The 118,971-nt window shown below is 45.8% G+C and overlaps 5 protein-coding genes across 7 annotated transcripts; 2 read left to right on the top strand and 3 right to left on the bottom strand.

Annotated features, from left to right (window-relative positions):
• Positions 1-1,612: 1,612 nt before the first annotated feature.
• CUNH1orf131 (chromosome unknown C1orf131 homolog) lies at positions 1,613-14,979 on the bottom strand. The gene is made up of 7 exons (XM_053667297.1): positions 14,796-14,979; positions 12,652-12,995; positions 4,581-4,637; positions 3,781-3,876; positions 3,577-3,663; positions 2,905-2,954; positions 1,613-2,005 (listed from the first exon to the last, which is right to left on the bottom strand). Exons 1-7 carry the CDS (start codon positions 14,881-14,883, stop codon positions 1,867-1,869), a joined length of 861 nt encoding a protein of 286 aa, XP_053523272.1. The 5' UTR covers positions 14,884-14,979; the 3' UTR covers positions 1,613-1,866.
• Positions 14,980-15,002: 23 nt separating this feature from the next.
• Positions 15,003-38,786, top strand: GNPAT (glyceronephosphate O-acyltransferase). Its single transcript, XM_037136738.2, has 16 exons — positions 15,003-15,235; positions 21,138-21,320; positions 22,558-22,734; positions 24,597-24,726; positions 27,041-27,168; positions 27,463-27,538; positions 27,749-27,900; positions 28,022-28,152; positions 29,632-29,855; positions 32,783-33,025; positions 34,351-34,430; positions 35,132-35,272; positions 36,348-36,447; positions 36,534-36,627; positions 37,147-37,208; positions 38,478-38,786. The coding sequence occupies exons 1-16, from the start codon at positions 15,158-15,160 to the stop codon at positions 38,519-38,521; spliced, it is 2,043 nt and encodes a 680-aa protein (XP_036992633.2). The 5' UTR covers positions 15,003-15,157; the 3' UTR covers positions 38,522-38,786.
• A 9,754-nt stretch (positions 38,787-48,540) lies between these two features.
• On the bottom strand, positions 48,541-53,420 carry EXOC8 (exocyst complex component 8). The gene has a single exon (XM_037136762.2). It carries the CDS (start codon positions 53,223-53,225, stop codon positions 51,057-51,059), a length of 2,169 nt encoding a protein of 722 aa, XP_036992657.2. The 5' UTR covers positions 53,226-53,420; the 3' UTR covers positions 48,541-51,056.
• A 60-nt stretch (positions 53,421-53,480) lies between these two features.
• SPRTN (SprT-like N-terminal domain) lies at positions 53,481-64,419 on the top strand. The gene is made up of 5 exons (XM_037136760.2): positions 53,481-54,084; positions 54,980-55,079; positions 58,076-58,204; positions 61,037-61,289; positions 62,185-64,419. The coding sequence occupies exons 1-5, from the start codon at positions 53,864-53,866 to the stop codon at positions 62,925-62,927; spliced, it is 1,446 nt and encodes a 481-aa protein (XP_036992655.2). The 5' UTR covers positions 53,481-53,863; the 3' UTR covers positions 62,928-64,419.
• A 9,065-nt stretch (positions 64,420-73,484) lies between these two features.
• Positions 73,485-111,642, bottom strand: EGLN1 (egl-9 family hypoxia inducible factor 1). Of its 3 annotated transcripts, XM_037136739.2 has the most exons (5): positions 110,344-111,640; positions 83,825-83,944; positions 80,434-80,570; positions 77,247-77,314; positions 73,485-75,955 (listed from the first exon to the last, which is right to left on the bottom strand). In XM_037136739.2, the coding sequence occupies exons 1-5, from the start codon at positions 111,217-111,219 to the stop codon at positions 75,891-75,893; spliced, it is 1,266 nt and encodes a 421-aa protein (XP_036992634.2). In that variant the 5' UTR covers positions 111,220-111,640; the 3' UTR covers positions 73,485-75,890. The 3 variants fall into 3 exon arrangements, with proteins under 3 accessions (XP_036992634.2, XP_036992637.2, XP_036992635.2); XM_037136742.2 differs by lacking the exon at positions 80,434-80,570 and having other exon boundaries at positions 110,344-111,642; XM_037136740.2 differs by lacking the exon at positions 77,247-77,314 and having other exon boundaries at positions 110,344-111,641.
• Between the last annotated feature and the right edge of the window lie 7,329 nt (positions 111,643-118,971).

The following is a 118,971-nucleotide window of genomic DNA, read 5'->3' as shown; positions in this document are numbered from 1 at the left end:
AGCAGCAAGAGGTGCCTGAGGTGCCTGGGTGGGCGCTGGGCGCAGGTCTTCCCTGCCCCACCCGGGACAGCAGCACTACCTCCTCTTGATGGTCAGGGTCAATCACCCTGCTAGACAGTGGCTCTTCGAACCCAGGCTGAACCCTGGGCTCAGCGGGACATGCCTTGTCCTGTCTCTCCCTTTGGGAAGCAGGCTCTCCAGGCTCTTTGTGGGGACGGGCAGCACCAGCCCCCAGAGGGCCGCCGCACGTGAGGGCAGGCGTGGTGTCGGCGCCACTGGGACTGGCCCAGGCAGGCGCGTCCACGGCTGAGAAGAAACCCCTGCCAAGGGGAATGGTGGGACGGAGACCGCGGGGAAACGCGCACCACTCTGAAGCCCCGTCTCTCCTGTGTGGCTGTTGCCAGAATCTCGGTAACCCTCGTCCTTGGGTGCCTTTTTCATTGCCACTTCTCTCTGCTGCTGACCTTGCTGGAGGCAACGCATCCACAGGGACATAAAGGCTTGGCCGAAAGCTCTATTACCTGTCCTCAGAGGGCAGCCAGCTCCTGAACCTGGAGCGCTTCCGGAGCGCCCCGTGGTCACAAACCTGCTCTTTTCAACATCGCTCAGTAAACCAGAAGGTGAGACCATAACCAGGTAACTTAGACTTGGGACTTGCACGTGCTCCAGAACTGACTAGCCTGGGGCTCTGGTCCCGTCTGGCCGGGGGCTCAGCCGTCTGGGCCTCGACGGCGTGTGGCAGGCCAGGGCAAGGGGCTGCTGTCGCCTCCCGGTGCTCTGCCCACACACAGCGGGAGCTCTGCGCACTGGCTCTGGTGACAGAGGTCATTTCTGGCTCCTGAGGATGTCCCTACTGCTTTGTCATGCGTGGGATCTTCCACACCTTTTTAAATAACTATTCTTCAAGAACCACCAAAATGTATATCCTAATCCATACTGCCTTTCAAAACAGACCTGGGAAGCAAAGCACTAATTCTAATTCTGCTTCAATTCAAAACATGTTTGGAGCTCACCTGGCAGAGCCTTCAGAGTCACCTTACAAGTCACATAAAAAAGCCATGCACACCGCTCTGTCTTGACCAAAACTCTGTTAGGTTTGGATCTCACTTTTTCAGGACTAAAAAAAAAAACCCAAAATGGATTACCAGCACTGAAGACTTTGAACGTGCCCTGAGCTCCGAGGAGCTCCAGACGCTCTCAGCACAGGCGGTGTCGTGAAGAAGTTCACGTCTGGCCGCCCAGGTGATAACTCTGAAGGTGGTGACACTCGCTCGCACACAAGCACTGGGGCGCACGTCCGACTCCTCTGTCTCGCCGTCTGACAGTCACTGTCACGTCTGCCACGCAGGCTGTGTCTTAGTCACACCACTGTGTGAAGTCGGTTCTGAAAACTGAAACTGCTTCTCCCACAAAATAACTGACAAATGATCATTCTTAGTTCTTTCATGATACAGGAACATCAGATCACTTTTAGAAAATTAAATGGCAATTTAAAGCTAATTATTAGCACCTGGAAATCAGTAAATTTTGGGAAAACCTCATGATGATCGAACGCATAAATATGGGTGAGAACGGAACTCAAGGGAACCTCGCAAAAGAAAATTAAACAACATTCCTTCCAATGGTTTACTTTGCTCTCACACCGTGTGGTTGGCCCAACGCGCAGACAGTTGCTTCAGCGACTGGAAGTTTTACCGCCTCCCCCTGACTTCCCCCTGGAAAGCAGCCTGTGGATCGGGAACCAAGTACGAGCAGCCTGGCGTCTCCCAAGGGCCCAGCCGCAGCCCGAGGCACTTCCTGTCAGCCCCAGGCACTTCCTGTCAGCCCCAGGCACTTCCTGTCCCTCTCTCCGGCGCCAAGGGCACTTCATTTAGCCACTCGGGAAGAATTGATTTTCCTGATATCAACTTGGCTCAGAATCAATGTCCCATTTTTGAATTTTCCAACCTGTCCAATCCGACCATTTGACAGAATGCTGGGAGCTGATTTCTTCTTTTTGGATTTCCTACATTGAAAACAAGAGGAAGGTACTAGTTAAGCTTATGAAGAAGAATCGAAGCCCCACTAACCGGACCACCACCGTCCGCTCCTGTAAAGCCCTGTCCGCTCCCCCCGCACAGCCATCTGCCCCACAGCAGTGCGTGGCCTCCCCGCGTCCCTCAAATGCACCAGTGGCTCCTGCCTCAGGGCCTCTGCACTGGTTTCTTCTTTGTGGAATGTTCTGCTACCAGGTCTTTTCAGGCTGGCCCCTCTTCACTCAGTTCTCACCTCAGATGTCACCTCCTAACAATGACATCCCAGTCCATCCCCAACACCTAAGACACCCATGTGCCTGGCACACAGTGGGCCCTCAACAGACACACATATGCGGCCAGAATGCGTGACCAGCTGATGACATGTGCATGCTCACGAGGAGTCCGAGGAAACAGTTAAGACAAAAGGAGTCAATTCTGAAATAGTGATTCAAGGGGAGAGAAGAGGCGCTAGAATAAAAGCCAAGAGACGTGCTTAAGCAACAAAATCGACGTTCCGTTACTCGAATCACGGCACTCTGCCTCGTGCAGTGTGTCAGAGGGCGGGCGCCTCAGGCCCAGGGTGCACTGTCAGGTGCACCAGCAGGGAACTTGCTGGAAATGTCAGCACCTCCACTGCTCACTCATAGTCTCTGGTCTTTGAAAACGGGAGACTGGAGGAGGCTCCGAACTCAGTTCGGAAGTCGGTGTTTGACACTGGGCAATGCACGGAATCCTGTCTCCCCGTTAAAGGGCTTGACGCGGAGACAGGAGAGGCAGTGGAGCACCCTGGTAGGCTAGAGACCCCACCTACGCTCCAGGTGTCTGTTTTCAGAACTAATCAACAGGTTACCCACATCACTCCGTCCGAGCACCTGACGGTGCCACTCACCCGTCTTCCTGCCCTTTCCTCCTCTTCTTGAAAATGTCTGTGTCCCGGGCCTGATTTCAGAGTTAAGGGAACATATGTATCAGCAATGGATGTGGAGACAAAAAAAAAAAGGCAAGAGGTCTGCGATCAAAAGCCACTGAGGTACTATTTATTCTAACGTTTTTGAGTAGACATATTAAAATAAGACTCCAAGCCTCATCCTAAAACCCGTTTGAGAATGTACAAAGCCATTCCAGAGAGCACTGATGGTGGAAATGTTCGACCTCGGTCTCAGACAAAAGGGAGTCTAATATCCCCCCCCCCCCCGCCCGGAGTGTTCCATCAGCCCGTGTGCTGCACAATGTAACATGCACAAAAGGAGGGGCCGACTTGGCCATGGATCAAAGCAGCCGACGGAACCTGAACAGGAGCGGCTACTTTAAGCCAACTGTTGGCGCACAGGTGCCAGATTACTGGGCCGTACAGTAACATGCTGCTGACCTGAATAATGGGAGAGATTCGGATCAAACAACTCTGGCTCCTCCCAGGCAGCCAGGCCCAGCACTTCCCTGCAACGCACTGCAGCTCCCCGTGTGCTCTAGTTTTCAGGCAGCCAGGCCCAGCACTTCCCTGCAACGCACTGCAGCTCCCCGTCTGCTCTAGTTTTGGTGAAGAAGAGGCCCTCACACCTACCATTCTCTTTTCTTCTTCCTTTGCTGCCTTTTTTTCTTTGATCTGCTCCTGCAAAACCTTGTAATTCACGTAACTCTTTTTGGGAGGCTGAAACCAAAGAAAAGGGACATGCATCGTGATTTCTATTTTGCACGCACGTTCCGCAGTCCCTTGCCCTGGCTTGCCGTGCCCCATCTGGGGACAGCAGGCTGCGTAGCCCCTCACCTGAGCGCCCAGCATAACCGCGCGTTCCCGCTCCAGGACTCGCTCCTTCCCTTTTCCGTAGCCCGTGATCCCAAACCGGTGCACCTCCAGCCGAGCCTGCAGACACACGGCAGAATCAGACCCAAGTGCACCGCAGAAAAAAGCCATGCCCAGCAGTGGGGCGTTTCAGATACAATGGCTGTGGGTCAAATACCCGTGTGTATCCTCGAGCCCTGCAGTGGCTGCAGCCAGTGGAGCTCGGCGGTGGTGGCTGAAGGAGCTGTGCGAGGCCTGCTCCGGCACCGCTCCTGTGTCTCATTTGGGCAGCTGAAGCAAAGCACTCTCTTTGCCGTCATCAGTGACAGACCCAGGAGTAAACGCTGGGCCTGCGGCACTCGGCATGATCTCTAAAGGGCCACTGCCCACGGACGCCACACTTTCAACTTCGGAGCATCTCCCCAAGAATGCCTCCTCGTGATTAGAAACCATGTATCACAGCTTTACACACAGACCTGTGTTTTCACTTTAAAGAGAGACTGTAGAAAGGAGAGAAGTCACCAACACCTACTCCTGGCAGTTGAATTATTTCCTGTGTTTTTCCTCGTGCATTTAAAAAACCTACTTACACTCACAGGGTACACGCATCCCTGCTTGTCCTGCTCACCACGTCGTTGGTGCTGCAGAACCATCAGGTTCCACACGACCGCGTGACAGTCACGTAGGTGAATGTAGTGATGTGCTTCGCCACGCCCCGACCCATGGTTAACATATTCGTCTCTCGGGCAGTACAGATTAAAACAGTAACAACTGCAAACACATACCTTTTCTAAGTTAAATTCTTGTGTATTCACGTCTTTCTCAAGGACACTAGTTCTGGTCTGAAAAGGAAAAAATTTCTCATTAAGATCCTCTGTCGCTACATCATTGCAGCATCTACTACCAACCGAGCGGCCACGTTGTAAACAGCCTTGAACTGGTGCCCAAACACCAAAGATACAAGCATGGAGCATTCCCGTTCCCGGTTAACACCCAGTGGAAGAAAAATGGAGGAAAATGTTAAGGTCTCAAGGCTTAAGAAAGGACAGAAGGAAAACTCAGAGAAAAGAAAAGGTAGCGAGCAAGACCTACGCTTGTATCTCGAGTCCGTCCACGTTTGGGGGGGCCCTTGGGAAGCGGTTCAGGGAAGTATAAGTGAGTGAGCAGGGGTGTTAGAGGGTAAAAGGGTTATATTTAAATAATCCCCTCTCCTCTTCTCTCCTGTCCATTCTAATGGCTAACAAAACCAAACCCTGGTGGAGAGGTGGTGTATAATTCCCTACAGGAAACGATACTACAAGCTTTCAAAATACATGACTCTCTCCATCAGTGCATCCTCTGGCTGTGGTTTCCACCCCATAGAACTGACCAGGAAACTGCGCCGTTGAACCTGGCCAGTGACAGAGGCCCCGACTCAACCCGGCCCCAATCTGGACGACAGGAAGCAGAGGGAAGAGGCCACGCAGCACCTGGAGAGGCAGTGCTGCCTGTCTGCTCAGTGGGGTGGGCTGTGCTGGCACGAGTGAGGGCCCCACCTCCCGCCTCACTGACAGGCACCCTGCAGTCCACGTGTCTCCTTGTCCTCCCTCTGCAAACACGCTGTACCTCAGCTTACCCGGTCTGTCCCCTCAACTGTGTGCTGGGTGTGTGTGTCAGTCACAGATGGTGGCTTCCGTCTCCACAAGGACCCCTGCACTAACCTCCCGGGACTGTTACAACAGCACCAGGTAAAATGGCGCAGGGTACAGCTCGGGCCCGGTGAACAGGGAGACCTGACCTGTGCTCTCGGCACCCACTAATCCACAGACGAGGAGCCAACTGGCTCCCGGTGACCTCGCAGCACTGCTTGTCCGCTGTCGCATGGACGCCGGCTGTGGGTGTGCCTGGCGCTGGCTCACAGGATCCCACACAGAGGGCGTCTGCCGTGCTCAGGCACGTGGCCAGCTCTGGGCGGTCAGTCCCACAGACGCACCGTCCATGTTACCAGGCTTCTATTATGCTTCCAATTTGTTCAGACTCACACAGTTCCCAGAATTGAATGCCTTCACTGAGACCCAGGCAGAGCTCAGGGGCTGCTGTGTGGGGCACGCTGACATACCGACCCCCGAACGGCTTATTTCCTCTTCTGCTACTGGAACAATTCTACGTGGACTGTGACGTTAGGACCTCTTTTCTATTCCATTAGTTACACTAATGGTCCAACTTTTGTTCAACTAGGGATAGTTGGGTAAATAAATACTCTTTTTAAAATTCAAGTAGTTCTAGGAATACTGAGAAATGTATTCATATCTGTTAAAATGAACAAATAGAGACCAGACTTGAAGCCTCCCTGAGCAGACAAAGCCAGTTGAGTCACACCAGCCAAGCTTAATATGGCTCATTTTGCAAGACAAGCGAGGCTAGCTTGATCTGGGTCACTTCTTGCTTTTGCCTTTGAAAGCTGTAAATGAAAAACTCACCCCCCAAATTAGTATGAGATAACCACTAACCATCCCCTTCCATTTAAGGAAACTCGGACACTGTAAGCAATCACTGTGAAGAGCGAAGTCCCTGACTGCGCACGCGTGGAGCCGCTCCGGAGCAATATCCCGGAGTCTCGTTCCACATCTCAGTGCACACGCGCTGTGGGGCTGCACACGGCGTGGCCTACACACTCTCACTACTTACTGCTTCCACAGCTCGCTGGGTTCACTTCTGTCTTGACAAACTTCTGATGTATCACATTGACTCTAAATTACTTCAACCAGATCACTTCCTTCTCAACACATACCTGACACTGGATCTACAGAAGGGGGGTGCCACACAAAGTTACAGGGTGTCGCTGGAGAAGGGAGCGCATCAGGGTAGAGCCTGGGGAGGGATCCAGGTGACGCACAGAGGATGAGGGCAGCAGGACCCTGGGGCCATAACTTGGGACAAAGTCCTCTCGTGTCAGTGCAGGTTCTGGACGAGAGCCCAGCCTGTATCCGGTCCCGCAGTGTAGCTCAGTGGTCAGGCGCACAGCTTCGAAGACAGAAGGCAGAAGGCCTGGGGCCGAACCTGGGCTCTGGCACTCACTTCACACCCACCGCCTCCACCTGCTACCCCCGCACAGTGCAGTTCTTACACTTCAGAAAGGTAAGATGTGAGTGTCCCGAACGTTGTATACCACTTCCGGTGGGGCCCAGACAACCGCCCCTAACTAGGCACATCCATATTTGTGCAGCTTCTATGAATACCATGCCAAATGGAACAAACAAAAATAATTCTGAAGCCTCAGTTCAGGTCAGGTTTTGCTGCCAAATAAATCTATACCAAATTTACCAAAACCCCCTTCCCCCCTAAGTTGTAATTTCCAAAGCTCTGGGGTTTTACAGCTATGGATTTGAGACTGGGGGTTACTGTTTAAATGCATACAAATCATTTAAAATGAAGACAGGCAGGCCCCAGGAATTGTGAGGCTTTGGAAAGATAATAAATTAATCGATAGAATAATCACTTTCAGTACACAGGAAGCACCCAGTAAACACTGGGGACTACCAGCAACCCACTGCACGCTCAGAAGTGGTCTCCATGGACCTCAGTCCAGGCCACGGGAGCAGAGAGTCCCGTCCAATCTTGTGTGTCTTCTACTGTGTCTTTCTTATCCCTCTTCTACACAGGCCACAAAGGAAGATAAGGTACATGCCCAGGGGAGGCAATGACCTTTGTCAAGATGGCCCAATGTCAAGGGTGGAGGAATGGCACTTAGAAGGCCTGTCCCTAAGGGCCAAACAACACTTGGGTTCTTTCAAACCATACACGGCACTTTGTGAAGAGTGGGCCCCCCACTCATCCTCAGACGCCAAGCCCAGGCCACCCCACTGGGCCGCGTCCACCACAGCACAGTCCTGATCGGCCCCTCCCGCTCTTCTGAGAGCCAACCTGCACCCCATTTACTAGGCAGGGGTCAGAGTGATCTTTCTAAACTACAAATCCCCCCATTCCCGTGCTTAAAACTTCTGACGGCATTTCGTGTTCCTGAAACTAAATCCGAAGGTCTCACCGCCCCTCTCCCTCCTGGCCTACCCCTCTGGTCTGCCGGCCTCGGGCTCCTCCACGCCGGACAGAGCAGTCGCCTCCTCAGAGACTGACCTGAGGGAGGTTCTGCCTGTGACTCTGCCCCTGTCTTTCCTTCAGAGTGTTTCTAACTCTGTTTAAGGGTATTATTCGTTTTCTTGGGGGTTGCCTAATGCACAAGGAGAGCAAAGGACTGTATCTGGTTTACTGCTCTCTCCTGGGTTTGGCAAAGAGCAGGCACCCCATTATTTGTGAAATAAATAAATGAATAGATAAGCATCTCTCACCTACTATTCCCAGTCAGACTACTCTGGGATGTGACACCCTGGCCAGGTGACTCGGTTGGTTGGAGCATCTTCCTATGCACCAAAAGGGTTGAGGGCTCGACTTCCGGTCAAGGCACATACCTAGGTTATGGGTTCGATACCCAGGTGGGGTATGTATGGGAGGCAAGTGATCGATGTTTCTCAAATACATGTCTCTCTCTCTCTCTCTCTCATCAATAAAAACATGTCCTTGGGTGAGGATTGAAAAAAAAAACTAATTAAATGGGACATGACTAGGAAATTCATTCATTGGTTAGCAAGGGTAAAATGTTAAATAAATGGTGGCCAAGCTCCCAAAGAAACCCACTGAAAGGGGTCCTGGTCCCCACTCCCGACGTCCAGGGAGATCTCTCCACACACCCGACAGGCTGGGCCGGCTATGATGCAGCCCCGCTGCTCAGTGCTGCAAGGCCGCCCTCCACTTCAGACGGCCATCGCCCGAGTCCGGGTTGTTCCCCGTGCTTCCGACCAGCTGGCTGGAACGCAGAGACTCCCACAACCCCCCTCTCGAGTTCAGTTAATGTGCCAGGGCGACTCACAGGACTCAGGAAGCCTGTTCACTCGCCGGATCCCTGGTCTGCTATAAAGGAGAGCCAGATGGGAGAGAAGCGTGGGGCGAGACACAGGGAAAGGGTGGGGGGCCGCCACGCGCCACCTCCCAGCACCTCCACATGCCCCCACCAGGAAGTTCTCAGAACCCTGTCCCTCTGGGATTTTACGGATGCTTCATTACAGAGGCATGATGGATTCAAGTCTGGCCCTTGTTCACTGAACTCCCTCTCCAGCCCCGCCCCTGCCCGGAGGTAAGGGCAGTGGGACTGAAAATCCCAACCCCCCAGTGACAAGGTTGGTTCTCCAGGCAACCAGCTGCCACCCCCAGATGCTTCTGCACATCAACTCACTCACCTGAAAGACACCTTCATCACTCTCATCCCCCAGGAAGCCCAAGGGCTTGGCAAGTTCCATGCCAGCATGGGGACAAAGACCAAATGAATGTTCATTATACCTCACATAACCCCATGAACACCTGCTTCAATACACAATGCAGCCAAACAACAGCACTGACAGCACAAGCCCAAGTTCTGGGAAAAGTCATTTCCTGGGTCCAGGCTGGACCGCTGCCCACCTGGACAATACCTCCTCTGTCCTCGAGTACTCTGCGGAGAAGACCAGCTGAGTCCATGACCGACCAAGGGAGGCTACCCCTATTTTATCATATGCATTTGCTGATTCCGTATCTGTTTGGACTGTCCTCTAACAACCCGTAAGCTTTCAGAGAGCCAGGGCACAGGATATTTCACCATGTTATAGAAACTTTTAGCACGACGCCCTGGCTGGTACGGCTCAGCGGACTGCGTGCTGGCCTGTGAACCCAAGGGTCGCAGGTTTGGCTCCCGGTCAGGGCACACGCCTGGGTCACAGGCCAATGTTTCTCTCCCTCACTTTCTCTCTCCCTCCCCAGCTCTCTAAAAATAAATAAATAAAATCTTTAAAAAAAATCCCTTTAGCACTATATGTCCTAATTACCCCAACTGACCGATTATTCTTTAGCTGGTATTCCCTACACCCAGGATAGGCCAGAATAACTAGCACTGAATTCACCTGTGATATTTACATGGTGCAATGTCCACATTCTAAAGCCTTTTTATGTGCATATATGGTTTTCCTGTGTCCACACAATGTCTCCTTAGCCGGACACAGTCACACTTTCAGAGTTTAGGTTTTAAAAAGGGGAAAAGGGCAGAGCACCGAGGATGACGGGAAACGTTCGCTAACGTGAGGACGTCCAAAATGTAGAAAGAGTCGAGGTTCCCAACAAAAGCCAACTGCACGGAAAAAGGGCCCGTCTGGGGGAGGAAGAAGAGACAATTCAACAGCCTCCCGCAGACGTGTGATTATTACGAAACAGGGAAATGCAGACTCACTCGATGCCAACATTTGTCCTTTCTATTGAAAAGAAAACTTTCCACTCCAGACAGAGAAACACAAGTGAATGTAAGAGGAAACTGAAGACCTAGACTTCAAGGGAACAAGGGTAGCTAGGTTCTCCAAATTCAGAATTATGTGGCAGAGCAGTGGTACAGGCCCCGGCCGGGTAGCTCAGTTTGCTAGAGTGCCATCCCGGTGCACCGAGGTTGCGGTCCAGCCCCTGGTCAGGGCACATACAAATGTTAACCAATGAATGCATCAGTAAGTGGAGTAACAAGTTGGTGTCTCTCTCTCTCTCAAATCAATAATTTTTTTTTTAATAAAGGCAGTGGTACATACAGAAAATCCTAATATTTATATGGCACACCGGGGTAATTAATGCTACTCACTGTAAGCTACCCTGGCCAGCCGGTTTGGGAGCTCTGGTAGGACTAAGGGCTGAAGGAAATCTGTTTCCCAGCCAGCCTGTAGCAGTTCCCAGCACCTAGAATTGGGAGTACAGTTGTGGGAGAGCTGCCCTAGAATCCTAAAGTAAAGGCAGAGATGATTACAGAATGCACGGATAATCTTTGAGGAGACACTGCTGAGCTGGACGTGAAGTGCTCCCCGAACTGTAAAAAGACTGCACGGGGGGCGCGCTAAACCACGAGACAGATGTGGGAAACGCTGGGCACGGATGTGGCCATCCGTTCATAAACCGCCATCTCTGCAGTGGGATGAACTGCGGTCTCCAGAAAGGTACGTCCCTCTTCTCATCCCCTGTGAGCGTGACCTTGGTTGGAACAAGGGTCTTTGTAGTATAACTGAGGAAGTCGTGATGAGACCCATCCTAGGTTTAGGATGAGCCCTAAACCAGCGAGGGGCACCTAAGAGACAGGCACAGGGAGATTTGAGACTCCGACACACCGGAAGAAGGCCCTGTGAAGACAGACGCAGAGGTTAGAGTTCTGCAGCTGAGAGCCACCAGAAGCCGGACGAAGCAAAGGAGAATTCTCCTGTTAGAGGAGATTACGGCCCGGCCATCACCTTGATTTGGAACTGCTGGCCTCCAGAACTCTCTGGGGAGAGAGTATCCGCACAGCAGTCCTAGGAAACGAACACAATCCTCTTTTATGACGGACGAAAATGTACAGGATGTGGGGAATGCTATAGGAATGGAGTATCTGGACTTCAGCAACGAACCTGACCACACCCTCATGCTAGCCTTGCGCAAAAAGTCAGGGACTGAATTCTGAGTGAGGCTCACAGATTGAGTCTGAGAAAGACTGCTGCTCAGTAAGGTCAAACTCGTTTGCATCAGGATGTGTGCTCCTGGAGAGCAAGGAGCTTGTCTATTTTGTTCAATGCTGTCTCCTGGTGACTAGATCGGTGGCCAAAAAACAGTGGTTGAGAGAGTTTTCTCTGTGTACGCTCCAGCAGAAAGGGTAAATGCGGCATGCTTGGGTTTATCAAACCCTGCACATCCCAAAAAAGTCCTGTTTTCATGATTGGCCCTGGGCTGGCTCCTGGGGATGGAGCAACTAGAATATTCTCTCTGAGAGTGTTTCTTCACAGCTGAAGCCCTGTGCCACCTTGTATGTACCAAAGCTGCCTGGAGAGTTAATACGACCACTCCCACTCACCTGTGGGGATACATTCCAAGGCCCCCTGTGGCTGCCTGAAATGCAGATAGTACTGAACCCCACGTATACTGCACTTCTTCCCACACAAACACACCCATGGCGAAGTTCAATTTGCAAGTCAGGCACAGAAAAAGACTACCAAAACTCACAGCACGACCACGAAGACATACTGGGAGCAGAGTCATGTGGTCTCTCTCTGATAACCAAGACAGCTACCGTGCACCTAACGGGCAAGGGGCGCCTGTAGTGTGGGTACCCTGGACAAAGGGACGATGCGTGTCCCAGGCGGGACAGTGCCGGACAGGACGAGACTTTTCACACTCTTCAGAATGGCATGCAACTGCAAAATTATGAACCGCTTCTTTCTGGAATTCTCCATTTAATATTTTCCAGCCATGGGTGACTGTGGGAAACTGAAACCACACAGACAGAAACTGCCAATGAGTGGGGACTGTTGCACCAACAATGTGATTTATGGTGAACACCTGCTTTTCCTCTGGGGGTCTAGAACTTCACTAGGGCTCATCTGCATGATGGACCCTCATCAAAAACCAGGGATGCCCAAGCTGTGGCGCACCTCCCTACTCGGCAGCACTTCCCATGGGCTGTCACATATCACCCCTGGGGAGATGAAGCCCGTCCCACGCAGCTCCCCTGGGAGGGGACCCCTGACACCGCTCCCAGTTTCCTCAAGACACCACTCCAGGTACCTTCGCCTTTGCTGATGCTACGCTGTCTCCCTTTGCTGTGATAAATCATAACTGTGACAGTGGTTGAGAGAGTTTGCTGTATGCTGTGTCCTCAGTATGCTAACTGCTTTTAGCACGTCCTCGAGCCTGGGGGCGGTCTTGGGGACCCCTGATGTAGTCTATGGAGACAGTCACCTAATACTTCAACATCGGGGTTTTCACCTTTTACATATAAGCTAGCCAACTCACTACCTTTGTGTTCTCATCTTGGTCCGGCTTCTGTTTTCTCTTTTTACTTCTGCTGCGGAATTCCACCACTTGTACTCGCTCCCTGTTGTCCAGGGGACAGGGGGCTGCGGCACCACAAGGGACTTGTGGTCCTGCAGGGGCACCAGTGGGGGCTGCGGCAGGGGAACCCCGAAGCTCTTCTCTGAGCTCCAAGAAGAAGGCAGAAGTGCTCTTCCTCTGGCCTCTTACAGGGGAACCAGGTGGGGGAGCTGGCTCTGCCCCCAAGGCCACTGGAGTCTCCACATCCCTCTGCTTGTTTTCCTTCTTCTTTCTGACTCGTTTCCGTTCTGCTTCATCTTCCGTCTCTCCTGTTTGCTCAAACACAAGAAGAAAAAAATAAGTATTTTTGGTTTTAGCTACCACCCACATCAAATCATGTGAATGCACATTATCTTGTGCCCCAGCCAGAAAACACCCCGGTATGCACACAAAGAAAAAAAACTAATTGTTTTTCTTCAAAGAGGGCTGCATTTGCACAATTCACAGAACCCAAAGTGCATAGTATCTGCCCCTAGGTAACTATACTTATGTCTTTGACTCCTATTAGCATAGTTGTTTGAGTCTTCACCTCAGTCCTTAATAAAGTGTCATTGTGACAATAGCCCCAGGCTGGTAAACCTTGTTGGCTCACTTTTGGTACTAAAATTGCAGCTAGTGCTTCTTGTTAACACTTCCTAGGCTTACAGGCAGGGATTACGGTTTTCCTCTCTTCTGTCATTTGTGAATGAAAATGAACCTACCACAACAGGCTTAATCTGAATGCCTTAATTTTCTAAATCCCCATAGCTTCCGTTTGTTTCACCTGTTCCAATTCTGACCACTCACCTGAAGGTTCGGACACGAATTCTGGCCTCATCCCTCACCTAACAGTACAAATGCCACAGGACTCTCCAAACAGCAGCTGCTCATTTACATTTGCTTCTGTTTGCTTAGTCTTTCACTCAATACTAAGAGCCAACTAAACTTTGGAGTTTGGGATATAACAATGAGCAGTTAATAGCCCGTGCCTTCAAAGCCTCATTTCCATCCTGTGTTCACAGATACTATGTCCTGGATTTTGCAGCTTAGCCTTTTCCTCTACATTTTAAGCTTTTCAAGGTCAGAGACTAAGTCTCCTCTCCCTTCCGATGTTCCCAAGGGCACAGTGATGCCCTGGTCACAGTACAAAGTCAACACAAGTACAGACACTGGAGCTAGATTCTACAAATTGAACCTGGCCTCTGCAGATTCATAAAGGGTTTTAATCTCGCACATGTGTCTCTACGCTTGTAATAATGGGACTATTGACAGTATCTAGTTTGTGGATTGCTGTGAAAATTAAATCAGTAAATACATGAAAAGCATAGAGTACCTGGTACGTTTTCAATACTCCTTAGCTATCACTTTTACTGTTAACTGAGCTTAGAATTTTGAGCAATGGCTCCAAAATAAAAATGGCTTTTGCAACATCACATTCCAAATTTAAGAAGATTATCTGTGATGCAGAAACGAGACAACTCATTCCTTCCCTGAGGCCAGTCCTTCTGAGTGTGTGGAGTCAGCGGTTGCCAAATTATAATGGCAAGTTTTATTTTGCTTTCCTCCCATCAAGATGAAAGGAGAGCATAAATCGGCCAATTTAAGGTTGTGAAAAGCTTCATGTGAAAAAGTTCTCTCAAGTCCTGGGCAAGGGAACACTCTATAGGCTGAGGCCCCATCATGTGATAAGGAGATGCTAACTAACTAACATAGGAGGGTCAAGCTGGATCCGGGGAGTGGTGAGGTGAGGGGGGTTCCCAGGGGTCCGGAAACCGCGTGCATCACGGTTTTCAGACCCACCCCCGTTAGGTCTGAAAGCCCTGGTGCTTCCGACAGCTAGGTTGGTCCCCATTCTAAATGTTGGGAGATTTGACTCATGAAGAATAACTGGACCACGGGGGCAGAAGAACGGTGACAGGTGGAGAAGGTGTGTTCTGAACCCAGAACGGTACAGGGTGGATGAACTGAGGGGTGCTGGGCTTGCAAAAACCTTTAGCCCGAAAGAGGAGGCCTGCCCAGTTCACCGCGCACAGCAGCCCCTCAGCCCCTCAAGTCGGCTCTCCACGTGGGCCCCGAGGCCCCGCACTCACCAAAGTCGTAGAGGTTCTGGAGCACTTCGTCCAAGAGCTGAGAAGACCGGGGCGAGGAGGACCCCAGCCCCTGCTCCAGCGCCATCATGGAGTCGGACTCAGCTGCATACCCCAGAGCCCTCGGGGACCAGAGCGCCGCGCGCCCGCTTCCGGGTTCCGCGGGCTGCGCGCGCGCCGCAGGTCCCCGCGCGGCTTCCGTCCTGGTTAAGATGGCGGCGCCCGGGGTCCCGTGGAGCGGTCGCAGAGGGTGCCACCGCCCTCGGCGAGGTCGGGCCGCCCCGCGTGGAAGAACCGCCCCCAGCCACCACACCACCTCCGCCTAGCAAAGCATCCGAGGCCCCGCCCGGGACAGCAGCCGCACCATGGATTCTTCCAGTCCATCTAACTCCTGTTTTTCCGTCGGCTCCAGCAGTCCTGGTGCTGTCGTGCTCCTGTACTCGGTAGGCGCCCAGGGAAGCAAGGCCGGCGGCGGGCCCGACAGGGGACCCCCTTCTCCCCGTCCCGTTTCCTCCGGACCACGATCCGTGGCCCAAAGAGCGGATCCCGACTTCCCCAAGGAGGGATGGGGTGGTTGACTTGGTTTCCACGGCAACGATGTCCCGCTGTGTGTGTGTAAGTGCGCGTGTGGAGAAGTTTACACCGGTGATGGTTCCTCCGATTCCCTTCCACCCGTTCCTTGTCTCTCCCTCCACTAGGCGCTGGGCCTTCGGAAAGCCCCAGCCTGACTTGAGAATGAGGCGTGAGAGTTGGACGCTCTGCATCTCTAATGAGGACGTGTCGGGCTGCCTTTTGGGCAAGCCTGAGGAACCTGCGGGTCCTCCCCAGCCCGAGTTCCCCACCCCGCCCTTTTGCTGCCCCTGTATTCCTGGCAGAAAAGTATTTGGCTCATCTGTGGGCATAGAGTTTTTACGACTTAAATCTTTTCTTAATCTGGGAAGATTTGGAACTTCTGGAAATTTGTGTTGCCTGTTTGTGTCTTTCATCTGTCATTGTACTTTTCCCACAGTCGTCATTTTGGAAGACAATGAGTGGTACCTAGCCTCTCTCCAGCTTGCCTTTTTACCCCCCAACCCTGTCTGTCTGTCTGCCTGCCTCCGTCTCCTGAACTGGTCCTTCTTTTCTCTTGCCAACAACACGTTTATTGGTCACTAACAATTTTCCTGATAGCTTTGTAGCTCAGGATTGCACTGTCCTGGGGTACCTGGTCAGTTTTTTTTTAACCCCTGGATTAATTTCTATCTACTTTAGGAGGAAATAAAAATGCATTTTAATGGTATGTTACCTGCGTTCCTAAGCGGTTAGTGTTAGTTTCTGACTTAAACATAATTTGTGTAGGAAGGTCAAAACAGGGAAAACAGAAAAAAGCAAGATAAATCCCCCCCAAAAAAGTTTCAAAAGACCATGGCTACCTTCAAACTGGGACATCAGTATTCCTTGGAACATGGAGAAATTTCTCTTTGTCCCAGTCAAGAGATCTTAATTGCTGTTAAATGTCCGTTTTTCAAGCTCCTCTCCTCATGGCCCTTCTCACCCCCACAGTCCGAAATATCTTGACCTCTAACTCTGCTACTCCAGAGGGAGAATGCCAGGAATGCGGAAGAGGGTTGCCCTGTAGCTCTGCCTTCCCCCCCCAGTCCCGAACTGGTCTGTGAATTGAGCATGCTCTCTGAAGGAAACAGCTCACATTTTACTTCCCCATTCACCAATGGCTCTTTACGATATGACTTTTCTCACCTCCTCACGCGAAAGACTGGGGCAGTTGTGTATGAGCTTTTTCAGCTCTGACGCTGCACACTTCTTGTGACTGCACAGTTTTTAATTCATAGCCTAGTAACTATTTTAGGCCATCGTTATTTCCTCAGGCACACTGTGATTGTGCAGTGCTCTGTCTAATCTGAGAATGATATTGGAGATATTTAAGTTCCTGCTGATTGCAACAAATATTCCAGCAGTGGGTATCTACAGTGTTTTTCGTTGTCATTCTCAGTGTCCAACATAGAAGTTAAAGATCCGGCCCTCGCCTTCAAGGACTTCAAAAGAAATCATAAAGTAAACAAAAGCTACAGTGAAGTAGGATAAGGGCAGTGGTTGAAATATGTACAGTGTGTTATGGGAGAATGAGAAGGAGCACCCTGACCCATTCGGGGACTGTAGGGGAGAGTGACGCTGAGCTGAGTTTCTGAGCTGTGAATGGACGATGAGGGAGAGGAAGCTATTCTAGACAGTAGTGTGAGACTGCCTTGCATGTTTGGGGGAACCAAGTCATTAGGGAAGGGTAAAATAGAGGGGGCATGAGAAACAAAGAGTCTGGTTGGGGAGGGAATTTGATGCCTCCATCATGGAGCTGGGTCTAGATACCTTTGCAGTAACCCAGAGAAGGGACAACAGCCTGAGGAAGGCAGTGGCTGGGACTCTGGGGAGAAGAACGGAGGGGAGAGCTGGTGGCGCCCAAGGAAGAGGAAGCAGTCTGAAGTTAACTCCTGGCTTCTGTGACGTGGCACCTGGGTGGACTACGATGTCTTTCACAGATAGGAAATGCAGGAGAAAAGCGGGCTTATCGGGGTCATATAATGCTTAGGGTTGTGTTCTGTTTGAGATATGAGAGGTGGAGTTAATGATTTTTAATTTGCGGGTTATTATATTATGGACCAGATACTTCGCAAGGGACTTGGGAGACATCCAAATAGAGTTAGAAATAGTGGCCGAGCAGACGAGGAAGGGCTGCTCTAGATGTGGAGGTTTGGCCGCCATCAGCAAGTAGGTTGTGTCCAAAGCCACAGGTCTGCTTGAAATCGCCCGATGAGGCCACAGAATGAAAAGAAGAATGGGGATGGGTGGTCACTGGTGTACCTGGCATCCCCTCCACCCAAACTGTCGCTTCATGTCAGGGTCCGAATGAAAAAAATCTCAAGTCCTTACAGTGTGTTACAAGACGCTACATCACCAAGTGACTGCCACCTCTGATTTTACTGCGAGTGTCTGCTGGGCTGCAGCCACACTGGCTCCGTGTTTCCCAGACAGTGAGCATGCCTTCTCCTCAGAGTGCTCGGGTCCCCTCTGTGTGGCTGCTGTGTGTTGCCAACATTGCTGGCTTCTTTATTATTGAGGTCCCAGCACAAGTAGTCCCCCCTCAGGGAGGGCTCCCCAACCATTCCATCTGAAGTAGCGCTCTGCTCATTTTCTCATTAGTCACCTTCCTCGTGCTCCTTATGTTCTCTTTCTAGTAGTGGCTGCAGGAGTCTTGTACTTGTCATCAGGCTGACTGTTAGATTTGCATGAAGTTTGCAAGCCCATTGTTGAAACACAGCCATTATTTAAAATTAAAGATTAAGGGGGTGCAGGGAGGTAGAGGAAGATACAGGGGGAGTGGTGATGGAATGAACTGGACTTGGGGTGGTGAACACACAGTACGATACACAGATAATGTACTGCAGAATTGTATATCTGAATTCTATATAATTTTATTAACACATATCACCCCAATAAATTCAAGAAAAAAAACTAAAGGTTAGGTTATAAGTTCACCATTAAATAAATCCTGTTAAAAACAAAAGTGATATATATACTCAAATATCAGCACTTCCTGATTATCTTACAAAATTTTACTCTTTGTGCTTTTGAGTTTGCACAGGTCTGTTTATCACACTGTGAGGTGGACAGCCTGTGTTAACAGCAGCTGATCTCATGTCTCTCCCCACTCCATGTCCAGTGAGGTCACACTGGCAGCTCAAAATCCACCGTGGGGGGAGCACACTTGTATAGCCCAGAAGGGCGCTGAGGCTGCGAGGCAGGGCTCTCCCACAGTCCGACCGTGGCTGCGCAGCTGCACAGCTGCACAGCAGGTACTGCTGCTGCTGGTGCTGGCAGAGTGCCCCAGTGAAAGTGTGGTCTTTCCTCAGGGAGTGAGCTCCCTCGGGGCGTATTCCTGGTCCGCTTTGGCCGTGCTGGATTCTCAGCCTGTAGGACTGGGCCTGGTATTGTGGGTCTCAGTCAACAGCAGGTGAAGGAAAAGGAAGTGCAAGGACAGGCCTATATGAGATAGTTACGAGAAGGAAAACAAACAGTGGGAGAAAAAGACTTCACCCATGTCTCACTTGGCCGCCTCTCTACTGTGCTCCTGGGTGAGTAGCTGTGTAAATATATTTATCTCTGAGGGTAAATGCTTTTCCAGCATGATACAGGAAAGGACAGTTAATTAATCAGCCTGTGTGTAGGAACTACTTGGCGTACTTTTAGAAATAATGCTGATACCCAGGCAGCTCTCAGAGACCAAATTTATCAAGAATCTCTAGGGGACCTGGGCATCAGTATTTTTTAAGTGTCACAGATTATTTTAATGTGCAACCTGAGTTAAAAACCACTGGATTAGACCACTGGATTAGCTTAGGGCCAGATGGGCAGCAGTTTGAACTTGAGCCTGTGAATAGCAGGGAATCAACAGGATTTAATAAGAACCTTCACTCAGTAACTTTCCTGTGCATTCTATAATGATGGAGTTCCTACTAGGAACCGGGAATACAAAAACGTGTAAGACACATTACCTACCCAGACAAGAAGTTCACAGTCTGGGGGGGGGGGGGCACCAAACATGAGTTTATTGACTATTTTAGATGCCATCATGAAAATGTGTTGAAGGTTCAGTAAAAACTCAGTGGAGGCCCTGGCTGGTGTAGCTCAGCGGATTGAACGCAGGCCTGTGAGCCAAAGCATCGCCAGTTTGATTCCCAGTCAGGGCACATGCCTGGGTTGCAGGCCAGTTCCCAGTATGGGGTGTGCTAAAGGCAACCACACATTGATGTTTCACTCCCTCCCTTTCTCACTCCCTTCCCCATCTCTCTAAAAATAAATAAATAAAATCTTAAAAAGAAAACCCAACTCAATGGAGAAGATGACCAGTTCAGTCTAGGTTCAGGGAGAATTAGAAAATGGTATAGGAGGTAAATGGGCTGTCGTTGACGGCTGAGCATTTTCCAGGTGAACAGCAGGGAAGGGCCATTTGTAAAGGCCCACTGTGTCCCTGGTTACTCCCAAAAGAGACTGAGTCTGTAATCCCAGCACTTACCACAGTGCCAAGCATACAGTAGGTGCTCAAATACTTGATAATGAGAGTTATCCCTAGAGGTAGCCACCTCTTGAACAAAGCCGTGGGGAGCCACGAGACATTGTGGCGGGTGTAGGGAGCTGCAGGTCTGTGCGTGGTCGGGCTGCTGGAACGGGGGGGGGGGGGGAATGCTCAGTGGGGCGGGGCCTTGGGAGGGTTGCTTCACTTCCCTGGGCCTTGGCTTCCCCCTCGTAGAATGAGCGTCCTGATCAAAACTGCCTCATAGCTGTCCTGGGTTTGTTGTGAGGACTCTTCCTTTTTAAAATATATATTAGCACGTAGAAATAAGACTGTTCTGCCCTGGCTGGTGTGGCTCAGTGGGTTGAGTGCAGGCTGCGAACCAAGGGGTTGCCAGTTCACTTCCCAGTCGGGACACATGCCTGGGTTGTGGGCCAGTTCCCCAGTGGGGGCCATGTGAGAGGCAACCACACACTGATGTTTCTCTCCCTTTCTCCCTCCTTTCCCCTCTCTCTAGAAATAAATAAATAAAATCTTTAAAAAATAAGATTGTTCTTTAATGGCTGTAAAGTTCTTACAGTAGAGCCCGACATTTCATAAGCTACTGCGTGTGTTAGCTATGACTAGTATTACTCTCGTGACTTTTATCATCAGAAAAGCAGACTCTTAAGAACTAAGGATGCAGAAGTCATGGGCAGCCGGTGGACAGCTGCCCCAGGAGCGGTGGTGGAAGCCGGGTTGTGAGAGTGTTGGAAGGAGACAGAGTGGCCACGGCAGAGGCGGGCTCCCGACTGCAGCCTCTGTGGGGGCGCTTTTTTCTCCAGTGAATCTTCCTTTTGTTGGCACTCGTAGTTTTATGTGATTTGACAAAATTTTGAGTTTCTAACGTATGCTTTGAATTAATTTTTGAAGCTAAGTGGAAGCAGACAAGACAGGCTTATCAATGTGATTCATGGAACCTTGTAAGATGGGTCACATTCCTCCACAGCCTAACGTCTCATCTCTGCTGTCTTTTTAACCTTCCCAGGGGGGTCCTGGCTTTGCCAAGATGGTGGTCAGAAGTATAAAAATAAAAAGTACTGTGATTACTCAGTGTCAGTGTGCTGACCCTGGTTGCATTTTTTCTTCATATATGAAGATCTCACATCAGATCACTCTGCTCCTGTTCACATGTCACGGAATGAAAATTTCAGTAAAAACGAAACCGTACAGGTATAGCCCTCATCTGTCCTAATTTACTTTACAGTGCGTGCATTACTTTCTTTCATTTGCCTTACCCACAGAAAGGGCCCAAAAAGTGGGATGAATTTGAGGATATCTTAGAGGAAAGGAGGCACGTCAGTGACTTGAAGTTCGCGATGAAGTGTTACACCCCTCTCCTGTACAAGGGACTCATTCCGTGCAAGCCCAGCGACATTAAAAGCAGCGTCCTCAGTTCTGAAGAGGTGTCCTATGTCATCAGACAGGTGAGCTAGTCCCTCCCTCTTCAGCCACAGCCAGCTTTGCTCATTGTCAACAAGTTCTTTCTCTTCCTGATTCCGTGGCTGCATTTTGCTATCTTTAGTGTATCTTTGTAGGGCTAGTTATAGTTGGCACACCTATGCAATGGTTATCGTAGCCACGACGTGCGTTAGCCTTTTTGAGAGACGCTCGGGGGTCTGGCAGCGAGCCGGCTGAGCAGGGTTCCTGATCCTTAGTCTGGTAGGGCGTGATGACAGTTACGTGATCAGTTACGGTGTAAGACACAGGTGCGAGCCCACTGTGTGGGCCCACTGGTGAGACGGGAAGCTGGTTCTGTGGGGGGAGTTAGAGAGGGATATTTTTAAATGAGGCCTGGAAGATGATTGGGGGTTTTCCAGGTGAAGTAAGTGAAAAACAGTGTTTCTAGTAGAGCAAATACCGGTAACTTTTCCCTGTGGTTTTCAAACCTCACTGCACATTCAAATTACTCAGGAGCTTTTAAAAGTTCCCATACATTGATCTCACCCTGTACAAACCACATCAGAATGTCAGGGAGGAAGCCCGCCTTCAGTAGTCTTTAAAGAAGCTGATCCGGGAGTCTGGCGGGGTCTGGGGGAGTCTGGGAGCCTCCAGCTTGTCTCATGGACCAGAGAACATGCATACTCGCAGTGCTGAACGGGGTTCAGTATGAGCAGACCAGGGAAGCAAGAGGGGGCAGCAGTAGAATGCAGATGGACAATAAGCAGGGCCTCTGTCCCGAAGGCTTCGTGAGCCACGTAGAGGAATTCAGTTCTGTGCAAAGCCATTGTGAGATTCCAAGTCGGAGTTCATGAAATCTGTTTATGCTCTAGGAACACGTTTTGCCACGTGGAGACAAGAAATCCACTTATGATGCTCTTTCAATAATCCCCGTGTGGGACTCTAGCCCCCACGGACAGATTGAAGAAATGTGGGTCTGGGGCCCTGGCTCCTGTGTGTAGCACCTCAAATGCAGAGGTGAGAGGTTCTCCCAGGTCTCAAATGCTGCCCTGCAAAGCCGATTCTCCTTGGATTTCTAGTCTTTTAGCTCATCAGTATAGGGTCATTTATCTGCTATTGTTTTGTTGGGAAATAGTGTCCATTTAAGTTAAGGAGAAAACAAATATTGGTCCATTTAGAACTGGCTTAAGTAACGAGGGCTCTCGTGTCTTTTTTTTTTTTTTTTTTTTTAGAAATGTAGCTCCACTCTCTCTTCCCTTTCAGCTTTCCAGGGAATCCCCCCAGTCCGTGGACGCCCTCCGAGAGGAAGCCTCTCAGATCTTGGATGAAATGAGCCACAAACTGCGGCTGGGAGCCATCCGGTTTCTGGCCTTTGCCCTGAGCAAGATATTTAAGCAGATTTTCTCAAAAGTGTGTGTAAATGAAGAAGGTATTCAGAAGGTGAGTGTTGCTGCTTACAAACACTCTCTTCTCCAGCCCCTCACTATTTAGCGAACCCCAAGACCTCTCACGCTGTGCTCCGTGGGCCGGCCTGGTCGGCAGGCCTCCATCTGGCAGGGGAGGCTCCGCTGCTCTGCAGGGCGGCGTCTGCCCCTTGGGCCGTCAGACCCAGAGGCTTCGGACTGACCTGCTTAGGCAGACAAGATTTACAAACGAAGCTAGGGTCACAGAGTTCCAGAAGGAAACGAAGTTACAGAAGTGTGCATGTTCACAAAGTTCCAGAAGTAAACAAATTATTTCTATGTAGGCTTCGCCTAGACTCCCCTCCATTTCCTTTTCCCTTTCCTCAATATTCCGTGTCTGTCCTACAAACGAGGACATTCTTTTATGGTGCAGTTATCAACATGAGCAGACGAACCGTGATACAGACTGCCGTCCAGCCTTGCTCACATTTCCCAGTTGTCCCTGTGACCCCTGCCCTGCAGCTGTGGTTGCCCTCAGCTTCCAGCCCCACGTGACTCCTTCTGTCTGGGCTGGTTCCCTGGTGTTTGCGTTTCATGGTCTTATTTATGGAGAGAACAGAGCAGTTATTGTGTAGGCCCCTCGATGTGAGCTAGAGTGATGATTTCTCAGTAGCAGACCCAGGTTGTACCCTGTGGGCAGGCCCACCTCACAGGCAATGTTGCATCCTCCTCCGTGCATCAGGGCGGGACACGTGGTGTCCACCTGTCCCGTGTCAGGCCGTGTCCACCCAACCATTTGCATCAGCTGGTTGAGGCGGTTCAGTATTCGCCAGGTTTTTCTGTAAAGATACTGTTTTTCCCTTTGTAATTAATAAGTATCTTGCAGAGAGATACTTTGAGAATTGTTATCACTGACTGATTTTTTCCTGAATCAGCTGTTACTGTAACGATTACCAAATGGTGCTTTTTCTAATCACATCACTCTATTACCTATTTGCTGTCTCCTGTAAGGAAAAGCGTTCCCCACCGTCTTCCCCCGTGACTCCCTTTAGATTGCTGATGCTCGCTGGGTCTCGGCCAGAGGACGACTGGCGTGGCGTGACGGGCCAGGGCGTGTGGGGCCAGGGCCTGTGGGCTGGCCGCGTCTTAACTGACCGTAAATTGCTTGCCTCAGTTAGTCCTGCCTAGATTTCAGGAAAACAGGTAACACTGACTCCAGTGACTGTTGTGGAGGTTGACGGCCTTGGGACCGCATCTGGCAGCTCAGGTGCGTCCCTCCCAGCCATGTGGCCCTCCTCCTCCCTGGTAATATCGCTCCCCTCATTTGTCCTCAAAATTCATAGATTTTCTGCCCATGGGAGAAGCTTGTTCTCTCTTTCTGTGGACAGCCAGTCTGGTGCAGCAGTTCCCAGCTGCCTTCTCGATTCAGGTCGACTTTACTTGTGTCCCCAGCACTTTTGTATACTAGACGAGTGACTGTGTCACAAACAAGGGAGCTAAGGCTGCCCGTCAGTGTGTGGTGGTGAACAGTGTGTGTGAGGTGCTTGGCACATAAAATGCTTCATGTGATGCCCAGCTCATACATGTTTGTGATCGTCACGGTCACTCTGAAGATCCATAAAAATGTACCCTTTTCACATTCCTGCATTGCGTGAGGTCGTTCGACAAGCACTCCGAGGTGAGTGCTGTGTGTGCAGTAGGGGCAGAGACACTGTCACGTCCCCGCCACGTGCCCGCGTTCTTCCTGTTCTGGTTTGAGGTGCGATTTCAATCATGCAAAACCTGCAACTGTTGTAGAGCTGTGCCCCTGAAGCCCCTATAGTCTCGTTAATCAGGGCCACCCGGTAAACCCAATTACAAAGCTGAAATTACCAACATGTCGCATTGCTTACTCTAAAGCTGCAGCGAGCCATCCAGGAGCACCCCGTTGTCCTGCTGCCCAGTCACCGGAGCTACATCGACTTTCTGATGCTGTCCTTCCTCTTGTTCAGCTACGACCTACCTGTGCCGGTCATAGCCGCAGGAATGGGTATGTGTGGCTCTTCCACTTTTTCTGGTTGCAAAAATCAAAACGTGCACTGCAGTGACTTCAGCCTTGCGGAGGTATTTGAAGAAGGTGCTGAGGATAGCCCCTCCCTTGTGCTGCAGGTGCTGCCCATGTCCTCTGTGCTGTGCCCACAGGTGTACAAGGACGTGTGCATGTAGGGTCTCTGGTTTGGGTTGAAAAAGGGGATTATACTCCATTTGTGTATTTCCTGCCTTTTGCTTTAATTTGGTAATATACCAATGACTTCAGGTCAATAAATACATGTGAATTTTTTAAGTATGTTATTACACTGTAGTAAAATACACAAAATGTAACACTTACCATGTTAACCACTTTTGAGCACACAGCTCCATGACATTAATTAAGGACGTCGCATTGTGCTGCTGTCACCCCCACCACCCTCAGGAGTCTTCCCATCCTGTGGAACTGGCACTCTGTCCCCATTAAAGTCCGACTCCCCACTGTACACTCCTCCAAGGCCCTGGCGGCCGTTCTACTCCGTCTCTGTGAATTTGACTCCCACGCACCTCGTATTAGTGGAATCACACAGCATTTGCCCTTCCGTGGCCAGTTCATTTCACTCAGCATGGTGTTTTCACGGTTCACCGACATGGTAGCCGGTGTCAGCATTCCCTTCATTTTTAAGGCTATAATATGTGTAGGATCACATTTTGTCATGCATCCATCAATGGCCAGTGGGGTTGCTTCTGCTTCTTAGCCATTCTGAATAATGCCACCGTGGACACAGGCACAGATGTCTGCTCGAGGCTGTGCTTTCAGTCCTCCAGTGTATTCCCCAAAGTCGAATTGCTGGGTTTTGTGGCAATACCACTTTTAATGTTTTGAGAAGCCCCGTACTGTTTTCCATAGGGGCTGCACCATTTTGCCTTCCTATGCTGGGTTACCTGACAGCGTGCAGGCTTCCAGTTCTTGTGGTTCTCTGGGTTCCTGTGTGTGTGTGTGTGTGTGTGTGTGTGTGTGTATAAAATAGCCATTCTCGGTAGTGTGAAGATTTGCACTCCCCTAATGCTGTGATGCTGAGCGTCTTTTCATGAACTTGGTGACCGTTACTGTGTCTTCTTAAAAGAAATATCTATTCCAATCCTTTGCCCATTTTTAAATTTGCTTGTTTATTTTTCGTTGTTGAATTATAGGAATTCTTTATGCATTCTGGATATCAACCCTGTGTCAGATGTATGATTTGCAAATATTTTCTCCCCTTTTGCGGGCCAACTTTCCCTCTGTTGACTGTGTCCTCTGATGCACAGACGTTTCTGACTCTGCTGTAATCCATTATCTGCTCTTTTGTTTTGTTGTCTGTGCCTTTGGTGTCATAGTCAAGAAGACATTGCCAAATCCAAGGTCATGAAGCTCTCTTCTAAGTTGCATGGATTTAGGTCTTACATGTAGGTCTTTGGTCCATTTCGAGTTAATTCTTGTACCTGGTGTTAGATAGGAGTCCAACTTCATGTCTAAAGGTTTCATAGCCATAGAGTATTCAGTGGGAGATGTATAGTACTCTGGGTTTGCTGTTACAAACGATTTTACAATATGTCTCCGTATCAGTGATTTTATTTCTCTAGTAGCGATTCCCAAAAGTAGGGTTGCCAAGGCAAACAAGTTGTTTCTTCATTACCTTCCAAGGCAGTGGGTTTAAGTGTGTGCCTTTGTTAGTGAGTGCAGTGAGCAGTGAGAAAAAGACTGCTGGGACTTAAGCACTTTAAGAGCATTTTCATCTGTGTAGACATGGGAGGAGGCTATTGGAAAGTGAGGGGAAATGAAAAGAAAGACTATTGTAACACTAAAGCTACTTCTCCTGTCCTTCTTCTCGGCTTGCTCTGTTAAGTCCGGGCTTCTAAGAGAAGGTGGACGTTTTCACTAATGTAAAGACGAGAGGGAGCGCTCGTCTGGCCAGCTGTCCAGGGCGTGGTGGGCGCGGGTCCGTCTGTGGGGTCCGACAGCAGTGCTGACTGCAGAAGTCAGCGTGCTGGCATCGTTGGCGGCTGTCACCTTGCATCGTGACCCTCTGTCTCTGGCTGGTCCCGTTGTAAACGCAGAGGTGTGTGGAGGGCACAGGGTGACCTCCTGGAGAGCACCTACCTGTCCACAGAGTCCCTTCTTTTCCATAATCTGATTAGATGTCTCTCCCTGGGGATTCAAATATCAGAAAGTGTAAGTATTGATTCCATGGGGGTGTCTTAGATACACAAAATCTTTCTTCATAGAGTTCTGGTTTAGATCTTTCTAGAAGGTTTCAGGCCCCGCGGGCTGGTGTTGACCCCGCTCTCTGTTTTAGACTTCCTCGGCATGAAGATGGTCGGGGAGCTGCTGCGGATGTCCGGCGCCTTCTTCATGCGGCGCACCTTCCGTGGCAACAGGCTCTACTGGGCGGTGTTCTCCGAGTACGTGAAGACCATGTTGCGGGTAAATGCAAACGATTACTACGAGCTCCCGAGCTGTGTTTTCTCCTCACTGAAGTTTGCTGAAAGATCTGGTTTAGAAGCTCACCTTCCCAGCGGACCGCTGAGCTGCGCCTTTCCCCTTCCGCGCATCTCTGCAGGCCGCTGCCTCCGCCTGACTCCCCTGTCGGAGTCTCATCGGAGCGGCTCCTGTTTGCCGCAGGGAGCTGGGGGAGGAGCCAGAGGAAGCCTTTATCACTTGGAGCGTAGGCAATGGGTTTTGTGTTTTGTTTTGTTTGTTTGTGCTTTCTCCTTAAAGAATGGTTATGCTCCTGTTGAATTTTTCCTCGAAGGGACAAGAAGCCGCTCTGCCAAGACATTGACCCCTAAATTCGGTAGGTTGCTTACAGACTGGGGGAGAAGTACAGACCCAGAGGTCTGGGTGTGGTGTCCCTGTAGCTGCTCAGTAGGACTTGACACCTTGGTTGCAAGGTACCGTTTTCTTTATAAGTGTGACTGTTTATGGCTTATATGTAATGTACACTCTTAGTATATTTCTGTTTATTGTGATATTTATGAAAAGCCGTTTCTCTCAATGTTTACAGGTCTTCTGAATATTGTGATGGAGCCATTTCTCAAAAAAGAAGTTTTTGACACCTACCTTGTTCCAATTAGCATCAGTTATGATAAGATACTGGAGGAAACCCTGTATGTGTATGAGCTTCTTGGGGTCCCTAAGCCGAAAGAGTCCACAACTGTACGTAAAGGATGGCCAAACCTGATTTTATTGGGATTTCGAGGAAATGCTAGTTTACACATCAGCCAGTTTTCTAATTTACTTCTTTTTGTTTTCTTTTCCCCTGTTGTGATACCGTTAGGGATTACTGAAAGCCAGGAAGATCCTCTCTGAAAATTTCGGCAACATCCACGTGTACTTCGGAGACCCTCTGTCCCTGCGCTCCCTGGCTGCTGGGAGGATGAGCCGAAGCCCATATAACTTGGTTCCCAGGTGCAAGGCTGGTATTTTCGTAATTGATGTAGAAACAGGGATGAAAATGCGAAAGCGTGGACTGCTTTTCTGGACTAGTTCTAGAAGTGAAACTTGGTTATTTGAGATCACACAATGGGGCAGCACAAGCCTCAATTAAAGAAGAATTACATGTTGGCCAAAAACAACTAGCTGCGGGCACCTATGTCACACATGCAAGGTCAGGCAGTGTTCATTCTTCCCAGGGGGGCCAGGCCCCGACTCACTGAAACGTGGGAAGAAGTACGCGCTGTTAACAAGTGAATGCACAGGAATGGTTTGCCAGCCAGTGTGCGCAGAGTATGTTAGATCCCAGAAAGGATCGTGTAACAATAATGAATGGGAGTGAGTTTCTGTTCTCAAGAGGGGGAGAGTTTTATGGGCAAAAAAGTGCATTAGGTTCTTTCAGGATGCAGGTGTGACCCACATTCAGGTTTTTTTTCTTTTTTAAAAAAAGATTTTATTTATCTTTAGAGGAGAAGGGAAGGAGAGAGGGAGAGAAATATCAATGTATGGTTGCCTGTCATGCATCCCCTGCTGGGAACTGGCCTGCAACCCAGGCATGTGCCCTGACTGGGAATCAAACTGTGATTCTTGGGTTCGCAGGCCCGCTCTCAGTCCACTGAGCTACACCAGCCAGGGCCACATGTGGGTTGTCTTAATTAAGAGAAACAGACCTGGGGAAGCAAGGGAGACAGACAGGAAGTGCCGCCCGGCCAGGCAGCACACGACTACAGCATTGCTCCTAATTGATCCATCCCCAGTCCTCACCACAGCAGCCAGCGCCTCGCTGGCAGCTTCACAAGCCTGCGGAGCAAGTGTCCACTTTGGTGGTCACGGCTTTCTCTTTGTAGATCTCAGATCGGGTTGTTACCTCAAACAGGGCACCCTCATTGGGTACGGCTTTTATGTTGAGCCTCCTGATTATGTGGCTTGCTTTTAGGTCAGATGTGTCTTCCTGGCCCAGCCAGGCCTGTAGGTTCCCAGTGTCATCTGGTTCAGTTTGGTGGTCCATGCTTGAGGACCCTGTGGGACGAGGGTGGTGGCAGTGCCTGGCAAGCACCCTGGAGCTCCTTGGGGACAGCATGGCAGTCCGGTGCCCTGGACACCTGCCCAGTGTGGACAGGAGCAGTTACCCTGTGACCTGACCTGTGTGTTCCCAGGAGAGAGGGTCCAGGTCCCGTGAGTCTGGGGGAGACAGTGGTTCACTCTGCTCAGTTTTCACAGAAGCAACAAAAGCAGAGAGAACAGGACCCTGTTTCCTTGAGTGTTTTTTATCTCCCATCAAGAGCCCGCCTAGGGACATGGAGAGAGTGAGCAAAGGCCCCTCCCTGCGAGCTGACCGGGGGGGATTTGGTTGGCAGAAGGTCTGAGAAGCCCTCTGGGGGACCGGGCCTCCCCAAACCCTCTCCCTTCACACTTGGTAGTGGAGCTGCGACTTGCTCTGTCCTCTGCCTTTAGGTACATTCCTCAGAAACAGTCGGGGGACAAGCATGCCTTCGTCACTGAGGTGGCCTACAGAGTGCAGCTTCTGCAGATCCAGAACCTGGTGCTGAGCCCGTGGGTGCTTGTCGTGGCGGTCCTGCTGCAGAACCGGCCGTCCATGGACTTCGACGCTCTGGTGGAAAAGACTCTGTGGCTGAAAGGCTTGACCCAGACCTTCGGGGGGCTTCTCAGTTGGCCGGGTACGTACGTGGAACGCACGGGGTGGGAATGCCAGCTTTGTTTATTTCTCAGTTTGGGAAAGTTGTAGCCTAGACGTGAAAAAGCCACATAGGACTGACAGCCAAGCATCGTTCAGAGAGAAAGGTAACCTAATCTGTTCTTGTCACTACCAGACGTTGGTTTTTCTGAGAATAATTGTTTGCATGTAATTTCTCCCCACGGGACTCTGTCCTGAGAACCAACTAGAATACGTTCTCCTGGGCACCTAGCAGAGGGGAGAACAAATACTGAATCTTTTTATACTTCGCATCGCTTCCCTCTACACGCAGCTCTTTTTAAACCACATAGTATTTGCAACCTGTTTGCCTCACTGGATTGTAAGTATTAGCAATGACTCTGAAAACTTCACTGGAGCTGTGGATACTATGCTGGGCGCTGGGGTGTATATGAGAGTGATCAGCTTCAGTTTTCAACCTTTTTGATTTAACATCGTGGAGACTACAGTTGGAAGTGCAGTTCCTCCTAAGACCAGGTAATTACTACAGTCAGGCACCTGCTGCTCACTCACGGAACCTGTGTTGGGCACCTGCTTGGTGCTGGCGATGCCGGGGATGCCAAGATGAGCAAGGTGCGCCTGTTCTGCAGGTTCCCCTGGCTTGGAGAGGGCAGGGGTGGGTGACGTGCAGACGAGCGAAGGCAGAGGGCTGCCGTCGGGGCCTGAGAGCACTGCGGAGGAGCGGTGTGGAGGAGCGACTCCGAGTTCGTCTCGGTGGAGACAGGAGTCCTCAGGAAGAAGGTGGGAGAGGAGGGCGCTGACAGAGGGATCGGGGTCGGGGCCTTGGCCCGGCCTGGCCTGTGGGGGTGGGGACAGTGAGGAGGGGGCGCTGGGTGGGGAGGCGGGCAGCCCCTGGGTCCCGCCGGCCTGCATGCTGTGGGGTCTGCCCTGCTGTCTGTCAGTTGTGCTGAGCAGGACAGGAGGACCAGATGGCCTTCAGAAAGCAGCCTGGCATCTGTTTTAGGGTGGACCGCAGTAGGCAGTGGGGGGCGGGGAGGCCGCTGGGCCCGATGAGGAATGCAGAAGCCCGGGCCGTGGGGGGCGGAGCTGAGTGGTGCTGAGGAGGAGTTCCTTGCTGAGGAAGCCGTGGGCCGAGTGTCGGGCACCGACGGGAGAGGAACGGTGAGCTGGGCGTCTGTTCTCAGTGCTTTAGTGGTTTAACGGGAGGCGGAGCGCTGATGGTAACACAAGACAGAAGGTCACGAGAGGGCTAGCTCATAGCTCACGTTGGGCCCAGAGCCCGAGAACACGCGGACGCCTGTCTTCCAAGTTGTTCTTTTAGGAATGTGACAAACACGTGGCCAATCCACAGCTAAGAATATCAACTCAGAATATTGCCACTAAAATAACTCAATTGTTATAAAGGGAGAATTCGTTGGTATCTACGTACAGTAGTAGTGTGGTGAGGTTAAACAGCCTTTCTAAGTGAGAATATTATGTATACTCAGTTTTTTTATTTTCAATCAAGTTATTGCGTATTCTTAAACTCATTTCTAGAGCTTTTACGATATGTATCCTTATATAACATGTATGTTATATATGTGTGTTATATATGTATGTAATATATGTATACATGTATGCTACGATATATCCTTATATAACATGTATGTAACATGTATACACTTTACATGTATGTAAAGTGTATCATAATACAGGGTGGGGCAACAGTTGATTTCCAGTTGTATGTGACAGTTTATTCTTGCGTTAGAACTTACCGTCATGTTATCCCCATACAAACACCTGCAAACCTGCTCCTCTGCCACCCTGTGGCGTCGCGCCCTGTGGCATTGCTGCCGGCAGGCCGGGACAGGGCGTGTTAGTCCAGAACGACCCTGAGGGCCTCCAGGAGAAGCCCGGCTCTTCTCCCTGGTCCTTTCCACGGAGCCCTGCTTGAGCAGTGTGCCTGCCTGTGTGCCTGTCACCCAGCCCTTTGGCTCAGGTGAACGGTAAAATAATTTCACTGCCAAGAATATGCATTAAATGCCACCGTCCCTTCCTTATGCTTCTGTGAGCCAGACTCCTTCGTTACCTCCAGGACAGCGAGGTGTGTGCCGATGGGTCGTCGGGAACTGCTGGGGGCCCACTTCCTGCGTTCTCTCTGATGGAGGAACAGCAGGGGACCCCTGCGATGCCCCTCTGCAATCTGGGAGGCCCGGTGCCAGGAGGGGCCGCCTCCTGTTGCCCTTTGGTTCACCTGTAAAGTGACAAAGTGATATTCTCGCCATCTTGGAATTAGTCAAAGCAAGGAGTGTGTGTGTGTGTGTGAAGGATGTTTTAATATATACTAATGGGGCTTCTTGTCTTAGTATTGTTAAACTCACATATTGTGATTTTCGAGCCAGGCAGCTTGAAGCTCTCCTAAAACTTTGGGTACCCTTGGTTCCTGTTTGTTTTCAGAGTGGGCCCTGATGGGCATTTCAGAATGGCTGAAAAATTGGGGGTAGACGTGTTACATGTCCTTACAAAGAGAGTTTGGCTTTTGAAATAGAATTTTTAAAATACCCTTCACAGCCCTGGCCAGGGTGGCTCAGTTGGTTGAAGCATTGCTCCGTACAACAAAAGGTTGCAGGTTTGATTCCCAGTCTAGGCACATACCTAGGTTGTGGGTTTGATCTCTTGTTGGGGAGCATTCAGGAGGCAGCCAGTCAGTGTTTTGTGTGCATGCACGCTCTCTCTGTCTCATCAATGAACATATTCTTGGGGTGAGGATTTAAAGTAATAATAGTAAATAAAATAAAACACCCTTCACATGTGACATCGTAGCTTGGTTGCAAGAGCCTAAAGCCCGTACCTGGCGTTGGAATCAGGCCTACCGCACTGACAGGTGGGCGCCCAGCAGTGCCCCCTCCCATCGTTTTTGCCGTTGGCCTGAATGAATTGTCTTGCGTGCAGATAATGAACCTGCAGACGAAGTGATCCAGTCCAGCATTCTTCTGCACGACAACGTCGCCAGCCTTGTCAAAGACCGAGTGGCTCTGAAAGTGGACACTGGCAACTCAGAAGTTGTTGGCGACCTCGCCTACCAGTACATCACCCTCCTCATGTGCTCGGCTTACAGGAACCAGTTGCTCAACATCTTTGTTCGTCCCTCCCTAGTAGCTCTGGGGTTGCAGATGGCACCTGGGTGCAGGAAAGGTAACCTTGGGGACTGCGGTCTTGGATTTTGGAAGGGACCGTTCAGTTGTGCATAGGGAATAACACGTGAAGCCCTTAGTGCTCAGCCACACGTGTGCAGCCCTCACAACCGCCAGTAACGGGGCTCATACACTCAGAAGTTAGGTTTTTCTCCTAAATACATGGCCATCTGCTAAGAAACCTAAGCCTCTCCTTTTATAACTGTGCAAAAGTAGGCCTAGAACGTTGCATGGTCACCTGGGAAGAATCTGTGACTGGAGCCGAGTTCTCCAGACATTCTTTCTGCTCTGGCAGTTCCCCCTGGGCAAGAGACGGGGCGGGCAGACGCCCAGCGGCACCCTGGTTGCAGTGTGCACATGAGTAGGACATGGTTTTTGCTCACGGGAGCCTGTCGCCAGGGCCAGGGGTTTCTGCCCAGGCCACACAGTCGAATTACTGGAGGGTAAGCCCCATCCCTAAGAGTCCTGAGTCAGTTGGTCTGGAGTGTGGGCCAGACAGTGGCACTTTTGGTTTTGTTCGCAAAGTTCCATGGGTCAATCTAAGGAGCGTTCAGAGTGGAGAGGCACCGGACTCAGTCAGCTTTGGGCGGAGCCTCAGGGGTCCTGCATCTGTGCCCTCCTTTTGTCACTGAGGGAGGACTTTGTTCAGGACACAGAAGCCTTAAGTCTTGATCTCAGCTCTAGCTGAGGTTTCTTACTCAGAATTCGTGTGTAACCAAGGGGCACGCGCATGGGCTTCCAGGGTGACATGAACACACCGAACCTGGAGGCGACTTCTGAGAGTCGCCCGTGTGTGTATCTCTCTAAAGAGAAAGTTCATGGCCCAGGCCAGAAAGGCAAGGAGACTCTGTAGCTGATGGACGAGGCAGCCCCGTGTGTGCAGGGAACGAGAGCGTGTTCTCTGCTGCGCACTCCCGGCTCCAGTGCCATGGGCGTGGTCAGGAGTGGGAAGCAGGAAGTCAGAAGGGGTGACAGAACCGTCTGTTTTCTTCTGGGGACCTGGGGTCGGCAAAGGGAAGTTTCCCAGTCTCTAAGGAATGTGGTGGTGTCTCACTCACTCCAGACTGACCAATTAGAGGCTTGGCTGTAGTTGAGATTCAGCATTGAGACTGCTAGACCACATTGGCGCTGCAGCTGAAATTTGGATTGGTTACAACCAATCCAAAGAGCTACAGCTCTTGTTGGGGGCCTTCATTCCTCTAGTCCCTGATAGATGCAAACGATGCCTTTGAAATGTTGCATTTTAGGGGTAGTAGCATGGACTTCCTGCCACTCCCTGAAATTTTAAACGACACTGTTGTAATTTCTGTAATGAATTTATTTCAGAGGATATCTACAGTTACTTTCACTTCCTACGCAGTCTTTTGTCGGAGGAGTTCATCTTCCTTCCAGGAAACGAGCTACAGGTAAATCCTTGCAGCCAAAGAGCGAGCACACGTGTGGAGCGTTGGCCACGGGTTCACGATGTGTCCCCCATTGTCCGGGCGACGTGCAGCGGGCACTCAGAACTCAGCGCCCTCTGGTCGGTTCTTTGTTACATTTGATCAGTAATGGAGGGATTGGTAAGCAGAGGGTCATTCTTAGAACCAGTGGTGCAGCCACTCTGAATAAATCAGCTGTATTTTACAAAAAATTACCAACCAGCGCACGTTTTCTTGTTAACAGCGTGTTGGAATGAGTGGCGCCTGCTGCTTGAAGATGAGAGTCTGCCCTTGCCTGGCGGTGGAGACGGGCTGCTGGGGGGTGGGCAGGACGCAGGGCAGCAGGGCCGGCTCTCTGGAGGCAGTGCAAAGGAGAGCGGGGCTCGTGCACCAGAGGAGGGCAGGTGCCAGGCTTCTGAATGAGAGTCTGACTGTTTTAGGACTTGCTGTTGGCACTGCCTTTTTAAGTTTAAAGGATGCGGCTTTGCAAAGTGAAAGAAAATCCATCCCCAAGGTTGTCATTCGCAGGCTCATAAATGTTTTGTTTGGCTCCTGTGGCCCCTGTGTCATAGCCAGTGTCCTCTGGGGAGGGACATGGTGGGGCCAGTGCTGTCCTGCTCCTCAGGCCCGTGGCCGCACACAGCAGTGTGCTGAGTGGCACATTCTGTCTCCCTCTCCCCCCCCAGGACTTTGAAGAAGGCTGTTACCTGCTTTGTAAAAGTGAGACCATTCAGGTGACAGCGAGGGACATCCTAGTTACAGAGAAAGGAAAAACCGTGCTAGAATTTTTAGTAGGACTCTTTAAGCCTTTTATGGAATGTTACCAGGTAGGTACCTCTTGCGCAAGGTCCCTGCTACCCTCCCATAAGGTCTTCCCGGCCTGTACTTGTTTCTGGCTGGGAGGGCAAGTATCTCCCCAGGTGACTGGGAGACCAAGAGGCTCTGATTAGTGGGGTGAGTAATGTCCCCTGTCAGGTGAGACCTCGCCCCCTGCACACAGAGGAGACTTGGTCCATTACAGACCCAAGAGGATGAGAGCGTAGTGCCACCTTTGAGCACAGTCTTCCTGTAGCCACAGGGACACCCAAGTGTCGCTACACTTACTACCTTACACTGTGCTGGTTCAGAGCATGTAGCAAGGTGTTTGACACAGAGTAGGCACTTAATAAGGGCAAGATTTGAATGATACATAAAGTCAGTTGGAAGGAAAAAGAAAAGGTTCAAGTGCAAGTGTCCGAAGGTTTGGCAGAGCTCTGAGGGGTGATTAAAGAGGGGGATGGCGTGCAGGTTGGCAGGACCTGTGCCCGCACTTGGAGGGAGGTGGGTTATGGGGCCCCGTGTGTTTGTGAGAAGAGGCGTCCGTGGCCGTCAGCGTCACGCTGGCGCAGGGCATCTGGGATGACTTTTGGCGCCTGGTGCTGTGCTGGCTGACAGCCCCGCGGTCCCCCCACACACAGCCCTGCCCTCGGTGGGTACTGGGTGAATACCATCTGCCTGTGGGCCTTGGTCATGGTAGAAACCACCAGATATTTTGGGGTCTAGCATGTTACTAGGTTCTTTTACAGAAAAAATAAAGTAAAAAAATCTGGGCCCTCTCTTCCTAAGCAGTATAAGGTAGATTAACCTGATAGTAATTTATTTAATTTGCAACCCATTAAAGTAAAAATTATGTTTTAATAAATGTCAGTACTATTGCAAAACTTATTCTCTAATTGTGAACCGTGACGTGAGCTCAGTAGAGCACTTACAAACTGCAGCTTTTCTGTGCTCAGCCCTTGCGGGGGTCGAGCCTGCTCTCACGCGTATCATTCTCTTAAGCGAGGCAACATAAAACTACTGGTCCATTGTGTTTGACCGCCCATTTCCTCTCCCTGTTCTTCTCATCCTCCCTCTTAAAATCAGCTCATTTGCAAATACCTCCTGAAGGAAGAGGAAGACCACTTCACCGAGAAACAGTACTTGGCCAGAGTCAGGACCTTCGTGAGTCAGCTTCTCGATCAAGGTCAGTCACGTCTCTGTGGGCGGAGGTTTCTTTGGCTGAGAACAAAAGTGGTGCTGACACCCTCCCCCCCGCCACTTCTGTTCCAGGTGCCTCACAGTGCTACGACGTGCTGTCTTCTGATGTACAGAAAAATGCCTTGGCGGTGTTGGTGAAGCTGGGTGCCGTAGACAGGAAGAAGGTGTAAGTACTGTGTGAGACTCCCGTGGGTGCCAGCGGGCCCGGGGAAGCTAGTGACAGTGGCCCACAGCCCAGAGGGACGCAGCGGTGGGCTTCGCTTGCCCGCCTCCTGCTGAACTGCACTGGGAGGCGTCCCCCCCACTCTTTGTGGTTAAAAATAAAAGTGACAGAGAGGCAAAAAAAGAAAGTGCTTCAGGCCAGCATTTGACTTTGGCCTAATATTGACATCCATGAAGTGTAAGGAAGATCTCGGGGAGTGCAGAGTAGTGTGCATGTGTACATTTACGTGTGCATACATGGAGAACACATACATACACGCCTGTGCGTGGGTACACAGCTGTTTACTCTGCTGAGTGAACAAATGTAAGGTAGAGAAAACTCAGTGGGTAAACTCTCAGGGTGTCTCAAGTGGCTGAAGGCTGACCTCAGGGCGAGTGCCTGAAGTCAGTTTTACTGCGTCGGGGTGAAGGCCGTCTCTCCGCTGGTTTGTGCGGTGAGAAAGCCTGTTGCTCTTCCTCCTAGAAATGACAACTGCCTACTTAGTGTGAATGAGCCCGTCATGACAAAGTTAGAAGAAACGCTTGGTGAGTACGGTTCAGTCCAGTGCAGTGGGTTCCGAGTGACGTTTGTCCACACGCAGCGAGACGAGAGGGGGCTGTGGCACCGAGTAGGGGCAGAGCGGACCACAGTGCAGTTCCGATACAGACAGAGGCCTGTTACGGCACCACGGATTTTCTCAGGGGAACTGTGGAGAAAGTTCAAGGGACATCACCAGAAAGACAGCACGCGCGCGTTAGATAGGCAGTCTCGTACAACAGGGAGGCTGCCACCTGACCACTCCCGGTCCCAGGTCCCAGCCCTTGGCGTCGGCGCTGGCGGGTGTCGAGCACACGCCGACCTTGGTACTGTCGGCCTTGGACCCATTCTCTCCTGGGGCCCTCGGTGCCTTCTTGCCCGGGGGAGGGTCAGGGTCGGTGCCCACTCACGCACACTCTGAACTCAGTTGGTGGCAGACCGTGCATCCTGGGGGAGCGTCCCACCTTCCTCTTCTCCAGAGGCTGGCAGCCCACAGGGGAGCAGCTCGGCCCCAGGGGGTGGGGGCGCTGTTTACTGATGCACGGTAGGAGCCCAGAGTGTGACAGGAGCGGAGAAAAGGCCAGAGGGGGTGGGGCCGCTTGTCCTAGGAGGGAAGGGCGATCTCAGAAGGGGAGGTGTCAGCATTGGAACCACACTGCCTGCCACCTGTACTGAATGAAGCCCTGGGCGCTGAGCAGTATTCGTACCAGTCGTACGTTTGTGGCCAGCCCTGAAGGAGCACCTTGGTCGTGCCTGCTTGGGAGAGCGGTAGATGGGGGTCTGCTGGGCGATGGGAAGGCCGGGGCGGTGTGTGGTGGAAGGAGAGGGGGTGCAGCGGAGGGCGGAGGAGTCTCGGACACAGATCGACAAGGTGAAACCAGAGTCTCGGGACATGGAGCCTTGAAACTCGGTTTTGAATTTGACGAGAGGGGCAAATAGCTGAAACGAACCCCAAATTCCTCCTTCTGTGCGGGTGATGGAATTGATTTCTTAATGACGGAAGGCCACCAGAATACGGGTGTGAACCTAGGAGAACATCCTGGACTGGAAGTTCCAAAAGCTTGGCTGAGTTCAAGCCCCGCCTCTGCCCTGGAGGGGCGCTGGCGAGGCCCTCACCTCTCCGAGATGCTGCCCCCTCTGCGCACACACGGGGCTGGTGTCTGCGTGTCTGCCCAGGGTCGCACTCGACCCAAGGGTTAGCTGTCTCTCTTCCCCGGGGCTGCAGTGGAGAAAGGTCAAGTGCGTGTCGTGTCCTGAGCTGTCTCTTTTCCCCCCAGGTTGTAAGACGCCAGTAGGAAAACCAGCAACTGCAAAACTTTAACGATTTGCCAAATGGCTACAGAAATGTCGGTCATGAAGCGTCCAAGGACTCTTATCAGAGCCAGCAGGGACATAAAGGGGAAGGCCCTTCTTTCTTCTCCTGCTTCCTGCGACTTTGGGACTGGGGGCTCCGGGGCGGGGGCGGCGTGAGCGGTTAGCGCAGGTGGCGTGAGCGTCTCCACCACCGAGGCCCGGAAGGCAGTGGTGTCCGGCCTCTGTGTGTTTTAAAATAAAACAGCCTTTTGGGAAAGCAAAGCCCATCCTGTCACTGACATCTTCCAGCCGCTCGTGTGGTGAACTTACGCGCCGACGCCTGAGTCAGAGTGCGACACTGCTGCTGGAGCCGGCGGTAGCGGGCCCCTGGGTAGGGTGCCCTCCCTGGCATCGGGCGCCTCTCTTCAGTTCCGCTGCCTCGGATGGTGGTGCAGCTGACAGAGACAGTAAGCTTCCCCTGATGGACCCGTGGGTTCTGGGAAGCTGAGACTTCGAGGGAAACGACGTTCAGCGAAACCCCGGCCACCACGGGCCAGCCGGTGTGGACAGGGCTCAGCTCCTACAGCGCATTTCCGGTCCCATGAATGTGACCAGACCTCTGAACACAGACCCAGCCACCTCCAGTGGTAAACGCTGAAGTCAGCGTGAGCCTCGCTGGAGAACGATGAATAAAAAGGGGGTTATTCCAACCCACTGATTTCAGTTCAGGGTCAGAGTGGCCGGAGCCTGTCCAGGCAACTCGTGGCGCAAGGCAGGACCCGCCCTGAACAGGATGCCCCTGCCCACTGTCCTGCACTGCACGTGCACACACACCTGTGTGCTCACTGACAGCTCGTTCTGTTTCTGCCAGCTTTGTGGGGACAGGGCCGGTGTGCAGTGGGCCCGCCAGTGCCCGGGGCTCCTCTGGGCCTCGCGTGGGTGGGCTTGCTGGGCACCGCGCCACTGCTGAGCACACACAGTGATCACAGCAGCTAGTGTCTGAGCACCTACTGTGTGCCAGGCAGGGTTCCAGATCCTCTACACAAATCATCCCATTTAATCCTCAGAGTCCCGTGGACCATTCACTGGGCTCACCCTGGTACAACTGACCTCAAGGACTGTGCGCTTAATTTACCCAAGTGCAGTCAGCTAGAAATTCAAGGGGGTAGGTGCCAAACTTGGACTTGCTACCACAGAGCTGTCCCTGCAAGAGCAGAAACCATGATGACCCAAGGGTCAGGGAGAGGGCAACACTTCCGAGAAGAATGTGGGCAAAACAGCTCCTTCCAGGAGGAGGAAGGGCTACATGCCCCCTGAAGTTTCCTGGGCCTCCAGGAATCCAGGTGAGGCGGGGGGAGGGGCTAGGAAGGAGCAGCTGGGAAGGGTCCCAGCAGGGCCACGTTCTGACTGCTGGCCCCAGGCCCTGGTGCCCAGCAGGCTGTAGCAATAAGCTGTGCTCCAGGGCTGAGCGGCCTGGCAGCACCCTGGCTTTGCCCTATGCCTGTGACGTGGCTGCGCCACTGCCCCTCGGCAGTGACCAGAACAGGGAGCAGAGTCGGCCACTGAGGCAGTGCAGCCTCAGGCAGGCTCCTACTGGCCCAAGGCCTCAGTTCCTGTCTGTTAAGTGAGGATAACGAGCACCTGTTTCTTAGCTGACCGGACCATTAGCTGTGGGGAAGTTCAAGTGCTGTAATCCACATGAAGCATATGGCTGAAGGGCAGAAACATGACACAAGCAGATACTGACACAACTGTCATTGCTGGTTGTCTGTTTTCTGGGCGCCTGCCGAGCCTCGCTGGGCTGCCCGTGCCCCGGAGCTCCCTGCTGTCACCTTTGTGTGGCTGCTGGCAGGGCCTCCTTGGCTAGCCAAGCACTGCACAGGGAGCCGGTGCAATGTTTTGAGGAATCCAATGGACCATTGCAGACTCACACTATCCTCAGCTTTGCAGAAGAATATTACCCTCCAGAGGGCAAAATTCGTGACTTAAGATGGAAGGCCCTGTTTTGCTCAAATCATTGAAGCGCACTTGAACCCAGCGGCCTGTGAGTCAGCTGCAGCAGCCTTGGGACTGACGAGTTTCACGTGGGGGCAGCGGGGGGAGGGCAGGGGGGCTGTCTAGGGCTTTGCCGCAAGCCTGTGCCTCCCTGAGTCACGGGACGGGCGTCCCTCACAGAAGAAAAACCCCGCCGTGCTCGAGTTGTTCGACTTGCACTCTGGGGCGCTCGCCGAGGGTCAGGCTCCTCTGTAAGTGCCTCACAAATGCCAGCGGCTTAGACGCTCTGACACTGGGACTGGAGCCCAGTAGCGTTGTCCTCCCTCATCCTCCAGAAGGGGGCGGGGCTGCACTGAGTTCAGGGACAAAGTGCAGTGTGTCGTTACCGGTTTTCATTTCTGTTTCACAAGTGCTTTTGGGGGAAGAATCACAGGCTGACAGGACTATACAGTCCAATTCTCATTTCCTTAAAAAAAAAAAAAAAAAACTCAGGCCAAGGGGCTAATGGCTGAAGTTGCAGGGCCCAAGCAGAGACCCAGAGCTGCGGAGGGCTGACGGGGCGGGGAACAGCGGCCCGCTGGGGAGACCACGTAGGCTGCCCGGGGCCCTGCTAGGGACAGAATGCCCTGGATGAGGGTCCCTGAGGGTCCCGCTGCGAGGCCCAGGGCTGCGTGCGAGCTGAGACGAATTTTATTATTACCGGTCCCGGGACCCGCCCACCATCTCCTTCCTCTTTCTTTCCCTCTTTTATTTAAAATCATCATGCTGGTGAGGCCCGGTGCATCAACCATAGGTGGGTGAATAGTAACGCTGGTTTTGTTATTTTTCTTTAACTTTTCTGTACCTTTCTTCACAGCTCCAAGAAATAATAATTAAGCTCCATGCTCCCCTGTCTTGGGGGAAGTTAGCAGCCGGGTGGAAGGCAAAAACGATTGCCCAGCGAGCCCTGGCTGGTGCGGCTGAGTCGCAGGTTCCATTCGCAGTCAGGGCCCTGGCCTGGGCTGCGAGCCCGCCCCCTACGTGGGGGGTGCAGGAGGCAGCTGATCTGTTTCTCGCGCACACGTTTCTCCTTCTGTCTTTCCTCTCCCTCTAATAGATAAAATCTGTAAATGCTTTCCTCTTGGGCTTCCAGGTGATCAGAGCCCGAGGCAGGAAGGAGGCGCACCGCGCTGGGTGACTGGAACGGGAGGGAGAAACCCCGGGCCGGAGAAGCGAGGGAGGGTGTCCGTCTGGCGCGCTCCCTCCCAGGCCACCTTCGGGAGACCCCAGACCCTGGAGAGGGGCCGTCTGCAAAAGGTCCTGAGTTGCAAACAGGGCGCAGAGCCGCTGGGCCGAACGCGCCCCCGGGCCAGTGGCCAGAGGGACATTGAGCAGCAGTAACCGGCGTGGACCGGAGACCGTGACCCGCAGCAGGAGCCGCCCCGCTTGGGGCCACGCAGAGAGCTGGACGCCGGCGCGGCCTCCGGGCGCGTCCTGGGCACGGCACGGCGACGGAGACTAAGGCCAGAGGTTGTGCTGACCACGAAGCAGCCCCTGCTTGCCTGACCTAGGAGGAAGCAGGGTTGGGGGGGCAGGTGGACGGGGACCACCCGGTCTCGTTCCCCAACAAAGCGGGTCTCGGACTGCGCCCGGAGCGCATCTTCCGCCCCAGGGCGACCCTAGAGCACCCGCAGGGCTGGAGAAAACCCGCCTCGGGCGGCTGGCCTGGAACGGGGCCGGTTATATTATGTTGTTTCAGCACTAATAGTTGCGGGGCTTAAATGTGTCCAAAGAGCTGCAACATTTGGAACATACTTATACAAGAATTATTTAGAATGAGATTCAAATTTAACTGCGCACTGTATTTTATCTGGTAAGCCTGCCAGGGACCGCCAGGCGCCTGCATTGCGGGGGAAGTGGGGGGGGGGACGCAGAGGTGGGGACGCGGGGAACAGGCAGCGGAGGAGCGAGGCGCGGGCGAGGCGCGGGCGGGGTGAGCAGACAGGGACACCGTCCCCGGGTGAACCGCCTGGGCCGAACCGCCTAGGCCGGCCAGGACGCAGGGCCGGACGGGAGAGGACCGCCAGGTAACGAGCGCGAACGAAGTCGGAGGGGCAATCGGATCGTGGATGCCAGACCCTCCCGGCACGTCGGGCCTCGCGCTTCGAGAGGAAGGCCCGCGTTCCTCCCCCTCGCGGGCCCCTGGTCCCCCACCCTCACCCTCTGGACACTCCCCGCTCCTCGGTTCTCTGAGCTTCTTCGCGGCTGCCGTACCGTCCTGAATAACTATGGCTCGTCCCTGTAACCATTTATCCACATTTGCATCCCCGCTACCCCTGCAACTGGGGGTCCTTCCAGGAGACGTGGGAACCGCTGTTGACGAAGTGGGCGGACCCCACCCCCGCTCTGCGAGGCCCGCACTGCCGCGCTGCGCCCTGGAGGCGGTGGGGACTGTGCGCTCTGACTGGGCGCTACCGCACCTCCCTGGGCGGCGGCCAGTTGGCACCGAAGGACGCAGCGCGGAGATCAGGGGCGCGGGTTGGTCCGCTCCTTCCTTCCCGAGCCCTCGCGCGGGGCACCCTCCCGGAGGGGGACTGGGGCAGTCCACGGGTGCCCGTTCACCCGGGCGGGGGCTGCATGCCTGGTCGCGCGCGCGTCAGAGGCCCGCCGGATCCCTGCGTCCCTCTCTCCCTCCTCCCGCTTTCTCCAAAATCCGCAACTGTATCCGTGGGTGAGGATTTAACAGCAATGTCCGCAGGTGATCGGACTCTGGACTCTGCAGGGAGAAGCGCTGACAGCGGGGCTCCGAGGCCCGCGCTCCGACGCCCGGAGTCGGAGGGACTCAGCCCGAGCCCCGCGCTGCAGGCCGGCTCCGACCCCGTCGTTCCGGGCAGAAGGGAGCAAACGGGGCGGGGGGCAAGTGCGACCAAGAGGAGCAAAGCTCAGCGAGAAGAGCCCTTGAACGGGACGGCGAAGCCACAAAGAGATGGTCCCTCACCTTCCAGGGGGGGCCCACTGTCAGGTTTTTGACTTCCCGAGGGTGTGAAAGGAAGACGCACAATGAATGACAAGATAGTCAACATTTTCTTATAAAATAGGCGTTCTGTTAGACGATTTTGCCCAACTGCAAGCTAATGCGGGTGTTCTGAGAACGTTTAAGCCGGGCTGGGCCATGACGGGGGGGGGGGGGGGGCGGTTAGGGGTCTCAGATGCGTCTTTGACTTAAGACATTTACAACTCAGGATGGATTTATCGGGACACAACCCTGTCCTAAGTTAAGGAGCATCCGTAATCTTAATATTCTCCGAGAGACAAAAGACGCTCCATAAAAATGGGACAGGCAGGCACAAAAAGAGCTCTTGGGAAATTAAAGCTATGAAAACATGTAAAAACTCGATAGAAGATTAGAAGTCAAGGTTGAAGAAATTTCTCAAAGATCGGGGCAGCCCTGGCTGGTGTAGTTCAGTGCACGGGCCTGCGAACCAAAAGATCATGGTTTGATTCCCAGCCAGGGCACATGCCTGGGTTACAGGCCAGGTCCCAGCAGGGGACGCAAGAGAGGCAACCACACATTGATATTTCTCTCCCTCTCTTCTTCCTTTCCCCTCTTAAGACAAATAAATAAAATGAAATAAAATAAAATAATCAGGGCAAAAAGAGATGAAAATACTTTCTTTGCTTCTGAGGTTCTAATTACATGTATATCGTAGCTTTTAAATGTAGCCCATATATCTTTGATGCCCTTTTGAAAGTTTGTTTCACTCTGGATATTTTTTTAAAAGATTTTATTTGTTTGTTTGTTTGTTTGTTTGTTTTAGAGATGGGAAGGGAGGGAGAAAGAGAGGGAGAGATACCATGTGCAGTTTCCTCTCATGCGCCCCCTACTGGGCACCTGGCCCACAGCCCAGGCATGTGCCCTGACTGGGAATCAAACCAGCAGTTCTTTGGTTCACAGGCCCGTGTTCAACCCACTGAGCTGTGGAAACAGCCAGGGCTGTTTGCCTTTTTGTTTTTGGTTTGGGTTTTTTTTGGTGGTGTTTTTGTTTTAGTTTCCAGGTCTCTGAGAAACGCAGAGAACTTTTTTGTCATTTATTCCTGTGGACATATTAAAATGACAACCCTTTTATCTGGGTTTTCCGTTAAGTCTGTTTCTACTGTGTTTCTCTTGTGTCTTAGTCAGATAGTCTGTTCTCCTCTCAGCTCTCATTATTTTTATTTGAGCGCCGAACATCGTCCATAAAGACCACAGAGACTATTCGAGCCTAGGAGAGTTGTAACAGCCTCAGTAAAAGATTTGCTTCTGGCAGAGCACAGGAGATACTAAGCAATCTCTGACCCCCTACTGCAAGGAAGTCTTGAAGGCCTGTGTATTTCTTTATTCCCAGGGTGTGGACTTTTAGGGTTCCAACCCAAAGCTAGACGGGGTCTTCTGAGGGGCACCCTTTCTTTGAACCCCCCAGTCCAGTTTTTGCCTCCCCAGCCCTGTGCGTTCGTTGACGCTTCAACTGCTCAGCCAGTGGTGAGACGGCAGAAGGCATAGGAATAAAGGACTTTCAGATGCTGGGCTCACCTCGCTGGGTTTCCTCCTTCTGGGTTTCCATGCTTCAAGGAAAAAACAGGAAAAACATTCCTACTAGATACACATCTCATGTAATTCTTAATTCCTTGATATTAACATGAAGCAAAAAATTTAGGGGTGGGCAAAAGTAGGTTTACAGTTATGAGTATGTGAAACACAGTTTATCCTTGTATTATTTATGAATTAATTATTGTATTATTCTTTTAAAAAATATTTTATTTATTATCTCTAGAGGGGAAGGGAAGGAGAGAGGGAGAGAAATTTCAATGTATGGTTGCCTCTCATGCGTCCCCTGCTGGGAACTGGCCTACAACCCAGGCATGTGCCCTGACTGGGAATTGAACCATGATCCTTTGGTTCACAGGCCTGCGCTCAATCCACTGAGCTACACCAGTCAGGGCTTATTATTCTTTATATATTTAAATATTATTATTATTATTATTATTATTATTGTTGTTGTTGTTGTTATTAACCTATCTGTATGATTTAATAGTTTTGGAGACTCAATTTAATACACAATATTAAGAGAACTACATAAAATGTATACAAACTGAAAACAGGCAAAATGATCTTTATTTGCAGGTGATGTGATCATATACCTAAAAACCCCAAAGAAACAATCAGGAGACTATTAAAATCCATAAGATAATTACCTAAGGCACCAGTAACAGTATCTATAATTAAAATGAGTGTGTTCCCCCTGCGAACAATCAGAAAACCTAATGAAGGTAAACATTTCACTCCCAATAGCACTAACAGATAAAGGCTAGAAATAAACTCCAATAAATGTCCCAGATCTACCTGAAGGAAATTTGAAAACAAATGAAATACAAAAGAACAGTTGCATAAATGAACAAGGAGATTCAAAATTCCAAAGATGTCATTTCTCCCCAAATTAATCTATAGACTCAATACAATTTCAATCAGAAGGCCAACTCTTTTGGAGGAATGTCACAAAATTACTCAAAATGCAAACTGGATAATAAATATGTGAGACTAGTTAGGAAACCCTGAAATGGTGTAAAATGAGACCTGTCCTACCAGTGACAAAATTATATTATACATCTGCAGTTAATTAAGACAGCTTGATAACGACACAGACATAGAAACACCAGTGAAATGCCCTGGCTGGTGTGGCTCAATCAATTGAGTGCCAGCCTGCAAACCAAAGGGTTGCAGGCTCCATACTCAGTCAGGTCAAATGCCTGAGTTGCAGGCCAGATTCCCCAGTAGGGGGCGCTTGAGAGGCAAGCACACATGGATGTTTCCCTCTTTGTCACTCCCTTCCTCTCTCTAAAAATTAAATAAATAAAATCTTTTAAAAAAAGAAAAAGAAATACCAGTGAAAGAATAAAGAGCCTAAAAACCTACCCAAATGCACATCTACTCTAAAGGTAATACATTATTAAAATGGCATTTCAAGTCAATGGAGAAAAAAGATGACTCAGAATTATTGCAACAACTTGCTAATTATTTGTGGGAAAATGGAATTCTTACATCATTTTTTCCTCTAAAATGAATTATAGATGAAGCAAAAATTTAAGTAGTATAACAAATTACTAGAAGAAAAATATGAGTGTTTTTAGCATCTATGAGTAAAGACCTTTCTAAGCCTGATGAAAACCAGGAACATCACAAAGGAAAAAAGAAAACAGATCAATCAGACTTTGTAAGACTCAAACTTACTGTAGCACAAAAATAATAAATACATAGAAAAAATAGACACCACTTTGTACATATGAAGAATTAATTTCATAAATATACAATAAACTCCTACAAAATCATAACTACAAAGACAAATCTAAGAATGATGTAAACAAGTGTTTAATGAAATAAAAACCAAAAAGTTGCTCAACCTCACTAAAAAATTAAAACAAAACTAGATAGTATTTTCCAGAGATTAGTAAAAATAACTAAATCTTATTACTAGGAAGAATAATCATTTTATTTAAAAATGAATGAATGTACTTAACACTTAAGGAAGCAGGTGTTCTATTCTGTTGGGGAGAAGGTATGATGGGTGATCAGGCTGAGAGAGCAATTGGACACTGTTTACCTAAACTTACAGTGAACACTTGGCGAAGGAATTTCTAGAAATGTGTCACATAGGCCTCTTCAGACGTAATTTCAGGCTGACTTTCCAAATGCCTCAAAATAGCACGGCTCTCTCCTTTCTCACTTTTCCCCCAAGTACTTAAACTACAACAGCTTTATATATTTTTTTGCAACTGTTTGCATTCAATTGCTTAATTTCATTAATTTAATTAGCAACAGTTTTGGAACTCATTTATTTTCAAATTTATTTTTTCCAGTGTTAATCTCCATTTTGTCCAATTTGAAAGCATTACATTCTAGTCAATGTGAGGCACAGCATTCGATACATTTTTATTTTTATTTTATTATTATTTTTAAAGATTTTATTTATTTTATCTTTAGAGGGGAAGGGAAGGAGAGAGGGAGAGAAACATCAATGTATGGTTGCCTCTCATGCGTCCCCTGCTGGGAACTGGCCTGCAACCCAGGCATGTGCCCTGACTGGGAATTAAACCACGATTGTCTGGTTTGCAGGCCCGTGCTCAATCCACTGAGCTACACCAGCCAGGTCGATGCATTTTTAAAATCAATTATATGTGATAGTTACCTCGGTATTTAATTGAGAAAAACACATCCTTTGCCATTTATAATCTTAGTTCCTAGGTCATATGGCCTACATTGCATTTTATACATTTAGGAATATGCAGATGGTATATAATCTACTTTTTAGAGTAAATTCACATTTTGTATAGCTAAAATTTCCAATGGAAGGGAATCCTTAAAAACTGAGATCTGATTTACCCACAATTCTTTTCTAAAAATATTTTTAGAATTTATTTTTAGAGAGAGAGAGGAGGGAGAAAGAGAAGGAAACATTCATTAGTCGCCTCTCACACGGCTCCAACTGGGGACCTGGCCCACAACCCAGGCATGCGCCCTGACTGGGAATGCACAGGCCTGCGCTCAGTCCACTGAGCCACACCAGCCAGGGCTGAGTTACCCCAGTTCTGACAGTAAGCAGAACACATTTAAGTCAGCTAATAGCTTCCTACCTATCATGCCCATATAGAAAAACAGAACAGCCCTGGCTGGGTGGCTCAGTTGGTTAGAGCACTGTCCTCATACGCCACGGTTCCGCGCGCAGTCCTGGTCAGGGCACGCAGAACAATCAACCACTGAGTGCATAACTAAGTAAAACAACAAGCTGGTGTCTCTCTCTCAAATCAGTTAAAAATACACAAACTTAGGTTCTTTTTCTTTTCATCCTCACCTGAGGATAAGGAACCCAAAACCTAGGTGTGTGCCCTGACCGGGGATGGAACCCGCAGCCTTTTGGTGTAAGGGACAGCACTCTAACTGAGCCACCCGGCCAGGGCCAAAGCAGGCTCTTCACCACTGTGTTTCAGTAACAGGACGTAAGAATATTAAATCCTGGTTAAAGAAAGAGACATAGAACATCGTAACATCAACCAATGTTATCCAGTGTAAGAAACATCGTAAGCTTTATTTTGACAAACGTTTCAGGTTCCCTCACATCACAGCATGGCAATAGGCAACGTGTCCATAAACCGGTTGTATACTACATGGTGAGTCCCGAATTACCGATCCCAGGTAAGCAAGTTGCAAAATACAAATGCTGATCATGTCAGTACAGGTGCTATTTTAAACAAAAAACAAGACAGTTTTCAGCACTTACGTGACAGGAGGCTTTAATCAAAGAGACAGTTAATTCCACAGGGTGTCTTTTTTTCAACAGTAATGAGTTCAGTCAAGTCTGTGACTCCAAGCTCAAGTGACAGTGTTATGTTGGAGGCCAGCAAATAAGGCAGTCAACCCTTCAGTGGTTTGTTCAGTACCTGCTACATTCTGAGCAATCTCTAAGTGCATTCAAGTTTCAGCACTTGCCTTGGAGTCTAATGAAACAAAAAGGAGAGAAGAGCTCTGACCCCACTCTGAGGGACGGCCTACAATCGCTTGGTCCTGGCACAGAGGTACACTCTGCACAGTGGGGGTCTTGAACCAGCCCCCACACTAACTGATCCAGCAAAAGCGCATTTCCTTCAGCTGCAACTTGGACGAAGGAGCGCGTACATTCTAACAGAAGGAAATTCTGAGTTCCAGTTTTAAAAAGCAGACAGTTCTATGGAGAAGCAACCAGTTAAATATCTGAGTATACACAGTTAAGTTGTTATAACTCCACGCCTTCAATGAAGTTTTGATTTCAGATGATCATTTTATGGACCCAGCATGAAGTATCTGCACAGTGTGTGTTTCATACATTATCCTTTTAGAAACCATAAGTGGCACAAAATAATCACAACATTTTTATCAAATTCAAGTTTCCAGTGATCTTAAAAAAGACAAATTGTAACTTTTTGTTCAGCAGAGATATCCAGTATGGTTATTATCTAGAAAATCCCCCAGTTATGTAAAAAAAAAACCTTAGTCAAAGAAAATCTCTAACTTTGATAATTTTCAACCTTTTAAATGGGCAGAGCTGAACATAAAAGGCTCCTCTGGCCTGAGTAAAATTATGTCAAGGAGTTTTACAACCGGTAATTAAACCAGTATTGGAAGCTATGTGAGGTTTTACATAATTTCCACAGTCTTAACACCACTATTTTTATTCAGATAAAAGAAACGACCTTTCGAAGTAATTGGCATCAGAAATGGCACCTATAAACAAAAGTCACAACCCGGAGCTGGGACAAACGGACCTCAGCTGGCACAATTTCTCTCAGGGGACGAGCAATGTTGTAGAATTGGTACACGACAGATGCAACAGGCTAGAAGTTGGGGGAAGTTCCATTTCCTTCGTTATTTTTGTTTTATTAAACAATCTGAAGTAAGGGTTGTGTTCATTTAAAAAAAATAAGGCAAGTAAAATAAAAGACCAAACAGGAAAAATGCAGCCTTGGGCATCCTAAGAGTCATCAGAAGGTCTTCTCCCTTGGTTTCGGGTGCACTGTCTCGCCTTTCTGTTCTCCACTTTGTTACCAAAAAAGCAACCGTAATTCTCTGCTCAAAGCAGTCATACTTGAGAACAGTATGGGGCTTGCATATGATTTTTTTCTAATTTCCCATCCACCAGATCCCGATATCTAAATATATATTTCAATGAAAACTTTTTTCTCATTTGCATGAAGTTTGAGCCACTGTAGAAGCAGGGCAGCTAAAAATTACTGGTGCCTCCAGGTTCCTTAGTGTGTCTTGTTTCTATTATTATTATTTTTAATGATAGATAAAAGCCCCAGCTGGACAGTTCAGGAATATGTTGAAAAAAGTATTTGTCATAGTCCTTAAGATTTTCAAGTCAAGGATCCCAAATCAAATACTATAAAGCTGCTCATTAGCAGCTGAAAATAACTAGCCATTCCAATCACACTGTAAATGTTTGCTGGACTCTTTTATGCTTCCTTGTGTGTGCTATACAGGTCAGAGTATTTGTACGTGTACACTAGCTACTTTCAGGTAGGAATTCTTTTGAACAAAATTTACCCTAAAACCAATTTTCTCACCACCCCCCCGCAACTATTTAATCACATTTAATGGTGGGAAAGTATATGAAGCAGAGTGTTTTATATGGCACTGGATCCTTTAAAAAATCTAACATTTTAGCAAACTGGGAAACTTTTCATAAAATACTTAGACATATTACTTCCCTGTGCTGCACAGCATGTACTATGAGAAAGCGTGTTTTGACTTAAAGGATAAGCTAAGATGATACAGTGTGACAATATATTCATTAGAGAGTTAGCATAACTTAAAAGGAAAGCATATTATATATTTTATTAATTGCAACATTTTTGTTACTTGGGCTTAACATTTTTCCTTCTCCTTTTGGATTTCTATCTGAGAGGGCATCTTTTACTGTTAAGCTGTGTTTGAGACTACAGAGAAAATGCTAAGGCAACTTAATATAAATATAAATAATATAGAAACAATATATATGAATACATGTACACAGACCCAAGTATCAGACCACTGAAGTTGTGCTCTCAGGATTCACACGAATAAGTCTAGATGCATTCCTCAGGTCCTGGAGTTGCTTGGCGGGTTTCCCTACACCTTCTTCGAACCGTTTCTCCACCACGGGGAGGACTGTTTCATACAGAAAGGATGCGTTCTGTCTGATAAAAGCCTTCTTCTCTGGATCCTGCTCACACCGAAGACTATAATCCACATGCTGAACAGCAACCAAAATGATTTCCATCAGGCCCTCCAAAAGTACCATGTGCAGCTCTGGGAAATACAGCTTCAGTGCCTCTTCCAAGAAGCCCATGGTCTGTTTGGTGAAAGCAACCACCGTGTAGCTGAGGTTCACCCAGCAGTCGTCCCCTGTGTACTGCTCGAAGTTGCTCACCCCGCAGTTCTTCATCTCCTCTTTGAGTTTGCCCAGGGCCTCTGGAGTCATCAGGTTCATCCTCCTCCACATCTCCTCCGAGTTGCGATGTTTGGTGGCTTCAATGATGATTTCTTTGTAACTGTGCAAGGCCCCTTGGATGTCTTTCACCAGAAGGGCATGGACAATGAAGGTGAGGTCTAGTCCGATGTCGCCGAGTTGCTGACAGTGCTCCTTCGCCACTTTGACACACTCAGCTGCTGTAGAGAGGCTCTCCTTACTATCAAACACCTGCTTGCTGAAAGCATCCACAAACATGCCCATGGCCGACCTTGCCCAGACCACGAAGGCAGAGTAGCAGCCACTGTCAGTGCCTGCGAAGTCCGTCTCAAATTCCCTTGCAGTCTCAAGGAGGCTGGTGAAGAAGACATGGCACAGCTTATGAATGTAGAGTAAAGTGGCACCTTCAATGCGAAGCTGGCGGATGGCCGTGTGCACAGCTGCTGCCCTGTTCCTCAGAAACAGCTCACAAGCCTTCGTGCACTGGCCAAGCCGGATGAGCTGTGACACTGCCCGGCGAGTAGCCTTTGGGCCACCTCTCAGGGAACGACCTGGGGACAGTTCAAACATGAGCACCTTGGTAAGCTGTCGCACGCGCTCATCCACTTTGGCCCTCAGTTCTTTTACAGGAGGTGGACTGGGCTTATCTTCCAGGTAATTGTTCAACTTATCCAGCAGGTCAACAGCCCCTTCAAAGTCCCTCTGGGCAATGCAGACATCCAGATCTTCAGGCAACTCCTGGATCCATTCCATTGAGAGGTCCACCTTCTCTTCCTCTACCTCAGGAACAGGTGGTTCGTCGTCTTCTTCATCCTCAAACGGGTTAGCTTTGGCAGTCACTTGGGGCGGCCCTCGAGGAGCTGCTGCCTCCTCCTGCTCCCTTCGTCTTTTTTCACTGAGAGCCCTCTTGGTTTCTTCCAGCACTTCCAACCACTCTCGTTTGATTTTAGCATTTTCCGCCTGAAAAATGCGGCTCTCAGGAAACATCAGCAGCTTGAACATGTCCTTCATGGGTGGGTTGTCCTTGACATTGACCACGGCCAAACCATCCAGGGGATAGAGAGCGTTATAGCGATACATCCCCCGCCGCTGTGGCAGCCAGGTGGCCACCAACAAACAGTCGTTCATGAGAAAGCCGTGTACCCGCTGCAGCTGGGCCATGTGGTCCGCCTCATATTCTACCAGGTCCCCGTTGTATACCAGGTACTGTCCAGGCGTCTCCAGCAGGTGCCTGCAGCCTTCCACCTTCTCAAGCAGGGTGGTGAGAGTGCGCTGCTTTCCCTCCTCGCCCGAACCAGCGCAGTCTCGGGAGGCGCCGCCAGGGGTAGGGAAAAGACCAGCCTGGCCCCGGCGGTGGTCTCGGCACCCTGCGCCCCCTCCTCCCTCCTCACCCCCGGCGGCCGCGGCGGCCCCAGCGGCGGCGGCAGCTGGCAGCAGGGTAAGCGGGATGCTCTCCAGGCTGCTCTTCTGCTCAGTCAGCAGATGGCTGAGCTGATACATCTCGCTCTCCAAGTAGGAGATCTCACGGGCCGTCTCTATGAACTGCCGGTAGTTCTGGTAGACGTTACGCTTCAGGTTCTGCGCCGTCTCCTCCGCCAGCGCCTGGATGCGTTGCCTGTGTTCCTGCAGGTCCCGGTCCCCGTCTGACTGCTGCGAAAGCTGTTTCACGTACAGTCGCGCCTCAAAGCTTCCCGACTCCAGCTGCCGCCGCAGGCGGCTCGCTCCACTGTCTGACATCGCCATTTCCGTCCACGTCTCACGCAGTCGCTGTCACTTTCGCTGTTGCCGGTGCAGCCACTGCAGGGGCCCACCCAAACCCGGTGCAGCTCCGGGGCTGAGGAAACTGGATTGGAAGGGAATCGAGTACGCCTGCGCTCGAGTCTGAGCTTTAGATAGTGCGCCTGCGCAATGAACGTAACTGGGACAACGCACCTGCGCAGGAACGCCAGTGGCCTAAAGCGCTTGCGTAGGAGGAGCTAACGCGGAAGTGAGTGGGGGGCGAGGCCGAGAGTTACGAAGTACTGCACATGCGCGTACCGTGATGTTTTTGAAATCACGGACTTTTCGTGAAGGAGGTAGGAGCTTCCTGAAACCGTCCTTTGCCAGAGTTCTGGGAACCCAGGTTTTGAGCCCATTAGAAGGTGTCATGCTGAGTTCTTTTTCTTAAACCTCAGAATCTTGGCTTCGGCGTTTGGGGCAAACTCAGTTCTCGTTCTCGAGCCAGTTTCCCCTGAGTTATCGCGAGACCCGTGGGCCGAGCTGATAGCCCAACAGCCGGTATATTCTAAGAGCTCTACGCGGCCCTTGGAGCCTTAGTGACGGGAAGTAGCGCCCCGGAGTGAGCCTAATGCTGGCGGACCCCACCTGGGAGCCTGGCAGTGATGGATGAGGACCTGGTTTTGGCACTACGGCTTCAGGAGGAGTGGAACTTGCCGGTTTCGAAGCTCGGTCAGGCTCAGGAGCCCCTATCACTGGTGGACGAGTCCTGGGAGTTGGTGGATCCCACCCCGGATCTGCAGGCCCTGTTCGTGCAGTTCAACGATCGGTTCTTCTGGGGCCAGCTGGAGGCCGTGGAGGTGAAGTGGAGCAGGCGAATGACCCTGTGAGTCCCAAACCCACCGGCTGCGGGGGAGGCGGGCAGGGCTCCTCCTGTCCCCCTTCCCCCTTCCCCACCCGCGACTGCCCGGTGTCGGACCAGGCGGTTCCTCTGGTGTATTTCTCCGTCCCCGCCGTCTCTTCCCCGCCGAAACAGCTTTAAGAAAGCTGTGTGGCTCAGATCAGTACCGTTTGACTTACCACGGACACAATGAAAAAAAAAAGGGTGTTTCTAGGAATCTCACCTCATTTGAAAATCAACGAGCACATCTCTGATTTGTCTTTTGCTGGTTCCTTAGGGCTCAGGACTTGTCCTTTCCTCTGTGCCGTTAGGACACCAGCACTTAGCAGTGAGCCGGGCGTTAGAGTTGGAGGCGGGGGTGGCATTCCCGTAGTTCTAGACCCAAGGGGTCTTCAGGGATGCCCCTCGGACCCCTTTCCCACACGCTAAGTTGGAGAAATCCCGACGGGAAAGTGTAGGCCTGTACGTGAACGGAGTTTTATTAACAAGTTCAACAGGTGGTTATGTACTACCTAAAACTAGGTAGTATTCAAGCAAAAAATAAGACTTACAGCTTTGGAAATATGTTGGTGGAGATGGGGCTGATACCGCCCCCAAGTGATGATAATTCGGAAGAAGGAGAAGGGAGCGGCAGAACACTATCTTCCAGAGCTTTGGCAGCCTGGCTGGGGGAGGGGAAGCCACCGTCCCTCACGTAGCGCCCTGCCTGGGGTGAGATGCAGGTCTCTTTTAACAACGTGGGGATGCTTTTAATAAAGCCATCGGCTGTGGAGTTCTCTTGTGTGAACTGCTCAAGAATGTATCAGGACCTGCCTGACCTTTCAGGTTTGCCTTTTGTGTGTATCTGGCAGATGACGCTCTGGCGCTGTTTGTCTTTCAGGTGTGCTGGGATCTGCACCTATGAAGGGAGAGGTGGAATGTGCTCCATCCGTCTCAGCGAACCCCTTTTAAAGTTGAGACCAAGAAGGGATCTTGTGGAGGTATTCTTTGCATAAACTTGATTCTTAGCCCATTAATTTAGAGATTCTTACTGATTTAGACTGAATTAACCTCTCTGTGCATGTAAAAAACCCCTCCGTATTCTCTCATTGCAAACTTTAATTGTGGGGCACATAGTAATGATTGCCTTATATTTTTATAGTGCTTTAAATTTTAAGGCTTTCAGGCATAGTATCTAACTTGATACTTACAATAATTTATAAATTTCAGTATGTGTTATATACTGAATATACCCTTATTTCTATACATGAGCAAATTAAGGTTCAGTGACGTTAAGTAGCTGGTTTAAGGTGCATATTTAGAAACAGAAAAACTTAGGAATCCAAATTTTTCTATCAAGACACCAGTTTTGACTCTCTTACACTACCCACCTGTGGTGCTGCCCTCCCAGGACATCTGCTGAGCTGGCAAAACCAGCTGGCACAAGGCCGGCCACTCTAAACAGCGGAGGTGGTGGTCTCTCCTGCCGCCAAAGAGCAGCAGTGGAAACTCTGTAGTCAAGCCTAGTAAATGCCTGAAAGTCTCCAAGACGCACACAGGGTGACTTGTCTTGCCCCACTTATCCCACTTGAAATGTGAGCACAGAGGAGCAGAGGGTGGTGGAGGTTGGATGGGAAATACGTTAAAATGTGCTTAGAAAAATGAGGGATGCTGTTTTTAAGGAAAATAAAATGTAGTGGGTCTCACAATGAAGAATATACATAACACTACTGAACTGTATGTTTAAAAATGGTTAAGATGGCAAATTTTAGGTTACTGGTATTCTACCACAATTTTTAAAAAAGTAAATAGCTACTGAATGTCAAATGGTTAGATGGAAATGCTTGATTAATTTAAGAAAGAAAGGTAAGCATACATCAGTAATTATATTAAACACAATGGCAGTAATTATATTAAGTATAAATAGACTAAACACCCCAGTTAAAGACATGGAATGACATATTAGATTAAAAGCGACACATTTAAAAACTCATGTTAAATTTAAAAAGATAAGAAAATGTATATCCTCCAAACACTTAACAAGAGAAAAGTGTTGTGGTTATATTAGTACCAGACTAAACATTTTAAGGGAATAAGTTGTACTATGAAACAAAAGGGACATTTCATAATAAAATTATTAAATAAAAATACCCTAAAAACCCTAAATAAAAATGATACATCATAATTAAAATACCAAAGGTTAAATACAAAGAGAATCTTAAAAGCAGCAAGAGAAAAACAATTAGTTACCTATAGGGGAGCTCCTGTAAGACTGACAGCTGATTTCTGAAACTTTGCAGGCTAGAAAGGATTGGCAAGAAATATTCAAAGTAATGAAAAGCAAGGGCCTACAACCAAGATTGCTCTACCCAGCAAAACAATCATTTAGAATTGAAGGACAGATAAAGAGCTTCCCAGACATGAAAAAGCTAAAGGAGTTCATCATCATCATCAAACTAGCATTATATGAAATATTAAAGGTCTTCTTTAAGAAGAATAAAGATATGAACAATAAAATGGCCATAAATACATATCTGTCAGCAGTTAGATCTAAAAACCAAAATAAACAAGCAGAATAGAAACAGAAGCATAGGTACAGAGAACATTTTGATGGCTGCCAGATGGGAGGGTGTTGGGGGAGATGGGCAAAAAAGATGAAGGGAGTGAGAAGTACAGATGGGCAGTCACAGAACAGTCCTGGGGGTGTGAAGGACAGCACAGGGGAGAGAGCAGCCACAGGACATACAGGCAGGACCCATGGTCACGGATGACGGAGTGGGGGTTGCCTGAGGGAATGGGGAGGGCAAAGGGGGTAAATTTGGGACAACTGTAACAGCATAAATGATAAAATATAGTTAAAAATGTATTTGCAATTTTTAGAACAAATTATGAAACAGCAGCGTTAAATGCTTTTGTTAAATTTGCACTTAAATTTCTCCATCCTTGGTGTGGAGTGCAGTTGGTTTTATTAGCTTGTTTTGAAACTTTACATTAAAACAATACACTCAGTTGGTTTTCCCACATCATTTCCTAGAGATCTTCTTTCATTCTTTATGGCTGTACAGTATTCCATTACGTGGATGCACCCTAGTTCATTCAGCCAGGCCCCTCCCTAGTGCTAAACACTTATTTCTGAGCTCTGGCCATTGTAAACAATGCCACAATGAAAATACTCGGGACTGGGACGTTTTGTGTTAGTCTGGGGGTATTGCTGGGTAGCAGGGTAAGTGCACTTGTAGTGGTGTTAGGTGTCCTCAAATCCTGCACAGGAGCTGTACTGTTCTGCACTCCTGCCAGAGACGTGGGAATGTTTGTCGTCCTCGGCTTTAGTGATGGTGTCACACGTAACTAATTTTTTGTTTTTATTTTAAGTACCTTATCAGCTTTACTGACCTTCATAAGCAAGAAGTGGTATACTAGTATAGTATTAATTTGCCTTTGTTTTATAAATGGAGTTGGACATTTTTTCATGTGAATGGGTTATTTACATCTCTTTTTCTCTGAACTCTGTGACTGTGACCCATTTCAAAATTGCGTTGTTGGTCGTTTTCCTTATGACTTTAGGAGCTCTTTATAGTTTAGGAATTAGTAGCCTGGGAGGTGAGTTGCCCATATATTTTTCTGAGTTTGTTCACTTAAGGTGTTTTTCCCCTTCAGACAGAATTGTAAATCGCCCCCCCCTCAGGTGTTCAAATGTTCTCATTATGTAAATCATAGTGAGAACTGTAAAATTTTTATGCAGTGAACCCACTGGCCTCTTCTGGATTTCAGTGAATGGATGAATTGGCGCTCCTGAGCAGAGTCGCACACAGAGCTCCAGCGGTTCTGTGCACGGTGCTGTGCACTTGTGTGAGGATGTCTTTTAGAGAGATGGCCCACAGCTTCTTACCAGCTTCTGAAAGGAGTCTGGGAGCCAAAGAAGGGTGAGACCCCAGGTCGAGTGGGAAAACGCATTTTTATTTCAAAAGTGTCACAGAGTGATTGTTCTCTGTTTCAGACCCTCCTGCATGAGATGATACACGCCTATTTGTTTGTCACCAACAACGATAAAGACCGGGAAGGACACGGCCCCGAGTTTTGTAAGCACATGCATCGCATCAACTGCCTGACGGGGGCCAACATCACGGTAGGTGGAGCCACACGTGTGGGTGCCAGTTAGAATTTCTTCCTGTAGTCGTTCCTGGGACCTAGTTAAACACGGAGAACCGGGGAGAACAAATGCTGCCCCGGAGGGCTGGCCCGGGAGTGAGAGGCCTGGGGAAGCCGGCTGGCTGGTCTCGGAGGAGCAGAGTGGGGCGGCAGCACAGACAGCCGCGCCCGAGGCCTGCGACCCCTCCCGCCTGGCCTGGTCCCTCATCGTCTCCTTCTCCAGTCCAGTCTGGATTCTGCTCCCATTTCTACGTCCTTCTGTTCCTCTGCGGTCTCCTTTGATTCCCGTGTCAACACCACGTTGGGGCAGATGGCAGAGCCTGGGATGCAGGAGTCCGACTGCTCGGGCTCACACCAGTTACTGACTGTGGGGCCTGCTGGTTTAACTCTTCTACCTGTCAGTTTCCTGCCATGACAGGGTGTCCGACCTTGTGGCGTCCCTGGGCCAGGCTGGAAGAGTTGCGTTGGGCCACCCGTTAAATACACTGCGACACGTAATCACAAGGAAATCGCAGAATGTTTACATGCAAAACATTTTTGCAGTTTATTAGAACTCAGTTGTTTTTATTGTTATTACTTCATTTTATCAAATAAATGCTCTGTTGCTTTTGTCTTACCTCCCACAATTCCCCTGCTTAGGTCTTGTGTGTCTAACTGAACCTGTCACCACCGTGCCTTTCCTCAAAACCCTCCCCCAAACACGCCATTTCTGTTCTTTGTCAGCAAGCTCTCGTCTTCCCAGTGGGCCGTGACTCCTCTGTCCTCTGAGTCTCCTCAGATACTGAACCTTCCCCAGTATTTTATTCTGTCGTCTGTGAACACAGGGTGACTCTTACTGCTCTTCCTGGACCTCTACATGAGGTATTTAATGTAGCTAGCGCCCCACAAGTGAACCAAATAGAACATTCATTCCAACGTAGATTGACTTCTTTGGTACTTTGGCCTGGCCAGTAACCAGTTGGTTAGAGCAGCATCCCCACACACCAAGGCTGCAGGTTCGATCCCTAGTCAGGGCACATATGAAAGTCAGCCAATGAATGTATAAGCAAGTGTGGAAGAACAAATGAATCTCTCCCTCCCTCTCTCTCCCCCCTTCCTCTCTCTCTAAAATTCAATTAAAAAAACAAATTTAAAAAAGTTCTTCACTATTTTGGGTTTTTCCTTCCTTTAAAATGCAATAAAGGCCAGTGTGACAAAGAATGAGAAGTGCTCACACTCGATGTATTTTTTTCTAGCTGTCAGTGTTTCTAAAGCACTCGTATAATTAGTGGGCACAGTTACTTTCACCATGAAGAAAGTAGCTTGCACTAAATAACAATCACATAAAATCTAGGTTATCAAAAAAGTAATGTCAGTATAAAAACCTTCCACCTTAGAATTTGTACTTGAAGCAGGGTCCTGGTATACTTCCTGTTGCTCAGTGGGAAGAGGATACATTCTTTTATCTTGGATGCCGGTGTGTTTTTATGTAGGAGAGGTGTGATCGAGTGGACACCCTTGCTTTGTCAGGTTACATCTGTTATAACAAACCCCACAGGGCATCCAGCTTCACACTGCAGAACATTTTTATTTTAGTGACTGCATTGTTAAAAAGTCACACTCCCAGGCTGCAGGAGTTATGGGAGATGGAAGCAAAACAGAGGCAATTCCCGGATTTTTTGTCAGTGACTTAGTAAGCAGAGTTCTCAGTGTGAGAGAAAGCAGCATCCTCCATCCCTCTGCCCCAAACCTCTGTCCTCCAGTCTCTTCTCCGAACACAATGTGCAGTTTGCATGCTTGCTAAGTAACAGAATTTTAGTTATCTGTAGAGTTATGGAAAGTGTAGCATTCTTTCCTACAAGGGGAATTTATTAAAAAGTTACATTGTCTTTGACTTTAAAAACCTTATACGCAGATGCTCCTTATCTTATGCAGATCGGAATGTCCCACTGAGAAGCCAGAAGGACGGTACTCAGTGTTATTTAGGAGCGTCTGTTTTAAAGGGTGCCCTGCCATCTCATTGCCACCCAGGTGGGAGGGCTGACCTCCCTTTCCATCAAAACTCTTCTCTGTCTTCTGCTTGAGTTCTAAGTAACATTTTGTCCAGGGGGTGAAGCAAAATGGTCCTGATTGAAGAGTGAAAAGCACATCCACAGAGAATTTTGCTCAAGTGAATGGAGCTCTCTGTGCACTCAGTCAGCAAATACTGAGCGCACCTTCACTGGGCCAAGCTCGGATTAGCCACTAGTGGCGTGAAGATGGAAACATTCGAATTCTGGAGACTGTTTCATCTGTAAATAGACAAAATGATAGCCCACTGGCTTATTACAAAGACACGAGCAAAGAGCCGTGCAAATGCGCAGAGCGGGCTTCAGCGGGGGCTGCACCGGGCAAGATGTCTGCGTGGTCGGGGTCCAGCGCGTACAGACATAGTCCTCCAGAGCCTTTGGGGCTAGTACTCGTTGGGGACCGTTCTTACTTACTACTATGGCATTACATGAACTCTTGTCTTCACCCTAATTTTTGATCATTTTAAAATTTGCTTTCTAAAACTTCGAACACATACAATGGCTTTGTGTTTTCTTGTAAGGTTTTTTTTTTGGGGGGGCGGTCCACATTTTTCAATCTTGACACAGTTTGTTAAGTATTAACTGCTGCTCTTTCCCATTAAAATGAACTTTTGAACAGAAGCTAATATAGTTGCTGTCTTTCCCAAAATAAAATTTCAGAAAGCTCTGGGAAACTGGAAGGCTTTAAAACAACGTGTCTTACCTATTTCCTGAAAACTGTTCACTTGCCCACCGAACGCTGAGACCCGTCTCTCCCCCAGATATACCACACCTTCCACGACGAGGTGGACGAGTACCGGCGGCACTGGTGGCGCTGTGACGGGCCGTGCCAGTTCAGGAAGCCCTACTACGGCTACGTCAAGCGGGCGACCAACAGGGCGCCCTCCGCCCACGACTACTGGTGGGCCGAGCACCAGAGCACCTGCGGAGGCACGTACGTGAAGATCAAGGAGCCAGAGAACTACTCCCGAAAAGGCAAGGGAAAGACCAAACTAGCAGCTGCAGACAATAAAGGTAACTCGGTGTACATTCTCCCAGCTCTCCCACAGCCGCAGCTACAGTGAGGACGACGGGACTGTCCTTTAGAGAACGGGTGTTAAGAGAAGCTTAAGGATTGTGTCTAGAAGCTTTCGAGTGGAGATGGTAGAAAAACATCCTGTGCTCTCTATAGGTGGACGTAAAAGTAGAAATCGTTTCCACTGATAGTATTTGAGGGTAAAACCCCATTTCCCTATCTTGACTCCCCTATCTTGACTTGGTGAGTCATTAGAAAACATAAGGCAAAAAGATTGTCAGAATAAAAAGTCATTCAAAAAACAGTGCACAGAATGCAAGCTGTCACTACAGCCCTTCCTATCAGTTGGATTCTGTGCAGGTGGCTTCTCCCTGGGTGTCTGTACTGTCACTGGGAGAAGAGTATGACGTGTGTGCTAGGACTTCACCTTCAGACTGAAGTCCGGGGTCCCTGCCTTTTGAGAGGCAGCCAGATTATTCTTAAAAATGCTCCCTGGGAAGTTGCGGATTGGATGTGATAGGACCCAGGGACCTGAGTTGTGTCCCCCAAACCTGAGATGGTAAGTCGTGGAGTTGTCGAGGAAGGTCTGTGGAGAGTGCGTTCTCCTTGTTGTGAGGAAGCCAGTGCGGTGGCAGGTCCCCCGCCGTGAAACTCAGAGTCCGCGTTGGCCTCGGCACGGTGGGACGCCGTGTCTGCGTAGCAGAGCGTGTTCTGTCCTCCACGTGCCCAGTATGAGTTCTCGGACAGTAAAATTTTTCCTTTCATTAATAGGTAGTTATATGGATCTAAATGAGGATGAAACAGCGTTTGTTTTCAAAAACTACCCGTTGGCTGGATATTTGTTGCTGTATTAGTTTTGACTCAAGGAAAACTTTACTTGGTTATCTTTTGCAGATAAACCCAACAGAGTTGTCCCATTCAGTGGGAAAGGACGTGTTCTAGGAGGAACAAACAAGGCACCTTCGTCTGGGAAGTGCGCCACCCCACGTGCTATCACCAAAACCCGAGATCTTCTAAGTCAGGACCACTCGGCCAATGTCGGAAGACCAAGTCCTAACGCTGAGCTGAAATCTGAGCAGAGTGGTTTGAGGAAGACAGGGCCTCTGGTCTCTCCTGTTCTCAGCAGCAGCCCCCAAAATGTTTTAAGCAACTACTTTCCTAGAGTGTCAGCTGCCAGTCAGAAGGCCTTCTGGACCGTGACTGGGTCCCCGTGGAAAAGTGGAACCGGTGGTGACGTCAGTAAAAACTCCGCCCCTTCTAGTTCTCAGAGAAAGGCGTCCTCCTCTGAGACGGCTCTGAGAAATTCTCTGAAAGCGGCGGAGTTGACGCGCGCATCCCAGGGCGAGAGTGCGTCTAAAAACGAGTTCCTGAGTAAACGGCCGAGGCTGGAAGACAGGACTGTTTTTAACAAATTTTTCATCAAGAAAGAGAAAACACAGAGCGGTGGGAATGATCCAGAGTGTAGCTCACATCCCGTGGCTGTGGCGCAGAATTCCAGCAGTTCATCTGGTCCCAGCAGAAAGGTCAGCTGTCCTGTCTGTCAGAGCGAAGTTGTGGAGTCTCAGATTAACGAGCACCTGGATCTGTGCCTTGAAGGTGGTGGCAGCAGCAAAGTCAAAAACAGCAACAGTCTCTGAAAAAAAAAGTGGGTCTCGCATACCACCATTGATACGTGCAGTGTCGGCCGCTCAGGAAGTTCTGGTTAACACTAAGATTTGTAGTTTGTGCTCTAGGTCATGCACCCAGCACAAAGCATTCTATTCCATATGTACATCTGACATTGTAACTTCAGGTATTTCTCTAAAGTCCCTGTATTTATATTCACTCTTGCCTTATATATATTGTAGCCCAGAGTTCTGTATGTTTACAGGCATAATTTCAGATACTGTTGTTAATTCTTGCTCATAACCCTTTTAAAATGTTTATCTTTTTACTTGCACTTTCCTCAAAATATTTAATAAGAAATTAAATATTTGGTTAAATTCAGTATTTCCTTATGAATGTTAAAACTCATTCCCAATACTGTTAGTATTTATAGTATTAGGCATATTGACCAAAAATACAATCCAGAGGGCAGAGTATTTTGTGTTAGGATACTCAGGTAGTTTTTAGATTTTTCAAACCTTTTCCTCCCAAATGTTAACAGGAAATACATGTTATATATTTTAAAGAATTTTGTTTGGCATCAGATTGTAAAGTAGATAGGAAAACAAAATTCTTTTGGAGTATTGTAAGAAATAGCCACTGTAATTCTATAGGCCAGAGTTTAGTTGTTTTCTGAAAATTTAGCAAAATGAGTGGCTAAAACTTGGTGCTAAGTAACTAGCATATATAACATAGCAAACCTAGTTTACGTAACACAGAAATTACTGAAAACGTATTATGACCCTTTAAAAGCCAAGGTTGAAACTGTTCCAGTAAAAGGAATACCATTTGTTCAGACATACTTAAAACTGTTTTCATGTTCTAGAGCAAAGGGACACACACTTCAATCAGTTGACTTTTGTGTCGCGGCTGTACCTCCACACCCTGGCGTGTTTTTTCTTTACTGGGGTGCACTGTGACTTGTCTGTACAGAAGACGCAGAGCGCTTTACTGTGAAGCTGGGCGACTGTCAGGTGCCACCCAAGGTGTCCTCACAAGTGCCTCCGCCTTGCTAATCCCCACAACCCCTGAGTGACCCGTTTTCTTCTCTGTCGCCACAGGTCCGTTTAGCTCGTTTTTTAACTTCATAAAGTACTTCTTTGTTGGTACGTGTAGCGTAGTATTTGTGTGAATATGCCAAAGTTTATATGTCTACCCTACATTAAGGGACATTTGAATTACTTCAGCTGGGGCTGGCTGTTACACATACTGCTGCTCAGAACACTCCCGTCCCTTCTCCTGGGCCTGTGCTCGGGGCTGGGCTGCTGGGTCACAGGGCGAGTCATCTATGGTTGGCCTCGGTGGGTACTGCCAGTTTGCGCTCCCACAGCAGAGCGTGAGCGCTGCCCTTGTCCGTTTGTTAACGCCGTCATCAGTCCTCGTCATTTTAGCCTGTCTGGTTGAGAGTTCGCAAGTTCTGATGTTTTTAAGTGTGAAGTTGAAAAATAATATTTAATAAATACATGACCTAAAACATATATTGAATATGTGCAGTTGTACTTTTTCTCTAATTCAGTTTAACATCACATGCAGTTAAACATTACCGTCTTTCTCCTCACCTGAGGACATGCTTACTGACTTCAGAGGGGAAGGCAGGGGACACCAGTGCACGAGAAGAACATGAGTCGCCTTTCCTGCAGCCCAGGCATGTGCCCTGACCGGGAATGGAAACCCGTGACCTTTCAGTTCATGGATGACACTCCAACCAAGTGAGCCATACCAACCGGGGCGCAGTTAAACATTTTTGAGCCAAACTGTACACGGTTCTGGGGTTACAATGTAAGACAGTCCATGTCCTCCAGTAGCTTTACAGCCTACCTGGGGTGAGCGTCAAAAGCAGGTGACCCTCGACATAGTGTCACCCCGGTTTCTGCTGGGTGCTGTGGGAAGTTCAGGACTATCAGCACAGCCCAGGGCTCAGGTGCTTCTTGGAGAAGATGACATCTGAGCTGCTCCAGGGCCAGCTGTGGATGGAAAGGGCCTTCCAAAAAGAAGGGACACAGAAAAGGCGAGGAAACAGACCAGCCCGTTCTACTGGGAGCGCCAAGCTGTTCCAAAGGGAGGGTATACAGTGTGGGGTGAAGTGGCAGGAGAGAGACTCTGAAGGCAGGACGGATGCAGCTAAGTGGAGTTTGAGGGCTGAGACTCTCGCGTCCAGTTGGCGAGCCAGTCAACGACATTTGAGAAGTGTTTGGATGGATTCTGCGGGGGAGACACAGGAGGAAAGGTGGTGGCAGGGACAGAGAGAGGCTGGGCTGGAGAGAGATTTAGGGGTAAACTCAAGAATTGGTCCGTGTTGATTTTTGAAAGATTTTATTTTTTAGAGAAACGGGAAGGAAGAAAGACAGGGAGAAGAACACTGATGTGAGAGAGAATCATCGATTGGTTGCCTTTTGTATGTGCCCTGACCAGGAACTGAACTGGCGACTTCAGTTTGCAGGACAATGCCCAACCGAGCCACACTGGTCAGGACAAGAATTGGTCAGTTTTACGGGATGATGGGAATACATTAGCTAAAGAAAAAACAAGTTAAATTTGGCATTAAATAAGCCTCATTTCAATCTGCTAAAATCTTTTGAAAAAACTTGCACACTAACAATTCTGTTACTCCAAAACCTGATTCATTTGCTATATTATATTAAAGAAAGTTTCTGTTCTATTGATTTAGGTTTTTCCCTTTTAAAGCAGATTTCTACCCTAACACAGAGCTAATAATTCCGGGCCAGTCTTTAAATGCTATGGCCCTTCATTTTGGGTTGATGGAGAGCAGACTTTATTTTGAATTTTTAAAGTCAAGGTTATATGTTATCCAGCAAAACTAACTATATATTCAGAGTATTTTGTATGGACAAAAACCTTAATGTTCCATTGTTCCAAAGCTCTGACACTTTTTTCCAAAGCTGACAGGATTTTTAAGTAGTTTAGAATGTCAAAGAGAATCAGCCGCTGCATCTCATTGGGCTGCTGGAAGAACAAAGATACCGTAAATTCTTTTTGTAGTTTGTTAATCGTTACTGAGAGGCAACGGTGTCCTGTTATCCCACCTCCATTTTTGTCCTTGAGGTTACTGTTCCCATTGTAGCAATTTGTTGTGGTTGCTGACAAGCGGCAAATCTACCAAATGAAGCGCAACTAATATACAATTATTAAATTGCCTAGGGAGTTGATATTAACAGAAAAGAATGCGATGAGATTAGCTTTTTTTTTTGCTAACGTTCCACTAGAATATTAGAAGTTACATAATTACATACTTCCTCATCTCATGAAATAAAAAGCCTCTTTGAAGTGATTCTGGAACCATGTAACTAAAGTATACAGTATTATATAGTACAGTATTGAAACAAACTACTGTTTGCTTCAGTGCTGATGCAAAACCCATTGCAAGATTTACCCTCTTGTTTATTGAACAGCAGGTGGCGCTCTTGGTAAGTAAAATTTCTCTGATATATCCCAGGGCAAAGTAAATCCAAAGGAACAAGAGAAAAACTTGCCCACAACTGTAACAGTAATTGCCGGTACTGATTCATAAAAAGGAAAGGACAGCTTATATTCTCAAGTCCGGTGAGAGGGAACACAGCAAGCCAGGAGCGTGTTCTTATTCAGACAAGCAAGGACTCAGGACACCTGCATGTCCCTGCACTTGTTTTTATTTCACCTTGCACTCTGAACACTAACACAAAAGTCTTATGCAAGGAAGAAACCAGTCCTCACCCAGAGCAAAACATGGTAATTTCCAACAGAAAGTCTTCCAGACAAGGCAAGAACTATATCGTTTTCTACTATTTCTGAAGTCACAGGACTCTTCCTTGCAGTGTCTCTATCACTGCTGTATATTGTCTAAAGTTGTCTGAACGCTTCCTAGGGCATACATAGTGGTGTCCTACCTGGGACATTAGAGGTTCAATAAACACAGAAGAGCCTCTTAGATTCCAGGTGTTGAGTGCATGAAATGGCTAGGCATTTCTCAAATTCCACTGTTACCTGCTTTTGCCAAAACACCTTTAGGAACACTAATTCTTCTCCACAGTTCTCCAAAGAATCAAGGCTTGTGTATTTTTAAGCTGGGTAACTCTTAAGACACAAATCATATCTCATTATAAGCATTCCTTGCAGACTCCAAACAGGTGACCCTTGAACAACATGGGAAGGACCCTTGAACAACATAGGTGGATTTTTTTCAATAAATACTGTACATGTTTTCCTCTATTGTAAGAATATAGTATATGACACATAATATACAAAATACATATTAACCAACTGTTTGTTATTGGTAAGGCTTCCAATCAACAAGCTATTTGGTAGTTAGTTTGGGAGGAGGTTGGCCACAGTGGTCAGACAAGAAAAGACAGCAAATCAGAAAGGAGGAAACAAAACTGTCACTGTTTGCAGATGACATGATAATGTACATGGAAAATCCTACAGACTCCACCCCAAAACTGCTCAACCTAATAAATGAGCTTGGCAAAACAGCAGGGTACAAAGTCAATATCCAGAAATCAAAGGCATTTTTGTAAATCAACAATGAAACAGCAGAAGCAGAAATCAAGAAAAAAATCTCATTCGATATAGCAGAAAGAAAAATAAAACACCTAGAAATAAACCTAACCAAGGACATAAAAGACGTTTAGGCAGAAAACTACACAACACTGAAGAAAGAAATCAAGGAAGACACAAACAAATGGAAACATACACCGTATTCATGGACTAGAAGAATTAACATCATGTCCATACTACCTAAAGCAATTTACAGATTCAATGCAATACCTATTAAAGTACCAATAGCATATTTCACAGACATAGAACAAACACTTCAAAAATTTATATGGAACCATAAATGACCCCGAATAGCAGCTGAAATTTTGGGAAAGAAGAGCAAAGTAGGAGATATCACAATACCTGATATCAAACTGTATTACAAGGCCGCTGTAATCAAAACAGCCTGGTACTGGCATAAAAACAGGCACATAGACCAATGGAACAGAACAGAGAACCCAGAAATAAACCCAAGTCTCTACGGTCAATTAATATTTGACAAAGGGGGCAGCAACATAAAATGGAGTAAAAATAGCCTCTTCAACAAATGGTGTTGGGAGAACTGGACAGCTACGTGCAAAAAAAAAAATTGAGCACCAACTTACACCATACACCAAAATAAATTCAAGGTGGATAAAAGACCTAAATATAAGCCGTGATACCATTCAAGTCCTAGTGGAGAACATAAGCAGGAAAACCTCAGATATTTCACGCAGCAACATTTTTACTAATATGTCCCCTACAGCAAGGGACATAGAGGAAAGAATAAACAAATGGGATCTCATCAAAATAAAAAGCTTCTGCACGGCTAAAGAAAACAGTATTAAAATAAAAAGAGAACCAACTGTATGGGAAAACATATTTGCCAATGATACCTCAGACAAGGGTTTAATCTCCAAAATATACAAAGAACTTACACGACTCCATTCTAAGAAGACAAGCAACCCAATTAAAAAGTGGGCAAAGGACTTGAACAGATACTTCTCCAAGGAGGACATACAGAGGATCTAGAGACACATGAAAAGATGCTCAATATCGCTAGCTATCAGAGAGATGCAAATTAAAACCACAATGAGATGCCACTTTACACCAGTCAGGATGGCCATCATAAACAAAGCAACAAACAACAAGTGTTGGAGAGGTTGTGGGGAAAAGGGGACCCTAGTTCACTGTTGGTAGGATTGCAGACTGGTACAACCATTATGGAAAACAGTGTGGAATTTTCTAAGAAAACTAAAAATGGATCTGCCTTTTGACCCAGCAATTCCACTGCTAAGATTATATCCTAAGAACCCTGAAACACTAATCCAAAAGAACCTATGCACCCCAATGTTCATAGCAGCACAATTTACAATAGCCAAGAGCTGGAAACAACCTAGGTGCCCATCAGTAAATGAATGGATCAAAAAACTATGGTACATTTACACAATGGAATTCTATGCAGCAGAAAGAAGGAGCTCCTACCCTTTGCAACAGCATGGATGGAACTGGAAACCATTATGGTGAGTGAAATAAGCCAGGCAGTGAAAGACAAATACCATATGATCTCACCTTTAATAGGAACCTAAACAATAAAACAAGCAAGCAAAACATAACCAAAGACACTGAAATAGAGAACAGGCTGACAGTGACCAGAGAGAGGAGGGAATTTCAGGGGAAAAGGGGAAGGTTTTACAGGAACAAGTATAAAGGACACATGGACAACAACTGAGGAGGGGTGGAAATGGGAGGGAGGTGGGGAGCACTGGGTGGGGGTGGTGAGCTGGGATGGGAGTAAAAGTCAGAAAACTGTACTTGAACAACAATTAAAATAAATAAATAAATAAATAAATACATACATACATACATACATACATACCATTTGGGAGGAGGCAAGTACCTGTCATTCCTAACTGGGGACTGGCGTCCCTACCTACCCCTGCATCGTTCAAAGGCCAACAGTCTATCAAAATCTGCATCCACAGTAAAGAAAGAGGGAGGGTATTTTTTACAAAAGATCCCTCACACAAAATTCTTTTATGTATTTGTATACACTTAAAGTAAGTCGGTACACAAATCTAAATGTGCAGGCACATCCATAAATGGTTTCCAGTGACTCATTGATAAAGACACACTTGCACTCGCTCGTTCAACTGCATTAACACCACGTGTGCGAAGAGCCGCCCCCGCAGGACCCATGAGAAGGTGAGGGCTGGCGTCCCAACGTGGGAGTCATGCACGTCAGCGTGCGCTTGCCGACGGCCCGTCCTGTCTGTGTGGTGTCGCACTGTGCAAGCTCAACACAGAGCAGGTGGGTGTCCAATCTTTCTGACTCTGCTTTGAACTCTTGGCTGCTTTCATACTTTTTAATGCCCTTTGTATATTTTCAGTTGAACCTATTCTTTCTTTGGGACCTTGTAATTTAATATAATTTTGTCTTTTTCCATTTCTTTGCTGAGTTATATCAACTCTTGCATCACAGCTTCCTGAGGGTTTGGGGGGGGTGTTTTTTCTTTTGGTCCGTCTTTTGCTGAGATTTTGAGTTTCTAATTTCAGGTGTTAATTTTTACCTCCGCCAAGTTCTGTTCAAGGCATTTAATCCAGACTGGGTATTGTTCCAATTCTCTGCCTGTGGTTGATGAGAGAATTTTCCTGAACTGTATTGGATTCTCACTGTTTCCTTCTTATCGTAGTGTTTCCGGATGGCTTTCTTTTTCTGCTCATCTGAAGGACATCATTTTCTTTGACTTGGACGTGCAATTGGTTCTATGTAGGCAAAGATAGGGGTGTGTGGCTTCTGAGGTTTGTGACTCAAGAGTGTTCTCTTCTGTTAGGACAGTGAAATAGTTCCGAGACCACGCTTTTCTCTGTGGGGTGGGAGGGGTTGGAGTCCCTTCTGCGTCTGTCCCATTTCTTTCCCTCCAGGAAGCATCTTCCCCTCTCTGAGATGGTACATCCCCAGCAGGCCCCCTGCTGTCTCCTGAACTTTCCAACTTTCTCTTCCCCATACACCAGTGTCAGATCCATCAGTCTGTCCCCCGACCACCTGTACTGCCACCGCTGGGCCCCCCAGGCCTTCATCCCTTCACTGCAGTTTCCCCCCGACTCTGCCTTCACCGCAGGTCCGGTCTGGCTCTGTTTCAGACGCATAGCATACTTCTCTAGAACGTTTGTCTGTGTCTCTGTCATGCTGCAGGCACAGGTGAAAGGTGGGTGTTCCTGTCTATGTGGTGTTGGGGAGACTTTTATGAAAGATTCCTATTTAGGCAGCTGCCGATATTTACTGGGAAAACGGAAGCCCAAGCACCTCCCCTTGAATATGAAGAACACACAAGCGAGAATTACCAGACGTGTGAGGAAAAGATCTAATGTGGAGACAAAAAGTAAAACAGAAAGGTTAAATACTATATCCATTAAGTGGAGCAGGCTGTTATATACACTTTTAAATTAAAATCTAGAGATCAAAAAGAGAGCTCTTGGATGTAAAACCTATTAGCAAACATGAAACCCCCGCTGGGGGCACCAAAAAACTGATGTCTCCAAAATAAAGGACAGGGACACGCAGCGGCGAGAAGAGAAGCAACAGATTCCAACCAGCGGGTGTTGCAGAAAGGGCAGAGCATGGAGGAGAGATGACACCGTAATTTAAGAAAATGCCCCCAAATGCAGGGCACTAACTTATGGCCCACGTGCCCAGCACACTGGCTGCAAACAGGGGCTCACGCCAAAGCACAAAGGTTCCCGAGCCCTGGGGACAGAGCAACTGCGCACATACACAGGGATCAAGCACACGATGCATGAAGAATCAGCGGTAGGAATGGCTTCACATTTCTCAGCACCCACACTGGAACCTAGGAGCAGCGAGGCAAGGCCTCCGAAATTCTGAAGGCAAACCATTTCCAAATTAATTTGAAACTCAGAATAAAACAAAGACATCGGTCTCGAGAACTCGCCACCCACACACTCGCTCACAGACAGGACCGAAGGGCATGCATGATTCAGCAGCCTGAGGAAGTAAACCGAGAAAGAGGAAGTTCGGATCCAGGAAACACAAGATCCAGCTGCGAGTGGTGAGGGGACCCCAGAACAATGGAGACGGGGATCTAAAGGAAGACAGCTGTACGGCCGGCACAAAAGGCAATCACTCCACAAAGCTGCAGGTTAGAGGCCACCGGGAATAAAATGAAGACTCAAGACATTAAGGGAAACGTCAGTTGTGGAAGCAAAGTCATCACGGTTTCCTCTTGTTCCAGCTTTGACCTTCACACAGTCTGATGAGGAACTGGATATTAACCTCAGTCACAACCTAACTGTAGAAGGAAGGTCAGGGCACGTGGCGGACGCGGGCACATGTGTGGTCAGGATGGAGGGAGAGGGCCTCGGGATGGAGGGAAGAGACCTGCGTGCTCATCTTCCGTGTCGGAGGTAAGTCGGAGGTAAGGCTGAACACGGAACAGTCAACGCGCAGAGACCTAATGACATTGTTTAGAACGGGGCAAAGCCCTGAATCATCACTGCAGCAGCGGACAGGCTCAACCTGGGACAACAGATATAAGCATGCCTCTGTGCAAGGATGATGTGCAAACTGGTGAGGTGGTCTGTGTGGTTTTTTTAAAGCCACTTCTTTGATCCTGTTTTAATTATACATGGAGATAAAGCTGACTCTGCTTACTTTGTATGTTCTGAGAGAAATGGAAGCATATTGTATGCTTCCATTACACCACAGAAATATTAATTTTGCCAGAGAGGTCTTCTCAATGCAAAGGAGACCTCCCCCAGTAACCTTTACGACACACCCTGCTCAGAGCTGAGATGTCCATTAGAAAGAAGAGCGTTAGTCACCTGCGGCTGTGCAGGCTCTCCCTGTCTGGTCAAGTTGCCAACACCTTCTCTACTTACAAAAGCCTTCCGGCTCACAAGGCCATGCCTTTTTCCCATGGTACATCCTTGAACTTTGCCGTATTTCAGGTAATCATGAAAAGATCAGTATTAAAACCAAAAGCAGCCCTGGCTGGTGTGGCTCAGTGGACTGAGTGCCGGCCTGCGAAACAAAGGGTCACTGGTTTCATTCCCAGTCAGGGCACAGGCCTGGGTTGTGGGACAGGTCTCCAGTGGGGGCACAGGAGAGGCAACCACACACGGATGTTTCTCTCCCTCTTTCTCCCTCCCTTCTCATCTGTCTAAAAATAAACAAATAAAATCTTAAAAAAAACAAAAACAAAGACAAATCAAAAGCAAATGTATCCCTGACCTCTGATATCCAAAAAGCTGTTCTTGGAGCAGTGAAGACTGGGCACTTCTATGGGGCGTGAATGTGCGTCACTGCGGTCCGTGGCTGGGACGCGTGTACCTGCACCTCACTTGGGCTGCACACAGCTCTGGGAGTCTGGGGTCACACATTCAGGTGCCAGGAGTAAACAGATTTGCTGTTTTTACTACACTGCTGAATTTAATTCATCTGTACCTCTTACTCATCTGCCTTCTCCTTTAATTCACCCAACTATGTATTTCAGTGCAAATTTCCAAATTCCCTCAGATAGGCTGGAAAAGAACTCAAACACCACCCTGAAAAATATTTAAGTAACAGATACATGCACATGCGCACTGATCTCACATTATAAGAGTGCATGTATTTTAGTCCGTGACCACACAAATTAACTTCTTGTATATGCAGTGGGACACCAGTGACAATTAGAGGTGAATGTCTAACGCACCAGTCCTTTCTGCAGCAGAGGGACGACACAGATCTGGCTCAAAAGCACGGGTGTTACAGTCATTTTTAGAGCCCTGTGAAAGGGACGGAATCCAAATGCTGAGACCCAAACACAGAGCTCCTGCCCTGTCCGGTGGTCCAGCTGCACCAGGACGTCTCCTATGTTCATGCCCCTGCCCTCGTCATCACTTGTAAGGAGCAGTGGGGACGTTCTGGACTAAGAGACGTGGGACAGAAAAGCACACTGTCGATGGCGGGGCCCATATGATAAAGGATTAAGAAATAAAAAAAGGACAGATGAAAATAACAACCATAAATTTTCATGAACATTTATACATCATTTTAATTAGATTAGCTTTACAAGCAACTTGAGAGCTCTTTCATAATGAAACACTGCTTTTCAAATTACATGATTTTAGAGTCTGTATATGAATCCTGAAATTCTTTGCCTGCTGTTTATAAAAGGTCTGTGTTTTACAGCTGGTTAATGTGTTGAATAAAAACAGCATTAGAAGCTTTATCTTTAACCAGGATTAAACATGTATAGGCCACAAATAATTTTGAATTTTGTTTTAAATGAGAGTCCTGTTTGGTGACAAGTTAACAGTCCTACGAACATGAACAGATTTTAAATGGATATTAAAGAAACGGCTATCCTAACTTCCCGACCCTTTCTCAATGATCTCCAGGAGATACACAAACCCTCCCAAAACTATAAAAAATACAGACCGCAGGACCTGTCTGGCAGCACAGCCCACACAGCAGAACAGACATCTGAACGACACGGGGCCCCCAGACTCACTGGCTGCTGCTGCACACCTCGGCACCCAGACAAACCTTCCGTCCACACAACACCATTTGTGCCCAGTTTCAAAACGACAGCGCTTTTGAGTGGGGCCGGACGCAGCGCAGGGCACTGCGGGCCACGTGGCAGAGACTGCTCGCGCTCCCAGGCAGGCGGGCAGAGGCACTCGCTGTAGAGATGCTGGGCTGGATCATCTGGGACAAGGAGAGGACGTGGAACAAAACTGAACTCGGGCAAGGAAAAACAACATTAGCTCCAGTTTCCTCCTGCAAGTTCTGTTAAGTGAGATTGCAATGCTGAAGGTTAATCCCACCCTCGGTCCACACCGTCAGTTTCGCTAAACAATTTTTTTCATGTTTTACATGAACAATATCAATCTTTTAATAAAAATTACTGAGCTTTCCATAGAAAAGGTCTCTAATTGAATACAAACTATACAAATGCTAAAACTGCCATAAATTGAAATATACAGAAGTATTTCTGTACACTCACATTATTTTGGCAAAGAAGATGAAGGACAGGATAGCAAACGGAAGCGGACATCCCACCCAGAAGGCCTGCGGCACAGGGGCGCCACCCTGTGCACTCTGCCTAGGACACTGAAGTCTAAGGCCTCCGTCCCGACTCGGACGTAAGTAACCGAGTCTGGGGGGCCTTGTGTCATTTTGTAACATTCCCTTTTTTTTTCCTGAAAAGTAAAAAAGAAAACTCATAAAACGTAAAAATTAAATTATCTTGCTTTCGCTTCATTCGTTTTTTCAAGCTAAATGTACACCTCTGAGCAGTGACAGAGGCCAGCGTCACGTGTGGAGAAGGCCTCAGCCGCGGCCTCGGGAGTCACCACACCGCGTCTGTGGTCGCACGGGTCAGCCTCGTGCACCTGGCCTCCCCCTGATGCTACCCACCAGGAGCAAGGGGCCGACCTGTGGGTCAGAGGGGTCACAGGCGTAGGAAACAGAACAGCAACACGGGGCGTGCAACCCACCTGCTGCGAAGCCAGAGCCAGTCTCAAGACCGGGGGTGCGGCCTCCTACAATTGTAGGACACGCAGGAAAGCTTAGGGAAGCCCTTTATCTCAGGAACTTGATGCTGAAGATAACATCAAGTTCATCTAGTGCCAGTCACTGTAGGTTTTTTATTTTTAATTTAACTTAAAATATAAAATTTTATTTTTCTTACTGTGTATTTTTTCTTACAAAACATTCGAAACTAAGAGTTACTGGTAGTAAATGGTGATAGTTTTACTGTTATGTTTCATTATTAACAATGCCAAAAAACAGCAGCAATTTTTAAGAGTTTGAATTAGTGTATGATAGGACTACAAAACAATCCGGTTTTTCAGCTGGTAATTAAAGTGCTCCTTCTTTTAGATAAAAAGAAAATTAAAGTAATCATCAGTCACTGGCAACAATCATTATAAGCGGTCTTTTAGGGCAAAATTTAATAGTACGAAGAAGTTTACAAAAATAGATTGATGCTACTTTGGGGGATAATACTGTAATTTTTTCTCATTAAGTTTTGACAGATTGTACCTGATCATACAAAAATTACTTCAAATTCAAACTGACTATATAAAAAAGGGAGAGATGACATGAACTCAGCTAGATGACAGGTCTGGCAAAACGTGAGAATGAAACAATTCCATGTCGGGCACTTATTCCATGTCCAGGTGTGAATACCGTTTTTAGCTGACAGCTTATATTCTTCCTGCAGCGATTACAGGTACAGCGACTGCATGAGTCACTCATGCAGTACAAAGCCACACGGTCAAGTCTTCTTTCCGATGCAACACAGAAACGGTGCTTCCGTTTCCTTATGAAAACGCCAAATGCTTGTCTATTTCTCAATCCCGTTTATTTGCAGTCACAGTCAACAGAGTCAACACTTGTTGTAGGTGAAGTGGGGTGTTGTTGGATCCAAGTCTCTCTATAAGACGTCTTTACTGATTGAATCAGAAGGTTTATTTAGTTCAACCCTCACACCTTTCTCACCTGCAAGGTAAACAAACAAACAAACACAAAAACAACGACAAAAATTCATTCATCAAGCACCAGAGAGCTTCTGTTACTGCTTCCCACTGAGTTCCTAACAGTACGCACAAGGGTTCACTTCGCAAACATACATCATGTGCAAACTATCACCCCTGCACCTCCACAAGCTGCCCTCAGCACTGGACTACGATGAGTGCGTTACTCGGAGCTAGTAAACCTTCAAAGGGGAAAAACATCCTCAGCACAGAGATAGGGGTTTCATCTTTTTATGTGAAAAGTAATTTGAATTGTTACAAAATAATAGTGTGCTCTGCTTCACTAAAAGCACACTACTAGGCTTCTGCCAAAAATAATGACTTATAAAAATACATAAAAACCATATGAACATCTGATTTTCATAGTTTTATAAAAGGTTGATCTGGGACTATGAATGGCTCATGAAAATATAGCCAGTTATCAGTAATGTGAGCCTTGAGCAGACTTTGGGAGATACAAGGTAAGGTTCAAGAAGAGACAGGTAAGTGGTCCATCCAATGGAGAACTAGGACCCACTGCTCCAGGAGACAGCCCCCATTATGTGGGGGCGGAGGGTCAGCTCACTGAAGGACCTCAGGCTTAGTGCAAGTGTGTTGACCTGTGGCCACCCCTGGCAGCTAAGGACTCGACACACCCATCTGATTTACTAATTCTGTCATTTCCATTCATCTCCTTTGTATCAATTTGCTTCATGCCCACATTCAATGTGAAAGACCTGAGCACTCTAAGGGTGTCTAACCTGCGGCCCATGGGCCACATGAGGCTCAGGATGACTATGAATGTGGCCAGAAACAAAATCGTAAATTTACTTAAAACATTATGAGATATTTTTGTGATTACATGTCACAATATATTTAATGTGTGGCCCAAGACAACTTTTCTTCTTCCAGTGTGGCCCAGAGATGCTAAAAGGTTGGACACCCCTGCTTGGAGCATGCACGTTTAAAAAGGAACAGATATTAACTTCCTTTTAAGGGGAGCAGGAAGGGAAGCCAGACGGCAGCTCTCAAGAGTTCAGCAGCCTGTGGCCAAGAAGGATAATCACAGGAAAACTCAGCTTGTATCAGAATAATTTTCTCAGACGTCTTTGCCTCAAACTTTCCTAATCTTCGGATAATTTTCTTTTTTTGGTTAAAGATAACAATGAAGACAACTTAAGAGAAGTCCTCTTTTAAGGGAACTGAGGAATCGGACAGAAATACAAGGACTGTGGGCATTGTCCTTCCAGTGTACCCTGGCCCCGAATGCTGTTTACCTGTTTGATATTTTACTTTAGCTCGTGCTCTCTCATCTGCATCAAAATACCAAACAGTTATTGCGTACCTAAAAGAAAATTTAGAATAGGGTAAGAATGATCACTGGGGGGAAGAGGGTGATATGCTTTGCAATGGTCTATAAAATGTGTGATGTCAAAATAAAGTCTCAACTGAAATGTTCCAGGAGGATAAACGAGCAGTCAGACCCACTTATCCAGCAACCTCAACGCTCAGTGCAGCAGAGAACCAGGAGCGCCAGCTGAGTTCCTATGACTTTCTTAATGCCTAACAACCTGCTTGATCTGTTTTGCCAGCTCACAGCAGACCAGAAACAGACACTGCGAAGGCAAAAGAATGGCTGCTGCCCTACCCACAGCACAAGTTCTGAAAGGAGAGGAAGAGAAAAGGACTCGAGGCCTGGAGCTTTTCGGTGACAGGGAGGGCAAACAGCCTCCAAAGCTCTCAGGACATCACTACATAACAGCAAAGAATCACAATGCATGCTTACAGTTTTATAACCTCGAGTCACCAAGAAAGATTTAAATTATGCTAAGAATATTTTTAGGATTTTTACTGAAACAATTATATGTGTTTAGACAAAGTTTAGCTAAATTTCACCTTTCTGAATGTTTCACTTATGTGGAATATATCATTCCACAAATAAATGAGGAATCTCTGGTTTATTAAATAGTATAAAGCACATAGTCACACCTCTTGGCACACACACTACAGGAAGTGAAAGCATGCTATGATAATTCTGTAGCAGAAAAAAGCAATTAATGTATCTTGCAGATTCTGGCCAGTATTCACTAGGGGAAAAGCAACATGGGTCACATGAAGAACCAGTAAATGTGACAGAGCTAAATCACGTAAAATGTCTGAAGTAAAGACTCAGAGACAAGTAGAGCCAGAGTCTGAGAGTCTGGACAACTGGGGAAACTGAGGCCCACTGATCACTCAGTGGGTGAGTGGCAGTGCTGAGGTCACAGTCCAGCCTCCTGACTTACAGATTCTGCTCTTTCCAACACCCTTTCTTGCTATCTAGACTCTTCTATTTTTCCAGGGGGCCTTGGCAATGGGAAAAGGGCACAGATACACAATTTTGTATCTCTTTTGCTCATGCCCCAAACTTTTAGTTAGTAATCAGAGTTCTAAATATCTGGGTCAACTCCCCTCTACCGCCCTAAGTCCTTACCAGAAAATAACTGTAAACTATTACTTGTCATTCTGCTGTTGCCTCCTTATCTCCCACCGACTTGCCAAACAATCCTCCTCACATCAACCTCTGCACTGGAACTGGGCTGGTCTTGCCCTTTCCTCCCAGGGCTCTGTCGCCATCTCTGTCCTCCCTGCTTCCTGGCATTCTAGGTCCAGCTGACTTCTCCTTTCTGCCAGCCACCGGACCCACCTAGCACACTCGCACCGCCGCCGTCTCCCTCCTCCTAACTCCTGTGACCTTTACCCCCCATAACCGCCCGGCATTTAGTTACTACCTAACAATGTCTGTTACCTATTTATCTACAAAGGATACAACCAGAGCACACTCCATGACAAGGAAGGTCTGTGAAATGGTTTCCAGGTCAGAAAGACTCTAAGGAAGGAGTAGGGGCAGCACTGGGCCCGGGGGTGCTGCGAGGAGAGATGGCCAGGTTGTCTGTATGTGCCAGGACCCCGTTTCCATTCTTGGCTTCTTAATGATCTCTAGCCACAAATTATTCAGCTTGCTATTCACTATTTGAATTAGGGCTAAAGTAGCAACATGGCCCGTAAAGAAGTAAGTAAAAGTGACAGATGACAACACAGTCTTTAGAATTTGAACTTCATCAAAGGCTGGCCTGTTTCTAACATGGTTATTAAAAGCCAACTCTTCTCCCAGTGTCTGAGGGTGGGTATGCTTCTTGTCCCTAGTTCTAAGCAAATGCATGTCAGTAATTCGCTATCATGATGTTCCAAGTCCTTTCAATAATGAAAAACAGCTATTTAACATATACTGCTTTTTCTAGAAACATTTATTTTTACAACGTTTGTAACACCTTCCATTTTAAGTCTAACATTTTAATTGAGTCACAGTGAATGGTAAAATAATTTAAAGACTACATTAAACATAATAGGTTTAGAATATTAAATCTTGTAAGAGAATATAATGTAGAAAAAGATGCTATTATTAAAGCTTAAGGGTTATTTTTCTAACCTTAACTCCCACACATGAGAACCTTTTCTTTCCTTCACTCTTTTTTTTAAATTTAGTTATTTTTCAAGTACAGTTTTCTGTCTATTTCTCCCATCCCAGCCTACCCTGCCCCTGTGCTCCCCACCTCCCTCCCATTTCCACCCCCCTTAGTTATTGTCCCTGTGTCCTTTATACTTGTTTCTCTAAATTCCTCCCATTTTTTCCCCTTAAATCTTCCCCCCACTCTTATTTCTCTTCACTTCTACTTTCTGGTTACCTCTTGCTTTTTCTACGCCACATCATTTTACTGTACCAGCTTCCCCGCCCCCTTTAAAAAGCTGCCCCTTTGCTTCTCTAGCTCTTCTTTCTATTCCAAGTGAGTAGCTGCCCCCTGAATAACAACGGTCTGAATTGCATGGGTCCACTTACACGCAGTTTTTAAAAAAATACTGTAATATTTTCTTTTCCTTGTGATTTTCTGAATAACATTTTCTTTCATCTAGATTACTTTATTATAACAACAGTACACATATATATGTGTATACTGTTATACATATTATATGTATATACATATATAAAAAACACAAAATATGTTGACTACGTTACAGTAAGGCTTCTGGTGAACAGTAGGCTATGAGAAGTCATGTCTTTTTGGGTGGGTCAAAAATTACACACAGATTTTGACTGAATGGGGGTCTGCACACCCTTATCTACACACTGGTCAAGGGCCAACTACTCTTATGAAATCACGGATGGACATTAGTTACAAAATGAACAAAAGGAAGAGGAGACTGGAAAGACGAAGGGCCATGCTTCCATTTCTACCCCAAACATGGAGTGGCTGTGCAAAGAAAGTCACATTTAGTACCAACTGGGAATACATGTTATACAACTATTCAAATGAAAAGTTATGACTGCAACATTCTGATACATGTAACCAAAAACTTCAGTTTATCTTATGTATCTCTTCTGTCCTGCCACAATCTTTACCAACTGTTTCTTAAAAGGAACACTACCTTGTAGCATATGCTGGTTGTACTTCATGAGGGTTGCGACGGTCAGACCAGAAAAACAGCAGTCTATCAAATTTAGGTTCAATGTCAGCAAACTGGGCTTTGCCTTCTGGGAAAATTCGAAGTATACCTCCACTTACCTAGGAAAAGAGCCAATATCTAAGTATGAGTAACCAAGAATGCTACAAATTAAACTTAACGGGGGAAAAGCCCATTACAGTGAATCAAAATCCTTAACTGGATTGCTCAGATACATTTCAGTCCATAAGGTCTGAAGATGAGTTGTGATTCCAAATATATGCACTGATACAGGGAAAAAAATCCTTTCCTGTTTTAGGGATTTTATATATTCTTGATGAAACAGATGAATATTATCTGATTCCAAAAGCCTTAAAGTGCTTAAACTTCTAGGCTTCAAGTTAGTAAACATTTCCTATTTATGTATGCTAATGATTTGCTTAACCTACTCTTCAAATGTACACATTTCAAATCATCTTGACTGAATTGCAGGCATACCTCATTTTACTGTGCTTCACAGATGTAGTGTTTTTTTACAAATTGCAAGACCTTCTGCCAAGAAAAGGACTATGAATCACCCTACAGTGATAGTTACTCTACTGCAATATTTGCTTTGATGTGGTCCTCTGGACCCAAACCGCAGTAGCTCCGAGGTATGCCTGTACCATGGTTAAGTGTGTCAAATAAAGTAGTTTATCGTATTTTAAAGTTCTACAGATAATGAACAGGACGGTCACAAATTTAGTGCCCCTTATTTGAGGAACTCAGTGTTTGCAGTAGAACGTGTCACCAGTTATCACAGCCACCACCACTGTGGTCACTACCAGGAACTGAAGCCCTCCCTTTCTGAAGTGAGCCCGACACACTGATGACTACCTGCTTCTAAAACTGGATTCCACCCAGAAAAAACTATTACTATTTACCCAAATACATATCCTTCTCCATTTGGGATCAGATGGACCCACCAACTCATTCCAATATTGACTTAAGTGTCTATTGTTCTGGGACTGGAGGTGGGCCCGTGGTTCAGAGTAGGGAATAATGCAGACAGATGTCTTCCTGGTATTTACGATCTGGGGGAATGAGAATGAAGCAGAAACCACCCAACTAAGCAGCTTTTTACCCTCAAAAAAGCTAAACTCCTAAGTAGTTAGACTCTTAAATTGAAACTTTAATTCCTGATCAAGACATTAAGGAGGTTGGGCCTATTCCTAGAGTCTTCAGTCAGAGAAGCCACTGGTCAGGTTCATCCCTAAGTAAGTTAAATTCAAGCTACTGGGTACCCTTGCCCGCCTTCCTCAGGTGCCCGCCTTGTCAGAGTGATTCTCACCGCACTCATGGACACATCTGAAGAACCTTCAGACTGTGACCAAGAACATGTCTCCTTTTCTTTCCCCCGACTCCTTCCCTTTAACTGGAGTCATTGGGAATATCACAATGAGTGGATATCACAATATCCAGGTGGTCTGCTGAAAATGTTTAAAAGGGCCCTGGCTGGTATGGCTCAGTGGATTGAGCACCAGCCTGGGAACCAAAGAGTCGCCAATTGGATTCCCAGTCAGAGCACATGCCTGGGTTGCAGGCCAGCTCCCCAGTGGGGGGTACATGAGAGGCAACCACATATTGATCTTTTTCTCCCTCCCTTCCCCTCTCTCTAAAAAATAAATAAATAAAATATATTTTTAAAGAAAATGTTTAAAAAGAGGTAGTTGCAGCTTCTGGTCTTCCTCTGGGAAGCCACTCCTGACCTCTAATTAGGTGGGGCTCCCGTGGGCTCCCCCCGTGACCCGCCCTGCACGTGGCCTAACTGACTGTAACCGTCAGTCTGTTGGTCTCTGCCTCCCACCGGGCCGGCTCCACGCGGACCGGCCCTCCTCTGCTCTATCTCCAGCCTCCAAGGCAGTGTTCAGCACCCCGGACAATCGGCACATTCTTGTAATGAAAGGTTTCAGTTCTACATATAAAAATGCTAAGGACTTTTTTTTCTGCTTAAGTGCTAATTTAAAAATGATATATTGGTGACTTTGGCTATGTCATATGAAAATTAAAATACTGGCCTAAAGGACCTTAACAGTATAGAGAAGATAAGTGCTGATCAATGTACTTCTAACTTTCCAGACAGTCGAAAAAATCTAAAAAAAAATTTTTTTCAAAGTTTTAACCAAAGTTACACCAATCTACTTTGTATGTTGGGTTCAAGCTGATTTACCAAATTTATTTCTCTATTTCAAAGTCGGAAAGTTGTAATAGAAAAAACCATGTCTGTTGATATAATCCCTCGAGTTCTTCTTAGCAATAAAACTTACCTGCATTTTGAACTTGGACTAGGACACAGGAAGCTCCTTAAATCAGAATGATATAGCAGAAGATCACTGTGAGAATCTTTCTGTGCACTGTGCGAACACCCTAAACTTTAGAATGTATGTTTAGGAGAGAAACAGGTTTTGCATCCTTGAGACTTGGTGGTTTCCATTTTTGTGGGGGTGTGTGAGAAGGGGAGCGGCGTTTTAAAGTTTATTTAATTTTTAAAAATTACCCAGGCTACACAGGTGTGTTGGCTCTGTGAAAACCACTGGGGTATACACTGTGTTCACCTTTCTATTTTAATATTTTGCTTTAAAAAAGTAAATTTAAACAAATTTTGAAAATCAACCAAAATTACCTTACACCACCTCCAACACAATAATAACGAATAACATGCTTCCAAAGTTTAAATGATTTAAACCAAAGTGAAACTTGGGCTATTATTAAGGGAATGTGTGTTTAAAACAGAAGTTAAATGTATTATGCAAGGGTGGGCAAAAGGAAGTTTATATAACACAAATAAACAATAGTTACTAAATAATACAAGAAATAACTCTGTGTTTCACACACCCACAACTGTAAACCTACTTTTGCTCACCCTGTACACTCTAACTGGTTTTACAGGATTTGTCAGCATCGATAAACTTCCAGTTTTCTATCATCAGTATTCAATCCAACAGTGCAATGCCAGATAACACCTCACAACAATGTGAAGAATAAAATAGGAGCACGAGCAAGTAAACTACGGTAATTATTCATACACCATTTCCCCAAAGAGTCATTATACAACAGTCATCGACAGAAGTGTTTTTATAAAAACCATTTAAAGAACTATATTTTAATACAAGACACTTTTAGAAAAGTTAAATTTTAAATGAACAGGTCAATATCTGAAAAGAAGGCAATCCACTTTTTGAGATATATCAATATATATTCCATTTCACAAATACCCATTTCTAATACTAACGCTGAAACAAATCTAAGAGGAATTGCTGACTGTCGTGTGTGACAAAGAGCCTTACCTACGAGGAGTACCTGTGAGAAAGAACGAGTGCTCGATTGAGCTGCATACCTTGGCGTCCCAGTCCTTGTTAAGGTAATATATACACGTCACGCATCTTCCATCTCCATTCGGATTATCAACATGACGTACGTATCCCGTTCCGTTGCCTGGATAACAAGCAACCATGGCCTGCAGTAATGACAATGATGATTTTTAAAGTCTGTGTCTGAATTAAAAGAGAAATCAGCTGTAAGCTGGTTTTTGACTACTCTGACTTATACGTAAGTTCTTCTCTAATAAAATCACATTTAGTAGATAAGAGGAGTCAAAGACACTGTGTTGACACTATTTTAAAGAATACAAGGTACATCGGTGACAGCAGAGGTCTGGTGACTCTTGCTTCACAGCAGCAGGAGAAGCTGATCCTGAGGGGTCAGAGAGCAACACCACTATAAACACTCAGCTGTCAAAAGCTATGCCCTGGCTGGTGTGGCTGAGTTGGCTGGATGTCATCCCATAAAACCGAAAGGTCACGAGTTCGATTCCTGGTCAGGGCACACTTCTAGGTTGCGGGGTCAGTCCTTAGCACACAGGACACACGTGATAGGCAAATGATCAAGGTTTCTCTCCCTTTCTTTCTCCTTCCCTTCACCTCTCTAAATATAAATAAAATCTTAAAGAGAGGAGGAGGAGTAACAGCCATTCCTTTGTAGTTCTGTATCAAAGTCTGTCAAAACAAATTAAAATATTTCCAACTCTAGAGACTAGTCAGGGGCTGAAGCGAGGCTCCCTGGTTGTCATGAGCCCCCCTCCTGAGGAGCCGCAGCACCAGCCGTGACCGTCCAGTCCCGAGGGCCGGGGTGGAGGCAGCAGAAGGGCCCAGACATCAGTCCGACACGGAAACAATGCGGCCGCCCACTACGGAGTCCTGAGGTCTGTTCCTTATCTGCCGTCTCTTTGAGACACCAACTTTACATATTTCAATTTCCCATTGGGAAAAGCCTATTTAAACCTAAGCAAAACAATAAAATACTGTTTTTTCCTTTTTGATATGAAAATATACATGATTGAGGACATTTTTAAATGTAAAGTAAATTTGTTTTTTACTCTGAGAATAAAAGGAAGGAAGAGGTTTGAGATACTTCTTTGGAATCTGAAGACATTTATTTCTGGCATTGGAAGGCTTGTATTCAATATGAAGTTGCACCAGGAAACTTTTATTTTCCCTTTTAAACTCAATTATTTTAAAACACTGATTCAAAGCTATGATAACTAAAATTTTATGAGCTATCAAAATACAATTTTTGCCCTAAATGAGGGGACAAGGTTTACCATCTGAAACATCTATCCTGTGAAAATATACTGCCTCGGTTTACAGAGCACTGCACTCCGCTCTCTGTAACGTTGGTGGTCAGAAGCTAGTAAGTGCTGACTACAAGCCAGGCATGGACTGGCTCGGTTAACTGTCTTCAGAACAAATTCATGAGATAGATACAATGAATCTCACCACTTTAGATACTAGAAAACTGAACTCCAAGGAGAATGAAAAACCTGTCAAAGGTCACAGAGACTCCAAGCGGCATTCCAGAGGGGAAACAACCTCCTCTAGTCTTGCTCAATTCCTGGCTCAGCAAGGCCTGTGTTTCATCTGACTGAAGAGTTCGGATGAAATGGGTAACACAGGCTCCTACGTGACCCCCGCCTGCTACAGTGCTACACTCTTCAGGCATAACGCTCAGTTCTCCCAGACAAGACATACTGCTTCAAGTTTTCTCCAACTCTCCAGTCCTACCTGTTAAGTATCTTCCCCATCCACTCCCAAAGCACACCCACCCACACCTATGCCTCCCTTGGAGTTTATATAAATCTAGCTCAAACAGGAAAAATAAGGCACTGAAAGAACTAGATGACAACAAGTTGATATTTACTGTAAGAATAATTTTTAAAACTTCAGATTTCAATTATACCTGTTTAGTTTATATCAATCTTTTATGTCCTAAAGGTACAATTAAAAACTTTATTAAAAAGTTATGAATTTTGTTTACTGCATTAATTAGCATATTTAGTGGGGGTAATAGGGAAGGGCAATCTTTAAATACATTGACTTTTTTTAAACTAAATTTTATTTTATAAATAATATATCTTGCCATAAATAAACTCAGACTTTATGTTTTGGGAAGTAAATTTTTCAAACCTGTATCATGGCAAAAATGAAACGAGCACAGAGAAAAAAGACACAGTGATAAGAACAGGGCAGTTTCTCTTTGCACAGCCTCTGGAACCCACAGGGCAATGAGAGCCTTTCAGAAGACCAAAACTAAAGCCTACTCCACTAAATCACATAGAAAGACAAGACTGTGAATGGAAGCACCGTGAGAGCATGGCGACAGCTCATGGCAGACTTCGTGGAAGAAGCAGTATATGAGCTAAGCTTAAAAGAAATATAAAAGCTGGAGAAGAGGGCATTTCAAAAAGAGTGAATCATATAAGGGAAGTTTTAAATGCAAAATACAGAATATATCTGGTGATAAGTAACATTCAGATTTGCTAAAGCACAGAGTTCTCGAGAAAAGGGAAGAAAACTGGAAAGAGGGGCCAGCTTGTGGAGAAATCTGAATGCCTGCTAAGCAGAACGACCTTTATTCTACAGGCAGAGGAAAGCCATCATTTTTAGGCAGGGAGCAAGGTGGTCAGAGCTGCTTTAGAAAAGTGACAAGCAGACTGCAACGGATTTGGGAAAGGGGACCGGGAGAAAAACGACACTGAGAAGACCAGTCTGATCCTGACTGCAACGGGACAGAAAAGAAATGACGGTCAGACACAGGGGAGGGCCTTGGACAGGGTGGGGAAAGACAGAGCAGGCACAGTGGGAAGGGTGGGTAACGAACAGGAGAGGAGCGAAAGGACGTGGCCAGTGCTTCCACAGACGGGGCAAGGGCAGGGCTGAATCAAAGATGGCTTAAAGGCTTTGTGTTTGGCTGAGCTCAGCTGTCCACTCATGGAATAGGGAAGACGGGTTTGGGAGGGAGGAGTTCATTTTTTGGGACATACTGAGTTTGCCATGCTGGCAGGCCATCCAGGTGGAGACAGATGTTCAAAAGGCAGTTGGAAATGCCAGCCTGGAACTCCAAAAAGAGGTCATGGCTGGAGGTGTAGGTTTAGGAGCCATCTTCACATGGGACAGCTGAAGCCATGCGGCTGCCAGAGATTGCCCAGGGAGAGAGTACGGGGAGAAAAGAAGAGAACAAAGGACAGATTCGGACGGAACAGTCATGCGGAGTAAGAGCTCAGTAAGCTTTGTTGCTTTCTGACCACAGGAAAACTGTTAAACAAATAAAACAGTCACAAGCTGACTCATTGTAAATGATTTGTGACTATTTTACTAGTTATAAATGATAAACACATATTATAAAACAGAACTTACAAAGGCATTTAGGCTTTTTCCTTAAAATGTATTTTTAAAACTTTTTGCTATTACAATATTGTGGTCCACAGTTTTGAATCTCCTCCATTGTCCATATCCTTGATGCCTCCCTAAAATTAAATTCCTAGAACTGAAATTATAAGGCTTAAAATTGTTTTATTGCCAAAATTCTCCCCAGAATGGTTGTATCAGCTTATACACATCAGCATTTTAACAGTGCACACATCCTCCCACCCATTCTCCTCACCTAGATAGGACATTTTATTCCTACTACTCGATTTGATACGTTAAATTTTAATATTAGTAATGTTTTAATTATAACTGAATTTGCAAAAGTAAACATTTTTCATATTTTTTGGCCACTTTATCTTCTTTTGTTAACTGCTTACATTCTTTATTCGGTTTTTCCATTGGGTTATTCATTCTTTCTTTCTCTACTGATTTTTAAAAGCTCTTTAGCTATTAATACCTTCTGTCACATAACATAACAACTTCAACATTTGTACTATGCTCCTATAGAATATTTTAATACAGGTAGTTGTTTGTGCAGGAAGGCAGAATATAACCACATTAACTAGTAGTACAAATCAAAGTTTTAAAAGTCCAACAGATTCTTTTGTCCATATTCATAGGAATGTGAAAAATGCAGGGGAGAAAAAGGAAAGATAATAAATAGCTTGCTCCAAATTACTCCCCAACTGGCCCAAGAATGATGGACTACTTAACCCCAGGCACATTACTTTCCCTACTGGGTCCTAATTCTAGCCCAAGAGAAAACAGGTCGGTATACATTTAAAAATCAACTTGCTGAAGGACAGTGCTCCCAACAAGCCGTGTAGTCTAGAGGCAAGAGCGATGCCCGCCACGGTCCATTTCCCTTTCAGCACGGAGCTGATGAAGTGACTACACACGCGGAATCGTCTGGTGAAGCAGTTCGGGTGTGAGCTGTGCAGCTCTGCCGTCAGAACAGAGGCCTGTGATTTGTTAACCTCGGCTGCACTCTCGCCAGCCCCACCCAGCCCTTCCGCAGGCTCCTGCACAGGGCTGAGCCTAAACTACTCACCCACATCGCCCGAACCGCAGACCAACCGCAGGCAGGCCGAGTGGGGGACAGAGCAGCCTCTCTCCACAGGAGGCTGGGGATCCCTAGCAGGCCTCAACTTGATCCCCTCCCAGGGAGAACACCTCCCAGGGAGGTTCTCCAGCTGCACAAGGAGGTGCCACCGGTCAGACACAGGCTCGGACAGCTACAGCAAACTTGTTATGTTACTAATATTACTCCCTGGCAGAGCCTGCCATTTAATTTATGCATTAAAAGAAAAGTAAAAACAGAACAAAACCCCAGCTGCTTATGGTTACAAACATTTATGTCAGCACCTCTCAAGGCCCCAAGCAAGCACTACACTAGGCATGCGACACAGAGACGAGAAGTTCCACACCTGTTTCAACTCGAGTCTGGAACAGGTATAATCTAACCTATTATGCAAATTATTTCAGCATAGAAGAGCGTAATGCATTCATTTGTTTTAATGGACTGGAGGGTATGGATTAGGTTTCTCATATTCAGACTACAGTGGTGAGTCAACATTTGCAAAAACACTACTGGACATACAGGGTGGACGAAAGCAGGTTTACTGTGCCATTGTGACATTCTTTTGCACTAACACAGGCATTGTATTAATCACAACCTGCATGTCTTTTTCCATACGAAATAAACCTACTCTTGCCCACCCCTGTACACAATCACTGGTTAATGTTGAGTTTTCAATCAAAAACCTCACTCCAGTGAGAAAAGTCCAGTGTCCTTATCTCTCCTCAAATCCAGAGTTTGGTAATTAGCATCACAGACATTAGAAATGACTATAAAGAATGGTGTCCAAAATACGTGGTTTGGCCAGCAATATGTCACGTAGGAACTGCTGCTCTACACAAACACATCCAAATCCAGTGAACCCGGTGGCTGCACTGTTTGGGACTAATTCCTGCTGGTTCCGTGATTAGTTTCCTATAAGGAAATTCCATTGTGTGATTCCAAGTAGGTTAAACTGAATCCTAAAACCAGACTGGCACTTTTGCCTAGAATAAACCTTTCATAAAAGGTGTCTGTCAGCTCAATGTTGCTAAAAGGATGGCGAACAGGAACTTCATCCAGCTTAGAAAAGTCTGTAAGACTATTTTTGTGCTTGCTTGCTTGCTAATACACTGTTACATGGGTGGCAGAACTCAGTTCGAGTTTCACTGTCGCAGCAACGTGCCAATCAAAAACTAGGTTCTGGGGGAGCAGATCTATACACTCTCACAATCTGTGGCCTGAGACGTGAGCAGTATCTCTCAAAAAGAATCTACCTACTACCTCAACAACTGAATTGGTTTGGGGGGGTGGGGGTGGGTAGCAACTGGGAAGACAGTCATGCGAAGTGTCCAGAACAGCGTAACACACAAAACAGAGCCAGACAAAGTACCCAGACAGCGAAGACAGTTAACGCTTTAATGGGGATGAGGCACCAGAGAAGACTTTACTGAGAAAGTGATGCACGAGCAAAATATTGAAGGATAAAACTAGAAGTTTTCCAGAGTAGGGGAGATCACAAGTAGAAGGGGTAGAATATTTGCCAAAAGCAGGAACAAATATGGCACCTTGAGAGAAACGCGAATGGCAGACACTGCTGGATGATGGTGCGCGCAGCAGATGGGACCGGAGGGCAGGCACGAGGCGGTGGGGCGGAGGCTCCTGCTGGCTTGCTGAGGAGCTTTGTTAGAAGCCCAATGTAGCCTAATATGTTCGGTAAGAACCCTCTGGTCTAACTCCTAAATACAATCATTCCCAACCCCTCCATCTGAAATTGTGATTTAGTAGGGATGAGATGAGGCCTGGAGTCTTAGAATTTTAAATTTAAACTTAGCCCTAGTCTTAAGGCTTGGAGAGGTATTTGGTAATCGCTAAAATGCTCATTTCAATAAAGACTTAACAGACACAAAGTCAGCATTCCTTAGTTGAAAAGGAACTGATTATAAAACCATATAGGTCAGATGCTTAAGAAATAAATAACTCTAATGATGAGTTGATTTCCCCCCAATAATAAGAGCACAACTCCCTCTGTAGACAGATAACCAAACACCGGTACAAAGTTCATCCTTTTGCGAGTACCAGTTTCTCTGCACAGACCTCTGGTTTACACAGCTGCGTGCAGTGCACCTCGTTTCCGTTCTGCAGCGCCTCCATGAGCTATGCAGAAAGTGACCACCTCCACTTTACGAATAAATCTACCTGGGCTTTGTCTGTAAGTGCTGAAGTGTTTAATCTGTCTACTCACACCACTGCCTGGGGGTGTAATTAATGTGACGGACCAGATCTGATCTTAGAAAATAGTGATGGCCCTGTTTTAAGTAACATTAACCTCTATTCTATTTTTGTCGCTTTGAATGAGTTTAATATTCCTTGTTTTTCACAGTTATTAGAAAAGTTGCTTAAGTATTTATAAACTGCCATACCTAGACACTTGTATATTTATTTTCTGGGTTTCCCCAACAGATTTTGGACTCCTACAAGAACATGAACTGGGTCTTACTAATCTATGCCAAACACAGGAGTTCAAGTACCTGTTGAACGAATCAACTGATGACTGGGGGGAGGGAGCTGAGGGAGGTGAAAATAATGTGAGAGGAGAGAAGGGGAGAAGGAGGGAGCGTCACACTTACTAAATTATGTCTACAGACTGGTTTCCATTCAGTACCATGTGACTTTATTTTGGCCCTAGGCACAGCTTATTTTTAAGAATGTTCAAGTAAACCTAGTGAGTGGTCTGTAAAAACAGTCTAAATGAAATTCAAGAGTTCCATGACAACTATTAAGAAGTCAAGGTGTCTAAACCCTAATACCTGGTGCCTTTCAGGCACACTGCCTGTAACTGCTGACCTCCAATGTTTTTCTCAAACCTTCGTTCCCGTGACCCACCAGAGCAAGTATTTCAGCCACGGCTTCTTCCACCTCAGTCTGCAGAACTATGTGTTTCTTGGATCCACAGTTTTCTGCTGGTCCAGGCTTAATCTTTATGTCACAATGCTCACTAAATTCTGTAAATAACTGAACTACCCAGCTCTCACGATCATCATTATTAAATGTCAATCTACTGTAGGTAGAATTTTACAGATTGTTACTATGTCTACATACGCTGTCTAAGTAATGCCTAAATACACTGTTGATAAAGAGGCAAGTTTTGTTTTGGTTCTAGAGGGTGATGGGGCCCACTGACTCTAACCAAAGTAACTGATGGGCCATAAGATAAAAATTGAGGACCACCACTATATGGATATTAATTTGAAGAGAATGTTGCAAGATGTCTTAAGGTCTAGTATCAAAGGTGAGGATCCACTTCTGTATATAATTTGAGAGAATTTAAGTAAATTAATTATGAAGGAAGAACCAACCAGTTACATTTTAAAAAATACTGAAAAACAGAACTTCTGGCCAAGACAGAGGTGTAGGTAGAATTTTGCCTCCTCTAATAACCAAAAGAAGGACAACAACAAATTTAAAAACAGAAAACCACCAGAAATGACAGAAAACTGAACTGTACGGAAGTCCACCAACCAAGGATTTAAAGAGGAAACGTTCATCCAGACCAGTAGGAGGGGTGGAGATGGGCAGCCAGGGCAGAGAGGACCGGCAGGCAAGGCTGCTGCTGGTGGTCCCACGTGTGCGTTCAGATAAACCGGGAGCAACCAGGGAGCAAGGCGGATGGCACGATCCAGGGTTCCAGCATGGGCAAATAAAGCCTCCAAACCTCTGGCTGAAAAGAGTCCCAACTCTGCCCCTTCCTGACTGGGTCACTCTGGACAAGAGATCTAACTTTTCTGTGCCCGATTCCCCTCATCGGTAAAGTGACAGTAATAGTATGCCTGCATGGTGAATACACCAGTAGGTGAACAGCGCTTAAACCACTGCCTGGTGCACAAATAGTGTTAACTATTAGCTATGGCCAATAGCCACGGGGCGAGGAGCTGCTTCCTCATTTGAAAAGTTAAGATTATCACTATCTACCTCATAGGCATGTGAATTAACAAGACAGCAAGTGAAAGTGTCCTATAAATCTCAATTCCTTTTTATGATGCCTTCACTATAATCTCTAAGAGAGCCTAATATGTGCAGAGCACCAATGTAAGTAAAATATTTACCTCAATCCTCACAACACTGTATGAAGTGCCTACTACTACTATTCTCATCTTATTTTTTAAATGTTTTATTTATTTATTTTTAGAGAAACGGGAAGGGTGGGGAAAAAAGAGGGAAAGAAACATCATTGTGTGGTTGCCTCTCATATGGCCCCCACTGGGAACCTGGCCCACAACCCAGACATGTGCCCTAACTGAGAATTTAACCAGTGACCCTTTGGTTTACAGCCCTCGCTCAATCCACTGAGCTATTATTCTCACTTTACAGACAAGGAAACCAAGGCTTAGGATGGCTAAGTTACCCAAGGCCACAGAGTCAAATGGTCAGCTGGACTGTAAACCCAGGTTCTTTGGACTTAACAGTCCAGTTTTGAGCCTCTGTACAATACAGCTTTCATGCATATTCACTCTTTTGTACATCTAGGAAGCTCATAATGTGCCTGATAAAATGACTCATATGTATATGTTATTCAATAAATGTTTCTTTAATCAAATGAATCCCAGCTGTCTTCAAGTGGTAAAACTTTTGAGGAAAGGGGAGTATAACGTGGCAGAGGCAGAAGAGCCCGTGTCCCGGCTTTGTCTGCCGAGCGGTGGGAGGTCGGGGGCCATTCCTGTCATCTGGGCCAGCTGTCCCTACCTCTAAAACAAGGAGCCGGAGCACGACCTCTTCCAGTCTAGCTTGAAGACTGTATGTTCCCTTTGGCAGCACTTCTGATAGAGCAGAAACTTAAAATAAGAATTCTAGAATTTTAAAACCAGAAGATGCCATAGGGTCTGGCCTAACTCTTCAGTTACAGATGGGATTCTCAAAGGGCAAAAACTCTAGGTCTCCTCATTTCCAATCCTTTGTAATGACACAAAGCAGGCATTTCAAACAGAATTAAAAGAAATATAACTGGAATCACACAGCCCAAAATAATGCATGCCAAAATTAAACAGTACTTGGTAACTTTTATTGCTCTAAAAGCTGAAACTTTATTAGTCACTATAAAACACCAGGTTTTAGTGCTTAAATAAGCATCTCAAATACCCATTAAGATATTATCTTTTAATTTTGTGAATACCCAGTTCTAATAAATAAACAGGGTAACTTCAGAATAAATTATTCTGATAATAAAAGCCTTGCAGTAGCTGTATTCTCACTTCCCTTTTCAGCTGCTTAGCTCCACAGGTAAGTTTCTATGAGAAACAGTTTATAACAGTTCCCAATCTCTCCTGGTTCGCATAGTAACTCATGTCTTAGTAACTTTTTAACGACACTACTAGGCCAAAAGAAGTAACTAATAGTTCTTTTGATTACATAGGATGAGCCAAACCCCTTAGCAAGTATTTAAGTTCTCACAATTTAGCATGTGTTGGGCACTGCGTAACTTTTCAAACCTTGAAATCAGATTGGACAGGACAACCTCATTTCCCATTTCACACTTATTTTGAGGTGGTACTTATTTCTTCTAAAAATCAGAGCAAGCACTGAAAATCCAGCTTCATGAAAGTATGACATCACCAAATGAAATACACTAAGTCCTCACTTAACATTGTCAATAGGTTCTGTAACTTTAAGCAAAACAACGTATAACAAAACAAGTTTTACCACAGGCTAATTGATATAAACAAGAGTTAAATTCGCACTGCATCTCACCAATGTTATAAAGAAATGATCCTGCCCTGGCTGGTGTAGCTCAGTGGATTGAGCACGGGCCTGTGAAGCAAAGGGTCGCCGGTTCAATTCCCAGTCAGGGCTGCAGGCGGGATCCCCCACAGAAGACACATGAGAGGCAACCACACATTGATGTTTCTCTCCCCACCCTTTCTCCTTTCCTTCCCCTCTCTCTAAAAATAAATAAATAGAATATTTTTAGCCCTGGCTGGTGTAGCACAGTGGACTGAGCACGGGCCTGCGAACCAGACAATCGCAGTTTGATTCCCAGTCAGGGCACGTGCCAGGGTTGCAGGCCGGTTCCCTGCAGGCCAGTTCCCAGCAGGGGATGCATGAAAGGCAACCATACATTGAAAAAAAATATTTTTTTAATAAAAAAAGAAATGATATTGTACAAAATATGTTATTTAACGACCTACTACATAGCAATTAATGCTGTGGTCCAAGAAACGTTGCTATGTATTTCCCTTGAAATTTCACAACACTCCACAGCACCACTGTGCGCCTGCTCCAGTGCCCCAGGATGCCTTACCGCATAATCTGTGAACCGTGTGTCTAGGCAGTCCTCAGAACAGCTGCATCCCCACTGCTTGGGAGGTTGTTGGAAATGCAGACTCGGGATTCACCCCAGGCTCACTGATTCAGCAGCTCTACTTTAACACGATTTATGACTCAGAGACGCTGTTGAAGTGAAAGTCTAGACAGAGCCTTTGCCTACATCTTCTTTCTTACCACTCAAACTCAACTCACTGCTTTCTGACTTTTGTTCTCTTAACAATGCCATTGCCATGGCCAAGTCCCCATACAGGCCTTTTGTCCTAATCCTAATTAACCCTCTGCTGTGTTTGATACCACTGATCTTCTTGTACCTCTATTCTTCCTTGGTTCCTAAAACAGCCTTGATTTTTTTTTCTGTTTTTTTCAACTTACTGTCCCCCACCTCCTCTTTCTCCACAAATGAAGGGTTTTGTTTTCCCCAAGGCTTCTGTGATTAGCACTACTCTCGCTAAGCAAAATTTCCCCCCAGAGAACTGCATTCAACCCAGGGGCTCCAGATCCTTTCTGTGTGCTGACCACCACAGCCCGGATGGCTTTCTGGAGATTCAGACCTAAAAAACTAACTCCCACTAATACGTGCATGGGTATGTTAAACTCAACAATTCCAAAACACACAAAAAAGAGCAAGTTTCAGAGAGATGATGAGCAAGGATTAGTTTTGTATCAGATATAAAACCTCTAAAATACCAGTAAGACATAAAGTGTACGCCTTCCCAGTGTGAGAAGGAAACCCAACTAGAGAAACACAATATGACGCACCACGTAAACAAAATGAAGGGTAAAAACCGTATGGCCATACCAATAGATATAGAAAAGCACTTGACAACATCCAGTACCTGTTAATGAAAAAACTCTTAGTGGGAATACAGGGAACATACCTCAACATAATAAGAGCCATACATGACAAACCCAGAGTTAACATCGTACTCAGTGGGGAAAAGCTAAAAGTGTTTTCCTTAAGATTAGGAATTAGACAAAGTTGTCTACTTTCACTACTTTTATTGAACATAGTATTGGAAGTCCTAGCCACAGTGATCAGACAAAAAAAAAAAAAAAAGATAAAAAAGGCATCCAAGTTGGGAACAAAGAAGTAAAACTATTATTTGCAGATGACATGATACTATACAGAGAGAACTTATGTCTCTACCAAAAAACTACCAGAATTGATAAATAATCCAACAAAGTAGCAAGACACAAAACTAATCGCCTGCATTTTCATATATCAATAATAAACTATCAGAGAAATTAAGGAAAAAACATTCACAACTGCATCACAAAATAATAAAATAAAATACCTAGTAATAAATTTAACCAAGAAGGTAAAAGACTTATATTCAGAAAGTAAGGCACTGAAAAAATTCAAAAATATAAAAATAAATGGAAGCACATACTGAGCTCACAGAAAGGAAGAATTAACAACATTAGAATGTCCATCCTGACCAAAGCAATCTATACATTCAATGCAATTCCTATCCAAATACCAACAGCATTTTTCACAGAACTAAAACAAGTAATCCAAAAATTTATATGGAAGCATGAAAGACCCTGAATAACCATAGCAATCCTGAGACAAAGCTGGACATACAGACACACACAGATCAATGAACGTACAATGAGTCCAGAAATCAACCTATACATATGTGATCAATTAATAAATGACAGAGGAGGAAGAACATAGAAAGAGGTAAGACAGTAGATGGTGTTGGGACAACTAGACAGATAAATGCAAAAAAAATCCTATATATTACACACAATAATAAACTAGAAATGCATTAAAGACTTAAATGTAAGACTGAAAACCTTACTCCTAGAAGAAAACATAGGTAGTAAACTCTGACATTTGTCTTGGCAATACTTTTCCTGATATTGCTCCTCTGGCAAGGGAAACAAACAAACAAATTAAAAGACAGGACTACATGAAACTAAAAAGTTTGCATAGCAAAAAACTGGAAAAAAAAGACAGCAACAAAGAAAAAGAAAGCCTACTCAGTAGAAGATACTAACCAACTGTATATGTGATTAAAAAGTCAATATCCAAAATTTATAAAGACCTTACAGATCAACACCAAAAAAGCCCAAAATATCCAGTTAAACATGGGCAGAAGACCTGAATACACACTTCTCCAAAGAGAACATACATACAGCCAACAGACATATAAAAAGATGCTTAATATTACTAATCAGAAATGCGGTATCACTAATCAGAGAAATGCAAATTAAAACTATAATGAGATATCACTTCACACCTATTAGAATGGCCATCATCAATAAATCAGCAAATAACAAGTTTGGTGAAGACGTGGAGAAAAGGGAACCCTCGTGCAATGTTGGTGGGAATGCGAGTTGGTACAGCCATTGGGGAAAGCAGTATGGAGGCTCCCCCCAAAAATTAAAAACAGAACTGCCTTATGACCCAGCAATACCACTTCTGTGTGTATGTCCAAGGAAACTCAAAACACTAATTTGATAAGATATATGCATCCTTATGCTCAGAATACCATTATTTACAACAATCAGGACACAGAAGCAACCCAAGTGCCCATCAATAGACAAGTGAGTAAAGCAAATGTGGTATATACATATATTTAACTTCACTTTCCTCTCAATGTCTTATTTTCATTATATACATATATATGTGTGTGTGTGTGTGTGTGTGTGTGTATAATGAAATATTACTTGGCCACAAAAAATAAAACCGTACCATTTGTGACAATATGGATGGACCTAGAGAGTATTATGCTAAGGAAAATAAGTCAGACATAAAAAGACAAAAACAGTAAGATTTCACTTATATGTGGAATATAAAGAACAAAATTAACAAATCAAAAAGAGACTCACTTTATACAGAGAAAAAAAATGATGGCTGCCAGACGGAAGAGGGGAAAGAGGCTGGGAGAGAAGGTGAAGGGATTAAGTCACATAAATTGGTAACGACAAAACAGTCACAGGGTGTAAAGTACATCGTAGGGAACACAGTCAATAACACTGTGGTGACTGTGCAGGGTGCCAAATGGCTACTGGAAGGACTGAGGGTCACTCTGTAAAGTATATGACTGCCTAGTCACTACGCGGTGCCCCCAAAACTAATACAAAGTAATAATGAATGTCAACTGCAATTTAAAAATAAAATTTAATAAGTAACATAAACACTACTACATTTAAAGTAATCATGATCACTATAGCAACTACAATAATGCAGAGGACCTATTATTGCCAGGCACTGCATTAAGCCTCTTAAAAGCCCTATAAAAAATAAATGGGTGTTTTTCAGTAAGCAAAAGGCTTTAATGTTTAAAATCAGATTTGTCAATTATTTTCTCTTATGGCTTTTTTTCTTGTCCTACAAAATCTTTACCTATCTCAACATCATAAAGATTTTCTCTTGCCCTAGCTGGTGTGACTCAGTAGATTAAGTGCCTGACTGTGAACCAAAGAGTCCCAGGTTCCATTCCCAGTCAGGGTACATGCCTGGGTTGCAGGTCAGGTCCCCCGTGTGGGGTGCACAAAAGGCAACCACAGTGATGTTTCTCTCTTTCTCTTTCTCCTTCCCCTCTCTCTAAAAATAAATAAATGAAAACCTTAAAAATTTTTTTCTCTTCTTTCCTTTTAAATCTACATGTCTATATCTATTTCTTCTGTGACTCAGTTTATTTAGTAATGTGTTGTTAAATTTCCACATATATGGACTTGCAAGATTCCTATTGCTTATTTCTAATTTAATTCATTGTTGCCCAACAAAATACTCTGAATGAATTCAATTCTTTCAATTTTATTGAGACTTGTTTTATGGCTCAGTACAGGGTCTATTCTGGTGAATTTTCCATGTGTGCTTGCAAAGAATGTGTCTAATTTTGTCATTCCAAGGAGTGTCCAACAGATGTCAATTAGGTCAAACTGGCTGACACTGTTCAAAGTCTCTTATTGTCCGCTCGCTGGTTTTCTTGGTCCCAACAGTCACAAGAACAAAGTATGTCTACCTATACTTCATTTGGATGTTGCCCTTTTCTATTCTGCCAGGTTTTGCTTCATGTATTTTGAAGCGCTGTATTATTTTTATATTCAGAAAATATAAAGTCACAAGCAGAGCAGCCATGTCTTTCTACCTGTAACATTTTTACAGTCATGATATATATGCAATTCCCAAACTGAAAAGATAGTGTTAAATTTAATAAGTATTTGAGTTATATTAAAGTCAAGGTATTAGATAACTCAGAGCAATTACTTTTCTATAACATCTAAATAGCATGTATTTCTATAAAAAATACAGACATGGATACATGTAGTTTAACTTCACTTTCCTCTCAATGTCTTATTTTCAAATAGCTTTATTTTCTTTGTAAATGAATAAAATAACTTTATCCAATGTCAACATAAAATGCTACTTCCTACATGTTAAATATAGTATTTCACATCTAAATGGTTTTGTTTCGACTATTAAAAGTGTTAAGAATGATCAACTTTAGGAAAAAAGTGTGGAATCTATAAGCAATTTCTTAAATCAAGGGTAACACGGGCTTCTTAAAATGTACTTCCCATTGACTAAATGATTAAATCAATCAAATTCAATAGTGAAAGCACCAAAGTAATTCTACAAATTGATAACATCCACAAGACAATAGTTTAAGAGTAAAGAAGCCTTTAAGCATGAAAGAAAACTATCTACCTGTCCCAATATTCCACATTATTTTAGGAAGGAAAGAATTTTAGGATTTAGTTTTTAAAGTCTATTATGGACTAAATGGTAAATAAAGGAAATACTAAATAAGAGCAACAAATTATAAAACATCTATGTTTATATAAATAAAAACTGTAAAATAATTATTAGCTCATTTGTATGAGATTTGATCCAATCTTTCAAATACGTACTAGCTTATTTGTATACATGACTAGCTTTTAAAATGAACATCCAGGAGCAGCTGAGATCTTGCACCCTGGCATAAGTCATCAGTTTGGCTCAAATAAACTCATAACAAATAAATAGTAAATAAAATTAACATCTAAAGGTTTCAAATTTTAAAATGTACCTTAAATAATTAAATTAATAATTATGAATAAAATGTTTATTGCCATTGACTTCATCCTGCTAAGGGGGAGAGGGTATGGAGAGAGAGAAAGACCCTTTGATTAAGGTGTCCCTCAGCCTGAGTTCCTTCATTACTCATGATGTAACACGAGTATCTGAAATTTAGTTCCAGGTGCCCTTGTGGTCTGATCAGTTTCTTTTTTCACAGTGCCAAGGTTATGTGTCAGCTGCCCAAGCAACAACAGATTCTTTTTAATTAAAAATAAGATTCAGACCTGACTGGTACGGCTCAGTGGGTTGGGCACCGTCCCCACAAGCTGAAAGGTCACCAGTTTGATTCCCAACCCAGTCATCAGGGCACAAGCAGGCCAGGACCCTGGTTGGGGGCATGTGGGAGGCAACCAATCATTCTCTTCCTTTCTTTCTCCCTTTCTTCACCTCTCTCTAAAAATAAATAAAATCTTAAAAAAAGAAAGTCATGGTACATACCAATTAACTTGTTTCATTTTATAGCCAGACTGTACAAGGCATACATCTTCCAAAGGTCTGTACATACATACCACTAGTTTTAAGTTGTAATGTACATCCCTTTAACTGGCCCTAACTTCATTGACTGCTGTGGGGATGGGGAGGCAGGGGAGACAGAGCACAGTTCCAAGGACACGGGGCAAGAATACCAACTGAGTAACACAGAGGCCTTGCTCTACTGTAACCAGACATGAAATGCTTAAAAACATTTTCATTTTGTTTTGTTCTTTGCATAACAAAGGTTCTTAATATAGAGACTATGGATGGGCTTAATTATAAGCAAAATTTTGCGTGTAAGCTCATTTTTAGGGTGAGAAGGTATATAGCTTCCACAGAGTTAAGAACCACTAACATAATTACCTTGAAAAAAACCTTATAGCCTTTTGAGAAAAGATGATATTTATTATCATATATAATTTTTAGCTGAAATTTTCTTTATTCAAGGAATTTGATTCCAAAATACACTGGGTTGTAACCACTCCAAAATATAACCATAAATAACCTATGGTAAATATTAAATCTCAGGCTATTTTCTTTACAACTAAAAAAATTATTATACACAAAGAATGAGAACACATTTCAAATAGAAAAATTAAGCAAAATTGGGACGTGAAATCCTTTAAAGCCTAAAAATGTTTGTATGCACGTTGAGACCAATTTCAAATGGCCTTACACAGTCCAGTTTCTACCACCAGCACCACCAGTGCCCTCTTTAAACAGTCAGACCAACTGTTCCCACGAAGCTGCCAAGATGCTTGAATGTAGTTAAAGCCAAAGTTTTCTGATCATAAATAGTCCTCATCTGGTCTTCTTCTATTAAACATAACTCTTAAACCTCCTTTAATATATTTGAAAATGTCAGTAACTTACAGTTCTAAAGCCAATTCAAGACTACGATAATTTTAGAAGCTTATAATTTTGCTTTTGAAAATTTTCACTCTGCGCATCAATCATGGGGTATCGATGTTGAGCTTTGGGTCAGCTTGCTAGCCACAGGCCTCTCTCTTCTAGGGCATCCAGAAGAGTATTCATGAGGTCACTTTCAACATCTTATCAATTGTTTCTTTGTTTTGAAATGACACGTGATCCTTGGTGGTTCTGACGCCATTGGTGGGGGTGAGGGAAGTAAGATATTCAGGCATTGTCCCCTCAAGATTCGTGGATGAACAGGATTCTACCACAATCTGTAAACTGGCCAACTGATTTGGGGGCTAGGCAATGGCATAAACTTCATCTCACCTTCAGAGCAGACCTCTGTCCCAGTATCCAGAGTTAAAAATAGTCTAGGCCATGTTGGTCTGGGTTACTTCTCTCTGGAAAATAGGGACTAAAAACAGCACTGTAAGCACAGAATGGAGAGTTGACCACAACAGGACAAAATTCGCCACAGACTTTCAGAGTCTCACGGTGGTGTTAGAAACCAGACCAAAAGAAGGGAATGCAGAGGTGAGGCACAGGGCAGGTCCGCGGAGGCAATCACGAAGTGTTCACAAGGCCAACAATGAAAGGTGCCTTGCGTGAGACAACAATGTAAAACAGCTTCCCTGCTCAGACGTTCTGGAGAAGATCCTTCAGGAATAAAAGGTGTATAAAGTTTGCATGAAAAGAGGGCTAAGTGAAGGCTGAGTTGGTTTGTACGGGGTCTGCACGACTGGGGCACGGGCGTGGGAGTCATAAACGGAACAGCTCACAGCCGTGCCGGCAGGGGTGAGAAGAACTGTGAAGGGGAAACTGCCTGGCTGAAATGGTGGTTGTATTCCGAAGAGTAACAAATGACAGTGGGCCTGAGCCACTGTCAGCATCAAATGGGTAAGAATCAAACTGCAGCCTTTACATAAATCTTGGGAGACTTTTGAGCAAGATTTTCATAAGGACTGGTAAACTGAAATAAAATGAATGTGTGTTGTACCTAGAGAAGAATGAATTAAGGGAAAAAATATAATACTGTGTAACAATCCAAGTATAAAGTGACTGAAATCCCAATTAGGGTGGTGCCGTGGAAATTCAAATATAATACTGAGTGCTGGGCACGAGAAATTGCATATACTGACGTGAACAGGACAAGGCTCCCACCCTAAAGTGGCTCACAATTAGCAGAGGAAATCACCTTTATAAAGGGGTTCCATCAATGATAAATGCCACAGCCACAGACAGAACGGAGTTGTGGTTCTGCTTAGAGGGACTGGGATGAGAAGCAAGTTAGAGAAACCTCCCTACCACCTTTCCACACAGAAAGAGCCAAGGAAATATGCAGAGGTAGAAAATGGAACCTGCAAGTAGGAAAGTATGCAATGTTCTTTGAAAACAGTTGTTCATCAAACCAAGACTTTGGGGTGAACAAATATTGTCAATGTGGCAGAATGATAAGATCTGTTTTGGAAAGATAACACCAAAAGTGATGGACAGAATGAGCTGGAAAGGTATAAAAGAAAAACAAAATTAGGCTCGTACATGAATCTAGGACAGAGATGAAAGTGGATTTAAATAGGAAAGTATAAATGGGAATGAGTAGTAAGACAAAAGAGAAGTCATTTTTTAAATGAGTCAAGTTTATATACTGATAAGGAGATGCTAAATCAGGCTTTGCAGACCTGGAGACTTTCAATGGACTTATTCCACTGACATGGGCTCGCCCTTCAGAAGTCTCAGTCTAATTACTGCTGCTACTTCAAGAAAAGCTTTTCTGGCTTGCAGACCAATTTAGGTCTCCTCTAAGCGGCCCCCCCTAGGATCCTGGACATCTCACAAACACGCATCGCACACGGGACTGCAGGCTCAGCGCTGCCTTGCCCTCACACAGTAACACTCCGGAGAGCGGAGACAAGTACCCAGGAGACAAGCAGACACAACGGCACTACTCCCAGTGCTCAGCACTGATCCTGGGATACGTAAGGCACTCTGTAAATAGTTCACAGACAGAGTCAATTTTAAACCTGTTCCCCCATCTCCCCAGCAGAGAGACCCACCAACCCTCACGCTCTCCAAAAAGGTAACTTCCTTCTTAATCAAGCTGAGCTAGAGTACTTCCAGAACATTCCAGTAGAGCTGTCCATCAGTCTTTTACAGATGCCAGGGTAAGAGACAGATCAAGGAGTTTTTCACACACCCCAAGTACAGATGCACACTCAGTCTTTTAACTCTCCAAACTCCCAATCAGACTATTTCAATTACCTGACTAGATTTGGTCATTCCAACCTAGGTTTCATTATACAAAAATCAGTCTTAAATTGAAGTTGTTTGAATTAAGATTACAAGTTCTTGGATTTCATAAGCTCGTGACTGACCTTTCAGGGGTTATATGTTTTTGTTTTTGGCTCTTATACTTGCCAACCTTTCAGCCTTTAATTTCTCAAAACCACTCCACACATGATAACTTACCCACACGTTTGTGACACCCCCTTGCCCTGGAGTCCAAAGCAAGGCTTGCTTAAAAGTCCAGAATACTAGACTTCTAATTTTAACACTATCGCTTGCCATCTGAAAGCTGGTACTTCCACTTCTAATTCCACTGTCAGGCTCCACATCGAGATGATGAGGGCTTGTATTTCTCTGGAATCTTTTCAGATCATCAACTATCATAAACTTCCCCCTTCTGTACTTACTGCTGTAGGAAGCTATCACACAGTCCTTTGTATCTGCACGTCAATGGAATTATTTTTGACATTTTATGATCATTCTGCCTCATTTCAAATTTCTATAGCACTTTTATTTTCAACCGCATGTTTAAATGAAATGTTTTATGTATGACTTTATTTTGACATTTAATTTAAATCCATGCTTGCTTCTCTGATCCCTTCAGTTTTCCCGTGTTTCCCTAAATTTCAGAATCTGTGTAATTCTTTTCACATGGATTTGCAGCCACAGGCCATCTTAAATGAGTTCATGCAAAACGCACAGACAGTCTAGTGGTCAGCACCAGAAGTGCTGCGAAACCTCCTGTAGCAGTAATCTCGGCACAGCCCCAGTGGCAGAGCTGATGAGGACACTGTACACAGGAGCCCGAAGGCCTTTGGAGAAGAAAGGATGGGGCTGTCAGGGGAACAAGGAGCAGGAAGCACAGCCAACGGGAAGGAATGTGGAAAAGGAGAGCAGCAAAGTTTTTTTGTTCAGGCTTTGGCTGCGAACTAAGTGTCCACAATCTGCTATAAATGGAAACTGAAAAAGTGGGGCAAGAGAAGACAAGCAGAAAAGTCAGGCAAGATAAAATAATAACTATTTCCTTCCAACTGCTAGAGCCCAAATCCTTGGCGTCATTCTTGCCTTCTCCCTTTCTCTCGGACCTCACATATCCACCAGTAAAGCTCACTGACTCTACTTTCCCATTATATCCAGAACCCAGCTAATTCTCACCACATCTGCAGCTACTACTATTCAGACTACCTCTGTCCTCTCCTATTTTTGTCTTAACATTGACTACCTACCATGTCGTGTTACTTAAACATATGTTTACTGACCGCCTCTCTTGAGGTAGGTATACCTCATCTACCTCAAGCAGAATTTAACCTCCGTGAGAATGTGGGCTTTTTGGTTCCTGTTGTTCAGGTATCCCTAGCTCCTAAAACAAGAACCTGTACACAGAAAGTACTCACTTCCTATTGTTGAATGAACAAATGAATGAGATATTTTCAAAACAGGACTCAGGAGAATATAGTCAGGAGGGGCCAAAAGTATGTGTATTTTCCTTTGGTAAAGAAATGGGATTTGGGACAATGATAAAGAAAATAAAAATTTCAAACACTTGAAAATTTTACAGTAATTTTTAAAAGCAAACAGAGGCTACAGATGCTATCCAAGTTCTTAAAAAAATAGAACCTTAATTTGGTTCTGGAAAAGTATGATAATGAGGTACAACACATTCTGATAAAGGTGGCAGAACAGTTCAGACCTTGGAATAGAAAATACAGGCATGAAATAACCTATTGTAACGGAAGACACTGGTTAACCATCTATCAGTTTTTTGTTTGTTTCTTTAGAACAGAAAGGTTTTAGCTGGAATAAGAGTCAAAGATAAACTATGAATACGGCTGAGCAAATGATCTGAATGCCATCCTAGAGTTAACAATGTTTCAAGTGTAAAAAAAACAGGGGCATGGTGGAAGAGGCAGAATGCAAGCAGAGTAAAATGCATCCATGAAAACGGTTTAAGAATCTGCTCAAATAAGAGGGAGCCTGAAACATTTGGTGGCATGTGAAAGGACTAAAACAAAAAATGAAATAAAACAGGTGACAGCGTCCGTCCAAAGGCACACCAGAAAGGAACAGGCATCAGAAAACAGGAGGTGAACGAGGACAGACTGCAAGGCTAACAGAGGAAAACGAGGGAAAGGAACAAATCAGAAGCACTGCAGAAAGACAGCTCCTGCTCAGGAAACAAGGGAGACCAGACCTGTTTCAGGAAAATGGCTTTAATGTTAGAGGAAAGAAAAGAAACTGGACAAAGAACATCTAGGGGAATTAAGAGGAAATTATCTAAAGGAGTGAAATTTAAACTACAATGTCAGACAAACCAAAGTATAGAATGACAGAAGTAAATGGGAGAAGGAAAAAACAGCCATAAATTTCAAACGATCCTCAAAAATAGCATAAAATATGCCAAAATTAGTGAAGTGGAAATAGTAATTTTTACATGACATGCAGCATAAAGTTACAGATATGAGAATGATGATTAAACATCAGTCCGTCAGTTTTGTCATTAACCATCATTATAACCTTGAACAAGTCACTTAATCTCTTTGGGACTTATTTACTGTTTCAAAATAAAGTGTGTGTGTACGAGTAAGTAAAAAATGGGTGATCATTGTTCTTTCCTTTCACTTATAAAAGAGAGAAAGACAGGAAAAGCATATAACTCTTAAAGAATGAGGAAAAGAGAAAAAATGTTAAATGAGAAGAATGACAGTTAACAACAGTCTTGCATAGTGCTTTACAACTTAAACAGTGCTTTTACACATATGTGCTCACAGCAGGCTGAGAGGCAGAAGAGAGATATTCTTGAACACCACTTTATAAATGGAGTAACTGAGGCTCAGGAAGGTTAAGCAACCAGCTCAAGGACACAGAAACAGTGGCAGACAGACCTAGGATCCAACCCAGATGTAACAGCAGCATAAAACCGACCTCCCTACATTTAGATGCCCTCCTGTGACTGAGGTTTGGCAGGTACTTTTGTGGCTCACTAGGTAACAGATAAGAGTTATAAATGTGCAAAATAAAAAAAAACCCCAAAATAAAACACATACACCCTTTTATTTTAAATTCCTTTAAAATTAAAGAGTTATCTTATATGTGAACTAATTCACTATACAAAATGTTTTCCTTTAAAAGCTGAACTTGGTTAGTCACAACCTATTAGGACTCTTTTCAATCCACCTGGAGCTCTGAAATTCTAAAGCACTATGTAAAAACCACTGAAGAACCACTATTCTCAGCCTGTCTGCACACGGTCTTTGATCTTGACTTCTGGCATGGTTATTAAAACACTCAACGAGCTGCTTCAGTCTGCACATCCTGGATGCCGGGAGTATAGAGAAAGCGGCAGAAGTACACTCAGAAGGAAGTTATGCTTGGTTTTCTTTGTGACATCTAAGAGGACTGTCACCACCACCTCCCAGTAGTGATAATAAAGTAACAGAATGCTCCTCATCCTAGTCTTTGCTCTAAAAGCCTTACTCACCCAGAGATGATAACTACAGTATGAAGTGAAAAATTTTAGGACTATAACCTGTGGCATATTGGTCTCAACCTAATTTATTACTCCTTTCTTTATGTACATCTTAATTGAGCAGAGTAAGTTTTTAATGAAATTCTAAAAATATGTGTATGACTTTAGTATTTTTACTTTAACAGGCAATTTTTTTCCTTCACAGTGGCTAAGAATCTCCAACTGAGTAATAATTTGATACTTTCCCATGATCCTTAGTCCTCTGCCATTCTATTCTTCCTCTACCCGCAAGTAAAGGCACCTATGATTTCTTACAGAACACTACCCTTCGCAAGTTAGCAGAACAGGATTCCTCCCTACTGGACACCACTGCAAGTTTTCTTGATAGAAGAAAGGGTGTGTGAAAGAACCAAGGATTAAAAGGCAGTTTAAGAGCAAAAGGGGGCGACCCCCCAAAAAAGAACCAGAGAAAGTGGAAACAAGTTCAGTTGTATCAGTGGCTACAACCGTGTTCCCATTTTTCTCCTATTACTACTTCATTCTTCCCTCATAGTTCCTCTTTTGAAGTAGTTGGACACTCTGTGGCCAGATAAGCATGCCTTAAGTAGAAACTTGGGGGAAATCAAAGCCTGCACCGAATGAGCCACAGGCAATTATGTATCATCTGATTACCAAGCGCTGACACACACCACGACCAAACAGAATAACCTGACTGAAAAACAACATTGGAATCTCGGTCAGAAACCTGAATTTACGTCCTGGTGTGCTACATGATTTCCTTGTAACAGGTGAACTCACTCTCCTGAGCCTCACTTTTCCAATCTGTGAACAGGGATACTACAGCAGCAATTTACCTATTTTACAGAGTTGCTATGAATATCTAAGTGGGAAAAATACTGCACATTGAGGCAAGTAACTTTTTACATCACTCCCATGTTGTAAAGGATCATAAAATTCTTAAATGAAGACCGTCTCTGCGAGCACACACAGTACCCATACTCTGCCTCCCTCAAGGGTCACTGTTGAAATGAGCATGATTCACGTGGATAACATGAAGTGGTTTTTCAGCCATATCTGAAATAAACATTGTATAGTCCCTCATCAAAAGCTTAAGTAGCCCAACAGTAACAATTACTCACCCACCAAATTTTAGTTTCAGTAGTATGTACGCTAAGCAATCCACATGTTCTCATCTAATAACCCACCTAATCTGTGCAGTGTAGCAATAAAAAAGAAAAAAAGGCATGGGGCTTGATATCCGATGGACCTGAGTATGAATCCCCCCCCATCCTAAGTGTAGGCTGTGGACATGTCTGGGCTGAAATATCCTCAAACGTAAATTAGAAATGATACGACCTACTTCACAGGGTTATAACAATCATGTCTGCATCGACACTAATCTGGTACCTAGTACACCGTGGTTGCTCCATATCCATGGATGAGCAAAAGTAGGTTTACGGTTGTATGTGAAAGTTTACTCTTGTGTTATTCACTTATTATTGTATTATTTGTATTACAACTGTAAACCTACTTTTGCCCACCCTAGCACATTGACTGGTAATTTGATAGCTTTCCCATTCCCCCCAAAGCAAGCATCTCTGAATTTTTTAGGAATAGTTAAATTACATCACTGAACATGCACGATTAACAAAACATCTCAACTAAGAGGTACAATGAAAAGGATTCCCTAAAATCATTTACAGATCCTAAGATTACCTCCTTAAAATTACTCTTAAGTATAAGATAAAATTAAAGAGTTTAAAATCCACCCTTCCTTCATTTAGTCCCTTATCACATAACCACGTGTGTACTCGAGTAATTTAAAACCTAAACCACTGTTCCCTTCAGCCACTGAGGCATCTTAGGAAGGAGATGGCTATTTTCTAACAGTCACCTCAAGAGAAGTAATGGCTGTGAAAGACAGGCTGACTGCTGTCCCTCCCCCCAAAAAGGCAGGTGTAAACAGGAAAATAGAGGAACAGGACTGGGCTTTCCCTGGAAAGCTCAGTTAATGACAGAAAGCAGATCAAGGAGGATTTAGGACATCATCTTCTTCATGACTTCAACTTAAGCTTATGCCCCAACAACACACTTGGTTAGTCTTCACAGGATAGTAATATTAATGTTCCCTCAAGCCAGTTCCTCTCCTACTCTAAGGTTCATGATTACACTCACACTTCAGACAAAGTGACTGTAAAACATATAAGTGAAATTCTCATTAAAAACCAAGACTGAGATAGAATCAAGCCCCCTTTTTTTCTTCCAGCTTAGTATTAAGCAACTGTTCATTTTTCTGAGACTGCATGATATTAAGACATGCGCCTTCATCCAGCAACAAAGCAACAATATGTAAATCAGACCTCGCACTGGACTTGCCCCCACAAAAGTTCCTGTTTAGAACTTTCTGAACTGCTGGTGCTCAGCCTCTTGGACCACCTGAGTCATCCATAACAATTACCAAAATAAATGGTCTGACATGCACAAAAAGGACAACTGGAAAGAGCTAGTGTGTACCCACAAACACCTAAGGGTGTCATGATCTCCTAAAATAAGCTCTCAAAACTTACAATATCAAACAGAGATTGATGAAGGAAGAGGGTGGAGTGGGATGGCTTGGAGTGAACCTGAATACAAAGAGAATATTAAGATCTGGGAAAGAAAATGCAAAAGGACTGCAAGAGAGTACTAAGGAGGAACGAACCTACTGTTCATCATACGGAGGTGGCAGGAGGCATCAGTAGGTAGAGACTAAAGAATCGGTTGGGGATAAACTATAGTCAAGAGAAAACAAATTTCACCAAAGAAGCCTTCCCTCCTGCTCCAATTCCGTTTTTTCCCCCTGCAGGAAGCTACAAAAAAGTTCTTTTTCAACAGCGGGATTAACAAAGCAAATAAAGGAAACCTATGCTAAAAATGTAACCTACCTACGCTGAGAAGTCTGGAAACGGAAACACTTCTTTCCCAGTTGTGTAGTGGGTTTCAAAACAGCAGGGACCGAGTGAGGGGGAGGGAAGCATCCCAGCTCTTCCAGAAATGAGGACTCTTTGGGCTACAAGCTGATTTTAAATTCACCTTTTTGTGGTCAGCGGAGCCATTCTTAACAGAGCATTCCACTCTGCAGTCAGACTCTGGAGGTCAGAATCCGACAAGTGGTTCAAAGACCAGAGAGTGGAGGAGCGAATGCAAGGACAAGGCAGGCGCAGAACCAGCTCTTGCTGGGGCAGTACTTTAATGTCCCCCACTGGGCGGCTGAAACTCCAACCGGGTTTGAAGTATCAGCGCAATGAGTGAGTGAGAGAGAATGAGAGAGAGAGGGAGAAGTTAAAGGAAGGGCCCTAAGGTCAGCCAGAAAACTATGCACGTCGACGGAGAAGTTTGCAGACAGACACTAGGCTGGAAACAGTGGGCACAGAGAAAGGGGTTAATTAGATAAACACCTCCTGACGGATTCCATCCGTTTTCCTAACGGGGTGCTACACAAAAAGATGGCTTTTCTGCAGAGACCCCGCGCTCCCTGCCCTAGGCAACTCCTGTCGCGGGCAGGGGCTGAGCACGCACTTACTTTCGTCCGGCCATTGATTTTGTAGTTGCCCAGCTTCCCGTTACAGTGGCGGATCAGGTCGTCCATGCTGCTCATGAGCAGCCCAATGGTTTCGCAGCCGGGCTCCTTGCCCTCGATCCAGGTGATCTGATCGCCTCGGATGTCCTTGGACGAGTCGCTCTTCTGGCTGACCAGCTGGCCGTCCGTGAACTTGCCGGTGTCGTGCAGGGCGCGCACCTCCTCGCCGATCTGCTGCCCGGTCTCCTTGCCCAGGAAGTCGTCCACCACGCAGATGCCGTGCTTGTTCATGCACGGCACGATGTACTCCAGCGCCAGCTTCAGCGCCGGCAGCGGCTTCGTCTGCCCGTTCGGCCGCGGGCCGCCGCCGTGGCTCAGCCCCTCGCCCGGCGTGTTGCTCGGCGGGTACAGGTTCGCCTTCTCCTGGAACAGCGACGAGCGGCCCAGCGCCTCCTCCTTCGCTGGCTCCGCCTCGGCCGCCGCCGGGCCCCGGCCGCCGGGCGCCGCGCGAGGCGGGGACGCGGCCGCCGCGGGCTTGGCCTTTCCCTTGGCAGCGTCCCCGGCGGTGGCGCTATCCCGGCGCGGCGTCGCCTTCCGGGCCTCCTTGGCCCCGACGGCCTTGGGAGGCTGCACCGTGGAGGCCGGCGAGGGGCCGGCGTGCGGGTGCGGTCCCGCCCCGTGGCCGGGGGCGCCCTCGCCGCTCTGGCACACGAGCTTGTGCTTCTTCCAGTCCTGGCGCTGGTGCTCCTTGCTGCAGTAGAAAGAGCTGCGGCAGCGGCCGCAGCGCAGCAGGTTCTCCATCTTCCCGCACAGCTCGCAGTACTGCCGGTCTCGCTCGCTCTGGCTCATCCCGCCGGGCCCGCCGCTGTCATTGGCCATGGCGGCGGCCGAGCAGGAGGGGTGGCGGCCGGACGGCCTCGCCGGGGACCGGGGAGCGGGCGGAACGGCAGGGCCCGTCACTGCGCCATGCACTCGCCGCCCCTCGCCTGAGGGAGGCCGGCTCCCCAGCGTCGGCCCGGACGCTTCCTCGTCTTCTAGTCCGGCACCGCAGCGCCAGCTGCCGCCTCAGCGCCTCATCGCCCCCGCGAGCCGAGGGAGCGCGGCCTGCGCGACGAACTGCGACCTCCGCTCGGGCGCGCGAGACCGAGCGCGCGAGACCTGCCTCCTTGGCCGCCTCCGCGTCCCGGGCACCCAGCCGGCTTGCGGTGGAGCGCAGGGCGTGCGGGCGCCACTCGCTCTGCGCGCTCGGCACGTACACCACGGCCCCGCCGCGACCCGGGCGGGGGGCGCGCGAGGGCGGGGGCGGGGCGGGCCGGGGGCGGGGCCGCGCACACGCGCTTGGCCGGCAACGCCCGGGGCCTGCGCGGGGACGCCGAGGGGCGGGCCTGCGAGCTGTGGGAGGGCGGGCCCGCTCCGCGCGGTGGCCCGGCCCGCTGGACGCTTTCTCCACCTGCCGGGCGAGCGCGGCCGCGGAGTCGCGGCGGTAAGATGGCTGCTGTTTGTGTAACCGAGCGATGTGTTGGGGGCGCGCTCTGCACTCGGGTTCAAAGTGGCTCCTGCAGCCCTCGTTCTGTCCGGGAGGAAACGGAAATTCAGAGAAGTCAAGTCACTTGGCCAGTCTCACGCAGGACTGGGACTCACTCCAGGCGTTAGACTATCGGATGCCGAAGCTGCTTTTTTCCATTACACCCACACGGCTTCTGTTTCAGCGAGGTCCAAAATGATGAAAACAAAACTTAGTATTGCTGCGGTGTTAATTCAAGGTTTTGTGCCTCGTTTGGTAACTTAAAGGTATTGAAATTTGAGGTATTTTTTACCGTTTTAAACCCCTGTGAAATCTTGCCGAGTTTGAAACCTCGCAAAGAAATATTTGGCTGCTGAGTAAAAGTAACCAATTCGCATCGCAATATCCGCATTCAAGCACTTAAATTCAGTCTCATGGAACCACTGTTAAGAGTTGGATTTGGTAAACGAGCATCACTTCATTAATGACTTATTAATTTTTAAAAAATCACTTAATAGAATCTGCTATTCTGATGAATGCAATTCTTTGTTTTACAGAATATGAACACCTTACCAACCCCCCCAAGGTTGTTTCTTTCCGCATGTCATTTATTTTAGGAATAAAAAGAGCTGTGATTTTGGATTTTTGCAATCTGCTTTAAACACCAGCTAATGTGGACAATGCTGTGCTAGGCTTGGGTATCACCTGAATAGACTGCAAATAATTCAGCAGCCCCGAATGCTATAATGAGGTAAGAGCCTTGCACACTTACAAGAGCTGAAATGTGTAGGTAGAGGCCGAAGAATATGAGGAGTTATTATAACCACTTTGTAGCATTAAAAAAAAACTAGCCTGAATCTGAAAACATAAAACTTTTCTTCAACTGTACTGCCAACTGTCATTAAATTCTGTTGTATAAATAAACAGTATCTCAGGGCTCCGACCCAATGAAAGAGGACTATAATTCCAATTAGCTTGGCCTCTGGGAGACTATGTAAGTAAGACACAGCTTCAAATTCCAGACCAAAATAAAATCCAGCTTTCTGTAAAGAATCAAGACCTGGATCTATCTCAGCTGTGTGTACAACGCTCCTAGAGCTTTATTTAATAAGTGCCAAACTGTCCTTGGCGCACAAATGAAGTGGTTATACTACAATACATGCACACAGGAGATGACCAGTCCAGTGCAGGGTGGACACGTAAACAAACAATGACAACCTGGAGTTGGGAGTCGTACCCTAAGAGAGAGGATGATGATAAAGAAAAGGGAACTGTTAGTTCTGCCTTTTGCACTAATCACGATTCCTAGGAAATCTAGACATTCTTAAAAGTTGCCTAGGAAAGAAAAAATTTAAAGCATTTTTGATTTACATAAATTATGTAAGGTATAATTCCAAAACAAGTAAAATCCAATAATTCTTAGGCCTCCTTTTGCTACTCAAGTGTTCCACAAACACTTGATTTTTCTAAGTTTAGTTATGTGTAGATAATAGAAGTAGGCCAAGAATTTCTTTAGGTATTTGCTGCTACATAGGTGTTTACATCTCTATGCACTTTTCATGTATCTCCATTGATAGCTATTTAAAAGAATAAATGTTCATGTCAAAACCTTTGTTAGCTTTTCTTTTGTTCCAATTAAGTATACAAAAATCATGGACTGAACATGTGTATTTTGAAAATAAATGCAACAAAGTTTTCATGAATAGAACAGTCAAATATAAAGTATTTCAAATATTTACAGAGACTCATGATTTGAGAATTTTAACCTACTCAGGCTTGATAATCTGTGAACTAATTCGAAACGAGTGAAGTTTCACCAAACCATCTGCTGGCAATGCAACAGCCAATGACAGACTCAACAACAAGATTCTGAACTCCATCAGTATTGTAGCACCTGTCATTTCTGCTCTGCAAGTGTTGTAGAGGATTCACAGTTACATGGTGCTCATTCTTGTGTTCCAATCTCTGTTCTAAGCATTTTACAAATGTTAACTTATGTAATACTCATAACAACACTTTGAGCTGTTAGTATTACTAAGCCCATTAACAGAAAATCAAACAAGAGCAAGACAATTAGTGTCCCTCCCTTGAAGTTATAGGATCAGTAGCACTAGGTTTGTTACCTAATACTCTGGGGGAGAAAAAAAAAACTTGTGGCTTCCTTAGCCAGAATTATTACAAAATTTTTCCTGCCCCCCAACCTAATCAATCTTAGAAGCTGAAGGATGAGTTAAAGTAAAAGTGCTATCGTTTTCTCATCACACCAACTGGGAACAAAGGTAATTGAGTACCTATTTGGCTTCCCTTTGCTCTTCTGGATGTTTAAACTATAAAGCAGTAACCACTAGGACCTGACAAGAAATTTACTAAAAGAGGCAAAGCTGAGATTGCATGCAATGGAGTTCAATGAGGAAATGATAACTTGAAGAAAACCCAGTGAACACAATTACTTTAAAGGGGCTAGACCTATTTCTCCTTTAAAAATATGTTAAAAACTCCTAAGAGAGTATCTGTTCTGCTTAGGAAATCAAGTATCTGATTGTTAGCTAGTGACCTCTTGTCTCCTCATCTGAAAATCTCGTTTTAATATGTTACAGGGAACAGAAAAATCACAAGTATAGGCATACCACCAAGATAAACAGGAAGATGATCTTGGAGTTCTGGGAAAAACAACTCAAAACATGAGCCATTTTCTAACTATAGTGTTGGGACACGCACAAGTAGGTGTCGTCTGGAAACACCACCTGCTCTTCTCTGTACTGGGGGTTCTGCCAGTCGCACGTATGACCTGCGTGCTTCCCCACATACAGCTCCACTCTCTGTTAAGGTGGTTTTCCTATCAAAACAAAATGATTAGTCTTTCTATGTATTCAGGGAAATGTATCACCCAACTTTTTGAGCTTACAATTTAAAAATTACCCACTAATCTGGTTAAAAATAGATCACCTTATCTCAGGAAATATAACAAAACTTCACAGCCATTTCTCATTACAGTGAATTTTTCATGACAAGCACGGGGCACTCTATATTATGTGTTAAGGTCATCACACAGTGAAGTTCTTTCCCTAAAATACGTTGCCTTAATGTTGACCTGACTTTTAGTGTTTAGTGTAGTTGCAGTAAGGAGCTTACATGACCCATTCTGGAGAGAGCTAAATGATTTTTTCTGTAACTTTTTTTGGTGAAAAATGTGAATATATACAGAAATAGAGATAGTGCTATTATCTACCTCAATCTGAATTATTTCAACAATTACCAACATTTGTACAGTTCTGTTCTCCCATTTTGCCTTTTTTAATTTAATATTTTATTGGGATATAATTGACATATAGCATCATATTCATTTTAGGTATATCACAATGATTTGATATATTTAAATGCTATGAAATAAGTTAATATCCATTACCTCATATATTACATTTTTCCTTTGTGTTGAAAACTATTAAGATTTATTCTCATAGCAACTTTCAGATAACAACAAAGTATTGTTAACTTTTATCACCATGCTGTACATTAGATCCTCAACACTTATTTATCTCATAACTGGAAGTTTGTACCTTTTGACCCCCTTTGCTCATTTCACCCCCTTCCAACTCCTGTCTCTGATAATCACCGCTTTGTTCTCTCCATCTATGAGTTCGGTTTCTTTGTTTTCTTTTAGATTCATGTAGATGTGAGATTATATGCTATTTGTCTTTCTCTGTCTAATTTATTTCACTTGGCCTAATGCCCCCACCTGCCTCCACCTGCTGGCTGCTTGCTGGGCGCAGTCACTGAGAGAGCCTCTGGTGGTACGTGACATGTGGGAGGTAGCATGTCCTGATTCTCAGCTGCTGCATGTGGGTGTAGGGCCAGCCCTTTCTGCTGCTCTGCCCTTCTTGTTAGTTTCTATGTGGCTTCTTCTGTAAATCCATGCTTATGAGACTTCTGCTCAGCTAGTCTTCCATTGGTTATTTAGGTTGCTTTTTCTATGACTTAGTTGTAAGTCTGGTTTAGGTCCTGGGGGGAGGTGAGTATAACTGCTACCTCTTCTGCCACCATCTTGGATCCAAAGATGACTTCCTTATATATTTCAGATATTAGTCTCATCATAAATATGGTATGCAAATATTGCCTTCCATTCTGTAGGTAGCTTTTAAATTTAATTATTGTTTATTTTGCTGTGCAGCTCTTTAGTTTAATGTAGTCCTGCTTGTTTATTTTAGTTTTTGTTGCCTCTGCTCTACCAAAAGCCTGTGCTCTAGTTCTTGTAGAGTCACCAACTTCTGCAAGAAATCATTGCCTAGACACATGCCAAGGATCTTTTCCCCTGTTTTCTTCAAAGTTTTATTGTTTCAAGTCTTCATTTAAATCTTCAAGTTAATTTTTGTGAGTGGTAAAAGGTAGGGGTCCAGTTTCATATTTTTGCATGCGGATATTCAGTTTTCACAGAATGATTTATTGAAGAGACTGCCCTTTCCCCATTGTGTGTTCTTGGGACCCTTGTCAAACAATTAGTTGACCATATATGTGAATGATTATTTCTGGGCACTATTTTGGTCCATTGATCTATATGCCTATTTTTATGCCAGTACCATACTGATTTGATTACTGTAGCTTTGTCATATAGCTTGAAATCAGGTATCGTGATGTCTCCAGCTTTGTTCTTCTTGCTCAACGTTTTCTTTCTTTCTTTCTTTCTTTCTTTCTTTCTTTCTTTCTTTCTTTCTTTCTTTCTTTCTTCCTCTTTCTTTCATGTCTTTTTGCTTTTGAGGGTCTTTTTTAGTTCCATACAAATGTTAGCATCTTTTTTTCTATTTCTGTGAAAAGTGCCATTAGAATTTTGATAGGGTTTACACTGTATCTGTAACTTTAGATAGTATGAACATTTTCATTATTTCTTCCAAGAATACAAAATATCTTTTCACTTATTCATGTTTTCTTTAATTTGTTTTATCAGTGTCTTATAGTTTTCAGCTTACAAGTCTTTCACCTCTTTGGCTAAAATTATTCCTAAGTATTTTATTGTTTTCAATGTTTTTGTAGATTTGATTGGTTTCTTAATTTCTCTTTCAAATAGTTCATTGTTCTTGTATAGAAATGCAACTGATTTCTATATGTTGAGTTTTGTATTCTGCAACTTTACTGAATTCATTTATTAATTCTAACAATTTTTAATGGAATCTTTAGGGTTTTCTATATATAATATCATGTAATTTGTGAGCAGAAATAATTTTACTTCTTACTTTTCAATTCGAATGCCTTTCATTTATTTCTTTTATTTTTTACTTAATTGCTCTGGCTAAGAGTTCCAGTGCTATGTTGAATAGAAATGGTGAGAGTACACATCCCTGTCTTTTCCCTGATGTTGGACAAAAGAATTATAACATTTTGCCTTTGTATATAATGTTAGTTGTGATCTTGTCATTTTGGCTTTTTGTTATGCTGAGGAACATTCCTTCCATATCTAATTTGTTGAGTATTTAAAAAAATATTTTATTTATTTATTTTTAGAGAGAGGGGAAGGGAAGGAGAAAGAGTGGAAGAGAAACATCAATGTGTGATTGCCTCTCATGTGTCCCCTACTGGGGACCTGGCCTGCAACCCAGGCATGTGCCCTGACTGGGAATTGAACCAGCGACCCTTTGCTTGACAGGCCCGTGCTCGATCCACTGAGCTACCCCAGCCAGGGCAAGCATTTTTTATTATGAAAAGATATTGTATTTTGTCAAATTCTTTTTCTGCATCTCTTGCGATCATCATATGATTTTTATATTTTATTCTATTAATATGGTGTATCAAATTTATTGATTTGCATATATCAAATCATCCTTGCATCCCAGGAATAAATCCTACTTGCTCATGGTGAATGATTCCTTTAATTATGTGCTGTTTAATTCATTTTGCTAATATATTGTTGAGAATTTTGGGGTATATATTCTTCAGGGATATTGGTCTATAGTTTTTTTGTAGTGTCTATCTACCTTTGGTGTCAGGGTAATGCTGGCCTCATGAAATGAATTTGGAAGCGTTCCCTCCTCTTCTATTTTATGAAAGAGTTTGAGATGGATTGGCATTAACTTTTCTTTCCATGTTTGGTGGAATTTCCATGTTTGGCCCATGGAACCACCTGCTACTGTGCATTTCTGTCTCAGGTGGTTTTTGATTGCTGATTCAGTTTATGTACTGCTTGTTGGTATGTCTAGATTTTCTGTCACTTCATGATTCAGTCTTCATATGTTTCAGGTAGGTTGTATGTTTCTAGGACTTTATCCATTTTTCTAGGCTATCCAATTTGTTGGCCTGTAATTGTTCTGGGAAGCTCCTCATATACTTCATATTTCTTTGGTATCAGTTGTAAAGTCTCCCCTATTTCTTTTTATAAAATAAGCAGATTTATGTATGTTTTCTTACTTCCTCTTCCTTTGTACAAAGGAAGCCTCCCTGTACTGTTTGAGACTTGACTTTTTATTTAGTATATCCTGTACATCATTTACTTTTAGAGATCTCCCTCATTTTTTACTCCATCTTCTGGGCCCCTGTAATGTGACTACGAAGGCCCCGTATGTTTGAACATTTAGGTAGCTTCTCAATGTTGGTAATTTGTATTTTCTCTTTTTTTCTTTCCTGAACCATTTAGCTAAAGATTGATTGGCTTTATTGATGTTAAAAAATCAATTTGGGCTTCATTGATTTTCTCTATTGTTTGCCTTTTCTATTTCATTGACTTCTGGTATTATTGGAACAATTTCCTTTTAACATACACTCTGGATTTAATTTGCTGTTTTTTTTTTTTTCTGGTTAAGTAGATGAAACATTTAGTGAATGACTGGAGAACTTTCTTCTTTTCTAACATGAGCACTTAAAGGTATAAATTCCTCTCTAAATATTACATTAGCTACAATCCAGATATGTTGATATTACCTGTTTTAGTTTTCATTCAGTAAAATATGTATTTAGAAACATGTTGTTTACTTTTCAGATATTTGGAACTCCCAGACATCTTTCTGTCACTGATTTCTAATTTAATTCCATTTTGGTGAGAGAACGTACTCTGTTTGATTTCAGTCCTCTTTCAATGTATTGAGACCTTTTTTATGGCCCAGCATGTGGTCTATCCTGTTGAATATCCATGTGTCATCGAAAGA

This window comes from Artibeus jamaicensis, unplaced genomic scaffold (assembly GCF_021234435.1).
Source record: "Artibeus jamaicensis isolate MK-2021 breed Jamaican fruit bat unplaced genomic scaffold, CSHL_Jam_final contig_467, whole genome shotgun sequence".
NCBI lineage: Eukaryota > Metazoa > Chordata > Mammalia > Chiroptera > Phyllostomidae > Artibeus > Artibeus jamaicensis.
This window is presented reverse-complemented; position numbering and strand designations above follow the sequence as displayed.

What these genes read in the sequence shown, in the direction of transcription:
- CUNH1orf131 (XM_053667297.1), bottom strand. Translation starts at nt 14,883, where the DNA reads ATGATGGCGCTGGAGCAGGGGCTGGGGTCCTCCTCGCCCCGGTCTTCT. An exon ending in AAGAATTTAACTTAGAAAAG is followed by an intron (nt 3,877 to 4,580) that starts GTATGTGTTTGC and finishes GTGTGTCTGCAG; the next exon opens with GCTCGGCTGGAGGTGCACCG. An exon ending in CGGTTATGCTGGGCGCTCAG is followed by an intron (nt 3,664 to 3,780) that starts GTGAGGGGCTAC and finishes CTTTGGTTTCAG; the next exon opens with CCTCCCAAAAAGAGTTACGT.
- GNPAT (XM_037136738.2), top strand. Translation starts at nt 15,158, where the DNA reads ATGGATTCTTCCAGTCCATCTAACTCCTGTTTTTCCGTCGGCTCCAGC. An exon ending in GGTCATAGCCGCAGGAATGG is followed by an intron (nt 24,727 to 27,040) that starts GTATGTGTGGCT and finishes TCTCTGTTTTAG; the next exon opens with ACTTCCTCGGCATGAAGATG. An exon ending in CCATATAACTTGGTTCCCAG is followed by an intron (nt 28,153 to 29,631) that starts GTGCAAGGCTGG and finishes CTCTGCCTTTAG; the next exon opens with GTACATTCCTCAGAAACAGT.
- SPRTN (XM_037136760.2), top strand. Translation starts at nt 53,864, where the DNA reads ATGGATGAGGACCTGGTTTTGGCACTACGGCTTCAGGAGGAGTGGAAC. An exon ending in TGGAGCAGGCGAATGACCCT is followed by an intron (nt 54,085 to 54,979) that starts GTGAGTCCCAAA and finishes TTTGTCTTTCAG; the next exon opens with GTGTGCTGGGATCTGCACCT. An exon ending in CAAGAAGGGATCTTGTGGAG is followed by an intron (nt 55,080 to 58,075) that starts GTATTCTTTGCA and finishes TCTCTGTTTCAG; the next exon opens with ACCCTCCTGCATGAGATGAT.
- EGLN1 (XM_037136739.2), bottom strand. Translation starts at nt 111,219, where the DNA reads ATGGCCAATGACAGCGGCGGGCCCGGCGGGATGAGCCAGAGCGAGCGA. An exon ending in CAACCAGCATATGCTACAAG is followed by an intron (nt 77,315 to 80,433) that starts GTAGTGTTCCTT and finishes ATTTTCTTTTAG; the next exon opens with GTACGCAATAACTGTTTGGT. An exon ending in TAAAGTAAAATATCAAACAG is followed by an intron (nt 75,956 to 77,246) that starts GTAAACAGCATT and finishes TTTACCTTGCAG; the next exon opens with GTGAGAAAGGTGTGAGGGTT.
- EXOC8 (XM_037136762.2), bottom strand. Translation starts at nt 53,225, where the DNA reads ATGGCGATGTCAGACAGTGGAGCGAGCCGCCTGCGGCGGCAGCTGGAG.